General features: G+C 32.0%; 4 protein-coding genes and 1 long non-coding RNA gene across 10 annotated transcripts in view; all 5 read left to right on the top strand.

Annotated features, from left to right (window-relative positions):
* The first annotated feature begins 2,717 nt into the window (after positions 1–2,717).
* LOC108914034 lies at positions 2,718–9,349 on the top strand. The gene is made up of 6 exons (XM_018719732.1): positions 2,718–2,901; positions 5,366–5,547; positions 5,623–5,799; positions 6,018–6,202; positions 7,640–8,856; positions 9,012–9,349. Exons 1-6 carry the CDS (start codon positions 2,823–2,825, stop codon positions 9,155–9,157), a joined length of 1,986 nt encoding a protein of 661 aa, XP_018575248.1. The 5' UTR covers positions 2,718–2,822; the 3' UTR covers positions 9,158–9,349.
* A 3,687-nt stretch (positions 9,350–13,036) lies between these two features.
* Positions 13,037–74,277, top strand: LOC108914030 (monocarboxylate transporter 14-like). Its single transcript, XM_018719723.2, has 9 exons — positions 13,037–13,128; positions 18,534–18,715; positions 63,831–64,963; positions 66,783–67,032; positions 67,084–67,293; positions 67,410–67,691; positions 69,775–69,999; positions 71,823–72,108; positions 73,561–74,277. The coding sequence occupies exons 3-9, from the start codon at positions 64,170–64,172 to the stop codon at positions 73,806–73,808; spliced, it is 2,295 nt and encodes a 764-aa protein (XP_018575239.1). The 5' UTR covers positions 13,037–13,128; positions 18,534–18,715; positions 63,831–64,169; the 3' UTR covers positions 73,809–74,277.
* On the top strand, positions 23,669–63,306 carry LOC108914031 (monocarboxylate transporter 14-like). Of its 5 annotated transcripts, none has more exons than XM_018719724.1 (8): positions 23,669–23,738; positions 53,797–54,358; positions 54,437–54,833; positions 60,649–60,859; positions 60,918–61,391; positions 61,504–61,725; positions 62,588–62,867; positions 63,043–63,306. In XM_018719724.1, the coding sequence occupies exons 2-8, from the start codon at positions 53,998–54,000 to the stop codon at positions 63,219–63,221; spliced, it is 2,124 nt and encodes a 707-aa protein (XP_018575240.1). In that variant the 5' UTR covers positions 23,669–23,738; positions 53,797–53,997; the 3' UTR covers positions 63,222–63,306. The 5 variants fall into 5 exon arrangements, with proteins under 5 accessions (XP_018575240.1, XP_018575241.1, XP_018575244.1 ...); XM_018719725.1 differs by lacking the exon at positions 23,669–23,738 and adding an exon at positions 35,444–35,525; XM_018719728.2 differs by lacking the exon at positions 23,669–23,738 and adding an exon at positions 46,169–46,190.
* Positions 74,278–82,873: 8,596 nt separating the features above from the next.
* Positions 82,874–109,802, top strand: LOC108914033 (monocarboxylate transporter 14). Of its 2 annotated transcripts, XM_018719731.1 has the most exons (8): positions 82,874–82,930; positions 87,014–87,528; positions 94,890–95,286; positions 99,318–99,528; positions 99,584–100,012; positions 102,878–103,099; positions 105,745–106,024; positions 109,290–109,802. In XM_018719731.1, exons 2-8 carry the CDS (start codon positions 87,213–87,215, stop codon positions 109,460–109,462), a joined length of 2,028 nt encoding a protein of 675 aa, XP_018575247.1. In that variant the 5' UTR covers positions 82,874–82,930; positions 87,014–87,212; the 3' UTR covers positions 109,463–109,802. The 2 variants fall into 2 exon arrangements, with proteins under 2 accessions (XP_018575247.1, XP_018575246.1); XM_018719730.1 differs by lacking the exon at positions 82,874–82,930 and having other exon boundaries at positions 86,965–87,528.
* Positions 109,803–113,312: 3,510 nt separating this feature from the next.
* The window catches only part of LOC108914029, a 7,169-nt gene continuing 7,086 nt past the window's right edge, over positions 113,313–113,395 (top strand). The window contains exon 1 of the long non-coding RNA XR_001964656.2: positions 113,313–113,395. This exon is cut by the window's right edge and continues 178 nt beyond it. This is a non-coding gene — a long non-coding RNA (uncharacterized LOC108914029).

The following is a 113,395-nucleotide window of genomic DNA, read 5'->3' as shown; positions in this document are numbered from 1 at the left end:
AAAGTTTTTGTGTTCCTTATGACTTTATAAATAAGTGTAAAACAACTTGAGCTGTTTATTTACTTTGGTCTATGGAAAAAAAAATCATGAAATTCACCTTATTTTTCGGTCGCTTGATGAGATCCTCCCCTTAAGAGTATTCCTGGTTGCCTATTTCCTATTAGAAACAATATAAAACAGACCTTTTTCATTCTAATATATTTTTAAAATAGTGAAAAATTACTAAGATTTTACAAAACATTGAATAAAAGATAAACAAAGATAATAAGGTAAAAATAAAATAAATAAATTCAACGAGTTTTTTTAACTTAACTTCTGTGTATACTGATCAAACTCTTATTTATGTCCTGTCAAAATTTTCTTTATTAAATACGTTATATTGCAATAAAATTATTCATTCTTATCTTGCTGTGAGTTTGAACTTTAGTTCTGTTGATTTGAATTAGATGTCGCACCCGTAAGAATTAATCTATGAAAGAATTATTTCTCACGAATACTAAGTTATCATGTCATGGTTATGAGGTATGTTCAGGAAATAATGTCATCAATAGTCTGAAAACGGCGTCACTTCAGCACTGCATTTTAATTCCGGAAATAAGAAAAAATCGCAAGGAGCCAGGTCTGGCGAGTAAGGAAGGTGAGGAAGGACAGTAATCTGATTTTTTGCACAAAACTGGCGAATTGACAAATCGTGTGCGGACGCATTGTCATGGTGCAAGAATCTTGAGTTGTCTCGCCGCAACTCTGGTCTCTTTTTGCGGATTTTTTCACATAACCGTTACACAATTCCATTAAAGTCGAAAAAAACAGTGAACATCACTTTGACATAGGATCGAGACTGACATGCTTTCTTCGGGCGCGGGCGCGAGCGTGGTGATTCTTTGCCAATCCATGTGATAACTGAACTTTTGTCTCAATGTCGTAACCGTAAACTAAGCTGTTGTCTTCCGTTATGATCCTTTGAATTGTTCAAGGAGTTGTCGATAAACGTCCACACGATTTTCTTCCTTGACTTTTTGAACGTGCATTGAAGTCGCAGATCTTCCTGGTCGAGGATCATCTTCAATTTACTGATGACCACTTTTAAATCGTGACAACCATTCATAAGATTGGATACGACCCAGAGCCTAATCTCTGTAAGCTTGTTTCAAAAGTTGAAACGTTTCCATCATTGTTTCAGAAAATTTCACTTTTCAAAAGTCGTCACTAACACTCAAACATGCTGTACTCAAATAACAATATCTCGAAATCTAAATGAGATATCAACAATCCAATAGTACTTATATTACAAATACAAACTCTTACTTCTCGAATGGGGATTTCAAGATTATTTATGCTTGTTTGAAAGTATGTACAACATTTTTAGTTGTATTGCATGGTGCACGAAGAGTGAGGAGAGCCAGCAACACCGAAATATAGTAAATACGGAGTTGACTCACTTGGAGTTAATGAGTTGACTCTATTAAAATTAATGAGTTTATTTGCTTGGTGTTAATGAGTTGATTCACTTGGGATTAATGAGGACTCGCTTGGGGTTAATGAGTTGACTCGTTTAGAGTTAATGAGTTGAGTTGCTTGGGGTTAATGAGTTGACTTGCTTGAGGTAGCAAAGAGATTATAGCAAAATTGTCTACTTACTGCAAGTGAGTTCCTTCCAGCAAAGCAGTTTTTCTTGTGGTAAGAAGGCAACTCACTTGGCGCCTATTTAATGCAGATATTTTGCTACGGTCAATGGAACTGGCCCAAATGTGGGTCAAAACTGATTTTTTCATAAATTTTGTCCAAATATGTCAATTCATAGTATTTTGAGATGCTGGGCCCAAATATGAACTTTCTGAGAAATATTGAGGTCACGGGTAAATTTTGGCATCCTGTTAATCGCCTCAAAATACCAGGAAAATGGTATATTTGGACAAAATTTAGGAAAAAATCAATTTTGATCCATATTTGGCCAGTTTTCTCCCAAAAATTTAACTTTTCTCTAAAATTCATCGGAAAGTCATGAATTTTGATTACAGGATCATGTTCAGCGCATCGAAATCCTTCGGAAATGATATGTGCCATGTGGGTCTCTTAGGTCTGGACATTTATTTTGTGTCCCTGTATACCTAATTTAAAAATAAAAATCGACTGAATTGAATTCGTATATAAATACTAAATAAACGCCACAAAAATTTATTATAAAATGTGGACTTTTTGAAAAGGAAGCGAAAATTTTGAAAAAAAAAATTTCCGCTGGATTTCTTACAATTTGTTTACTTTCATATCCTGAAACTAGAAAGTTCCAGCTTCAATATGCTTGTTTTATTGCCCTACGACCATTTTTGGTCAAGTACAGCCTTTAGAAAATCACCTAAAAATTTAGAATTTTTTTATCCTTATTTCTGCGACTAGTATTAATTTAATATACTAAATTTTTTACACAATACCATTTATCATTTCGTTCGAATGAAAATGTTTATAAACAGAGATGACTATGACATTGCTACCAAGACAAATAAAGAAAAGAAAAAAAAATATGATATCTTTCCTCATCATATAAGGTCGAGGGTGGAACAATTAATATTTATACTAAGCAGATAATAGGTTTAACATCAATTCGTTGCTGAGACAGATAAAAATCGGGTAACGTAATGTAACGACATATCCTTGAAGATCAAAAGGTCAGTACAAAACTGATAAGCCTTATTATGAAGTCACTAATAATGATATTTATTTATAAGTGATCCGTACGCATTTAGGCTTGCAGTTTGACGAGGCGTCGTCGGAAAAAATGTGCATCTGTCCGGACGTTTATTGTTTCTAGATAAGTGCATTCAGACATGTGGGACTTCATATTAACGCTGACGTTGTTCAATTTCACAATTTTATCGGCACCGCTACTCCTAGTCAGTTTTATCGGTAAGTGGAAACTTTTCATAGAAATTTACGATGTTCGTTCACATCCGAAGTATAACGGATATGTATTACACAATGACATAACTACGTCACGTATTGTAGAATGGCATAACGTGAACATAACCTACAATATACATATATGGTAAAATTTCCCAGCCGCTATATCTGCCTGACCTTGATTCAATTGTCTTTTTCATTCTTAAAGCCAGTATGGTGCTAAGTTTTGTCCTCAGACTCCTGATTTTGTGCAATAAGCAAATGCAGCAACAAATTTTCCTTTTAGAATTTGAAATAGGCCGGCATTATATCACTAGTACACATTAAAACATTAAAACTTTAAATCGAGAAGATCTACATCTTTCACCAATATAAAGTTGAGGTTTATATTATATAGGTTTGAGGTTTAAATATCTCTAAATGAGTTTAATATAGATTAATGAGTCCTGGTTTCATGAATTACTTAATTAATTATAGGCAAAAGTTCACTTATTGTGAGTTCAGCGAATAAATACTCCTATTATTGGAGATATTAGGAGAAATTGTAATAAAAAAAAAAACAATATTGATGCCACAGAGAATTTCTGATGTCATATTTAAGTAAAAAAAAAATGTCCTCCACTTTATTTGAAAAATAGGTTATTTTCGATTGTACGCGGGAGCGCAAATGCCTCCATCTGTCGGGCTGACTTCAAATGTTGCACTAGGTGTTGCGGGTTTAATTCAATGCCGGTAGGGGGATATAGCCCTCGGAGTAATTGTTTCTCGCAACACTGACAAATTAAAACATTGTCTTCGCCCTCTGTGGGTGGCAATCGTGCAACAAGTACCTGCAATATAGCAGGTTGCTTCCTACTGTAGCCATTTGAATTTAAAAAAAAGGTTATTTTTGAGTTATTAACTTCTTTTTTTAATGTAAAATCCGGGTATCAGTGTTAAATAAATTAAAAATGTCTCTATCAGAATCTTTTGTTCAAAATACAATTTGAATAATAATGAACTGTTTAAAAAGTTAGTGACATATAAATACTTCACTTTCTGGAATTTTTAATACTTCGAAATTTCTATGACAGTTATTTTTTTCGACTTTCGATGGTTATAATATATTTAAAACTGTATCTGAACGATATATTGTTGTATTTTTTCAAGGAATAGTTTTTTTTTAATTGTCTGATAGGTTTATTTTGAATGTAAAAGAAAAATTGCTACAAAATAATGAGCAGAACGTCTTTATCAACTAAATACACTTATCAAATTTTTCAAACACTTAGTGGTGTCGAAATTCAAATAGACAAATTATTATTAAACTAAGTTATATCTATCTGTTATATCTATCTGCAACAAACAACTAGAGGAACATTTAAATAAACGTAATCTTCATTAAACGTCAACACCCTGTATCTAGTAAATTGCTTACTTTGGACTCTACATTCATTAGGGATTTTGTGTTCAAGGACTTAGATGCCTGAATATAAAATAAACATTAATTTTGTTATTAATATAACCTCTGGTAGAATTACCTAACATATTATATTCGTGGATATGATTAATGACATATTTATGCATTCTTACCAGGAGATAGTGGCAGAGTTGCAAGGAAAGTCATCTGATAAGCCAATAAACAGCAATAAAATTATGGTAATCACGCAAATAAAAGAATAACAACACACTCTTGTTACATATTTTTTTTAATTTACGGGTGGATTATTATAAGCAACTTGTTAATCAATTTGGAAATTAGGACATATCAGGACGTTTTTCCCGAACATTATTTCAAATCAGGAAATCTTGTCACTCAAAGAACAATTATTCACAAAAAACTTGAAAAGATTATTACTAGACATTTTATTGCACTCTATGACGGAGAAGAAAAGTTATGTTGGGAACACAGAGACGTAGGTGATTTCTCTTTCTTTTAATTACCGTAAAAATAAGCTATATTTAATGCAAAAAGAGCAAATTCCCGAGCGGCTTCTGCCTGACCCTGGGACAATTTGTTTATAACGCTGATTTGCATGTCCTATTTTGTTAGTTGTAAAGGGCTTTGGATCAGATAGAACCTATATCTATGTTATTAACTAAAATTAACGTTTAGTAATTAAACAATTAGTTGCAAAAAAACGAACTAAATGAATTAACAAATACCTGGAGTAACAATTTGGTCTTTGGATTGACCGTGTTTTCCATAAATTTCATCAACATCCATCGCTGTTTGCAATAATAATGCGCAATTTTCGAAAACTGATTTTTCCGCATTCACAGTTAACAAATTGGTGAAATATGACTTTATATACCTTAAATTATAGGTAATTTAATTGCCTACAACAAAAAAGGACTAATTTTCTTATACGTCGTCTAGATTTTTGTGGGCAGTAAAAAAGAAAGAAAGTAACATGAACAATTGTAATGTCTTTTTGATTTCGTAGTAATCTTTTTTCCAATAAAGTTGATCTATTGGTAAATTTTTCAGTTCTCAAGATAACATACGCACTATGGTTGAGTTGTATTTCCATACTCCACCCAGAAGTGGAATTTGTGAAATACATCACAGTCAGAACTATGCTAGATACCCACAGAAATCAAGGGATAATATCTGTCCTTCTGACGGTAAAGGGTCAAGCGCAGCCTGAAGCAGTAAGAAGACACCTACAGGTATACTAAATTTGAATCGTTTCGTCGAGTTTCTCCTCTATATAGAATAGTAATTTTCATATATTTTGTTTGTAGGAAGTGGTTAGGCGTAGGGACAAATCTGGCAACGTAGCTTTTCCGAGGCTCAGACACTGTCTTGTTACAAGGTGTGGGACATACGCTTGGCAACGTGGGAAGTTCGATTTAGACCAAAATCTAACCGTTGCCCCCTTCACTTTCAAGGGACGAGCCGTCACTGAATTTAACATACAGGTAAGTGCTGTTAAATAATGTGTAATCTGATTTGTTTATCTCATTTCCGTATGTTGCGAACAAGAAAAAAATAATTGCAATAAAATAACAGCCGTCACAAAATTAGTACAACAAAGGTTTTTTCAAAATAAGATATCCATACACTACAGTAGCAGTAAAAATCACCATACATTTTCTTTCAGCAAATTGATGATGGAGTTATGTTTATTTGCTTTTAGGAGTATGTTTCCGACATAGTCTCGAAGTACCTACCCGCTGGTATCCCGCCATGGCAGGTCATCATTATACCATCTTCCGAAGACAATCACTACATTCTGCTCAAATTGCATCACTTACTGCTTAGTGAGGGCCTCAATATTGGCGACCTTTTACCCCTAATTCCACCAACAAGGCAGGCTATAGGGTAATGTCATAAACAAATATATCCATTTCTTATTCATTATATCATCTTTAATTCAGTTTAGCGTGTTTATACAGTGCGAGAATGGTCATAGAACCGCTTACCAATTTATTTTGTAGTTGTAATAACTCGGCTAGCAAATAAGAATGCTTTAGATAGGATTGCGATGCAAAAGTGTAACAATGTCAACTTTTCTAAGAATATTGTGCTCTACAGTCCAACAACATATTGCAGTTCTTAAAAAAGTTTTACAACTACTGGAAGAAAATTCCTCGCTGCCCAATTGAAAAATTATATGCCGGTTGGGATTATCACAAAACGAGGAGAATTTTATACGAAAATGAACTGTGAATTTGCAGTTTACGAATAGACAAGCTGTGCTTACAAAGCAAATTTCTATTGTTAGACCAAGAAAATCCACACGTTTTCCGACCAATTCAAACAGAAACATATATTTTTTTAATACCTACTCACCACAACAATGTGAAGAAACATTTTTGGAACGGCTGACTACATTTATAGCTCAGCTGGTTCTGTTTACAAGTATTTACCCAAATCGTTGTAGCAGCTCCATATATTTTAGTTTGTTTATTTGAACTTATTAACACATACTCCAGACAATTCTTTTTACAAAAACAAAACAGTCAAAAATAAGAATTAAAAAAAATAACTTCACCTAAACATTTGTTTATTAATAGTTTTGCTCGAAACTTACAATTAAACAATAAAAGATATACATTTTCGTAAAGAAAACCACAACAGAACTGAATTGAACTTAAAAATTATCCAGCAATTTTTTTGTTTAGTACAAAACAGCAAAAAAACAGAAAAAAGCGGAAGGCGCGTCGTTTATGACCACAATTATTCTCTTCTTTTTATGTAGGGGACCATTCCAGAGGTTCCCAATAAGATTTTAAAATAGTGATTTATTATACAAGTGTTAAAAGTGATATTTTATTTTGTAAAATACGACAGCTTTCAAATAACACAATTTTTGTTTAATATCGAAGGCCTGCTATTGCTGTTTTAGCTTCTTTTGTCAAATTATGTTAAAAAATACCTTGTTGCTATTTAAAAAATATCGTTTTTGTAGCTACTGCAGAAATCTGGTAACACCGGAGAGAATTATTTGTAAATTTTTCTTTATCAAGTTATTTCCTACAACTTTGCATTTAGAAGTACTAGTCATCACTTCAAATAAAAAAGTTGGCCTATGTCAGGTTTTTAAAAAATAGCACTATATATACCCTTTAGTGATTTTAAGCAAATTTTCGTTTGTAAAGATGCATCCACATTATACTGATAATACTGGGGTAGATCAATCTGTTCATAATATAGATACCCATCATTATTACGCTTGGTCGACTTCTTTCCATTTATAAAGTTTTGTTAATACGAATATTATCTATTTTATGTAAACAAATAAAAAAATTCTTTCAGATCCGCTATTTCCAAGAGTCCCTTGGTGGAGGTCTTCAAAAAGCCAGTGGTCATACCCATCCTAAAGGAAAAACTCACCGAAGAACTGTCCAACCGCTGGAACGAATTCGTCTCCAACTATGACCCTTTAGAACGACCAGAACTTCTGAAAAACACCCCCACACTTACGCAGTTCTTTGCAATTACTTTGATTACCCTCGTTTCCTTGATGAAGGATTGCAGGAAAGGATTTCGTGTGATCAAAGACGACGCCTTCTCCAAAATCAAGTACGTGTTCAAAGCAACGATCAAAGAAACAACCAAAAGACAGGTGACTTTGAAGAATTTGATTTTGTCCATCTTCGCGTCACTGGATCCAAGGAATCTGATCAACTTTTTCTTCGGAAATATCTGGTACGTTTTCTTCGTCCTACCCATCCGAATACCAATCACGATCTACGCAGAATTCTTGGCATTGTACGCTTGCTTGACCCTGAAGTACTGCCCTTACCCCCACACCTTTGTTGGTGTCCTCTACACATATGTGCCGCTTTTCTACAAGTCTCTTTTAGAAGTCTTCTACATCTTCGGCATTCTTGTCTCAGCACCAAAAACTATCGTACAAGACATCCTCATGCAGAAGCAATCCGTGCAAACTATAACACTGTGTGGTCGAAAATCGGTGGCTTGGTCAGACTTGGTTAAAGTCGAAGCGATAAAAAATGTTGCCAGACAAACAGGAGTATCAGAAACGGAAGTCATGTTGGCAGCCGTGTCAATGTGTATATCGAAATACTTCGTGCAAACTAACCACTACATTCCTGAGGATTTGCCAATAACTATGAGACACATCTCTTCCAACTACGTTTTTGCTACCGGACAAAACATAAAACCAGAAGATGCCATGAGTGGAATACTCTGCATGAATCTAGCTATTCCGGACCCGGAAAAGGAAATCACCGCACTCGAGAACTTACTGGAAATTAAGAACAAGTTTAACTCTGCTATTCGAAAGCAAGGGCTGTCGCATCTGCTGACGATGCTTCAAACTAAATTCGGGATTCTGACGAAGTTGCTGCCTTCGACCATCGTCAGCATCTATCTGAAATATCTCTCGGCCAAATATGCGGTTACCGTCACAGAGGTTACGAGTAGATATCCAAATGTGACGCAGAAGACGCTCTGGGGGCAAGAGGTAAACAGTGTAATTTACTGGAGACCACCCCAAGCCAACACAAGTAAGTAATACGTTGCTACAAAATTTTAGCTTGACATATATGTTATTAACTTTACACGTTCTTGTATAACTGGTTGCCTATGTAAATTTATAGCACATACCCGGTTTACATTTTGTACCAAAACATTATTACATAATATTTACTGATTTTTTTAGGCATATCCCTTTGTTTAAACGAATACGCCGACCATGTGAAATTAGGGGTGATGTGTGATGCTCAATTGGTGCCTCATCACCCTTATTTAGTGAGAGGATTTCCTGAATATATTCAGGATTTGGGAAACGCAGCTGCTGTCGCTTAGATAAGACTACAAATACGTTAATTGCTAACAATCTGTATACGCTTTTTATTAATATTTCTAGCATAATCTCGAATACGAAAAGAATACCTGTATAATTTAATAAATTACAAATTATTGGTTTTTGAAAATAATGTTATTTAATACAATCTTTTAAAAACCACAACAATTTTTTATGTATATAATAGTATAATAAAAACAGGATTCCAAAATTTTATATTGATGTATTCTGTTACAGAACGACTTACAATAAATTTTATAAAATTATTTTTAATTTATTTAATTTTCTGTTTCTTTTTTTATATAGTATCAAGAATATATTGTTTTACGTTTACTTAAAATTTAGTTGAATAATTTTTTTAATAGGCTTGACCTTTTAAGCCCCTCACTACGCCACTGAGTGAAATTTATCTATGTTTTATCCTAATCACAAATTAAAATTATATTCATTTGTATAGTAATTTAATTTAATAAAATAGCACCTTTTTTAAGCCGAAAATGAAAAATATCTGTCACATCAATCTAATTCAGTTCAAACTACAGTTAACAATCACTGCGATTATAATCGAAAAGAAATACAAATATTGTGGTCTTTTGGCTGCCACAGCAATAACCCAACCATCCCGCATCCCACGCAGCGATGCGATCAAGTCGACAGAGACCCAACGTTGCCAAGTTTCAACAAATTTCCCGTTCCAACAAAATTTCTTTTTAACTTATAACAGGGCCACAAGAATAAATATTCTTGTGATAGGGCAATGACGACATACAGTATTAACTTGTATAGTCATTCCGAAGTCAGTTGGACATGTATAAAAACGCCTAGCAAAAAGAATTTAATGAGTTTCATAGGCGTCCTTAAAAAAGTTTTCTGCTAAAGGTAAAAAATTATATAATTTGTAAACAATGTGTAAATTTCTATTATATGTATCATATATCTATTACATGCATCATCATATGTGTATCATTTGGCCAACAACATAGGTATTTTAATTATTTATGTCAAACAATTTTATTATATTGATGGTAAATTTTGTTTTGTTCCTTTTCAAAAGGTCTAAAAATGCCATGTGGTAGTAATATTATATTAGTGAACAAAATATTTCTCTTTCACAATTATTGTAATACGAATGATTAATAAAAGGTGCCTATAATAAATTAAAATTACCTGATTTACACCAAATTCCGCATTGCTGCTCTGCACTGCTAGGCAATTTGTCAAAACTTTAACAGGGAATTGCTTTTATTTCTGAAACAACAAGGAGGTACATAAAAGTTTATATTAAACAAAAGGGTGAGTCCACATGGTAACATAAAAATTTATAAAGGAATATAGCTCACTTCGTTAATGACGATCTTTTAAAAATATATATATTAGTTTTGTTTTTCTAGTAATTGCTATAAAATCTGTATTATACGCCAAGTCACTTTAAAATTTTATAAATTCAGAAATGTAAACGTTATATTTAGGGAATCAAACCACAAAAGCGAAACTTAATTTACTCTGCACGTATGCAAAGTAAAATATTTTTAAAGCCTCAGATGACTAATTAAACCTAACTATTTTCCCTAACAAAATAGTTTATGTGGCAACTAAATATAATTTGTTGTCGAACGTAATTCTTAAAGTGGCCATATCCCTGGCCGAGGAATGGTGAAATTTCTGGCAATTTTTAGGTACTGAAATCTTGAAAAGTAAAACGTGTAGAACAAAAGTAAGCACAAAAATAAAATCCTTGATGTTTTGTTTATTCATTGTTACCATTTAAATTTACCCAAATAAAATAATAACTAAAAAAAGCGTTTGTAAAACATGCGTTTTCTGTTATCCTAACCCCACATTTTAAGAATTATTTTCACGTACTTATAAATAAAAGTAAACAATTTTATATGTAGGACTAAGCAAGTAAATGTTATAAGAATATTTACATGTGGAGTTATATATAGAAAAGTTAGTATTTTCGTAGATTTCAGTACCTAAAACCTTGATGATTTGATCGTTTTTTGCACCTTTTTATTCGTTTTACTGCGGCGTCTTTGAAAATACCCAGATGGCATGACATAACATTCCTATTATTTGATAAGCTTTAGATTATTCAGTTATTAAATGTTTGAAATTATTTCTCTTTGCGGAAAACACTATTTAAAGAATATGGGGCTCTTAAGTCTTTAATTTTCATTGAACAATACTGAAAGAATCTATCAACATCGGTTTAAACTAGAGAACAATCGGCGAAACTATTTATTTCACACAATATCCTTATATCATCCGCAAACATTAAAACACTACTTTGTTGAAAACATGGGTATGTATTGTTGAGGTAGATAACAAAAAGTTGTGGCTCTGTACATGAGTTTTGAGGCACACCAGAAGTAGTTACGTAAGGAACAGAAGAGAAGTCTTATAATAATACAAATTGTGATCTTTTGAATAGGTACACACCGACTTTCACTTACTTAATGATGGGTATATTGTGGTTCAATTAATTGAAAGCATTACCAAAATCAGTGTACACGGAATCTACCTGTACTTGATAGTCCGACTCGCACAGTATTGTTGATGTTGACCGATTTGGAGAAAAGCAGACATTCACATGACTTCAACGAAACAATTAATGAAAACGAATCACGGGAAAACGCACGGAAGCCATTGTGTGACGTCATACCACTCCTTAGTAGCTAGCGCACATACTTGGCTGGGTGCCACTTACATCTTAGGACATCTGTAGCTGTGCAAGCAAAAAAAACAAATTTAAACTATCAAACCTAATGCTAGAACTTGCATAATACACCAAACATATACAATTAATTCATTCAGAAATAATAGAATGATGGACTACTAACACTTCTTATGAATATGAATTTTGATAATAGAGGTTGACGTACAACTATCCTTGAGATTAGCAGCTCCACGCAGAGACAAGCTCGTCGAGTGGTATGACGTTACAGGTTTGGACCGTTTCAAATATTTTACGAATTAGAAATAATTTATTTTGGCTAATATTAAATCTAGCGACCTGATTTTTTCACCAAACATTGAAGTTTGCTCTTAAACCTTAACCGACAGCCAAATGTATTTTAATTAGTTCAGTTGCAGACTTCAAATTTGGTGTAATGCAATACATAGAACCGTGGAACGCTTGACATATTCTACATTTAAAATTTGATGGAAAATATTCGAAACAATATAATAGATTCTTTTAAATATCAGGACTTTCATAACTGGGAAATATACAGCGTTAAAAATATTTTGAACAGAAAAAGTACTGGCACAATTTGTCGTCCGTTCGGGTACAAAATGTTTGGCAGACTGCTATCTCAATTGCGTGAATATTTGTTGACAGTGCAATCCTTGCCAAATTTTTCGTTAAATTTACCCAGCGCTGACGTCTTACATGTACACAATTAAATTTAAAAGAATACAAACACAGTGTAGTTCTTAGTTTTACTAAAGATTCTTAGTATATACGTTTTTAATGTTCTGCAAATAGTCTAGAGGATTTTTTTAGATAAAGTTGGTTATGTTTTATCAAAAATAATTCCAAATATACTAGTTTGAAGTTGAAATAACGTTTAAATAATGTGCCTGTTAAAAAAAATCAAATGCAATTAGTACCACTATAAATTCTACTTGTCGAATTATTTCGATGAGTTGACAATTGACACAGAGGTTTAGTCTGTGATTAAGGAAAACTGCAGAATTTGTTATTTTATATCATGTGTTTAACTATGTGAAATTGCATACAAATCAGTTTTAAATTTTCGACTCGCTATTATGTATGTATATGTCTAATTCTTACGTAAGGAAATCGTATTTTATTACTTACTAAGTTCTTGAAAACCATACACAGATTCTCAACGCTTAGTAAAGGATATACCTCTTACAGTCCATTAAAAAGATTAAAGGATCTCTAAAATTGGAGGAAAAATCTGCAAATTAGCAGCAAAATGTGCTTGTGTTTGAGCATTTATGTGTAAGTAATAGATTTTTTCCCCAAATTGCATGATGATTTTGACCAGCGACGTCACGGCACTAATATAATAGTAGTTTTGTAATACTTTACAATTAACGTAATTTTGCGTCTATTATTCTTGTTGTATTATGATTATAGTGAGAACTATTCATTTATTAGTATGTATATAAAGCAAGTACGCAATAAGAATTAAAATGTTCGGTAATTGTTTACTATATTGTAATACCAGATAATCACGAAATTTTACCTACCTCTTATTTTCGATTGAATGAATTTGGTTTTTGTACTGCTGAACCCAATCTTTTATTTCTAATCTATCAAATTTCTAACCTCCGCATTTAATACAACATTTATTTTCACTATACAGGGTGTCCCGAAATTAATGGGACACAGAGCAAGGGTAGATTCCTTACATCAAAATAATGCGATTAAGCCAAACTTACCTTGGTCCATTTGTGGCTAATAAAAAAGTTACAGGGCGTTAAAGTTGAAATTTTGAATTCGAAATTATTAAAATTCTTAGAAAGTTTTCAAAGGATTCTTTTGAAAATTTGGATTAGGGGGTTTTCTGGGACGAAAAAAACGGATCCGTACTTAATTTTGCTGTAGACGCTAGAGGGCGCTACGAAATGTACTCTTGGTCGATAAAAACTGGTTATAACCTTTTTATCAGTGTGTGTACGAAAGTTTTAATAGGAAAATACTGTTCTTCTATCTATTTTTCACAAATAAGGGATACTTGTTTTATGTCGATAAATTTAACCGTTTTCGATTTATTTCTTGTTTTTCTATTGGATGCAATAAAATAAAATAAAAGTTTGTAGTTACTTACGTAAAACTGTCATAGTAAGCTCTGGTTATTCGAAAACAAACTGTACTATTGACAATTAGCTGATTGACAAATAACACCCTGTATACGACTTTGTACTGTCTACAGGGTGTTAGAAGTTTGACTGCCTTAATTTTAACAGACGATAGAATACATTAAGATAAACAAAAAAATCTTATACGACATGGGTCCTAAACTCAACTATTTCCGAGAAAAAAATTATCAAAATCTCCAACTTGATGTACAAAAGTTCGATTAATTAAGGAATATTGACATAACTGCGTGCATAGAATGTCATAAAATACAATGTTTATCACTTTTTCTTAATTCTTAAAAATAATTAGCGTTGTAATAAATTTAAAGTACGATAAGATTCATATCGAGCAATGTGACAACGGCGAGGTACTAAGCTGTCCAGCGATATGCAATTCAGTTGGTATCTGGAACTGGACCGTGTCTGAGTGTTTTTTGCGTACCACTATTTCCTTTTCTTGAGGTGTTTTCCAGCGATTGCGCGAAAATTGGATTTGCAGTTGTCGTGCGTGCATCGAAAATGGTGGTGGACATTTTGAGCATATGTTGTAGTTTGTTTTGTACTTGTGCCTTTAAAAATTACTGATTATTGCTTTTTGTAATTACATACCTAAATTATTTTTACTACGTATGATTATTTGGATAACATGAATCTTTGGGTAATTTAATTACATATTTTTCAAATTCATAATTTGATTAAAAGTTAAGTTCCTGTTTTAAGAGATTCATAATTACTAAAATTCGAGCTAAAATTTAAGCACAACACTATCTTCGTACTACAAAACCGATACATTTTATTTTATTTATTTAAATACTGGAAAACGATTGTCTTGAAATTTACTAAATGTTTCACAATAGTAGTTGTTTACATTTTTTCCGTAGGACAAGTCTGCCGAGTGCACACGTGGTGTGCATCAGCAAGTTAAACGCTGTTGCCACGTTGTGATGAAACTCCCCAATATTAATACTCGCTGTATTTTGAAAACTGTTAATCTTACCCCCTGTTATATGTATACACCTTTTTTGTTCATTTATGATTACTCTATCTCATGCTGAAGTAATGGCAGTCAAACCTCTTACACCCAGTATATACCTTTTAAAAGACGTATTTAAAGATTTAATAATTCGTGGGAGACATGTGAAGTACATGTTTCATTTTTATGGATTCTGAGCCCAACTCTTAGAGCCGGTATAACTAACTTATGTGGGTTACCTCAAGATATTTTACATGACTTGAATTGTGCGTTATCTCCCTTTAATATTCAGCTAATCTAGGAATTGAAAGAATTGTCGAAGAAATAAATTTGCGGTACTTAGTAACCCTATTTCAGAGGATGACAAACAAACAAGAGAGGAGGAAATATTTATATCACGATGTGAAAATGTCCGATTTAATGTCAAGAAATAATATAAATATTATACATATTATTTCTTAAAATTTCTGGAAATATACAGGGTGGTCCGAATTTTATGCAGGAAACTTCGAGGGCATATAGATCTCTTTAAAATAATAGGTGTTTGCCTTATAAACATAGGTCTGAAACGGCCTCGTTTTAGAGATACAGGGTGTTGAAGTTGTTAAAAAATTTGATTTTTTGTTTATATCTCCGGAATCTATTAACCGATCTTAATAAAATTTGGTACAGATAATGTATGACAGTAGGCCTTACATTTCCTAAAATATGAGCTCTAAAGGTTCAACCAGTGGTGTACAACTGGACAGGGGCCGCCCTCTTTTTATAAAAAAAACTACGCCACTGTATTTTTTGCAAGTTATTGTAACGGATTTATATTCTAATGCACTAAATACGTAAAAAAGGTAACTTGAAATTTTTCCCTAAGATTCACCGTTCTCAAGTTATTCATACAAATACAAACCCCTTGTGGCAGACACTTCAAACCATAATATTACAAGAATATTTATGTTTATACTTAAAAGGAAGTGCAATTTGTAAGCAGATCAACAAAATTATTTCCACATCACCTGTGAGGTAGTGTTCCTAGTGTATTTTAGTTTCTCCTGGAGGCTTAATCCACTATCTTTACAAATAAGGACAATTTAAATGAAAATAATAATAAAAATACATTTACCAAGCAACGACAATTAAACAAGAAATGAAATTAACGTTACGTATTTGCAGCAATTGTTCAAAATGCGAACCATCCACATCGATACATTTCTGACAATTTCTATTAATGATTAATGGAATTACCTAACTAATATCATGTGGTGGTTTTCTTTTAATTCATTACACCCCTCTTCTATTCGCTGCAGTAGTTGTGGTGGAGTAGAGTAAACTTTACTTTTCAGATAGGTAACCCCAAACGTAGAAGTCCAGGGGGTTTAGATCTGGCGATTTGGCTGGCCAAGAGACTGGATTCTCTGCACCATTATGGTTGACATTGGCATTTGGTCTTCAACCTATCCATCGCCCCATATAATTTTTAAGCCATTATTGTATTATTCTCCTAAAATGCGCAGGAGCACCATCCATTTGTATCCAGCTATTTTGTGGTATATTTAATGGAACATCCTCTAATAATTCAAATAGATGGTTTTCTAGAAAGTTTAGAAATGCTGGGAATTTAGATGGGGTGACAAGAAATAAAGTCCGAATTATTCCGAGCCAGAAAATTCGTTGAAAAGATCTTATCCGAATTTCACGAGGATTTTCTTGTGACCAAATATTGTGAAAATTCACTACCCCTCGCCTTGTGAACGTAGCCTCATCGGTCCAAAGTATTTCTAGTAAGAATTCTGGATTATGTTGTGACTTTAAAACAACCACTAACAAAAATTCAGGTGTGTCTACATCTCCCGGAAGTAAATTTTGCACAGGTTGTAAATAGTACGGATTTCTACCATCCTTATGTAGAACTTTTCAAATTTTCGATTTACTCACCCCAATGTTCTTAAAATTTCATTTCTGTGTCTTTCATTGAGCCGTCGTGATTTTCCAAATATCGTTTTAATCCAAAAGATGAAAGCGACGAGTGTAAAGAATTTTGTTGATGTGCTTACAAATTGCACTTACTTTTAAGCATAAACATAAATATTCTTGTAATATTATGGTTAGAAGTATCCGCCACAAGGAGATTGTATTCGTATGAATAACTTGAGAACGGTGAACTTTAGGGAAAAAATTCACGTTACCTTTTTTACGTATTTTGTACATTAGAATATAAATCCGTTACAATAGATTGTAAAAAATACAGTGGCGTAGGTTTTTTTTATAAAAAAAGGGTGACCCTGTCCAGTTGTACACCACTGGTAGATCCTTTAGAGCTCATATTTTAGAGAATGCAAGGCCTACTGTCATCCATTATCTGTACCAAATTTTGTTCAGATCGGTTAATAGATTCCGGAGATATAAACAAAAAATTAAATTTTTTTAACAACTTCAACACCCTGTATCTCTAAAACGAGGCCGTTCCAGACCTATGTTTATTAGGCAAACACCTATTATTTTAAAGAGATCTATATGCCCTCGAAGTTTCCTGCATAAAATTCGGACCACCCTGTATTTCTCATGAATTACTAGATCTCTAACTTCAAGTATTTTAAAATACATATAGAACGTAACTAGGTTCGATCGTACAAAAATAACTTTAGATTCACGTTCACACTCTGGATATGCAAAATTTTATACAATTTTGATAGTTTAGCTCTACAGGGTGTCCAATTTTAAATCTGAAAGTAAGCCTTACAAACGAAAGTTGTTGGGTTCGAAGGGGGAAATCGGATGGTGACCTTAAATTTGACGTTGACCTTAACCTTCAAGGCCATTTGAAGGTCAAATCTAATTTTTTAAATATAAACCTCTATTTTTGACACCGGATTCAGAAAGAGCGCAAAATTTTATGTTTAGATATGTACTTAAGGCTCGTTTAAGTTTAGATACGTTCGTTTACGTTTAAATAGGTACATAAGGCTCTTCTTGTTCGTCAAGGTCAAATTGAAGGACAGCTTTCGATATCCCCCTCCGAACCCAACAAATTTTATAAGGTTTATTTTCGTATTGGTGGCTCCCCTGACGAGATATTCAGCTGCGCAATTTAGAATATTCTGTTCTTGAAATAACCTTTAAAAGTTATTCCAAAGAAGAGCCTTAAGTACCTATTTAAACGTAAAATTTTGCGATCTTTCCGAATTCTGGATTAAAAATAGAGGTTCCTATTTAAAAAAATTAGGTCTGACCTTCAAATGACCTTGAATGCCAATGTCAAGGTCAAATTGAAGGTCTCCATCCGATGTTTCGCTCCGAACCCAACAACTTTCAAGAGTTATATTCAGATTGGTGGCTTCTCTGACAATATATTCAGGTGCGTAATTTAAAATGGGCCATAGTAAATAATTAACAAATCTTTAATTTGAGAAAGCTGTATTCATTTGAGAGTATTGTTCACATTATGCTTTCAATTTTTTTGTTCAAGGAAAATAAATCGATGCGATCCGGCAACGCTGCCACGCGCAAGGTGCAATATCGGGCACCAACCCAACGTTTCGTGTTTTATATTTTACTAACTACATTCCACATTTCAGTCACTTTCAGGCCAGTCAGTCGGTTCGCAGACATATCGGCGACTATCGTGCTCTCGCAAAGCGAAAGTTGGACGACCGTCACGGTAACCCGTATCGACATTAACCTTTACCAGACCGGAATTTCTCCTGGAAGACCAATAGATTACACCCATCCCAAAGGAAATCTCCGGATTACAAACTAGGTGAGTTTTTTACTGAACCTTTACTAGTTCTAAGTGGTGTTCTTGCGGCACAACGTATTCTCACAAGTTGTTTGTAAACACAAAACGAAAGAAAATATTGCCGAGTTATTAATTAACTCAATGAATACGCGGAACGTACAGAGTGTTTTGTGTATACTTAACTTGGTATTTTTATAGACGGTACATATTAAAAATTGATACAGAATCTGTTTTCTTCTGTTGATAATTAAAAATACATAATGTAATGTATTTGTTGCTGTAGAATTATCTACCTTTTCCTGTAATCCTTCTGACTGATAATATTTTAATGGCCTTGATTAAGAATGCAAAACTATTCTTCATTCAGTGAAATAATCAACGGAGGTTGCCGAACCGTATATTTATTGATAATTTATGCCACAATTGTATACAGGGATAGCCAAAAGTACGGAATAAAATTCATATCTTTTGAATGAGTTAATTTTTTTTAAAACGCCGTAATACGTTAACTGATTTTGATTTTTTCCCATCTTTCGGTTATATAATAATTAATTTTTCTTCAACCCCCTAACCCCCAGCTACCCCTACTTTTTTTTCAAATGGAAACATAAGGCATGAGGGGGCTCGTTGAAAAGCTTATAGAAAACCGAATCCAGCCATACCAAATAAACAAGTTTTATTTTTTCAATAACAAGTTTTTTTTCATTTAGAAATTGAAACAACTAGATAATTTACAAAAATAAACTCAATGTCGCAAATGCTGAAAATGTCCTCCATTCACTATTTGGCATTCTCCAAGACGATAGTAAAAGCTGTCCACAGCATTCTGAATGACTTCAGCTGGTAAATTATGCATCTCCGCCCTAATCTTGTTCTTTAAATTCTCAATATTATCCGGTCTGTCCTGGTAGACTCTTTCTTTCAAATATCCCCAAAGAAAATAATCCAGGGGTGTTAAGTCGGGGGATCTTGGCGGCCATTCAACTGTACCCCGTCTACCAATCCAGCGATTTGGAAACATTTCATCTAAGTATCTTCGAACATCAATACCAAAATGTGGGGGAGCGCCATCTTGTTGGAACCAAATTCTTTCATTCGGTATATCTGGATCAATTTCATGAGGGAAAATCACAGCTAGAGCAGGTATCAGGTCAAATGTTAGGAAATCCAGGTAGCGTGCGGCAGTAAGATTTTCTTCAAAAAAGAATGGGCCCAAGATTCTGTTGTTGATGATACCTGCCCATACATTAACTTTTTGTGGATGCTGCGTATGCGATTCGCATGTCCAGTGTGGATTTTCCTGGGACCAAAAGCGATAGTTGTGCCTGTTAACCACTCCATTTAAATAAAACGTAGCTTCATCCGAAAAAAGTACGTCTCGTTGAAAACCATTATTGTCGTCACACCGTCTCATCATTTCCTCACAAAATTGTAATCGCCTATCATAATCGTCTTCCAAAAGCTCTTGGACAAGACATACCTTATAGGGGTGGTATTTCTCTTGTTTCAGAAACATTCGAATTGCAGTTCGAGAAGCATCGTGATTGCGGGCCAATGAAACAGTTGAAGTATGAGGATTTTCAACAAGTTCTAATGCAATGTCTAATTTCTTTTCTTCATTCAAAGCACGTGCCCGTCCAGTTTTGGGCAAAGTCTGTACTGTACCGTGTTCCTCAAATTTGTGAAATATTTTACTAACTGTCCCTTGCGAGATTTGGTTTTCGGGATATTTCGCATTAAATAAATCGCGCACTTCAGCCTGACTTCTTATTTTGTCTCCACATCCAAGCAATATCAAGATTTCGATGCGTTGCCTTTCCGACAATACCATTGCAATTCAGTAAATAACTTGATTTTGACACAATAGTAACGTTTCGAACTCCAATTTACAACTAAAGCGAAAAATTAACCAGAAAGCCTGGCAAGTAAGTGGTGCCAAAAAAACGCAACATAAAAAATATATCTTTTTTGCGTTAGCAGTGATAGGTACAGTTTCAAATTCTTTATTTTATTCTGTGCAAATTCATGGAGGATAACACTGAAGATAATTAAATTTTATTTCACTTGTTAAGTAGGTGTTTTATACAACCCTAAAAACCTTGCTATTGAAAAAATAAAACTTGTTTATTTGGTATGGCTGGATTCGGTTTTCTATAAGCTTTTCAACGAGCCCCCTTATGCCTTGTTTCCTTTTAAAAAAAAAGTAGGGGTAGCTGGGGGTTAGGGGGTTGAAGAAAAATTAATTATTATATAACCGAAAGATGGGAAAAAATCAAAATCAGTTAACGTGTTTCGGCGTTTTAAAAAACAATAACTCATTCAAAAGATATGAATTTTATTCCGTACTTTTGGCCATCACTGTATATTAGTAAAATATGCAATTACAATTTATAAATTAATGACTACCCAAAACAGACAAAAATCTAAATTTAAATTATTTTAGAAATTTGAATTATCTCTTGTGTGAGTTGAAATATTTAAAATCTCGTATCAGTTTGCACCTTGAAAAACAATTGATACCTTTAAAACACCTTATTGTCGTTACTAGATATCTTACTGTCGTTAAGATTTAAATATACCAATAAATATGATGTTACATTCAACATTAGCTATTTTTTTCTTCTATAATTTGTCTGCATAACGTTTATATTCAAAAGATAATGCGTATGCTTAATACACAATAATAAATATTCGCAAACGATGACAATTTTTCATGAACTAGCAAATCAGCAACATTTAGCTATCATGGAGTCTATCATATTTTACTTGTCACGATATTTAATTTAATCATCTTTCGATGTATCCTTTGAATCTGTCTAGCTAATTGTTTTATTAAAGTTATTATTATTGTTATATTTAACTGATAAACTGTTACAAATAATTTAAACATATGAAGTTAATAAAAAATAATTAAAGGTACATTTGAGTATCTGATGTTTCAAAATTCATGATTTATAAAAAAATCGCATTTGCACTAAAAAATAAATCATGCATCAAATTTAAAAAAAAATTAATATAATTCAACAGAGATCTAATTTAGATCTTGTAAATTTTTATATTTAAAAAATTTCAGGAATTCAGAAAAAAATTTACGCATTTTAAATGCAATATATGTTTTGCCTCAATTAAATAATATCTAAGAAACACGCCTCTACACAATTTAGATATATGTGGACAAAATTAATGTCCAATTTTTAATTATATCCACAGAGAAATTCAAAAACTAATATCGATTTTATTCCAACCAAACTCATTATATCACATTCTGCTTGATTTGTACAGTATCGAATAATGTCTTGCAATTCAAATTTCCTTACATGATGTAGGGCAAGTTTATTAAAAAAGTTTATAATTTATTAAGTTTGTGTAAATGTAAACATTTTTGTGTGTTTTTTAAAGATTACTTTTGAGGTGGACAGATTTATTTACAATCATGGCATTCTTTCTCCTTGATGTTGTAAATTCAAAATTTTTATTAAAGTTCCTAATTTTAAGCACAATTTACGGAAACGGTAAGAAATACGAAGTAGCTTAAATTATGCCTCTAAAAAGTCAAGGCAAACATGATTAGTTTTCGAAATATTTGAAAAAAAACGAAGAAATTTTGGAAATCGGTTTTTGTAATTTCAGCCTTGTTTGAAGTGATATTGAAAAGAGAAGAACACTTTCTCATGGCAACTTTTTGCCCTCTATCGAATGGCATAATCAATTTTTAGATGTAATATTTCGTCTTTCCAAAACCATCATCAACATCATTTTTTTAAATACGACCCTGGAAATTTTATTACATTTTTTGCAAGCCTCCATGACTCCCGATACTGTACTGCCTCAGCTCGAACCAGATTCAGACGTTTTGTCTCTAAAAATTCGTCTTCAATGTATTCGTTCCAAATTTATCCCGTGCTCATAGTTATTTCTAGGTTTCTCGAGTGCTCAAAATTCAAACAAATTTCGATCCAATTTTTTTCAGGATATTCATACAAATACATCTGACATGTTCTTTCACAGTTGCGGTTATAGGTATAATAAATTCCGATCATATTATGCTTATCTTAATTTTTAACATTTGCCAAAACGGAAACGTTTTTGAACATTATTGTAATTTTTTAAAGTATAATATTTATTTGGAGTTTTGGTTGTTCATATGTATTTTTAAGAATTAATTTGTCATAATGAAATTAAAATTGTAGTAATGTTTTAATTTTAACGCAACAACTTATCGATTTATGTATGACCAGGTGATGGAGATTAAAACTCTAATAATGTTTTATTATAACGCGTGATAGTAATAGTTTAAACAAATAGGTGGATTTCACAGGGTCTAACGACACTTAGAGTGCACGATAATTCAAGAAACATAGAAATCTAAAGAATAGATACATTTGGAAGGGATACATTGAAGACGAATTTTGAGAAACAAAACATCTGAATCTGGTATTTCAAAAAGTTCGGTTATTTTCTGAATAGACCTCGTACATAAATTTAAAGTTTATCAAAAATTTTTTTAACTTTTAATTTTGGGTTATCAATTTTTTTGTAACCAACTGTTGAATTCCTGTAGTTTTCAAGTTTGTTGAATATTCGTAATAATGATAAACGATCGATGAGATGCTGTTTATATATTTTATTGTAGCAAAGAAAGTGACCAACTTATAATACGTATCGTATTTCTATACGTATGCTGCTTAATCTTAATATACTGGTACATAATTGGTCTTAATGTTGAAGATAAGAACGTTACAATTTATGTATCAATATATCAGGGCATTCTTCAATTATTATTCAGTTATTTCGAAGATTTGCTTGAGTATACACTAGACCCCCTGTAGGAGCAGATGGGTTATTAATGGAACTGTTAATAAGTTAAATGAAAACGGGTCGAATACATCATTTAAGGTTAAGTTACAAGCCGAATTTGCGGCGACAATATGATGATAAAATAACATCTTGGCTCCAGTGTCCCGCAGTTTTGTTGTATGCTGTGGTAGTGTGTGACACCGTTTAGCTATATCTGAATATGTCTGATATAACTTGTTTATATGCGGTAAGTATATTTTCCACACATTTTCTAACACTAGTAGTGAGTAAGTTACGTCAAACTTTAATCAGTTGCTTTAGATAAGTAATTTCGTTGACGGATATACAGGGTGTTACTACGATAATTACTGTCCAAACCGGTTCGGCCACTAAGCTTAAAAATGTTTTAATTTGGTCAATATGTAAGGGTCATTCACATAACATTCTACCTCGTTATCTTTTATACCTTCCTATCCAGGAAAAAAAACGTAAACATTTTTTTTAAATAAATTTTTATAAAGGGATAATTTTATAATACATATGAAGTTTTTATTTGACCTCAATGTAATGGGGGATTCTGAAAAATAAAATAAACAAAGATATAATAATATACATGACCAAAGGGAGAAAATATTGGACGAGGTTAATACGTTCAACAAAAAAAAAACAAGTTTCGAATATATGTCGTTTGCCTAGAGCAGGATAAAGGTATTATAAAACACCTTTTATACTAAGATATTTTTCTTAATAGAGAATTTAAAGATTAGTTTAGGGTGGAAAACATATCTATGCAGTGGTTCCATGGCAATCTTGACTATGTGCATGGTCAGTAAATAAACACAAATATTGCGCAATCTATCAAAGCAAATATATCACATGAATATAATCTCTGTAATCAGAAAAATGAGAGAAATCGAAAAAAGAACAAATATACAGGGTGTTCCATTTGAAAAACCGAATTATTGGTCTATTTCATCGAAATGCAGCAAACAATTGTTTTTTATACAGACTGTCTTACGGTGACATTCCATTAAAATTAGAATTCTGAGACTACTTCGATTTCAATTTTGAAAATTTAGGCTTTGGGGTTTTCGGGGGTTGAATAAAATAATGCCATTGTCGTAGCACTTCCGGTTATACCGGAAGTCACGATATACTTACTTATTTTAAATGGAACACCATGTACAGGCTGGTCCATTTTCGATGGGATTTCAGGGTATCTCAGAAACTACTAAAGATATGATAAATCTGACACCACGTTCTCGAGCTCGATTTTCATGGCAAACTCGACTGTCAAATCAGAAATTTGCTATCTTCATTTGTTTCTGAGTTACAGGGCGTTTCTCGTTATTGTGACACTTTTGGACATATCTGTATCTCAGCTGTTAAATAAGTTAGAGTTAAAGTGAAAACTGCTCAAGACTAATTTTTTGGCGTAGAATTGAATGCCGGTATTAGATTTTTAGTAGGCCTTAAGATTCCGGAGTTATGACCCAAAGTTATAATTTTTTAAATGAAAATCGTAGCTGATTATGACTTAAAAAATGGAGATTTTTTTTTGCTTTTCAGCAATATACCACATACTATAGTTATTTTTCCAAACACAGAAGATACGGGGTGTTTTATATATAAATTCGATCCTTTTTTACGTTTTAATATGGCTGGCTATGAAAATACATACAAAACTATAATTCTTACTTTTACAAAACTTATATCTGTTGTAAAAATATGACGTTTATTTAAAATATATATTACAGATAAGAAAAGATAGAGTTTTCAAATTTTTATTCCACTTCAACTGAAGTTACAATATTAAACGTAAATGAAACAATAGTAAGTACCTACATGAATAAAAACTTTTAAAAATGTCAGCTAAATGTTCAAATTGCCGTCCCTCAACTGTCACATATTTCACGCATTTTCTGGCAACGCTTCGGGTAGCATTCTATAAATGTATAGGTATTTGAAATATTATTAAAAGGAATTTTAAATATAATGTCTTTTAGAAAACCCCAAAGGAAAAAGTCCAACGGACTCAAGCCAGGTAACCTAGCTAGCCATCTGATCGGTCCGTTTGTTCCTATCCACCTATCTCCTAAAATTTCGTTAGTATTATATTATCACACGAGTATATGTTGTGCATTTAAAATAAATGTCATATTTTTACAACAGATATGACTTTTGTAAAAGTAAGAATTATAGTTTTATCTGTATTTTCATAGCCGGTCATATTAAAAAGGAAAAAAAATATAATTTATATATAAAACACCCCGTATCTCCCGTGTTTGTAAAAATAACTATAGCATATGATATATTGCTGAAAAGCGGAAAAAAATCTCTATTTTTTTAGGCCATGGTCAGCTACGATTTCCATTTAAAAAAATATAACTTTGGGTCATAACTCCGAAATCTTAAGATATACTAAAAATCGAATACCGGCATTCAATTCTACGCCAAAGAAATTTCTGATTTGACAGATTTATCATATCTTTAGTAGTTTCTGAGATACCCTGAAATCCCATCGAAAATGGGCCAACCTGTACATACATTTTTTAATATTTAGATTCTACGCGTAATTTTAGCGGGACTTTTATCAAGCTTCTATATCTATATCTAATAGGCTTCGAAGTATTTCAGTTCCATAAAAAATTGCTTTTCGATAGCCTAATTCCAAATTGCCTATTTTTTATATATTGCAAGCTGAAGTATTGATATTTGGGAAGGAGATAGTGGGATGTCTATCATTTATTAAAAAAATGCTTTTAAAAATTCTTTAATTTTACACAGGACGGTGAATTTATTGTCGAATTTGTAATATACAGGGTGTTCCATTTAAAATAATCAAGTAGATGGCGACTTCCGGTATAACCGGAAGTGCTACAACAATGACATTATTTTATTTAAAGAGAGCACCCCCAAAAACCCCAGGGCCGAAATTTTCAAAATTCAAATCGAAGTAGTCTCTAAAATATTTTAATGGGTAGGACAGCCTGTAGATTACTTTGAAATCCAAAAATGATTATTTTTGGAAAAATAATTGAATAAATAATTAAACAAGTCTAAGAATTCTCGCAAAATATTGGAAGTTTTCGAATAGTATTAAGAAGAATTAGAAATATAAAATAAAGTCGAAAGATAGAGATATATTGAAAATTTTATCCAAATCTAATGTACAGGGTGGTTGATTTTCGATAGTTATATAGGGTAGGTACAGCAAAAACGGTGATTGTCATTAAAAAATCTTGAACATTATTTGTTCTATTTTTTATGAGGAAGCCATTGGCGTACTTAGATTTTTTTACAAATCGCACAGTTTTTCTTATCTTACATAAACACAGGTTTTTTTATATAGAATACCTTCCAAAATTTATAAAACCAAGTAATAGTCGTTCAACAAACTTTCAATCAGTCAAAAAATGCTATTCAACGGGATAGCCAAATACATTAAGAGAAACCTGTGGTTATGTAATATTGGAAAAACTGTACGACTTATAAAAAATCTGAGTACGCCAATGGCTTCTTCATAAAAAATTGATCAAATAATGTTCAAACTTTTTTCTTCTAAATTTAATAACAACGGCGATTTTTCAAAAAAAAAACCCACTTTATATCTAAAACTAATCAAGTTAGTCAAGATCTTCTGGTACCGGCGAAGTAAACTCAAAAGAAGAGGATGAGACATCGATATCAGATTTTTTGTATCTATCACCGTTTTAGCTGTGCCCTATAAAACTATCGAAGATCAACCGTACAGCATATTTTTCAAGGAAACTCCCGTAACTTCATAAGGCAGTGAAAATAGTTTTTATGATAAATATCAACTTTAGCGGCAGATTTAAAACAAAATTCTATACCTAAATATGGATCGGGAACGCCTAGTTTCAAGACACAAAGTTAACATTTAAAAAAATGATTTTTTTAATATCTCCATATGGGTAAATAACAAACGATTTCGTTCAAATTCGGCATAAGAGCATTTAAGGTTTGCTTGTTCACAAACGTATTACATGATCCTATAGTTTTTCAACGTTAGTCATTTTCATTCAATTTTTTTTTCAAGATATTTCAAATTAGACTCTATTAGGTATGATATAGTTTCTGTATTCCGTTTTCCAGATAAATGCAGGATTATATCTAGGTAATTACTGCTAAAAATATGTAAAACGTCAAATTATTTTCGAAAATAATATTATAATTCAGTAAATTATACTCCGCGGTCGAAATTATAGAGAATGACTCAGACATAATATAAAAACACTATTACCATAATGCGTATAAAATATAAAATGATTTTTATATGGTTTAATATTATTTATCTTTGTGCCGCTCGCTATGCACATCGATAGAATCTATAATCATCGATCTATATTCTATCTCTGTCTTTTGCACTTGTTAGGGAATAGGGAAATGCTTTTTTAGTGGGTGTAAACGGACTTGATTTATCCGTCCTGAGAAACGTCATAGCATAAGCGTGGACATGGGGTCTAATTCCATGGCTATAATAAATTTATAAATTAAAAAAACACAACTGGGACGTTTTAAAATGCTGTAATAATTAAAATGGATCAAAGTGCCGGTTATAGCAAACCGTAAAAAATATTAGATGTTATGTTTTATTATCTTTTTTCAATATTTTCTATATTTTGTTGCCTTTTACGCAGACACGCCAATGGATTTTCGTTCCCGGCACGCTTCATCCCCCTTACTAGTCCAAAAGCTAGCGATGAGTCACTCTCTATAATTTCGACCGCGGAGTATAGGTAACCATTTTATTTATGAATGAAATAAAGTAATATTTGCATGCCTTCCCTCAACTGTTTTCAACAACATGAAGTAGACTACTATTATTTTCATCAATTTTGAACACACTTTATCTCGAAAACAAATCGCGGCCGGATACATATTGTTTATAAATTTAATTTATAATTCTTTCTTTTTTTTTATATATATATTTTACATTTAATTTGTATTTCTTATTAATATCAAGCTTATTTTTGTTGCTTAATTTATTCATAATTTATTCATAAAATGTCATGTCTTGAATCGGCACGATTCCGCCTGCGCGAGCGAGGAGAAGAAGAAAAGGAAAAACGACATGTGGCAGAAAGCAAATACGCGTATCCTAGGTAAAAGCAGTGCTCGCCTAATTAAAATTTTCGCAAAACGCATAAATACCCAGTGCCGGAGAAAACTCTGAAATCATCGAAGAAAACTACGCCGAAGGGTAAGTGCCGATTCAATTCCATTTCCTTGTTTCATACAGTCCATTTAATTTACTTTTTCTTACACTGAACCAGCGCGTAACGCTAAATAATATGAAATTTACAACATATTAATTGTTCCTTCTCACCCGGATTGATAATAGTTCATTGATAATCAAAAGTAAGCTTGTGAAAAGAAAAAAAGGGGAATAATAAACGATTTGTCTTATTTTCAATTAGTTACATATAATTAAATTCAATTATTAAAGTTCTTAAAACGTTCAAGGTTCTGGTTTACAATCGGTACGCCTGATAAGGCTTCGCACTTTTTGTCTCTTTGTAGAAACACTCTTTGGAGATTACTCTTTTTGTGAGAACAGCTGATTTCAAAATAAAATTAAATTTACGACAGTGTTTACATTTTCAACTTTGCGGGTTTTCAGTCTCTTGTCTGCGCTTTAATATAATTTTATACATATTTTACATAAACGTGTATTCAGTCGCAAATGTCCCAAAACGCAAATAAAATTAAACAATATAAGGCGCTACGCCAAATAAATGTTAATCAGATATCCGAAATGGAAGCCTTCTCAAGAAGGGCAATAGATGATCAAGACTTTCGGGATCAATTTAAAATTTTAACGTCTACCATTGATCAAGTTGCAACAGATTTTAGAAGAAATCATGAAAATATGATTATGCTTATGGCTGTACAAGACGAAAACTTTGACGAAGAGGAAAATGTGCGTAAAGAATTTAACCAAAGTTTATCGCATGTTAGAATAGTGCTGTTACAGATTGCAAGGGAGGAACCCAGTACGGATTCTAAATTTGTCGCGGGTGTTGGCACTGGTAACTCTAGTAATAGTAAAAAAAATATTAAATTACCTCGTATAGATTTACCCAAATTTTCCGGTGAAAATATAACAGAATTCAAAGCATTTTATGATCTTTACAACACGCTTGTGCATGACAACAATGATTTAGATCCTATTGAAAAATTCAATCTTTTAATTACGCATTTGGAAGGTCCAGCATTGTCACATGTTCAGAAAACGCCCCTAGCGTCGGTAAATTATCAAAGCGCGTATGACTCTTTTGTAAACCGATTTTATGATAAAAAGGCTATAGCTTTCACTCTTCTACAACAATTGGAGGACGCACCAGTTATAACTAACGCAAAAAACGCATCCGATTTAAATCAATTATTAACAATTTATGGAGAAAATATTGCTGGTTTAAACAATATGGGTTTTTGTACTGCTGATTGGGATTTCCTCCTTCTTTATTTATTTTCAAAGCACCTCGATGAAAATACACTTACGCAATTTGAATTAGAATACCCTAGTACTAATGCATTAGCTTCTTTTCAATCCTTATTTGATTTTGTTTCATTACGTAATAAAGCAAAAACTTCAGTTCAACGCACTAGATTTAAAACGCAGATTTCTGATAAATCTAAAACAAATATTTCAAACAAATCGCATCATTCTTATCAAAAACCACGAAACTCGTTTTTCCTTAGAGAAAATGAAACTTCATCGCCTTGTATTCTTTGCAACGCTACGCACAAAATTTATTCATGTCCGGTGTTTCACAAAAAAACCGCTCAAGAAAGAAACTCGTTCATTCGCCAAAAACAATTTTGTATAAATTGTCTAAGTTCATATCATAATACAAAAAATTGCAAATCGTACCATACATGTAAGTTTTGTAACGCAAAGCATCATTCGCTATTACATATTTTTCGAAATGACAGAAACACTCGCAAAGATTCTTCAAATTCCGCTTCGCAATCAAACGAGATCTCATTCTCGACAGAAAATCGCACAAATGTAGAGTACGCCCCTGGACCGTCAAACATTACTCAGGCTCCAGTTGATAACAATTTAAATAACTCTTCTAGTTTTTGTGGTAAAATAACCTCAAGTTCTCGCACTTTATTGTCTACAGCAAACGTGGAAATTTTAGATATACATGGAAAATTCAAAAAAATACGCATTTTAATTGATTGCGGCTCAGAAATGAGTTATATTTCAGAAAATTGTTATCGGCGTTTGGGACTCACAAAATACAATTATTCAATTACTGTTCAAGGCCTAGCGCAAATGCAAGATTCAACCTCAAAGGGCGCCGTCACGTGTACTATAAAACCCGTCGACAAAGCAAACCCTTTAATTACATTTGATGCAATAATTTTCTCCAAATTATGTAACGAATTGCCTACGTACTCTATTACGAATCATGAAAGATGGTCACACATAAAAGGTCTGCCCCTAGCAGATGCCGATTTTTATAAGCCTTCCGAAATAGATATTTTGTTAGGCGCTGAAGTCGTACCCTACGTCTTGTTAGGTAATAAAAAATTCGGTGAAATTAATGAACCGGTAGCACTAGAAACGGTGTTCGGTTGGATATTAATGGGCAAATTGGATAATTCGCGAAATTTAAGTAACACTCATTCATTTTTTCTTGCAAATAAAATCGATATTGACCGTACAATAAAATCATTTTGGGAAATAGAAGAAGTTCCTCAGTTAAATAAAAATTCACCTGATGATGATCTTGCGGAAGAAATCTATCAGAAAACTCATTCTAGAACCGCTGAAGGACGTTATGTCGTTGAGTTGCCGTTTAGAAATTCGGAGCCATTTTTCGAGTTTGAAAATACAAGGAATCTTGCCGTAAAACGCTTTCTTTCGCTAGAAAGAAAATTAAATAATAATTCCAAATTATATTCAGAATATTCTAAAATTATTCAAGACTATATTGATAAGAAAATTTTAGAACCCGTCATAGACAATAAAAAAATTGATAATGTGTTCTATATTCCGCATCATTGCGTAACCAAGTCCGGTTCTGACGCGCTGCGCATAGTCTACGACGCTTCTGCTAAAACTAATTTTGGTTCGTTAAACGATCAGCTTCTCCCTGGTCCAAAGTTGCAAAACGATATTACGCGCATTTTACTTAATTTCAGAATTCACCCGGTAGTTTTTACCAGTGACATAAAAGGCATGTTCACACAAATATGTGTCGCAAAAAATCATGTCGACTATCAACGTATAGTTTGGAGATTTTCTCCCCAAGAAGACATCAAAGACTATAGATTATTACGAGTTACATTTGGATTGTCCTGTTCACCCTTTTTAGCAAATCGGACAATAATTCAACTAATAAAGGATGAGGGCACGCGATTTCCCAATGCGGCAAAAATTCTGGAAAACGATATTTATGTCGATGATGTGGTTTCTGGATCGTACTCGCTCGAAAATGCAATACGCACACGTGATGAACTGATAGAATTGTGTAATCGCGGAGGATTTGAACTTAGAAAATGGAATTCTAACATACCTACATTTTTGGAAGGTTTGCATAAAGAGAGTATTCATTCAGAATCATTTTCCTTCGTAAACGACGATAGTCCATTTTTAAAAATCTTAGGTCTACAATGGCACACAAGTGCAGATACATTTTCCTTTAAAATTGAACCAAAAATCGAAACGACTTGTACTAAAAGATTAATTCTGTCAAATATAGCTCGCATTTATGATCCGCTAGGATTTTTATGTCCTGTAACATTTTTTGCAAAACGCTTTATTCAGCAACTTTGGTGTCTAGGTATCGATTGGGATGAACTTCCCCCATCTACCGTTTGTGAAAAATGGCAGCAATTTATTTCCGACTTACCAAAAATTTCTAAATTTAATTTACCGCGTCGCTTTACTATACATAATTATGATTATTGTCAATTACACGGTTTTTCAGATGCATCTGAAAAGGGATACGCCGCAGTTATATATTTTCGCTTTAAGAAAGACAATAATTACTATATATTTTTTGTTATAGCAAAATCTAAGGTATCACCTTTAAAAAGGGTTTCAATACCTCGCTTAGAATTACTTGGTGCCGTGTTACTTTCAAAATTAATGCAATTTATTTTGGAAACCTTTGAAAATAAGGTAAAATTTTCTGAAATTTACGCTTGGACTGACTCTTCAATCGCACTGACATGGATTAAATCGCCCCCTCACAAATATAAAACTTTTGTAGCTAACAGAATTTCTTATATTCAAGATAGAATTCCACCTGCTCTGTGGCATCATGTTAGGTCGATCGACAACCCCGCGGATTGCGCATCACGAGGTTCTTCAGTCTCGGAGTTCTTAAGTAATAATACGTGGTTTACCGGTCCTCCGTGGTTATCCCAGAAGGATACATGTTGGCCTACGAATTTGAAACACACTTTAGAATCCGTCTCTCAGAAAGATCTTGAAGAAAAAACGTTAATTTTTAAAACATCTTGCTCCGACAATTTTATAGATGCTTTAATTGAAAAATATTCTTCACTTTTAAAACTAAAATTAGTTCTTTCGCATATTTTACGCTTTATTAATAATGTAAGAAGTCGCAATCGCATATCAGGCAATGTTACACATTTCGAATTAAATCGCGCATTAATGACCTTGGTGAAACACGTACAACATTATCATTTTTCTCAAGATATATCGCAACTGTTAAGGAAAAAATTGCCGTCTAGACCATTACGAAAACTGAACGTATTTCTTGATGAAAAGAATATTTTAAGAGTTGGCGGTCGGCTAAAACATTCTTCGCTTTCTTTTGACGCAAAATTCCCCGCACTACTGCCGAGAACCTCGCGTTTAACTAACATGATTATCGAAGACTTTCATATTTCATTTTTACACCCCGGTGTCCAAACTTTGCACTTCTTACTCGTACAACAATTTTGGATTTTATCCATGCGCCGCGCTATTAAGAAGTGTGTGTCCAATTGCATAAAATGTTGGCGCGTTTCTCCAAAACCCTATCAGCCTCCAATGGGCGATTTGCCCGCCGCTCGGGTTTCAGAACTTAAACCGTTTGCACATGTTGCTGTAGATTATGCGGGTCCATTTACCATTACTTTAGGAAAAATTAGAGGCGCAAAAACCCTCAAATCGTATATTTGCGTTTTCGTTTGCTTGAGTACAAAAGCAATTCACTTAGAATTAGCTTCAGATCTTAGCGCGGATGCATTTTTAGCTTGTTTCAGACGCCTTTTAGCCCGTAGAGGCAGATGTGAAAAGGTCTACAGTGACTGCGGGACAAATTTTCAAGCAGGCTCTAAATACATTCACAATTTATTCAAAAATGCAGTCGAGAGCAATTACATTCAGTGGCACTTTAACCCGCCTTCGGCTCCGCATTTTTCTGGTCTCGCTGAAGCTGGCGTTAAATCGGTAAAAACGCATTTATATCGTGTAATCGGAGAACAAATTCTCACTTACGAAGAATTGTATACTTTGTTGTGTCAAATAGAGGCACTATTAAACTCCCGTCCGCTGTATCCTCTTAGTAACGACCCTAATGATTTATCAGTGTTGACACCTGGGCATTTTCTTAATTTGGAACCTTTGACAGCACTTCCAGATCCTGATTACACAACTTGCAAATTGAACTCTCTAAATAGATTTGAATTAATACAACGCTTTCGACAAGAATTTTGGCGCAGATACAGGGACGAATATTTGCACCATTTGCAACAGAGGCAGAAGTGGTTAGAACCCACTTCTCCCTCTGTCACCATAAATAAGCTTGTTCTCATAAAAAACGATATAATGCCTCCGCTAAAATGGAGTTTGGGGCGCATTATTGCTCTACATCCAGGTCGAGATGGCGTACCGAGAGTTGCCACCGTCCGAACTCAACAGGGTACTTTTAAAAGACCCTTAGTCAAGCTCTGTCCTTTACCAGAGCAGAATTAGCAAAAGTATATATATATTTTTTAATATACTTTTGGGGGGGGGAGTATGTTTATAAATTTAATTTATAATTCTTTCTTTTTTTTTATATATATATTTTACATTTAATTTGTATTTCTTATTAATATCAAGCTTATTTTTGTTGCTTAATTTATTCATAATTTATTCATAAAATGTCATGTCTTGAATCGGCACGATTCCGCCTGCGCGAGCGAGGAGAAGAAGAAAAGGAAAAACGACATGTGGCAGAAAGCAAATACGCGTATCCTAGGTAAAAGCAGTGCTCGCCTAATTAAAATTTTCGCAAAACGCATAAATACCCAGTGCCGGAGAAAACTCTGAAATCATCGAAGAAAACTACGCCGAAGGGTAAGTGCCGATTCAATTCCATTTTCTTGTTTCATACAGTCCATTTAATTTACTTTTTCTTACACTGAACCAGCGCGTAACGCTAAATAATATGAAATTTACAACACATATTTTAGCATATTTTTGACAATCTGGGATGTAAAATCCGCTATTAAGGTTTGCTCTCGCTTTGTAGTTTGTGACCATCATCGTAGCTCGGGGCCTGGAACGCAAACCTCATGGGAGGCGCACCCGCCAACCCATACCCTGGGCGTTCATGATTTTAGCTACGACACTATTTGTGACTTTCTTATTATTGAGAACCGCGACATAAATGGAATAAAACTGTACAACCCATTTGCAATTATTTAACATATCTATTTGTCTTCGATATTCAACAATGATTATAAAACGACGTCGTAATTTTTTAATTTATCGCCAATAGCAATTACCTAAAGCACATGATGGAATTGCAACGTTAATATTCCGCTAGTAGCGGAAAAATTGCAGGTTATTATGAAACGGTCTCACTGAATAGGCATCTAAAAATAGTATTGCATGCATGTGATTTTAAATTCAGTTTACCTCCCACTGAAAGATATGGATAAATTGTGGTAATTAAATCCAGTCGACCGTTACAAAAATAAACAGATTGTTTGATATTGTGTGTATGTGTGGAATATTTGTAAAGCCACGTTAAGATTCTATGGATTTTCTAGGGTAAGATCGGATTTCCTCATATATATTTTTTTCTCCTTCAGTGTGTTACCTTCAGTCGGCTTCTTGAGGCCGTTGTTTATACAATGTGTGTCTAAGTCCGTATCATAATATCCAGAACGTGTTGCTTGGATCATTTTAGGACAAAAATTCCCGAAAGCCAAGGTGTTGAAATTTAAAACATGTAGCATCGCATTTTTCAAATGTACTGGAAATCTGTAACGTAGATTATTGAACTTAAGAAGTTACTAAATTGGTATATAAATATGTCAATTAGTGGTAGAGGTACGAGGAGGAGACACCATCATTGAAAACACCAAAATTATTTCTGTACCACTGAATTTTTTGGAAATTCATATGATTCGTAATTGTATTTTTAAGAAACAAATCCAAAATTTTCATTTTTGTTCGAAACATTGTTACATTGCCACGCAGTTAAAATCGAAAACAACTCCAAATCTATTTGTTTCAAAAATATTTACAAGAACTATTTATTTCAAATGCAGTTTTAAATAAAATTTAATTATCTGTCAATTAGCGTGAAGTTACAGCTTCCAAATAATTTAAAATATTTATACTCTATTTAAAATACACGTTTAAACATGAACTTCCCATAACTACATTTTTTTATGGATCAAGTTGTTTTAGAGATATGTAGTTGTTTAATTGTGTAGAAACGACTCCTCTTTTAAATAAAATGAAAGATCTTTATTTCCTTGAAATACAATTAGGAACCAAATGCGCCCATCGAATTAAAAGGAAACCTCAGTGACGTAGAAATTCTAATATTTTGAATGACAGCTCCGCAAGTGCTTGACATATTCATATACACTGACATTACCGACATTTTTAATAGGGCGCTCTATATTTTACAATACAGGGTGTTCCTAAATAAGTGTCGCAACGGAAAACTGTATATTTCTCTTGATAAGAGAAACATTTTTTTCCTCTTCCATTTTTCTCTCCGGACTTTCGTTTTCGAGATACACGGTGTCAAAACTTTTTTTCAGATTTTTGCTAATATCTTAGGAACCAGGACTGAGCTTTTGTACACACATTACCACTATTAATAGCTACTTGCTGCAAATGTTGTTGAATTTCGTTAAACTTGTTAATTATTACTATCTATCTTTTGAATTACAAAAGATTTTCGAAACGTTTTCAAAATGTTTGTTTTTGTTCATAAAGAGTAATTTTTCTTGAAAACGGTTGACTTTAGAGCAATGAACCAAGAGAACTCTTTTTGTGTAAAATTCATTGGCGCTTCAGAATTTGCTGTCAAATGTCAATTTTTCCAGTGGCGTAAAAGTTAGGGGGGAGAAAACCCTTACGATACCTTAAAATCTCCACCACTGGCACGTTCAATGAATTAGAGAAGGGTGCAAAAAAGTAGCTAAGTAATAGTGGTAATGCGTATACAAAAACTCAGTCCTGTAGTTCAAACGGTTCCTAAGATATTGGCAAAAAATTTTAAAAAAAAATGAAAGTTTTGACACCGTGTATCTCGAAAACAAAAGCCCGGAGAGAAAAATGGAAGAGGAAAAGAATGTTTCTTTTTACAAGAGGAATATACAGTGTTCAGTTGCGACACTTATTTAGGGACACCCTGTATAAATAGCCCTTCTAAAGACGAATTCAGCGATATAAGGTTATAGGTACATACCTACTTTTTTGTCATAGTTGTCAAAAAATGGAGGAATTAAATGAAAACAATAATTTAGTAGGTACTACTTTTTATTTTATTACAGCAAATGTTCAAAGTGACCCCCATTAACCATTGCACAATGCTCAATTCGATGTTCAAAGTTATTAATTACATTTGGTGTTATGTTTCGAACTTCTTCTCTGATATTTTTCAATCCTTCGATAGTGTCTGTTCTGTTCACATACACTTTGCTTTTTAGATAACCCCATTAAAAAAAATCATATCCATCGATTTGGGAAAACTTTATTAAGGTAATTTCTTACATCGAGGCGAATATGTGGAGGGGCACCATTTTGTTGGACCCAGACATCACCAGCAGGCATATCGTGCTCATTAGGGTTAGGAAAAATTAATTCCAGGGCTGGAATCGGCTGAAAACCCAAAAAATCCAAATAAATGTCGCCTGTCAAATTGCCCTCAAAGAAATAAGGACCCAGTATACAATTTCCTACTATTCCAGCTCAAACATTCACTTTTTCCGGCCGTTGTGTATGTTTTTCTTGCATCTAATGCTGATTTTCGGGGCTCGAAAATCTAGTATTTTGCCTGTTCACGGTTCCATTCAAGCTAAAAGTTGCTTCGTCAGTGAAAATTATGTGATTTTTAAGTTGTCTTTCAAATAAATTTCTAATCTCACAAAACTGTAATCTTCTGTCTGTATCATCTGCCCATAGTTCTTGTAAGACGTTAACTTTGTAAGGATGCCACTTCTAAGACTTTAGAGTTCTGTGAACTGAGAACTTCGACATGTGGAAGTTGGCTGACTGTGAAATAGATCTGGATGACTGAGGATTTTCAGTAACGGCGAGCATCACATTTTGACTTTACGCTTACCGTACTTCGCCGTCCTGATCCAGGTAAATCTTTTATACTACCGATTTCTTTAAACTTTTTGGATACTTTACTTATTGTAGCTCGACTGGATAGCTCTGGTCTGGATACTTATGGTGAAATAAGTCACATACCTCCTGTTGACTACGGATTTTATCTCCGCATCCAATCATAATTAAAATTTTAATTCTCTGTTTTTCGCTTAAACGGACAACTATTTTTCAAAATAATTTAACAACGAATAAATTGAAACTAAAACGATTCACGTTATACCTAAGGTAGTCTGGTGAATTTTATGTGTTTATGGATGTTTTTTGTGAGGAAAAAAATTAAATTAATTAATTAAATTAAGTAGACAAAGATTGATAAAGAGGAGTAGGTACGTTTTTAAAGTACAGAAGAGACTATGATTGTTTGAAATAGTCGTCAGTACGACATAAAAGACAATTTTTTTCATTTTTTTGACAACTATGACAAAAAAGTAGGTATAGCCTTATATCGGTGAATTCGTCTTTACCGGGCTCTATACTATAAAATATAGTATTATTAAAAAAAAATGTCTGTCAAACATGGTTAAAAAAATAGAAAGTATTGCAGGAAAGTGATAATTTCTATTTACTAATGAAAGTGTTTCAACGGTTTTTTAAATCTGAACTGGAAAAAAATATGAATTTTGTTCTATCATTTTAGGACACATTCAAAAAATTTTTCTTTTAGTTACCTAAACCACTAGTCTAAACATCAATCTACAAAAAATATCTTCTGGGATAGTTTAGTTGAAAATATGTAATATCTCTTTAAATTCAACATTAACTTGGAAGCTATTGTAGTAGCTTTAGACCCCTAGTTTGCTTTTTGCTCTATGCGTTAATAACGCATAGATCCATATATTTTGATATTTGATCTTAGCCATTAGTTGCTATTGTTCTCTTTTGCGACAAGCTTCATCATAAGATACTTATCGCCTGGTGCTTCTCTAAGACATGATTACTTATCAAAATCTCGAATTTTCTTGAAAAACACTCTTTTCTTTTGTAAAACGCTAAAAGCTTGTAGTCTTATCTCGATTGTTTTGTAGGTTTAACATCGTTCGAGAAAGATAATGATTTTTATATTTTTAACTTTTCCTCAAAATATTCCAGAAACATATTTTTTAGCGCTTTACTTAAACGCTTTTATTTTGGCACCATTAATATACGATATTTTGTACTTTGTACTGTTTTTTTTGTCGTCGTGAGGCAGTAAATCCAAAATTCCCTTGTCGGAGAAAATTACTCATTTTCTCGAAGATTATTGGAATAAAAATATAACTTCTTATAAAATAAAATGATACTTTCAACATATAAATAACTTTCTCTTCACCTCCTTATAAAATACACATTTTTTTACAAACATAAACACACAATCATTAAAACATATTTGTTATTTAGAATTTAGACCCTTGAATATACAAATTTTAACTATTCTCATAATAATTAACTCTTAATTAAAGATAAATACAATTATGTAAATTATTAGGATAGTATATCCTTGAGATATAAACCAGCAGTTTATTTTCTGTAGGTAGCGATTGTTTTCATTAACAATCCTAGAACTCTGTACCAATATTTTATTAATTAACTTCTATTTTTGGAACGTTGATGCTGTCAGTGATTATTTTACATTTACAGTGTAAAAAAACAGCAGAAATAATGCACTAGCAAACGCTAGTTTGATCATAATAATAGCAACGAGTTATTGCATTCGGAGGTTTTAGGTGTTTGTTGTGTCTGATATTTTAATCAGACCCTGGGAATGTATTGATCTTTTATGACTCAACGAAGAAGTGATATTATAAATTGATAATATTCTAACATTTTTTATTGATTAAAAGGTTGTGATGGAAGTACCTCCGGCGATATATTTTCTTTCATGACTAATTTCACTGTCACTAGAGGCATTAATGTTTGATTTTTTAAATATTTTCTTTTTCCCTAATGAAATGGAAAACACTGGTAGCAAAATCTGAAAATTGCCTTGTTGAAAGTACCAACAGTTTTATGAAACAATTGATGTATATGTGTGACAAACCAGAAACAATTGTCACCCATTTCACGAACTGGCGTAATTCACAAAAATTTAAATTTGAGATACCTCGCCTAACCCAACCAAATTACCATGTTCTACATTTTCACAAAATGGCCCAAGTCGATTTATTATAGTTTGCTTGATAATGGACACAATGTTGTCGGCGTACCTCATTTCTAATTAAGACACAATTTCACGAACGGGCGCAAGTTGAGCTCAAACAGTTTTTCTTGTGTTTATTCCGCTAAAGGAAATGAAGAAACGAAAGAAAACTTACGGAATAAATACGAAAGACACATAGAAGAAAAGATTAAGCTAAGAAAAATTGAGGCACTGTATAAAAAAGAAGCATGTGCAAAGCTAGATGAGGTAGCTTGTGCAGAAAGCTACCTATATTTTATAAAAAGCACACTGCATGATATTGCTACTAAAGGCTGTTTCTGTTCTATGCGGTAAGAGGGTGTTATAGTTATATCAAGCGAGGTTCTGTAGAAATTATCATTTGTGTGTATAACTCTGCAAATGTATGATATAAAAAGCATAAAATCAGTTGTCTTAGTTTCTGACTGCCGTAACGGACAAAATAAAAACTCTATTATTGCAACAATGCTGCTTTCTGCTGCAACCAATAGAGTTAAATTGAAGAGATGAAGGGGATGCGGCACATAGTACTGAATTCCAGGGTTTCTTTGTTTCTAATTATCCGATCGGATCGATCGACCTCTCGTTCTATTCGTATTTCCATTATCTACAAATTGTCTCTTTGTAGCATTCAAATTGCTTCGTTAGTTTAGGTTTCATAAGCAAAAAAACTAAAAAAAAATGTGTTTTTTTTGCATAAAAATGTTTATAAAAAAATAATTAACGGTAAACTGGAGTAGGAAACATATAAGCATATATCTGCTGCACTATCTTTTATATAATGGCATAGTCCGTTTGCTACTAGTATTTCTATTGATCTCTATTGATTGACCTTATTATACAATTATCAAATTTCAGTTTCACAATGTGGCGTATCTCAATTTTTTACAAAATTTCGATATTTCCCGGAAGAAATGGTAACTTTTAGTTACAGCTTACTAAACGTATAACACTTTCATCTCCCAATTATCCGATTTACAGTAGGTAGTCCCACATAACCCATCTTTCTACTGTAAAGCGAGATAAAGTACAAACATTTTTAAACTGCTCTCCTGTAAACTTAGAAAACCTAAGATACAGTCCAAACAATATTTGTCGATAAAGAATTAGCCAATAAAGTTCTGTTATCGGAACTACTGTAACAATTTACCGCAGCATGGGCGTGCCTTGAAATTTTCTGCGTTATTTTCGGAATATAAGGTAAATATAAAGTAGATTATTTGGATTAAAATGCGCCTTTATTTCTTTTGTATTAGATACAGTAGAGTACAAATCATAAATAAACTAGAATATAACACAATTATAAACACGCTGGTACAAAAAGAAAGGAATAAACAAAGAAGTAACCTACTACAACCCTAATCTGATAAATTTAATTGTAATTTATTTTCATTTGGAAAATTGCCTTAAAATAATTGCACACGTTAAACACGATACTCCTCGACTGACAATGAAATGCTTTTCTTTTATTTTTCACCTCCATTGATTTATTTTAAGAAATCTCACTGAAAATGCGTACGTATCTTCATAACTGCAAAACACAGTATGCATTGCAAGTTGCTACGGTGAACGCCGCGCCGACAATGTCTTTCTACCTCGGGTGTCGAATGCGGTTAATTCCAAGAAAGTGGAGCAGGGGTCTTCTTGGAATTCTATTTCAACAAATGTCGTAGGGACTGTGAATAACCGACGATATTAACTCTGATCTGTGGAATCGCCAACGCATCTTTTTTTACGCACCAAAACATTAAAATCGATATTTTAGTTGCCTATGTGGCGGCTCTCCTGTTTATCCACCAGTCGTAATCGATGATCATACGACTTGCACCGAAAATACCAAGGATTTATTTCTGTCAAATATAGATGCCAAACAGTCGAAAATAGAACTGAAACTGAATATCTAAAATTATAATCTCAGCTCCCCACAGGAATATTTTCTTGGAGTGAAATAGAATCGTAATTGTCGGTTAGATTTTATCAAGGATACAAAAACGAGGCTATTGATCCTGGGTTAGAAGTCCACAGCTTAGCATTTACAGGGTTTTACAAGAGCTTGACCCTTTCTAAAATTTTACTATTCGACTCGTTCGAGAAAATCCAGTAGGTGGTTGTTTTTAAATGTAGTCTTTTACTATTTTTGAGGCACAGGTGACTTATAAATCACGCAAATAACTGCCAAAAATATTTCAGAAACATATTTTTAGCTAGACAGGAGAGCAGGTACTTAATAAAAAAATCAAAACATTATTTGAGAGATCACGAGGATTTCTAACACACATTTTACATATAATACGTCTTAATGGATGTTAGCCAATACTAAGAAAAAAGTTTCCTAAAGTTGATAAACTATGGTGTACAGTGTACTTATTTTGAAAATGATACCCCTTACATGAATAAATATATTTACCAGAGATACCAGAGATTTCTTCCTAGAAAATGGTTTAGATATATCTTATTTTATTTCAGTTGGACCAATTTGTATCCATTATGTTTTCAATAAAGAATACGATAAGGATTTATCTCCAGTATGCAACAAAAACCAGCAATACTGAGTGTGAAACAGAATGAATAAGGTAACAATTTCCAAACTAGCTGTCAGGTCTTTGGTTTAGACTTTTTGAGTTTCTTTTGATGAGAACGATGTTTGTCAAAACATCAGGAAATCTAAACCGATATGGCAACCATACTGGAAATTCTTCAGTCATTCTGCCATAGAAATTAAAAATGAATAAGTTTCGCGAAAAACGTCAAGACATATCGTTTTTTTAAGAGAATCTTTTCTGACAGTTTTATTAAAATCTATCACAACGTGAATTTATGGTTTGTACTACAAAATACCACAAATAATCCTTACGTAAAAAGATAAACACTTCTTATCGTTCTCCTCAAAAACAAGAGAATATTACTTTCTAAAATAAACGATTCGATGATTAAAAGAAATATTTTGATCGAATTGAAGGTTTTCTCAAACTCTGCCTTTTAAATTCTCTAGAAAAAATCTAGGGGCGTCAAATCTAGTATTAGCCTGGCCATTATTTTGCACCGCTTCTGATCGATAGAATCCACTGGTTATGAAGGTGTCAAATATAAACTCTCTTATATGTAGTGTCGGTGCGCTATCTTGTTAGAATCAAAGTTCTTCATTAGAAAAAAAATGTTTTTCTTTTGAAGGTACAGCCAAGCAGCAAATGGTGTCCAATCACAAATGTGGTCCAATTAAAAAAAAATTTCTTTTGAGGGTACAGCTAAGCAAAAAATTGAAGATATCGAATTGTGATGAAAATATTGGGAGTTATTACAAATTATCGTGACGTCATAGTTCAGAAATAATTGAAGTGGAATTTAATAAAACGATTTCCCAGAACTTATTCGTTGTATTTTGCATTGAATTTATAAGAAACTCATGGATTAATTTAAATGTGGTATGATTGAAAATCAATTCTGCAGAACTGGCATAATGCTGAATACTGCATTTTCTTGATATTGACAATTTGGACAAGTGTTCCAGACGATGACCTTTCGCGATTTCCCATTTCTGAAGTCAATGGTATATCTGAAATGTCCTGTATTACATTATAATTTTATTGGCTGTTAAGCTTATTTTTCTCGATTCGTAGACATATCTCTTGGCGACTGTCTTGAACTTTCAGTTACGTTTTAACGTGGTTATATCACCACCGGCATCAAAAGATTGGATTAATTACTGAACCCATATCATTGAAATTAGTAATTTTCATTTGATGTAATTCATGTCTTCTACATATACTGAATATGCCCATAACTAATGCGACTTACAGTATAAATTAGCACAATTAAAATATTTTTCACTCGACGGACATATATGACTTACTTTTGTCGATAAATATATTTGCAGTTTCTTTAATTTTATTGATGCCATTTGATGTAAAAGTTTTTATGGGTCTGTAGCTAGGATTCTGTTTTAAATATTTGGCAATATCTACAAGGTGGTCCCGAGGTAATGGGCCAAAATTCATGGGTAGATTCCCGAAGCAAAAAATATTGCGATTTAACCGAACTTACCTTAGTCCAACAGTTGATAGTTAAAGAGATACAGGGTATTAAATGTAAAATATTATTTCAGTTTTCTTTAATTTATTCCGTAACAAATGCAAATATCCTCACAAAATTTTGAGGATTGGAGTTCTTTGAGTAGAGGAATTGAAATCTGTTCACATTTTGGTTAAAGTTCATAGAGGGCGCTAGCTGCAGTTGATTGAATGTGTTAAAAACGACATAACTCTTTTACTTCTCTACTCTCTACTTAAAGGTATCTCATCTTTGGTAACAAATTCTTATTTTTCAACTTTTTTACACAAAAAATGTATAGGTACTTTATTAAAGTAGCTATCTCGCACCGTTTTCGAGATATTTGGCTTTGAAACTTCCAATGCTGTTGCATTAAATTATAATTAAGTACCTACCTACAGGTATTAATATTTTTACTTGGGGAATCTACCTATGAATTTTGGCCCATTACCTCGGGACCACCCTGTATATTATTATTAATACTAAGATACATTCTTAGAATTGAATATTGCGCCCATAAAGTAGAACTTTTAAGTTTTTTGGTGAAATTGCCAAAATAAACCATTATGACGTTCTCCGAAAACTTAATTTGTGTTTTGATCTTGTTTCCATCCCAACAGATGCGAAATGAAATTCTGTGCAAAATATGCTGTTTTTTTTTATTAAAAAATGAATAAAGTTGATTTGTGGCCTAAATTGTGTTTCTTCTGATACACATTTTGACTAGGTCTACCCAAATTCCGCAATTCCTGAAAATTGATCTTAGAAACATGATTTTATTTTCAAACCTATTAAACAGAAGTAATTACCGTGGCATTACAATCAACTTTGGCCTTGAAAACCATATTTTAATTCTGACGTAACTCAGTCGACATATGTATTAACCGTCCAAAAGAGCATTTTCACATCAATATTCAAAATCAAGACCAATTCCGATTAAAGCCAAAGCGTGATAGCGTAATTCTTTCTTTGGCTCACTTCTATACAAACGTATAAAAAATGCAATAAATAATGCATATACAGGGTGTTCCTAAATAAGTGCCGCAACGGAAAACTGTAAATTCCTCTTGAAAAAAGAAACATTCTTTTCCTCTTCCATTTTTCTCTCCGGGTTTTCGTTTTCGAGATACACAGTGTCAAAATTTTCATTTTTTAAAAATTTTTTGCCAATATCTTGGGAACCGTTTGAACTACAGGGCTGAATTTTTGTACACGCATTACCACTATTAATAGCTACTTTTTCGCACTTTTCTCGAATTCATTGAACGTGCCAGTGGTGGAGATTTTAAGGTATCGTAATGGTTTTTTCCCCCTAACTTTTACGCCACTGGATAAATTGACATGTGACAAATTCTGAAGCGCCAATGAATTTTACACAAAAGCTCGGAGAGAAAAATGGAAGAGGAAAAATATGTTTTTCTTTTCAAGGGGAATTTACAGTTTTCCGTGGCGACACTTATTTAGGAACACCCTGTATATATCTACTGTTTACCAACTCATTGAATTAAACATTATTACAAGTAACATTCAATATAAAAGCTGAATGCTTTAAGAACAGTTTCAAACCTAACATCTTTAAAAAGATAATCTCGATGAATATCTAGGAATATTTTCAGACCAAGAGCAATTATATCCTCAAGCAAGACGGCGTGTAGGCGATTTTGGACCGTCTGAAACTCTATAAAAAGATTTGCCACCAGTAAAATCATTCTGCTATTAATAAAATTTGCCATTAGAGTCGTAATTAAAAAAGGAAGGCTGCTGACACTGTTCATCGATCATAATTGTTGTGTTTATTGCCAGCTTGAGATCGTTAAGTGGTGCGACAGGCGAAAAAAATATATTTTCGGGGCGAAGGGGGATATATGACATGACAGGTTAGTACTGTGAGGTAAACATTTTAATAATCGTTATGTAAATTGCAGTTTCATTAATAAATGTTGTGATAGGAAGATTTACTAGTATTACGCATATTTAGTTTTCCATCTTGTTTGGACTAAAAATAATTGTATACATTAAATTTATAAGATTTTTCTTGTTTCATATGTGTAAATGTATCAAAATCGTGACTGTGCTAATATTTTTAGATTTACGGTACAGAACAATGTGGAAAATTTACTAAAATTAAAAAATAAGACACTGAATATATGTATTTTTACTTATTTATTTTTTAACAGTGAAACTAGGAGCAATGACATATTTTATTTAAAAATAATATCTTTTATTCGTTTACTATTAACAAAATAATTATGTTTCTTATTTTAGTAGTAAATATCCACAAACCTAAAAGAAATTTTTATATTAAAAGCATAGTTGGTTGCATAACATTGATCATTTCTCATTTTACTTTTGGTGCTACAATAATTCTTACAACATATTAACTTATTACAACTAGTCATGTGATATTTTTAAAGTACACTACCTCTAACACTATTAGATAACATATGTTAACAAATGGGACCAATACTCGTATTTACCCACCATATTCATTATACCAGCAACGTACCGCATGCATTAATATTAATATCCAGTGGATACCAGAAATATCCACCCCACATTAATGTCAGGGATATTGATCAGTAGTAGTATACCATAGCAAAGTAAGAAACCGCATCTAAAAATAAATAAAAATCCGTATAGGGCTCGGTGATCAATTTTTCCCAGGAAGATAAATGTCTTTATCTATTTTAAGGAAGTTTATATTAACGATTAACAAATCGATAAAAATGTAGTAATGTAGAGATTAGATTGTATTAATTAATGTCTAATGAACCACGATAACGAATATTTTTATTAGTTTTTTCAGAACTTCGGCAAAAACTGGTAACAAATAATAATTAGTATCATCATCATTTGAAAGAGGCTTCCGTAAGTGAAATTTTGTATAAATACACTTCTAAAATAATGTGAATAAATATAGTCCGCACGATATTTCTTGAGATAGAATTTAAATAAAACATTTTTCTTTGCTACGTTGTTTTTAACTAGTCGATATCATTTCAATCTGATCAACGGTGGCCGCCACGCCGTTATTATCTTTCTACCTTGGGTGTCGAATGCGGTTAATACCAAGAAAGTGACGCAGGGATCCTCTTGGACTAGCATAATTATTTTTTTGTTTATTATGTTTAACTGAAATTTCTCAAAGTAATATTAAAATGGGAGATGACTTTTTAGGCATTCAAAATTAAATATTTTTGGCGTCTCCTTTTTGCATCATACAATCGAAAATAAAAAATTTAGACAATTTAGAACTGTGACTATAATTTTAACATACGAACTATACAACTATACGTAGAACATATTATGATTACAATAATTTGTCACGCAATACCAACAAATTGTAAGTGTTGTATTTAACTTAACTACAACTTTGTTAAATACAGGGTGTTCTCAAAGTTGAGACATTTATTTTAACAGCTGGTAGAATTCATAAAAAAAATCGATTTAGCAAACATCGTTTATATAAAAGTGGTCAAACAAAGCAATTATTAACAATTATTTAAAAAAAATGAAATTTAAAAATTATAATACAAGCCTGATTTATTGTCATTTTCGACTACTCCGTTGTAAAAACATAAATTGTTTGTTTAATACTGATACTGGGTACGACTTTTTTTGTAGTTGTACGATTTTGAGTATACGCTTTTCGATTTGACAGTGTTAAATAATTCGTACAATAGTACGTGATATTATTTTTGGTTTGTGGGTGTTTTGTGCAATAAAAATGGCACATGTTTATAAGCACAATGAAATAGTGGACATAATATTAACTTACAGGGTGTGTCAACAAAATGCAGCCAGAGTATGTCGCTTGTAAGCGGAAAGGTTTCCTTTACGAAATCATCCGGCTCCGTGGATGTTTGTAAAAATTTCTTCCACGATCTCCATCATTTCGCGTGGAGGAGGTCTTCCAGTGTAACCTTCTCGTTGTTTCTTTAAATATCCTGACATCTGACATCCTGACGAACATCCACGGAGCCGGATAATTTTGTAAAGGAAACCTTTCCGCGTACAAGCGAAATGTTGCGGCTGCATTTTGTTGATACTCCTTGTAAGTTAATATTAAGTCCACTAGTTCATTGTTTTCATAAACATGTGCCATTTTTATTGCACAAAACACCCACAAATCAAAAATAATATCACGCACTACTGTACGAATTATTTAGCACTGTCAAATCGAAAAGTGTATTCAAGACCGTGCAACTACAAAAAAGAAACATATTCAGTGTCAGTAGTAAACAAACAATTTATGTTTTTACAACGGAGTATTCGAAAATGACGATAAATCAGGTTTGTATTAGAAAGTTTTTAAATTTCAATTTTTTAAAATAATTATTGTTAATAATTGCATGCAAGCGAGAAATTTAATAAAATCGTACGGGTGGTGGTGGTGGTGGGGAAGCAGAGAGCGCGGCCGCTTCGACCTGCTCGAAATTGAATCGTCTATAACTACGTAACTAATTGATCAATCGATCTGCTTTTTTTTTTAAAGAAGCGTCTTTCCAAGAACTTTTAAAACCTGCTTTAAAAATTTTGATTTGATTGAATATTCACAAAGTTCTAATTGTTTATAGGTATAAAAATTCGACCAATGTTTAAACAAGCGCCAGAGCTCTCCTAATTGACGGATTCGAATTTTTCAAAAAAAGTTTGAAAGCCTGAGAGCCGTTCTATATGTGATTAAATTTTCAAGTATCTAAGGGCCTTGGTTTTCGATGTGCAAAATTTTGAAGATTTGCAAATTTTTTTTCAAAATCTGGATTGCAAAATTATCTATCGAACCGATTTTGATGAAATTTGGTGTGATGATTCTACATAACATGAAATTTTCTTGAGCCAAGTATAAAGGTCCTACACCCAATTTAAATACACCAAAAAAATTCCCTAATAAGTATCGTTTTTAACCCCATTTTTGTGATTTTTTCTATTTTTACCATAATAATCATGATTCATTCGATTTGTAACCAGTCATGTATTGTAAAAAATTTAATTACAAACATTTTTTTCCTCTTCCATTTTCGCCTAAAATCAACTCTTAAAGATACATAATTAAATAGGAAGAAAAATATGACATTTTTCCAATTTTTTTAACAAATTGTGCCTCCAAAAGTTAAGCCCACGTTTTTTTTATGCGCATAGAAAAATTTTCATTTCTACTGATATTTGAAAGCCAAAAAGCCAAATATCTCCATGGATATACGATTCACCCAAATATGACTTTTTGAAACAGATACCGTCTGGACTATTATGTGAATTTTACGTTATAAAATGAAATAATATTTTAGTTTTGAAGAAAAAAGTTTAATAATTCTGCAGAATTCTGTCATTTAACTTATGGGACAAAAAAGACAAAACTATTATCTGTAAACTAAAAAAAAAAATCAGCTGCCTATAAGTGCCTAACAACTTTTGTATAAGTTTTTGTAAAATGTAGAGTAAAATGAATTTCGCCTTCTCTGGACGATGTAAGACATGGGAAGATTGCAGATAAAGACAAAATTGTCTCAACTTCAGAAGATTCGACGGATGCTACAAATACAAATGAAGATTTTTCATCTGATGATGATTCTTTTCTTGGAAACTGGAATTTTATATTACAACTTTGGCACGGGATTCAAATAAATTACTCCCGATACTTATTTAACGATTTATATGAATAGTCTAATATGTCATTTGTCATTTTTACATCTTCATGCTTGATAAATGTGAAATTTTGAATTTCATAATCTTTTAATTCTTAATCTACTCGAAAAATCCTTATTTACAAAATATTTCTACTTCTGATATGACTATATTAAATCTTCCACATTGAATTTTGTAATTCTGACTCCAAATTCGTTATCAGCGACCCCAAAAACCCCCGAGTAACAAATTTCAGATCGATTTTTAAAGATTTTGACTTTTGGCCAGCTTTTTGGGATGACCCACAGGCCACTGTGAGTCATTTACAAATTTTCAAGAAATTATCTTAGGGTCTTGAAAAAATATATACCATAAATTGTTACTCATATAAATTATATTTAAACAATGATTATAATTACAAAAACAATACACTGAACTATAGGAATAAAATAACACAATCTTGAAATAAAATACAAATAGTATTCAAGTCCTGTCAACAAATATATTTGGAAAACACTTAAGAATGATTACAGCTTTCTATGTCTCCACATATCACTTAACATTTTGCAGAGAATAAGTGCCAACAAATAACAAATTACGACACGGTATTGATGTCTTTCAGTTTCTTCAAGCAAATCCATTTATTCTATTTGTTTTGTATAGGTAATAATTATTCAAAACCAGGATGGACACCGAGAACAACACTAATCTAATATAATAATAGTCCAGGAAAATTAGACATACAAAGACGGAATTTTTTACTCTGAGGCTTTTTTTATACAAAAATGTAGGTTTTGAGGTCAGAAAACATATGTCACAAATGCAGCCAACAACATTAGCGTTCTCAGATATATTCTTTTATTTATTAGTTTCTATTAAAAAAGTCAATGGAATAATATCAGATTTTGCTGCAATAAAAGTAATATACTTTTTATACGAAAATACACATGGTTATATACAATTATGACCGGTTTTTTTTGCACAAAATGGAACATGTAACGAGGCATTTTTTCCGTGTACGTATTCAATACGATTATTTTATTCAAATCTTTCGGAAATAATAATTATAAAAAACTTGACAACGACCTCATTTTAACAAAAGTATCACATGCAACAGTTGTTCATAGAAATTTGTATCACCCAGTACATACCGGATTCCAACTAAACAGTACCTACTTAATCTTTAGATATTAGACGGCGATAAATATAAGCAAGCGCTAATAACGATAAATGAAACAATTAACGCGAGTTGGTGGATTACAAAGCACCACAAGCTGTATTCTGTATTGCATCACCAGAAATAAGAACAACGGTATTTATTTACTTTTTGACTTCTGGATTATCCACTATACAGACATATTATGTGAAGTAAGCTTACAATTAAATAAGTGCACTTTAAAAATTACAGTAGTCTAAAAATGTGTTACTCTACACAGTGCTTTGTCATATAAAGTGGTGAGTTTTTATTTAACATATAATTTGAACTTTGAGCATTTAAAAAGTACACTGAATATTAAAAATATTGAAATTAGACATGGCTTTCAGTTATGCTAAAATTTCAATTGAAATCTAACTAAGTACGAGAAAAAGCATTCAAATTATTAAAGTGAAATACGATTTATCTACTATATAGTTATACAGGGTGTTTCTGAAATGTCACATTTACTGAAAACTGTTGCTGGAATCGAGATCTTTGTACAACGTGAGGATTTGCATTACACCAATAGTGAATGTTGTGAAAATTTAGTATGCCGTCTTTAGTGCAACAACATTCATCCGTAAAAAGCACCTTGCTTGTAAAATCCGGATGGTGTGCTATTTGATGTCGAAACCACTGGCAAAATTCCGTGCAGGGCTGAAAATCATTGTTATTTAAAGCCCGAACCCTTTGTATAGTCTTTCCAAAGTCAGTTGAACATGTATAAAAACGCCTAGCAATAAAATTTAATGAGTTTCATAGGCGTCCCTATACAATTTTGTTCCGTTTCAAATGGTCTCCAAAATATCATGTTGTAATAATATTAGTAAACAAAATATCCCTTTCGCAATTGTAATTAGAAGGTAAGGTGCCTATAATAAATTAAAATTACCTGAATCATACCAAATTCCGCATTGCTGCACTGCACTGCTAGGCAAATTGTCAACCCCTTGTCAACAGTTGAGATTTAGTGCCCAGTCTCCCAGTTCGCCTGTCTGTGTACGCGCATTCTTCAACCATCAGGCGTGTACATTTCTACCACTTCTACGTTTAGTTCGACCCGATATGGGTATGGCTAAATAAATATGGGAACAAGTTTTTCAAATATTTCAGTGCTGAGTTGATGTGTCAGCGACCGAACCTGGTACATACGGCCAACCTCTTGGTTCTTCAATTGAGATCGGAAAGACTATACATGATAGAGGTATAATAATTGTTATGTCGCGAGTACTGCGCCTCGGATCTTCCTCAGCGAGGTTTATGGTGTTTTCTTCATTGTCAAAAATATGTTGCGGCTTTTCTCACGACCTTCATATGTCAGGAATGTCCGTTTGCAGTATCCCGTTACCTTTGAACTGCCTTTTGCACTGTTCTACTGTTATGTTGTCGCCTGTTACAGTAACGGACCGCATACAAACGAAAAGTCTCATTTAAATTGTACCGACATTCTCCGTACATTAAGACCATATCTGCTAATTCTTGATCAGAAAGCATTATATTAAAGTCACGTGAAACGTCGGCCAATTAGAGTAGCGCTTTACACATCATAGCGAGTCCGAAGCATTTTGGCTGTGCACGTGCACAAGATGCACAGGTTCGGCTTACATTTATAGTTAATTTTCTCGAAAAAATAAGCATGCAGACCATCAGTTGCTTAATAAAAGCACCCTGTATATATTCTTTAGAGAACTGTATATTTTGTAATATCAAATTTTGTCGATTAATAAACATCCAGTTAGTTAAATAGTTCGTTAATCGTCTCACCTATGATGAGAGAATAACTTCGGAACTGGTCTGTTACTAGGAGATATTGAGGGTGAAATTCAATGGTGGACGGGATACTTAGCCCTCAAAGTAGTTGTTTACCACATTATCATTGTCATAATTATTATGTTAGTTATATAATATGTTAAGTTAAAAATTTTTCCAATAAACTTTACTAAACAAATATTCTGCAAAAAGTCTTTCAGACACTATTTATAGTTGAACACTGTTAATATTAATAGAGACCTTGATAATTATGTTAAATAATATTTTTTGATATATTTACAGTCACGTAATAAATTTTTATCTTTAAAAATAACAAATCAAATATAAATATTTTGATAAGATTAGAAAAGATTTTTTACAAACAGTTCCTTCTCGACTACTTATATCATTAATAAAATGTTTTTCTGTACAACTGCTCTTTTGCGAATGCAAATATAATAAAAATTGTTAGATTTCAATAAATGTATACAAAACTTAACAAAACTCTTATATTTCCGTATAATTTATATGAATGAAGCTAAAATTTGTTTAATCTGCAAAAAATATATAACCGTTTTCGCTAAACACCCTGTATGCCAGACAATGTACATCATAGCACACATATTCATTAATTTCTGTGCACGTCCTTATTACAACTACTTTGTTTATCAAAATCTAACGCCTTATCAGCTAAACGATATGAGCAAAATCCTACTTGCTACATACTACATAATCGTAAATATTTTATCTTTAGGTATAAATAGTGCTGATATATTTACATTATTACCCAGTATTAGTTCCCCACATTGGTCATTGTAAGCTAGTTTTATGAGACAACATGTAGAAGATGGTAAACACATTAACACTTAACTAAAGCAAAGTACTAAACCTATTAAGATTCGCTGTTTCAGATAACCTGCCAAGGTGTTAGAAGAGGTAGTTCCTAGTGCCACCACACCGATTCTTGATGAGAAATCAAAGTCTGTGCACTTTTTTCTACAAGAAACAAAGCAGGAGCGATCCCAGGCTGAGACTGAGGACTCGGTCTAAAATTTGGAGCAAGCTCGATTACAAATTGCACATTATCTGAAGTGGTAAAATCTTTACCAAATATGAGCAGCACCAATCAAAATCGTGTTGCCCCGCTGGTGACCATATCTCAAGTGGCACCAAGCATGGAGTCCTTGGAAGATGAAGAAGAGCACAAGCTCCACATCGACAGGCGGTTTCAGAGGAAGGAGTCGATTATTTCCTCCGAAATCAGTCTCTATGTGGCCGAGATGAAACCCCGGATTCCCGACGGGGGCTGGGGTTGGCTAGTGGTACTGGCCTGTTTCTATATCAATATGATATCCGACGGAGTGGGGTTCACTTTCGGGTTGCTGTTCATAGAATTCTTGCACGAATTCAAAGCCTCCAAATCGGCCACTTCTTGGATAGGGAGCCTTTTCATGGCCATTCCCCTGATTGCAGGTAAGAGAGTACAGAAAAATACTACCTACGTCTAAAAGTTTACCATCAGGCACTGCTAAATTGTCAAAAAACTTCTAGGTCCAATCGGAAGTGCCCTAGTGGACAAATACGGGTGCCAGTCGATGACGGTGGTCGGAGGCCTGATCTGCACCGTGGGGTTCGTCCTCAGCTCCTACGCCAAGTCAATAGGTGTCATGTACATAACATTTGGGATCATAGGAGGTCTCGGTTTAGGGCTTTGTTTCGTTACCGCCGTCGTTTCGATCGCATTTTGGTTCGAGAAACGAAGAACCGTGGCCTTAGGTTTGGCGGCTAGTGGCACCGGTTTCGGGACCGTGGTTTTCTCGCCTCTCTCTACTTGTTTGCTCTTCGAGTTTGGATGGAGAGGCACGCTGTTGATCGTGGCGGGACTTTTCGCTAATATGTGCGTATGCGGAATGCTGATGAGGGATCCGGATTGGATAAATGAAACAGAGTAAGTTTATAATTTAATGAAAAGTAAAAAAATGCATTGATTTTAAAAATATACAAGTTCACTAATATTAATTAGAATTGGCCTGTGTTTACTACTGTGGTATAAATATAATTAATTTATTCATGTGGTAATATTATTAAATAAATTTATAATTAAATAGAAAATTATCAAGAGTAAATACAAAGACACATAAACAGGAACTTTTAAACCCACTATCGCGCAGAATTAATGCAAATAATTGACAGTACACTTCCTATACATATAACGCTCCCTATTATACAGGGCGTTAAAAAAAGAGTGTAAAATATTTCAGGAGGAAATAGTATGAACCAAAATAAGCAGAAAAGTCTTAATAAACATGGGTCCGCAAAGTAACGGTTGCGGAGATATGGACCACTATTCGTTTTTCAAACATTTTATTTTATTAGGAATAAACCGACAAAGGAAGCTTTTAACAAACAAAAAACAAAGTTACAGAAGATGTTCAAAGTGCCCTCCGTCCATTTCCAAGCAGGCNATAATAATCATGATTCATTCGATTTGTAACCAGTCATGTATTGTAAAAAATTTAATTACAAACATTTTTTTCCTCTTCCATTTTCGCCTAAAATCAACTCTTAAAAAGATACATAAATAAATAGGAAGAAAAATATGACATATTTCCAATTTTTTAACATATTGTGCCGTCAAAAGTTAAGCCCATGTTTTTTTTATGCGCATAGAAAAATTTTCATTTCTAGTGATATTTTAAAGCCAAAAAGCCAAAAATCTCCGTGGATATACGATTCACCCAAACCAAAACAGATACCGCCTGGTCTATAAGTTTGGTAGCCAATTACTATTTTTTGTAAAAATATTGAGTATTTTAACCTACATATTCATAATCTACGTACATTTATGAGTTGATTCCATTTTGTTAGAGATAAATCGGTGAACTCTACGAAATTTTATAACCACTCACAACTATTACTTCTGTTCATACGCGCGAGTCAGGTGTAGCTCGAGCAGCGGTCGCCTTTGTAGTGATTTAAGATTTTAAGAAGCAGGTATAGGGAATTTGACCCTAATAGTAATGGATTCTGAGACTTGGGATATTACTCTAGCCAATCCAACAGTAAAAATTACCAAATGAGAAACTTTATTTTTTGACTTTTGGCCAGTTTTTTGGGATTCTGCCCCACTGTGTGACGTAAACAATTTCCAACAGTAAACATGACGGTAAGCAAAAGTTAGAAAATTTTCGTAGAAAATCTATGAAAATTTGAGATTTTATTGGTAACTGTTTAATGCAACTATGAGAATCCTATAGGTAGTAAAATAGAAAGTAAATATACAGTGTGGTCTCAAAGTTGAGTCATTTATTTTAACAGCTGGTAGAACTAAAAAGAAGTCAATTTACCAAAAATCGTTTATATAAAAGTGGTCAAATACAGCAATTATTAACAATAATTATTTTAAAAAATTGAAATTTAAAAACTTTCTAATACAAACCTGATTTATCGTCATTTTCGAACACTCCGTTGTAAAAACATAAATTGTTTGTTTACTACTGACACTGAATATGTTTTTTTTTTGTAGTTGCACGGTCTTGAATACACTTTTCGATTTGACAGTGCTAAATAATTCGTACAGTAGTGCGTGATATTATTTTTGATTTGTGAGTGTTTTGTGCAATAAAAATGGCACATGTTTATGAAAACAATGAACTAGTGGACTTAATATTAACTTACAAGGAGTATCAACAAAATGCAGCCGCAACATTTCGCTTCTACGCGGAAAGGTTTCCTTTACGAAATCATCCGGCTCCGTGGATGTTTGTAAAAATTTCTTCCACGATCTCCATCATTTCGCGTGGAGGAGGTCTTCCAGTGTAACCTTCTCGTTGTTCCTTTAAATATCCTGACATCTGACATCCTGACGAACATCCACGGAGCCGGATAATTTTGTAAAGGAAACCTTTCCGCGTACAAGCGAAATGTTGCGGCTGCATTTTGTTGATACTCCTTGTAAGTTAATATTAAGTCCACTAGTTCATTGTTTTCATAAACATGTGCCATTTTTATTGCACAAAATACTCACAAATCAAAAATAATATCACGCACTACTGTACGAATTATTTAGCACTGTCAAATCGAAAAGTGTATTCAAGACCGTGCAACTACAAAAAAGAAACATATTCAGTGTCAGTAGTAAACAAACAATTTATGTTTTTACAACGGAGTGTTCGAAAATGACGATAAATCAGGTTTGTATTAGAAAGTTTTTAAATTTCAATTTTTTAAAATAATTATTGTTAATAATTGCTGTATTTGACCACTTTTATATAAACGATTTTTGGTAAATTGACTTCTTTTTAGTTCTACCAGCTGTTAAAATAAATGACTCAACTTTGAGACCACACTGTATATTTACTTTCTATTTTACTATCTATAGGATTCTCATAGTTGCATTAAACAGATACCAATAAAATCTCAAATTTTCATAGATTTTCTACGAAAATTTTCTAACTTTTGCTTACCGTCATGTTTACTGTTGGAAATTGTTTACGTCACACAGTGGGGCAGAATCCCAAAAAACTGGCCAAAAGTCAAAAAATAAAGTTTCTCATTTGGTAATTTTTACTGTTGGATTGGCTAGAGTAATATCCCAAGTCTCAGAATCCATTACTATTAGGGTCAAATTCCCTATACCTGCTTCTTAAAATCTTAAATCACTACAAAGGCGACCGCTGCTCGAGCTACACCTGACTCGCGCGTATGAACAGAAGTAATAGTTGTGAGTGGTTATAAAATTTCGTAGAGTNTGGATAAGCGTCAACATAAAGACGTCGCGCTTCGGTGGCGTTCCCATTAGCACGACCATACATGAAATGCATGTCTGTTAATTCTGCGTTAGAGTAACCAGCCATAGCGAAAGAAAACTTGTGCACTGAGAACAACTGTCAAATACGTACTGTTTATTTCACTAAACATCAACCACTTATTATAAGAAAATACACAACGTTTTTGCAAAATAAAAAAGGGGTTAAAAAACATAAAACATTCCATATCTCCGCAACCGTTACTTTGCGGACACATGTTTATTGGGACTTTTCTGCTTATTTTGGTTCATACTATTACCTCCTTAAATATTTTACACTCTTTTTTTAACACCCTGTATATCTGGAAAGTTTTACCAATATACAGGGCTGGAAAATCCACACGGTCCATCTGCCTTTACATGAGAGCGACAAAGTAAAGTAAAGAAATCCGTGCGATAGACGAGGATGGCTATAGTGAAGACGTTTCATAATCTGAATAGTCACCGCCCGTTTCGGGTTAGAAGTGGGACTGACTATTCAGATTATGAAACGTCTTCAATGTAACCATCCTTGTCTATCGCACGGATTTGTATGACATACTTTATCGCTCTCACGTAACGGCCGATGTACCATGGGGACTTTCCGAACCTGTATAAAGAACATGTTAAATGTTAAAGAAAAAACTCAACTCAATAAAATGACGATATAATATTATATAACTTTAAACGATAGCATATTTACACTTTATTGATAAAATATGATAAATTTGATTAGAATTAAATTTTATTAATAAATTAACATACACGCAAGGCTAATTTTGTTATAACTATTTTACATTGAACGACGTATTTATGAACAACTACACGAAGTTTTCATGAATTAATTCATCAACTTTTTTCATAGAAGAAAAACACTAAAATATACAGGCTGTTACCAATTCGCTTCTCACTACAGGGATCTCGAAAACGGTAAGAGATACAATCTAGCTTAAATGGGGACAAAGTTGCGTAATCAGGGGACCTAATAATTAATTAATAATATTATTAATAAAACATAGGCACACACAAAAAAATCGATTTTTGGACCCAGAGGTCAGCCCATGTTTATTATACGTTTTTTGGGTCGCTTAATCCGAATCCGAGGTCCATTTAACCCCAACACCTCAGGATTTTTCATAACCTCAAAAAAAGAACGATATAACCTTAAGACTCGAGCTTCCAACGCTAAACATTAAAACCCAATGATATCCCAACCTAATAAACCCATGAACACAAAACCTAATAACCCTATAACCTTATAACCCCATAACCAAGGGAATAAATCATAGGCAGTCTGTATTATTGAAAATAAAAAGCATCACATAGTCGAGGATTTCTTGAAAACCCAAGTACTCAAACCCAAAAACTTTCATAATCCTATGAAATCCATAATGATAGTTTTATTGATTTATAGTACGGTCTGTCCTACAAATTATAATTTTTTTTTTCAAAAGCTCTTATGAGCTCTTTATGATGCACGAAATCCGATCGCGCAACCACCTCGTGGTGTACGAGTACGTCGAGTAATGCCAATGCCGGCAGTCCTACCAATTAAAGTTATAAAAAAAACTAGATCTACTGTAACACTCGGTTCTTTGGTGAATGAGATCAAAGTACAAGGTAATGAAGTTGTGGTTAGTGAATCGTGTGGTTATGAATTGTAGGGTCATGGGGTTTTTAGGGTTTGAGTGCATAGGTTTTTAAGAAATCCTCAATCACGTTAACGTTTAGCCATAATACAGATTGCCTATGATTTATTTGTTATGGGGTTATAGGGTTATGGGAATTTTTTGGGTTTGTGTACTTGCTTTTCAAGGAGCCCTCAGCTATGTGATGTTTTTCAATAATACAGCTTGCCTATGATTTATTCCCTTGATTATGGGGTTATGGGGTTATGGGGTTATTGGGGTTCGGGTTCATGGGCTTAATAGGTGGGGATATCATTGGGTTAAATATTTATGGGATTTGGAACATTATGCCTCTAAAAAATCAAGGCTAACATGATTAGTTTTCGAAATATTTGAAAAAACCGAAATTTTGAAATTAGTTTTTGTTTCATTTCAGCTTTGTTTGAGGTGATATTGAAAAAAGAAGAAGTTTAAATAACTAGATGGATTTCACAGGGTCTAACGACACTTACAGTGTACGATAATTCAATAAACAAAGACGTCTAAATAAAAAATTTATATAAATTTGGAACGAATACACTGAAGATGAATTTTTCGGGACAAAACGTCTGAATCTGGTTCGGGCTGAAGCAGTACAGTATTGGGGATCATGTAGGCTTGCAAAAAATGTAATAAAATTTCTAGGGTCGGATTTAAAAAAAATCAAGTTGATGATGGTCCTGGAGAGACGAAACGTTACATATAAAAATTGATTATGCCATTCGATAGAGGGCAAAAAGTGGCCATGAGAAAGTGTTCTTCGTTTTTCAATATCACCTCAAACAAAGCTGAAATGACACAAAATCGGATTTCCAAACTTTCGTTTTTTTTCAAATATTTCGAAAACTAATTATGTTAGCCTTGATTTTTTTAGAGGCATAATGTTGGTCCCCTGATTACGCAACTTTGCCCCCATTTAAGCTACTTCGTATTATACCTCTTACCGTTTCCGAGATCCCTGTAGTGAGAAGCGAATTTGTAACAGCCTGTATATCAAAATTAATACTTTAACCGACCGCGACAGCTATTTTGGATTCATAATAGACATAACTGTGGTAACTTCTCAATACAGGGGTTTTAATAAGATCCCTGTATTCAGTTTAGAGATGACAAAAAATGGTAAATCAATACGTTTTTCATGAAAATGGCTCCAATATAATGGAATAAAAGATAATAAAATATTTACTTTTTTGTAGTAACTAGTTTGTTGCTCTAGTAAAGTAATAATTATTTACTTATACCATCCATTACCATAAATTTGTTTTTAATTATTAATATACTTAATTAAATATTATAAGGAATATTTTTAGAGACAAGAAAGCAAAAAAATTAAACAAAACCCCATCATGCGCTTCATCACGAAAAAGTTCTATCAGCATCCAAGACCTCAAAGAGACATTAAAAAATGGAGGTGACACGCAATACTTGCTCCAAAATGTGGACACATGTCCTGACCTATCCCAAAAGGAAAGATTTTTCTCAGCTATAGATTTACCTACCTTTCTAAAGCAAAATGAAACGGTAAGATGATAATAATCATTATCTCAGTACCTTTAATTAATTCTGTTTCAATATTTAGGTGCCCTTAGAAGTATTGAAACAAGTAAGCGAGAACAAGCAGTTGTACAATATTATATTAGAAAACTATCCCAATCTTCTGAACTGCAAAAGCATCTCAGATAAAGGTCTACCAGCTCTAACAAACGATGCTTCTGCTGTACAAACTCGAGTACCTCTGAGATTCTCAATGAAACTAAAAAAGACTGATGAACTCCAAAAAAATGGTGATCCTGTAGATCTTAAGAAAACCGACCAAAAAAAATATCTCGAAGTTAGTAACAAAGTTCCCCTATTAAGGAGTTTTTCCACCAAGTCAGCAAAAAACCAACAGCAAGCACCTCATCACAGTTATTTGAAAAATATTCGATTTAGGAGAAATTCTATGGGATACAGAGGCGCCATGTTAAATATCCATAAATATAAACTGAAAGCCTCTAGCTGCCCTAATGTTTACAGAAACTCTTACACGACACTGGCTTTCGAAAAGGAAGACGTAAGTGCTTCATCACAATTACTAGACTGCCTGTTTTCACATCTAAATACTACTTTTTCTATGCCATAAGGAAAAAAATGTCATCAGAAATAAGAACATTATTAATTTTCAGAAATGGTATGATGAATTTTTGGAAATCGTCAAAGATCTGAGTAATGTCTCCTTATTCTTGGAATTGCATTTTCTTCTGCTCTCTATATCCACAATCATTTTATTTATATGGTTCATCGTGCCTTACTTTTACCTAGCTGATCACATGCAGAGAATAGGATATACAGAGACAGAGGCATCTTTCATTATTTCCGTTATTGGATTCACAAATACTATTGGAATGGTAAGTAAATAAGCATTAAAGCTGGTTTTTGCATAGGGCACTGTGTTCAAACTGTGTCCTTATGTGCCACTCAGTTATTCAGCTAAAAGAACTGTTACATCAAAAACTAACGAGAGTCTCAATAAAATTATATTTGTGGGTGAGTTAACCTATAACGTATGTCGTATCTTAAATGTAATTACAACTATTACGGACTTCATGCTGTGTGCCAGTAGATACTGAGCAGATGTGACTTTTACGATATGACATATACTTTGTAGGTTATAACTCACCCACAATCAAAGCATGCAGTAGAAAGGCATTCCAATAATTCAATTGTTTGTCGGCCATCTCACTTATGGCATACTGAGAATTAATAACTTTGAAACTGATCTTCTATGTCTGATGATATTGCTGATGAATGATCTTAAGTGTTTACTGGATATTGAAGGTGGAAATCACTGCTGCACGGGTCATATAACCCACGTAATAACTGTTTTCTACAATGTCATTAGTTAAAAATCATGTTTTTTGAAATTGTATTATTTGAATTTTTCGTTTGAGAATAATGTTAAATAAAAACTTACAGTAAGTGTTAAATTTCAATGGTTAACCAAAGAATATTCAAATAAGTGGATCCGATGTATGATACCATCTTTTGGTTTTTCTTTTATTTGATACTCTTCTTTTAAAAGACTAAAAGTTAAAAAATATAACTTTAAAGAAAACTGATATTCTTGTTACATATAAATATTACAGTAGTGAGTGTTTTATGCTCTAAATGTCATTTTTAATAAAACAAAAGAAATTAATAACTGGATAAGGGTATATGGAAAACTTTTAACATTCACCCACTAGTTTTTTATAATTTTTCTTTTTCTAGATTCTATTAGGATGGGCTGGTGATAGGCTAAACGTAGCCAAAACCTATGCCACTTGTTTAATTCTCTGTGGATTGAGTGTTGCATCGATGATGTTGTTCAGTTCGAATTACGTAATGTTAATAATAAACGGAAGCCTATTCGGTGTCTTCTTTGCCAGCTGTCTATCTTTGACGCCATCTCTTTTAGCACAGTTGGTGCCCCTGGATGAATTCACGATGGCATACGGCTTATTCTTATTGTGTCAAGGCATTGGTAACTTAACAGGCCCACCATTGGCTGGTAAGAATTAATATTCATATACATAGTGTTTCAGAGTAACATACCATAAATTTCAAGAATTATAGATTACTAAATAAAATGATATTTTCCAAAGAACTGTATGGTTCTATTGTCTATTATTTTTTGGTGTTTCGAGAATTATATCATGTCTATACTTTTTTCATCTTGTTTTTAGGTTTTCTCTTTGATGTAACACAGTCTTGGGAGCAATCCTTTTACCAGGCAGGATTCTGGATAATAATATCCGGATTGTTAATAGCTGTGATCCCCTTTACAGAAAATAGAAGGTTATGGGGTTCCAGTCCATTGAGAAGTAGTAGAAGTCATAGAGAAATTGAAACAAGCCCCGCATAATTCATGCCAAATATTTACTTAACAGTATTTATAAGTATTCTATTAATAAAAACATGTCTAATTTTATAAAAATGTTCTTTTGTAATTTGTGGTAAATAAATTATTTTTTTTATTTTATCATTCATTCTACTCAGAATAAAACATGAAATTTTTTAATTTACAGGGAGACAGTTGGATAAAAATGTGTCAAATTTTTCCATAAATCAATCCTCAATATTTTATAGGTGCAAACAGCTGTAAAAAGGAAAATAAATTTTGGAATGCTTAATGCTACAGGCCGTGGCATCTATATGTTTCCTTTTTTGAGCTCTAGAAGGGACTAATATAAGCTACAACACTGTTATTCCTTCTATTTTTTCTGTTTTTTTAAAGAAATCAAAATGAAAAGTTTCTAAACAACTCTATCAATTTTTCAGTTGTATAAAAATAAAATTTCATTTCTGCAAGCCACACTTTTAACCAATCCATTTGCAATCTGTCTATAAAAATCACTTAACACCGAATAAATAAGCACCAACAATTTATTTACTTTCACCTTTAAAAAAATCACTAATCCTCTTCTTATATTATTACTGTGATTGTTACTAATTACTATTTTTTTACTTCCAGGCGATTTTTTCCAATATGGCTGTCAAGGAAGAGTTTGCTCCTGAACATTCCGCCTAAAGTCGAACATAACACTAACAAGGGTACAGCTTTGACTTTCCAAAGTTCCCAATTGCCCGTCATTGATGAGAGGTCACGAGGAACACCCTTGCGCCACTTACTCCACTCCGGATACCCAACTAGGTAGAGATCCCAAGCAGAAGCTGCAAGGCTGGTCCAAGCGCTGGATGCAGACCAAGAAGCGGTACATCTTAGATTTAATACCGGTCAATTGAACGGGTCCTAGTCAAATCAGTATTCCTTTGAAGAAGTTTTTTGTTGTCGCCTTAGCCTGTGTTAAAAATGGACGACTCAGGTGAGAAGTCCTTGGCTCCATTGGCATCACTGTCTGTTGTAGCGCCATCTCTAGACTCGAGCCCCAGCAAAACTCCCCAGAAAAATGATGTCGTAGTACCGATTGAGAATGATAAGACTGAGGTAACTTTTAAATCTGGCACGAGTTCCTCCTCGTCTTCCAGTGCAGAAGAAGAAGAAGAAGAATTGGACAAGCCTAAGATCCCCGATGGAGGCTGGGGTTGGGTGGTAGTTTTCGCATCTCTTGTTGCTTCCATGATAGCCGATGGAATTAGCTTCTCCTTTGGCATACTTTTCGATGAATTTAAGGAAGAATTCGGAGCCTCTAGTTCTGCAACTTCCTGGATAGGCAGTCTTTTCGTGTCCGTGCCTTTGATAACTGGTCCTATCATGAGTGCTTTGGTCGACAAGTATGGCTGTCGCTCCATGACTATAGTAGGAGGACTAGTATCTGCTTTAGGCTTCATCATTAGCTGGAAAGTGACCCATATCGGCGTAATGTATTTAACTTTTGGCATCTTGTCTGGATTGGGTTTGGGTCTGTGCTATGTTACGGTCGTGGTCTCTATCGCTTTTTGGTTTGACAAGAAGAGAACCCTTGCCGTTGGATTGAGCGCCGCAGGAACTGGTATCGGCACGTTCGTTTTTTCACCTTTCACCACTTACTTGATGTATCAGTTTCACTGGAGAGGTACTACGCTGATTTTGGCCGGAACCCTTCTCAATATGTGTGTGTGTGGAGCTCTCATGATCGATCCGGATTGGATTATCGAACAGAACAAGTAAGTCAAGTAAAAATTAAAAAATTTCGCAGATAGTCGGTTATCGTTTCTGGATAACTTAAAACAAAAGCACTTAATATTCCCACTAGCATTTCTTTAGAAACTAAAGATATATTTTAAATCAACCATAAGGGGAGAACAGTTAAGGTATCAATTTCACAAAAATATTTTTTTATCTTCATATTTGTGGATAATGTTAATGCTCAAAAAAACTTTTCAATTCCAGGAACAAGAAAATTTGATGTGTTGCATAGATACCTTAATTTTGTATAATCTTTTTCTCTACTCACTTAGGCACTTCATAAAATTAAGCGTTAGTTAAATATTAACGATTTTCTTTATTGTTTACCAACAAGAATAACACCAGATATATATTTTTGTTTTTTGATAAAGGTAAAGAAAAAAAAAGTACGTACAAATAAGAAGTGAAACTTTATTAAAATGCAATAACCAATTGTCATGCACCTCCAAAGTTTAACTGGAACTGTCTTTTTAAATATAATGCAGTTTTAAAAAATGGAGTGTTTGAAAAAAAGTGTACAGTTTTGTTACTAAATACTATTCTACAATGGAAATTAATACAAGCTGTTTTGTTAATAACATATTGTACAAATTTTTAATTGAGTAAAGAAAAATATTAGATTAGTAAGCCACTGTCATCAAACTTATGAGTTTTTTTCTTTGGTTTTGGGCTTATACAATTGGGTATTTAGCCAGATTCATCCTCATTTGTTTAACTATTATTTCAGTTGAGATATGTATAATGAGATGATATATATAATAATCCAATATTTACATCTAAAATATTATAATTACATTTTTATAGTTTCTTTATATAAATAGTACAAATTGATGTCAAACTGTTATTTTTAAGGCAAACAAGAACAATTGGTTGTGGTACTTAGTCTATACTTAGGCATAGTCTAGTATATCATAACTGTACACCAATTAAATAATATCATAAAAATTAGAAAATGCGAGTTGAAAGTTTTTTTCCTCATTATTTCACTTTATGATAATGTTTAAAAAGGCAGAGCAAACACCTCATTTCTTATGCTCTAATGAAAACGATAAAAGTCAAAAAATATTAAGCTTATTCCATGCATCATGGCAAAACTGTGACTTATTTTATTTTCGTCTTATTAGTTTTGTTGCAAGTATGGTTATTTATTTTTTTATAACATATTTTTTTTCATTTTAAATGAAGTAAAATGTTTAATTGTTTAAATTAAGAACATTCTAATACAGATATATTGATTCATAAGGTATACAGTAAAGATTTCTTTTGTTTTTCCTAAATTCAATTAAATATAACTAAATAATTTATCTAAAACATTTATCCCCAATAATTTATTCATACATATTTTACATTTTCATAAAAAAATAGTACATAGATTACATTTGAAGAACTGAATTGTATTGTTCTAATAATGTTTATCTTACTGTTCAATGATTCAACATTTGGCCCCACAGAGCCTAGCCCGAGAACAAGGGTAAGTCAAAGAAGTCTGTAACTGGCGGCAACTGGGTACATAGACCACGGCATCATACTTTAAAAATCCACGAGCAATGAATGCCTTAAAACCGCTATTACATCTGTTAGTTTCTAAGAAAAAGCCAGAGGAAATGTTAGTGACACATCCTTAGTTTTTTCACTGTTATTTTCTCGATAAATAAGGATTATTGTTAAAATGACTTTTAGAAAATGTCTTCCCAGTTTTGAAATCCCGTTTGACAATATACTGCAATATAATAAAAGTGAATAAAAATAAGTATACTGAAGGACACAAAATGAAACACTTTGTATATTTTTTTGTAGACAAAATTCAAAACTCACTAAATCAGGAAAATCCAGCAAAACAAGCCTTGAATCAGTCTCATCCACGAATCCAGCAAACTGTATTAATATTAATGAATTAAAGAAGTTGCTGCAAAGTGGAAAAGACGCTGAATATTTCTTACAAACTTTGGAAACGAGCATGGAGTCCCAAGCTCCAGATAAAACCACATTAAAAAACGTCCACAATTCAGTACTGAACCTGCCTACATATATTAAACAAAACGAAAAGGTACGAGACATGTAAAAAGTTGAATGTCAATAATTATTACTGTTTTTCTAGGTACCTATTGAAGTATTAGAACAGTTAGCAAGTAATAAGAAATTGTACAACATAATTTTAACAAACTATCCGAGTTTGCTCTTATGTAGAAGTACATCTGATAAAGAACTCAACAAATTGGAAGTAAATGCCTCGCAGGTGGAAAGGGTACCTGTAACCGTAAGCATAAAGTTAAAAAAAGAAGACAAGCCTAACGCTCTCGTCCATCAGGTAAGGCTCATAACTAAAAATTTGTGCCATTAAGTTTGTTAAGATATCTGAACTATGATAAGCAGCTGATAATCCTTGGAAAGTAAGTACTTTACGCTGGTTATGACCAATTGCAGGATTCTTTACCAGAGGAGCACATAACCGCCATGGAACCATTAATGCAAAAAAAATCCACAGTTCCAGAAATGCCTCCCTCCAGGAATGCATCTTTCCCATGGCTTAAACAGTACCATGTACAGTCACAAAGGCAAAATTATTTGAGAAATTTGAAATTCCATTGGCAATCCTTGATGGTACGTCGTGGGGCTATGATTAATACCAACAAATACAGATTTAAAGCTTCCAGCTGTCCGAATATATACAGAGTGTCCATGGTAACCATTCCAGAGAGAGACGAGGTAAGTTAATATGTCTACATAGAGGACAGTAATACTTAATTTTTGAAAAGAAATGGCATGGTAACAGGTAGCATTAGACATAAATTTTATGAAAAAAATTATATGCATAAGAAATCCGAGAACGAGTTTTTATAGTAAAATATTTGCAACATTAAATTATAATGCGTACAAAGCATCCGAAAATGAATTAAATAAAGTTACTTTTCAATAATTTTGCTTTCTTAAAATGTTACATGTTTTCAAAAACAGGGTGATAGAAGTTTGACTGCCATTACTTTAGCATGAGATAGAGTAATCATAAATGAACAAAAAAGTTGTATATTGCAGGGGGGTAAAATTAACAGTTTTCAAAATACAGTGAGTATTAATATTGGGGAGTTTCATCACAACGTGACAACAACGTTTAACTTAACACTACACAGCTGATGCAGACACGTGTGCACGCGGCAGACTTGTCCTACGGAAAAAATGTAAACAACTATTATTGTGAAACATTTAGTAAATTTCAAGACTATTGTTTTCCAGTTTTTCAATAAATAAAATAAAATGTATAGATTTTGTAGTATGAAGATAGTGTTGTGCTTAAATTTTTATCTCGAATTTTAGTAGTTATAAATCTCTTAAAACAGGAACTTAACTTTTAATCAAATTATGAATTTAAAAAATATGTAAATAAAGTACACAAAGATCCACGTCGTGAATGAATCATACGTATTAAAAATAATTTAGCAAAAAGCAAAATTCAGTAATTTTTAAACGCTCAAGTACAAAACAAACTACAACATATACTCAAAATATCAACCACCATTTTCAATGTATGCACGACACCTTCGAATCCAATTTTCGCGTACTCGCTGGAAAATTATCCCGTATGGTAAACAGTTAAAAAAGCAAGGAGAAGCACTTCAAGAAAAGGAAATAGTGACACGCAAAAAACACTCCGTCACGGTCAAATTCCAGATAACAACTGAATTGCGTTGCATATTGCTTAGTACCTCGTGTTAACTGTCGCGCCGTTGTCAGATTGCTCGATATGGATTTTATGGAATTTTAAATTCATTACAACGCTAATTATTTTTTAGAATTAAGCATAAAGAAATTTAAAAAAATTTTAATCATTATATTTTATGGTGTTCTGTGAATGCAGTTATGTCAATATTCCTTAATTAATCGAACTTTTGTACATCAAGTTGGAGGTTTTGATTTTTTTTTTCTTCAAAATGGTTGAGTTTAGGACCCATGAAATCTAAGTTTTTTTTTTTGTTTATTTTAATGCATTCTATCGTCTGCTAAAATTAAGGCAGTCAAACTTCAAACGCCCTGTATATATTTTTAATTAACTCTTCTATTTTAAGATATTTTAATGAAATTTTATGATACAAACATGAATATAATTGTTTTTCTACAGGAAAATGGATTTTAATTTTCTACTGCAGTTATCAAGTTTATTTTGTAAATATAACCATATTGAATTTTTCTTTATCCAACTAGTTAAACCAACTTGCCTCTACCAAAACTCAAGGTATGTGAGATATCTGTAAATGCAGTTTCACAGAATAACATTTAAAGACCTAAATCTTAGAAGGTGTCGACTTTTGATTAGATTAATTTAAATTCCAGAAAAAGATTGATACAAATTTGGCAAAAGCTTATTAGACTAAAATACACTCTAATACTCCGCTTTCCTATCCACTTTTCTCTAGAATTTAGGCACATTAGGTATTGTTTTTAAGTAAATAAAGTTATATTTCGTAATACACTTTGTGTTTTCCCAAAAGCTTGACATATTTTTAGCAATTTTCATGTTTTAGGCAGAAAATCAGCTTATATTCATGTTTGGCGACTTCAAAAACACCCCTACACCAAATTTTATTGAATTATTTGAACAGGAAATCTTTAATAAAAAAATAATGTTTTTTTGAAAGCCTGTAACTTGTTTAATAAGCAAAATTGTACTAAAATTAGATGATCTAAATCGGTATACTGCATAATTACCAGTAATTTATTTTGTCAAAATTTCAATCTGCTGCTCGATTTCTATTATCACTGTCTGTTCCAACTTCTTACACTCATAATTTTATAGAAATGGTACTCGGAACTGGTTGACATGGTGGAGGGAATCTTAGATTTTTCGTTATTCTTAGAACTTCATTTTCTCTTGATGTCCCTATCGACCATAATACTTTTTGTTTGGTTTATAGTGCCGTACTTTTATTTGGTTGAGCTTATGAAACAAATGGGCTATGATAAAAATAGCGACGTGCCTCTCACGATAGCCAATATCGGCATCACCAACACCATCGGTATGGTAAGTAAGGAAGAAATAAGTCTTTGTTAAAAAAACTAAGAGATTTCTTATAAGCATAATAAGAGTCAGTGAAAAAACTATCCTTGACAAATCCCATTGTATTTATATGTAAACACGAACAGCCAGCAACTTATATTTATGTAACAAGTACCAAAACAATTCTTTGATGGAATCTAGATGTTTATGGAATATATAGGTCAGTCCATCAAAGCATCTTCCATATGTATTACCTACAAAATTTTTCAGTATAGACCCACCAATCACTAACACACAAATTATTAGTTAACATTTTTAGAATAATAAAAATAAAAGTCATACTAGTATTATTCAGTGTTTTATGGTACAATTTTTTTTCTTCAAGGGTCTCATTTTACCGAGATCATAGTAAATATCGTATTTGTTTACAGTTTATGTATAACTATTAGCTATTGAGATAAATTGTAAAAGGAATGTCAAATCTATTACATACAGGGTGATTCAGAACTTATCCAAAAAAAAAAAATTCTAGATGTACGGGGGCCTATTACAAATACAATTTTGTAAAGAAAAAATTAAAAAGTGCAGTTCCAAAATAATTTAAAAATACACTTCTGCACGACACTGGAAACTGGTCCACTGTAAAACCTGACCCGGCGCAATGCGACCGTCATGCGTCATAACGGCAGTGATAAAAACGGGCAAAAACTTGAAAGAATTATCGCAAGGAAAAGAATAAATAGAATTTTATAGCACCTATTTTATATCAGAAAACTCAACTGATTTTGCCGCTATTGTTATTATTAATTAATAAAATTCATTTGTGGTTTTAAATAATAAAATAATTTGACATACCTGATGTTACAACAACTGTTCAAAATTTTGTCCACCGACGTGTAAACACATTTGGGTCCGTCTTACTCAGTTTCTACGAACTAACACATTTGCTGTTTTGTTTTACTATAACACAAATGCTTCACCATAATACAAATGTTTTCTTGCTTCACCATAAACTGAAACCGTCAACTCCGAGTTATATACACGCAAGCCATTTTTGACACTAACTACTAAAAAACTATTGTAAACATCGATTTCAGTATTCTGAGTCGCTGAGGCCTCGTGGCTCTCCACGTGTATTACGAATTCAGTTGGCCAGCTTTGTAATGGTTAAAAGCACAAAACTTCAATAATTTTTTTCTTGGAAACTATAAGGATTTTACAATTTTTTTTTTACAATATTGACTCCATTTCTCATGCCGCATCTATTTCCAAATTTTTTTGGATAAGTTGTGAATCACCCTGTATAGAGCAAGTAAAATCAGTGACGTGAAAAGTATTTGAAGGAATAGACTTGTGATGTTTGTCATGATCTTTACATGAAATGTTGCAGAATCTGAAAGTATAACCATATGGTCGAAATATTCCATGAACTGCATTGTAGAAATGTAAGAGTGTTTGTTATAGTAGACAATGGTAACTATTTTTTTTTTCTTATTTATTGTATTTCTGGAAAAATTTAAAAATTTATGGAATACGCCAAAAAGATCACTCTAGGGTTATTCTTGTGAAAATAGTTTTGGCTAACAAAAAATCTCACTCTGAAAAAACAGACAAATGCAAAATACAAAAAAAAACACATCAACACACACAAAAATGTTGTTAACGTTTCAATAGTGGTTACATTGGTCATACGAAAATTTGTACGAAATCATATGATATCACAAGAGTGATACTTTGAGAACTTTTTTTAGTTCACAAAATATTCATTTTGGGGAGCTTGCACTGAAAAAATATTGTAGTATTTACGATTAAACCTTCTTAGGAAAAGCATTTTCATTTATTTTTAGATTGTTCTTGGATGGGCTGGTGATCAACATTGGATGAATATTACGAAAACATACGCAGTTTGCCTAATGCTTTGTGGAGTTTCATGTGCTGGTATGATGTATTTCGTACAAAACTTCATAATGCTACAAATATGCGCCGGATTATTCGGTGTATTTCTATCAAGTTCTTTTTCATTCACTCCTGGTATACTCGTCGAGTTGGTACCTTTGGAAAGATTTACTGTGGCTTATGGACTCCAGTTACTTTGCATGGGGATTGGCATACTTGTAGGACCGCCCTACGCAGGTAGGTTTTTAAATTTTTTGTAAACTACAATTTATATTGCGAAACCACGGGATGTCCACAAATTTCACAGACAACGTTTGACTGCATATTCTCACAACGATAAATAAATGTGAACTAGAAAAAAAAGTTAAATAAAAACTTTTTGGTTTTTGAGTTACATACCTTCAAAGTTGTCAAAAATAAAAAAAGTAATCGTCGGGTTAAAGAACATACAAAGTTCAAATTTCACAAGATAAAATTTTTTATAATCGTTATTTCATCGACTTTAATCTTAAATGTGTTTGCTTACTTACCTACATTTAATTTTGTAGTGGTGATCATCATGAGAAATTCGCGTTAAAATTTGAGACACTTATTTGGAACCATTATGGCGTATTATTTCTTAGAGCTTTAGTCAAATCGATATACTGGGTGATAGTTTTCTCCGGTTATCTCTCCCTTTTAGCGGTCAAAACTTTTACAGTGGTCGTTTTTTTTTAAACCGGCAGCAACATTGAAACGAATTTACGAATAATTGTCAGACTACTGTAAGAATGTTCATCATATTGAACGAAATTGGAATAAATCATTAAAAAATTATTTAAAATCTTTTAGACAATACACAAAGAACAAATAAAATCTCTCTGTACTTTCAGAAGCCTGTACACATCTTTTGTTATCCACACATGAAGAAAAATATGACAGAATTTGACACTGATATTATATTATTTCATCTATAACTTTATTTTTTTGTTGTATTAGTTGCTTTCGTAATTACATTTTTATATATTTAATTTTTCCTCTATTTTTTGCTTTCTTCCTTCTACTTTTTGCAATAATTTGAATCCCGTTCTTCTGATAATTTTATTATGATTTTGTGTAAGTTGGAAAATGATTTTAACAATTACACTTGCCTTCATCATTTAATTTTGCTACTGCATATACAGATAGATAATCCTGTTGTAGATTTTATCTAATAAGGAGACCCAATAATAGTCTGTGATTTATAAAATCAATAATAGTACTGTTGTTTTCTTCTAATTTGATATGACAAATACCAGACTTTAATTTTTGTATTTGTTACTACATAACAGATAACAGCCAATAGTATCAAAACAAGTAACATGCAGGCAATATGTTTCAAACAATTATTGCTAAACCACTGTCACCAATGTAAATACAAACATATTGGAACGTAACTGATATTTACTTGTTTTATTGCCAGAAGTATGAAGTAAGGCAAGCTCAGTATTAACATAGAGATGTGTTTTGTCCTTTTCTGAGATATTATGAGTGTGATGATAATCTGATGTAGAAAATCCTTAGTATTAAAAAAACGTGTACAATCTTGATGATTATTGTTAGATTTACCTTAAATTTGTTATTTGTAATTTCTATATTTAGAGTAGATTTTGATAATTATTTTTACCTTTCTACATGTACTCGGTTGTAATTTAGTTATTTTTATTGCAGGTCATTTGTTTGATGTGACACAAACTTGGGATCAAACGTTTTACCAAGGCGCCATATGGATTGCGATTTCGGGTATATTAATAGCTATCATTCCATATACTAAGAACAGAAAAATAATAGGAAATGGACCGATCGAAAAAGAGATAGAGGGTGCAGCCGACAGGAGCATATATCTACTTATAATTCTGCCTATGTTAGTAGCATCAATTGTATTAGTTATGTATTACACCATTGCAACTCTTGTATAACTCTGTTTTTGTGTATTAGAAAAATATGGACATTGCTACTTACTGCAATTTTGTGTAGTCATTTAGAAAATAAAGTACTTACAATCTGCTATAATACGATTGGGAACAAAACTGCATTGGAATATAGTTCCTCTTCTGTTGTGCAATTATTTCAGAAACATATTTTACAAAATAAACAAACCATAATATTCCATAATCATAAACTACAACATGTCTTCTAATAGTATTTATAACTTACAGTTTTCATGATATTATTGATATTCAATATATTTTTTTATATGATTCTCAAGAAAGAGTACAATTTGTAAGGATAGTTTTACCAATGTGTGCACAATGTATTATTAGACTAGAAAACATTTCAAGACATGCTAAACGATATAGTGACAATTCTTATAAGGTTAAAATGAATGGAAGAAGATAATAAAATTGTATCACATTTGAAAAATTAAATCTATACATATATTATGAACTTACATTTGTTTTACTTTAAACCCATCCCAAACAAAAGAGTATTCACTAAACATACCATTTAAGCAGGCTTACTATAGTCACAGTCAAAATACATTTATCTTTTGTTAGTACCATGTAAATTAACACAAAATAACTCCCACTAAGCATGCTAAATTTACTGATAACGTTCTTTTTCGATATAATCATAACAGTAGTTAAAATATTATGAATATAAAACTTACCTAGAATCTCCATCCGGAAAGGATGCGGGTTTTGTTCTGTCATCTGGAGTGGTAATATCGAGGTTAAAATATAAAACCGTATGGGTCATATGGCATAAACAATTTGTTTCTTATCAGAATTACATTTTTTTAAATGTTGAACAGATGTAATTGAATAATTTAAATATTATAGTCAAACAACAATAACATAAACAATTTAACTTTTTTAAAGGAAAAAATAAACACAACACTATGGATAATCATTTTTAGTAATGTCCTTATCTATCTCAATCGCCAGATATCTGAAATAAAAAACAGGCAATAAATAATAAATTTTAAAATACAGTAAATTATACATCCCACTAAACACGAAACGTAAATGAAACGTTGCAAATGAGATGTTTTACTAAACATTTGAAACATTAACTAGAAACGTTTCTGTTTCATTACAGAAATGTAGCACTTGAAAACTTCTTTAGTGAAACATAGCCGAAACGTTCCAATTGAACAGAGTTTGAAACATTACTCGAAACATTCCCTTTCGATCTCGAAAACATAACAGACGAACAACCCTTTGCTTTTTTTGCTTATCTTATGGAACATTCGACAATCGACATTAGTTAAATTTTGCTCCCAATCCCCAATCCCTCTCAAGGGTTAGTTCATTTGCATTTGTTATACAAACAGACATAAACAAAAAAAAAATTGTGCTGGCATATTTATAACAAGAACAAGTCTAGAAAAAATGTATGTTCGTGACTTCCGTAGACTGCGCGTAATAGCCCGAGTTTATTTGTTTCCCGTGATCCCGTGTCGATTTCAATTCGTAATTCGTATTATGTTAGGTTAGGTTTGCGGTTTGCAAGTTTGCCTTGATTCGTTGTTCTCCATCTTTACTTTGATAATTTGTAGTGTGTGCAGTTGTGGTTATTGTAAGGTGCTTATAAAATAATGAATATTAATGCAATATGATTAAAACGATATATGTAAAGAGATTTCCAATTTTGCGACACATCTACCTAAACATAGTTATACCTACTTAGATATGTGGTTATACCCACTACCTATTATAGACGAGGACAAGGGACAAGAACTAAGAAAATGGAATATGGAACTATACGTTTCGATATAATTTGATGAGCCACTACTTAGTCAGTGAGAACTATTTGAAATATGGATTAATCAAGTGAAATTGACTTCATTTATTTTATATTTTGTACAAATGTTTATATTTGTTTGTGTATAGGCATGCTTAAATAAAAGAGTTTAGGTATACCTACAGATATTTATTTTGTCAAGATATCATTTTGTATCCTTATTTCTGCTGTATAATTTATTATTATTATTAAAAGGATAGATGTAATATTGACTATGCGTAGAAGAAATTGTAACTTTATATTATTTTTCAGTATGTAATGTTATTTGTTTTTCATGTACCTACCATTTCAAGATTCATAATCATAATTAACTTTTTCTAATTATCAGTTCGTCATTGTTACCATATTCACGATAGTCTCAACATTAGAAAATTTCCATTTTAGAAGCGTATTTGAACAATATAAAATGATGTGTAGCTTTTTTAAAATGCTTCTGATATTGTTTTGTGACATTTTTATTTGTATGATGAATGGCAAAATTCGTAATCCATATTAGAAACTTTTTTCAGTGCCTTCTCAAAAAGAAAGAAATTCTTGGTAAAAGTTGCCGCATCCCCAAACTAGAAGAGCATATTTATTTATTTATTTATTTATTTATTTTTAATATACAATGTAGGTAACAACTTTTTTTAGTTAAATTTTTTGAGAAGTTGTCTGGAGTTCGAATTAAGTCATTCATAATACAAATAAAAATATCACAAAAGAGTATTAGAAATATTTTAAAAATTACTCACACTATTTATACTATTTCAAAAACGCTTTTGAAGTGAAAATTATCTAAAGTTGAGAGCATTATGAGAACAATATGGTAATAAAATTATTATGTTACTCAAACATTTCTGAAAATATACTGAAACGTAAAACAAAAATACCGAGTGCATAAATGGAACATAAAAAGAATATTACTGAAACCAATTTTTTGAAACATTTCATTGGAAACGTATTTTGGGGAGGACATCTTGGGTTTCTAGAACGTTACCAGAATGTTGCATGGATTTTTTAGGAAACGTTTCAAGAAAAATGGAAACGTTTCTGAAACATGTCGGAAACTGAAAAATGTTTAGTGGGATACCTACATAAAATTTATTTTTTACTTAATTAGTTCTTTTTAAGGAATATTAGTATTACTGATTGTAACTATCTAGTATTATAATAACATTTATCTTTCTTAGACAATACAGGGTGTGCCATTTAACACTCCCACTACCAATATCTCCGAAATTAAGAAATTTATTTTAATTCCGGAAACTGGGATTGTTAGGTCCTTCGAATAGCTTCAAATTGCAGTTAGAATTGTTAGTTCAAATCTTTCTGTATAGATGGCGTGGCGATACTAAACAATTTTTGATTCCTGGAACGTAGAAATGCGGTCCATCTCAAAGATCGTTAAATTTTGAGTAATTTTTGTTTTACCCAATATTTACTTATTATTCGATACATCTCAACATCAATATGCAATGTATGATGTAACAGGAAAATCTATTATTTTATTTAAATCACACTGAGATAAAATATTTTTTTTAAATATCGTTATATAATAGCTTTATTCATTCCACATTCTTACTAACAAACAATAAATTGTAAAAAAAACAAATGATCAACTACAGAAAAAAAATTGTACAGTGGTCTTATCTTATAAGGGGTAGAAACGCACCGTATTTTATCAAATATTATTAAAAAATTCAGTCATAGGTGGCTCATATCATTTGTCTAAAATAAAACATGTATGACATATGACACATATTAGTTTTCCAATAATTACAGTTTTATCAGCTTACCTTATCTTTCAATTGAACTATAATAGATGCTAGTTGTAAGATTTACCATTGTACAACTTTTTTAATGTAGTTGATCATTTATTTTTTTTATAATTTGGTGTTTGTAAAAATAATAGATTTTCCTGTTACATCATACATATATAGTATATCTATATCGACATGTTTCGGAAACAAGTAAATATTGGGAAAAACTTTATATTATTTGAAGCTATTCGAGGGACTACAATCCCAGTTTCCGGAACTAAAATAAATTTCTTCATTTCGAAGATATTGGCACCGGGAATGTTAAATGACACACCCTGTATATACGTTACATGTTGTATAAGATTAGTAAAAAAAGTAAATACAAAACATAAACCAACACAAATATAATAAATTCCTCAAGATACAACAAATAAACAATATAAGTAATTAATTACATACATCATAATTGTAAAGAAGTAAATAGTAATATTAGTTCCTGTAATCCTGCTTTTACCATTGTTCCTATACGTTTTAAAAATTATATGAGTTCGTTACTATTAATTATTTATCCTCTTATCCTGAATATTTTTATTACCTGTTTATTTGATAATATTATGACGGCGGTTTTGGGTTAAGCCAATGGAACAACCAGTTGTCAACAAAAATTGACGAAAAATAAAATAAGAACAATTTAGTTTTTAAAACTAGAAGCACAGCGGTCACAAAATACAAATCAAAAATCTAATGCTACCATAGGGATGGGCGAAAAACATCGATACTTTTTAAACATCGATGTTAGGAGGTAGTTATCGATGGAAAACAATCGATTTCTTTTGAAAGTGATATATCGAAGAATATCGATATTGTCTCTAGAAATATCGTTTAATATTCAGAACAAATTTTTGGAAAAATATTTACAGTCTTAATCCAATTTAGTTGTCTTAAATTAAAATTGTCTAATTTTGTGATGTTCAATGTTCAGTGTTCAGTGAGGATTCACGAAAAGAATGTCGAGTTGGGACAATGGTACTTGAAAATTTTGTAGATTTCTTTCTTTACTTACTAAATTTTTACAAATAATCAATCCTTCGCTGATCTTTTTGTATTGGTTATGGTAAGTAATATAATGTAAATAGAAAATAATTTTGTTATGTATGTAACGGACCTCAATCTTTCGAAACTAGTTGGATTCACAGATCATAGAAAACAAAACTATTGCACTAGTAACACTCGTAACTGAACAAATCAAAATGTATTATTATCATTTTTTTAGAATTCGGTACTTATTTATTATATTTTTTAAATATCTTGATTAAAAAAATGTTATACTAGTCTAGGGTTGTTTTTTTTCGATTTTCGAAAAAAATCGATGTTTTACTCCGATATATCGAGAATCTATAATAAATTATTTGATAATCGATATAACATAACATCGATGTTTTTCATTAAATCTGCCCATCCCTACTACCAACCCCTTTCATTCCTACATTAGTTACCCACATGTTACCAACTTAACATTTCACTACCGTAAGAAATCAACAAATATCCCCTACAAATTATCACTTTTATTCAACATGTATATTAAGCATCGTACTTTTGTGACTAAGGCGTATGATTAAAAATATTTTCATAAAATATCTGTTATTATGAAGTTTAGATAATTTCTAACCATCCAAAATATCAAAAAAATTATAGACATAGACATAAATGTAGACAGTCATGTAGATATAATTTTTGTAACACCTAAATACTTTTTATCTGCTATTTAAAAAGCAACATTAAGTTAGTACTACGTCTCCAGGTTATTAAAATACGTTAATTATATTAGAGAAGGAATGCTAATTTTTTGTTTAATATCATCTATTTGACTGACCACTTTAATAATAGTACAAGTCAATAAATTTAATACATCTTTATGTTCCATATAATACTGATATATATATTTTCTCTTGGACATATTCTTTAAATTACTGATACAATAAAAAACACAGGAAATCTGTTTTGTATTTGTATAGTTCGAATATTTAAAAGAATATTAAGTACCCATGTAGAGAGCTACCTACCTTTTAATATGACAGACGAAATCAACGAAACCGCTTCTACTTTTAACTCTATATCTCGTATTAAACATATTACCACTTGTAAAATATCGTTTCATTGAACTTTATATAATTTACAACATCTTGATAGATTGGAAAATAAATTATTTTGAAGACTTATTAGAGATAAAATGCACTAAGCTTACCAATTTACGTATAAGAAATCTTATCGTAAGATATCCTGGATGATATATCAATTTACAGAGACATTTTGATCCGAGGGAAATTAAGTTATTATTTTATAGATTAAATTTAACATCCACAAGAGCACCGATGAATTTAAACAAATCCGGGATATACGTTATTGAAAATTAACATAGATTTTCTTTTCTTTACATATTGATTAAAAAAATTAAAGTTAGCGTATAAACAAAGTATAGTCTTTCCGAAGTCAGTTTTGAACATGTATAAAAACGCCTAGCAATAAAATTTAATGAGTTTCATAGGCATCCCTAAAGAAGCTTTCTGCTAAAGGTAAAAAATAATAATTTGTATATAATGTGAAGAAAATTTCTATTATACTTATGTTCATTTGGCCAACAACATATTTTAATTATGTCCTCAATTTTCTTTATATAAATTATACATTGTTCGCCGAATTACGTCTCTCGTCATGTCATCGATATTTTTAAATTTTTGTTTTCGCTTTTTCTTCACGCAATGATCTACAACCTTGTTTAATAACACGAAAAATTGTGGATGTTGAAGCTTTAGTTAACATGTGTATACTATTTGTAATTTCATTATCTGATTTTTCATTTTCTTCCTTTTTTAAACAATCGAAATATTTAAAATTGGACACTGACATTGAACATGTAAATGTAATTATTTATTTTATTTTTAAATTCTAAATCTGTTTCATCAACAACCGGTTCTACCAATTCAATATTGTCTGGCGGTATTTCGTTTTGTTCCGTTTCAAAAAGTCTACAAAATGACATGTTGTAATAATATTAGTAAACAAAATATCCCTCTTATTTCTCCCTTTCCCAATTTCCTAATATGAATAATTAATAGAAGGTGCCTACAATAAATTAAAATTACCTGAACCTCACCAAATTCCGCATTGCTGCACTGCACTGCTAGGCAATTTGCGAACAACTGAAATTTATGGCCGATTGTCCAGTGGGGCTGTGTTCGTGCGCCTTTTGCCTTCAACTGGACGACCAGACCTATATATGGATATGGCTAAATAAATATGGGAACAAGTTTTTCAAATATTTTAATGCCGAGTTGCTTCGTAGCGACCGAACCTGGTACATACTACCTAGCTCTTTGGTCTTCAACTGAGATGGGAAAGACTATACCTACTAGCATATGTTATATCGTAATTGTCACTGCTGCAGGCTGCTCAATGTCTTTACTGACACAAGGCATTGTTGCAGCTACTCTGCGGACTAACTCTGTCCAACTTATTATACGCGCAATGTCTAGTAAAGACAGACCAGTTATTAGTTATTAATATTATTATTAGTATCATCATTAGGCCGTAAGAGATGACAGATGAATAATCTAGGTATTTGATTGTGTTCTGTTAGCGAATGACCTTTGCTGTTTACTAGAGATATTGCGGTTGTTATTCAGTGCTGGAACGGTTTTTAGTCCGCAGAGTAATAGTTTCCTTAGTTAAAAATAAAATGGGAATTTTACAGATTTAAATGTGATGATAGAAGTAATTAATATTTCACCTTACAACACGTTGCGTATCTAGTGATGTTAAATTACTTGTAATTTATGAAAATGTAATTTTACTGGTAATATTTCATGTAATTTACAAATTAGCTTGTAATTTATGTAATTTATGACATTTAAATTTTACGACATTTTAAAGTGTACTCAACTTGTTTAGCTTCTCAGTACTCAGCTTCTATAAAACTAGTCCTGCAATTCAATGATTAAAAAATAATATTTCGATTTTTATGCAAAAAATTAATTTTTTTTTATTCATATAAGTTCAGCAGTAAAAATAAAATAAATCAAATATAAATACAAATATTTAGGTTTCTATTTAAAACACCTTTCGTTTCTTTAAGCATTTGTGTTTCTGGAATATAGGCCTTTTTGATAGAATGTATTACAATTAACAGTTTTTAATTCTTCGTCGTTTATTTCTGTTTTCTTTTCTATTTCTTTCGTTCTATCTATTTCTGTCAGTTCGGTCTTTCCATGGTCAACCTAAATTTTAGTCAAAATTATGAACGAAAAATGCAACAACGAAAATCGAACCTTTTCAAGTGAAATATTTTGTATAACAATAACACGCTTTTTTTCATTACATTTTGCCTCAAATCCTTCATTTCTTTCAGGTAATACCTTATTCTTATAGCTGTTTTACATTGACAATTTATTGATGAATTAATTCATGAAGTCGCTTCATCAAGAAATTGGACAAGTGTAATGCTTGGTGCATTACACTTGTCGAATTTCTTGTCTACTGTCAAATAACTTCATACATTTATTCATCAAGTTCTTGACGAATTAGAACATGCTCTAATTTTCGTCAATTTCTTCGTGAAGTTCAGAAGTACCAACCCAACAGATTTCCTGCCTCAGATCAGTAATGAGGTTATGTTATTGGAATATGTAAATAATTGTGTGGCGTCGTACTAGTTTTGCATTGTTTTTACTGATTTCTTACATACAAAAACTAATGTTTATATGATATGTGTCAAAACGGTACCGCTGTTTACCAATGAATTAATTCATGAAGAACTTCGTTAATTTATTCATGAATAAATTGTCAATGCAAAACAGCTATTAGAGCTTGTACAATCCTGGTCCTCATCGTCACTATCACCATACTCTTCAAAATGAATGCTAATATTGCTAAAATAAAAGAAAGGTTATAAAACCTTAAATGTCAAAATTGAAATTGGCGCGATATTTCAAATTAAGTGTAAATTAACATTAATTACAGTAAATTACGTAATTTACGTAAGTTACAAAAATTACATAAATTACATAAATTACATCCGTTATCTCGCGGTGCGTAATATTACGGTAATTTTACAGTAATTTATGTAAGTAACATTTTGTCATTTTACCATTTACATCACTATGCGTATCAGTTTTTTAGTGTAGTGGCCGGAAGTTTAGATAGAAATGATGAGTGCCACTTATCTTAAAACCACTGGGTATATCCCAACAAAATTAGACGAAATATGTAACGTACCTACTCCGAAAACGTTGCGTAAATAAGTTATTTAATGATTATATTATATATAGGAATCACCGCAAGACTATATTATGCCTTGGAGATAATATTTTAGTCTGAAATTCAAAGATATTGTAGTTAGTACGTGCTCATTTAGTATTCAGTCAATAAAAATTAACGCTACCTGAGAATTGATAATATATTTAAACTAGATATGTGCATTTACACTTTGCACATCGTATGACGAGCACCTTTTTTGCAACGTCGATGAATTATATAGGTAGTTTTATAAATAAAAGGTAAGTCACTTTCTGTATTGTATATCTAATTATTTATTTATTTATTGGGAAATACCTGGTTTATTTAAGATTACTGTATGCGAGGCTTATTGTATAAAAATAACATCAACAGTTATTCAATTGCAGTATAGGACGAGATTTATTATAACATATATAAATACTACTATATATATATTTTTAATAATTAAGTAAGTTTATAGACATAGGTATATTAAAGACGATGTTTAACTTTTATTAGCTTATGACCTGATAATAGTACTAACAGGGTGAGTACAATCATGTTTTTATAAGAATAAACATTTAATTTTCACTGTATTCCATCATTAAAATTTGGAACGCATATAACTGAGTAGTCTGTGTTTAGACCTATATTTTTTTCAGAAAAAAAGTACAAAATTTAGAGAAATAAAACATAAATGCAAAAATATTGTATACACGCAAAATATATCTTTTTATTGGCCAATACTATCTTATTTCCATTGAAAATAGATATATAAAATGAAACATAATTTATATATAGGTACTAAACTAACAAATTATATTAACTTTGTAAAAGTAAAACTCATAATTAAGTGTCTTTAGATGAGGGACCTGAAATAACTGCATCTTCTTTCGATTTTTTATACCATTCATATTTTCCAGAACATACCTTGAAACATTGAAAATTAATTTCTAAAAAACGAAATGGTCAGTCGATTTAAAATTTAAATGTTATTCAGAACTGCTTTAACTATTGAACTAATTTGCGTACCTATCTTAAGCCTAGATTTGATTCAAAGGAACTACCTTAAACAATAAACATCACTTTGCAGGGAGTGTAATATGAATAGACAGAGATGCCGACTATCGATATTAGTACATATAGCTCTGTCTATCGTTTGCAATCAAAATAGAAATAAAAGTATATTGGGTACGCTAGAATGTGGTATCATATTATCTGAACGCACTATTTCATATTGTCCGAACGCACAGTGGGTCAATATTCCAGTAAAAATGCCAAAAGAAATTATCTGAGGACAATATATCAAGATATTTGTTTAAAAACAGTAAAAAAAATAAAAAGCTTTCTCCTTTTTTTTTAAGAAGTACATTCGCATGTCCTTAGAAAAGTTTTAAAGTATGTTAGGACATTATTTAAAAAGTAAGTACTGTCCTACTTAAATAAGTACATATTATGGTCACCGTATCTATAGGTGGAATAAACCTAATTACTTACTAATTGCCTCATAAATAGACCGATATCTATATTCAAATAATCATATAAAAAGAAAACTATAGAGTAAATAATAAACACACTTACAGGGATATCAGCGAAAATTATCTAGTGATACTGGGTAACTTTCATATAGGTATTTTTTAAATCTCAATAAATAATCTGTAACCATATATAATCATGTGGCGAAAATAATAGAAATCTCTTAGAGGTTGTTAATTAATACCTAACTAATTATTACATTTTGGAGCGTGAATAAATGTTAAAATGTTTGCTGACGTCATATAGTGCGATCAATCGAATGAAAAAGATGAAAATGACAAGGACAGGACAGGACGGTCGTACAGTATAAACGTAGCAAATAAGAAGAGTCTAGAGACAGTCGAATTTACTTTGCTTCGAGTCTCCCCGCATACGCTTTCCTTTAGATTTGGTTCCGACTCCTCTTTATGGGAATTGTAGACTAGACGGCAGACGACCAAGAAGTAGATTATGTTCTCGATCGCACTAAATGACGTCAGAATACGTTCTTGATCACAAAATTTAAATTTTTACATGACTACATTATTAATTTGTTAAACTAATTAATTAATTAAGCATTAAATAAATTAATGTTCTACCATTGTTAGTTGTCGGTATGCAGTTCAAAAAGAAATTACATTTTCGTGCAAGTTGCCCATTGGTACACAAACGTACCTACAATTTTTCTTTTTCCTAACTATGCGATGTCTCAGAAAGATATTATTTGATAGCCAAATTTCTATTTTTACATTGAATATTTAGGTACGTTTTTATAATTTACTACTAAATATCAAAGCCATTTCAATAGTTATAAGTTGAGAATAATAATGTGAAAAATTTTGGCTGAAAGAATTATTTTTACTTCACTTAAAATTATTAAAATTATTTCGAAAATCTTTCTTAAATTGTTATCAAATGTAGTGACATGTTAATATAAACATCTTGATATGTTAAATAAATAACTTCGCAGACAACCTAGTCATTAATAATTACCTGAATTAAAAAAAAAAACATTGAATCGAGACTGACGTGCTTTCTTGGGGTGTGGAAATCCTTTGCCAGACCATTGTGATGATTGAACTTTTACCTCAATGTCTAGTCGTAAATCCAGCTTTCGTCTCCAGTTATGATCCTTTGAATGAATGTTTTATCGTCACTGATTTGTTCAAGGAGTTGCCGACAAATGTCCACATAATTTTTTTTCTGTTGTTCAGTATCAAACGATGAACAAATTTTGCTTCAACTTGAGATGCATATTCAATTTTTCAATCAAAATTTTATGGCATTACCCAATTGAGGTGCTAAGCTCTTCTGAAATGTCTCTGACAATCAATCGACTATTTGCACGCTCCAGATCTTTAGCTTTTTGAATGTGGGATCCATCAGATGAAATAAAGGTCTTCCTGGAGGAAGGATGACACTCTTCAAACTATTCATAACATCACAGTCGACCCAGAGCATCATCTCCGTAAGCTTGTTTCAAAATTTGAAACGTTTCCGTGAAAGTTTTCCTCAGTTTTAAGCAAAATTTTCCGTTGCATCGTTGTTCCAGAAAATCCCACATTTCAAAAATCATCACTAATACTTAAACACGTTTCACTCAACGAACAATATCACAAAATCTAAATGAGATATCAACAATCCAAGAACATTTCGCTACAGAGGAGGTTATGCGTAACGCAATACTGCCAATCACAATTTGTCTAAAGTGATATTAAACTATGAAAAAGAGCACTGAAAAAAAGGTCCGGGGTTATTACATCACAGTTTCAATGTGCATTCCATTTTTAATGTAGCTTAAAAAATGATGACCAGTTTTGAATTGAACTCAGCACAAGTCTACAAATTATCATTTGCAGTAACCTTATGGGGAAATAGTTTCTCTCTCATTCACAGTGGCGGAGATCAGGCGTAGTTTATTATCTAAAAAATAATTTTTTGTAAAATTTTAGGTGAAATAATTCATTTTTCTGGGAGACCAACTTAAGATATAACAGAGATTAGATACTTTCATCTGATCTAAATAATTTGCACCGCTTTCAAGAAATTTGGTAATATAGCTGATTTGCACAAACATTCACATACAGTGAGATCATGGATAGGCTGATTACCTTGTTACAAATTCTGAAAATCAAGGTGATGCCTTGTTATTTTACAATTTACTGATATCGATTAAAATAAGAAAAGTTAGTAAGAAAATTAGTGGCAGAATTTTTTAATGCAGTGATAAAGACCTATTGAAATTTGATAGCTAAGGAAAATATCTGAGAAGAACAAATTTTAACATAAGTGAAGATAAAAATGTTCTTGAAAACAGCGGTGCGATATAGATGAATACCTTTTTGCATTGCAATTCAAAAGACTGATATAGGTATGTTCTGTTTTTTTGGATAAAAATGCCAGAGTTACCTTTGAGGTTATTTCTTCAGCATAGGTATAAATTTGTTTTCAAAAAGTGACATCACTTCATCAATTATAATTTTAATTGACTTAATACTTAATGATTTGTATACGCAAAGTAAAAAAGTTAATAATAAAAAATGTGCGCATTATATTTTTATATTTTGAATAACATAAATATCGCATTATGCGATTAAAAAATTCCGGCAAAAATATAAAAATTCCAGAACTGTAATAGTACAATGGAGGTGTCGGTTTTTTCGACGAACAGCGTTTGTTTTCGCCGCCGCCTCTGCAGCTGTTATCACCCAAAACGGATTAACATTATTTTCGTCTCTTATCTTAATTTCTAGCTCCATAAATTTCGCGTTAACCAACCAGTTGCGCTTATCATCCGCTGAGGACGTACAGCAATGTATGTACCATTCAAACTAAAAGATACTCAGTAGTTTCAGTTCGATTCACGAAGAAAAGGAGCATCTTGCACTGAACCAAAATCATTCATGAGAGCGAAGATTGCACCTGGCCACACATTGATAAAGCGAAGTAGCAAAGACCCGAGACTAAGGCAGAGGAATTCTCCCAAGACGTGGACCCAGGCGGATTTGAAGTTCCACATCAGTTGACGAAGTAAGAAGTCTTTGCAAGATGACGAACAGCAGCAAAATGTTGGAAAAGGCTTCCCCCAGCGGCAACGAGGTACACCTGAACAGGCAGTTCCAAGGGAAAGAGTCCATCTTATCCTCCCAGATCAGCCTCCACGTTCAAGAATCGAAACCGAAGATCCCGGACGGTGGTTGGGGTTGGTGGGTCGTCTTCGCAGCTTGCATGCTGAACGTGATTTCAGAAGGTATCACCCTCAGTTTCGGGTTTCTTTATATCGAGTTCCTGGAGGAGTTTAAGGCGTCGGCTTCAGTCACTTCTTGGATTGGAAGTCTCTTCATGGCGATACCACTGTTGGCAGGTGAGAAAACTTTTCTCAGTGTGGAGGTACATTGTTATGTATACACATTTAAGATTTGTATTAGGTACCCCAATTTATTTATTTAATGCTAAAATTAGTGCAGTGTCGGAACTTAAAATTTCTCTTTCCTATGGATCATGTTTTTTATAAAGTACAATGTACTGAAATTTAGTTCAAATAGGTACTAAACACATTAATATTACTAGTTTATCAAAAAAGTAACTGTTAAGAAGTGACGCGAAAGCGATGAATGTTGATGAAATATGTGGAAAACACGATCAACCCAATGACCAACATGTGTGTATTTGTTAATTAATTTCATTCGTTTTTTTGCAACTACTTTTTTAATTACTAAACGTTAATATTAGAAGTTAATATCGTAGATGTAGGTTCTAGTTGATCCAAAGAAACGTATCGAAAGAGAAAAATTTTAAAAAGTTGAAATTAAGTAAGTAGCTCTTTACAACAAACAAAGTAGGACGTGCAAAACAGCGTTATAAACAAATTGGCCCAAGGTCAGACAAAAGCTGCTCGGGAATTCGCTCTTTTTGCATTAAATTGAGCTTATTTTATGGTAATTAAAAAAAAAAGAGAAATCACCTACGCCTCTTTTTTTCCCAGATATCTTTTTTTATAACGTTAAATGTTAATTGGACGTATCGGACCGGGATTTTAGAGACAATTAAAGAAAGGGTTAAAATTTTATTTTCAGAAAGATTATAGTAACCTTCTGCCACGTGAAGGCCGCTCATTAACGTTAACTTTTACTGCTGCTAACTCGTTTATTACGCGAACTATCAATGCAAAACTTTTTGAAAATAAACGTCTTTAGAGTGACCGTCTTTTCCATAAATTTCAACGTCCATCGCTTTTTGCAATAATAGTGTGCAATTTTCGAAAATAATTTTTTCCGCGTTCAGATCGTCTAAATTTTCATGGGCACTAAAGAAAGTGAAAAACACGTAAATTTGCCACTTGTACTTAGCGTCACTTATTAACAGTTACTTTTTTGATATAATGATTCTACATACACCCTTCACGTTCAAACTCTAATTTGACTGGAGTATAGCTGCGATCTTTCTCAGTTAGCTTTTAAGACATAACTCTTTTTATGTTACGTTTAGTAGTACATTCTATCAAAGTAGGCATATATCTTATTTTCGGAGTTTTTTTTTAATTCATTAATCACAAAAAAATAACTTTCCAGGAAATTCGCAGTCAGGCAGGATCCACCTATTTAATAAAAAATCTGTGTTTAGGATAGAACTGTTTTAAGTTGAGTAAAATGCGTTATTTGATTAAAATCAATTTTTACGTTGACCAAAATTCGACTTCAAAAAACCTTGTTATTTTATAAGCCCCTAAATTTATGGCGCTTTTTCAAAACACCCTATACATCTATCGATCAACTCCATAGTAGTGAAGGCACATAAAAAAACACTAGTTAGAAATTAGCTTTGAACCAGTTTCTTTTTCTATCTAGTAACTACAAAAAATACATTTTAATGAATTTTATCACTCATTTTTTTTTTCTAGTAATAAATCTCACATAAAAGATAGTAGACTCGTTAGGATTGCATAATATGTTTATTGTTTACATAATTATTTAATTACTGTTTATTTAATTTTAACTCAATATCTGGGTATTACTGGTGAAATCATTATGAAATACCCTTTATATAGATCCAAAAATTAATTTAACATATCATAAAAGGAACATTAATTTTAATATCAATTTTCTTAGGACTCTGTCGGTAGATATGATGCAATGGTCTCTATATTTAACATCATTTTTATAAAAAAGCTATATCTGTTTAATCAATGTTTTATTAATACTTACATACCTGTAGGATAGTATATCATAAAATAATGGCATCTTTTTATATCAACTTTTTTCTGTTTGGATAATAATGGTGTAATTTGTTCGATTTACAGAAACTAAACTAGAGTTATTTTTCCTTTAATAGTCAAGACATCAATATTTTAGATAATAGAGTAAAAATAAGACAGTTGGGGATGAAATGGTAGCAGCTTACAGTATGTACTATAAGCTGCTACGGTAAACGCCACTCCGCCAATGTCTTTCTACCTCGGGTTTCTAATGCGGTTAATTCCAAGAAATTGACGCAGGGGTCTTCTTGGAATTATATCTCAACAAATATCGTACGGACTGTACTCTTATTTTCTGAAGTATTGGGAAAACACCGAAAAAAATTTAGAATCAACCTGTATTGTATATCTTGTGTTAGTTTTTTATGTATTAGAATACATCCAATACCTTGTTTAAAATAAGAGTTCTGGTTATTATTAGAAAATAACTAATCAACGCTTTCCAAACAATATATAATATTTTACAGAAAAATCACTATTGCACTTTCAAAATAACCCAGAAAATTTAAAACTGGCATTTAAAAGGTTCAGTTAGGTGTATTTGGCAATGTAAATTGATGTATGGAGACGTTTCTTATCTGTCTTAAAGATTTATATCATTACGTGACAGTTTAAAAAAGTTTTTGGACGTAATCATCCTGTTGTAATCCTGTTTTAATAACTAATACTGGTTTGGTCTAGAAAATCCAGTAAAATCTATATTTTTCCATAATAAGTGGACTGTTGATACTTTAATCCTCATCAGTATTCAGTGAAATGCATTTTAATCCAAAGATAGCATCAACAAATCTAGGTTTTACCGAAGGTTTCGTACATTTTAAAGGTCATCTTTTCAAATGAAACGTTTTCTCGGTGTATCACGAGCAGAAAAACAAGTTAAAAGTAGTGATAGATATCTAAATATAACTTTAAAGTTAAAAAATTAATAGAACAAAATTATTAAATTATTATTAAATCAATATGTTACAACTATGACCTTAATTTATTTAAGAGAAAAAGTAAATAGAAGTGCAGGGACTTCCGATATCAATAAATCATCATAAGACAAATAAACAAAATTTTTAGATTTAATTGACAGGATATAATCATGTTGTAATAACTGGTTTGTACAAGAAAATCTTTTTAAAAATCCATCTCTTCGACACAAGTAGATAGCTTATTTGATGTGCCTACTTTTTGACATTTTAATCCTCATTAAGCGATATATTTAAAGAAATATAAATATATTTTAATCAAAAGATCTTCAAACAGCTCTCTTAACTGACGATTTATACGTTTTACAATTCGAAATTACATCATTGCACATACATTGTACATATTTTTTCATCAACGTCATTTTTTTTCTGATCTTCAAATCGTAAAGCTAAGACTAATCTATATCTATACTTCTATACTAATATTATAAAGAGGAAAGATATGTATTTTTGTATGTATGTATATTTGTTACGAATAAACTCAAAAACTACTGGACGGATTTCGATAATTCTTTCACCATTAGAATGCTACACTATCCCTGAGTAACATAGGCTATATTTTTTATATCCCAAAATATTTAAAATAAATGTCCACCCGTGCGAAGTCGCGACGGGCCGCTAGTTGTGAGATAATTTGATTAGAAATAAAGTTATTTTGTGTTATTTCAATATATTTGTTACTTTCATTTGAGTTTATTTTTAATTATGTAACAAAACGTCTCATATGAGAAGCTCATTGATATTTAACACATATGAGCCCCAGCTTAGTGCTGTATTGATATCATAATCCAATCAAACGAGATATTAATCAATATGAGATTTAGTCCGATATCCCTTAAATTACATAATGTTCGACAAAAAATATTGGGACATCGGATAGTCTTTAAAAAAATATAGACAGAGGCAAAAAAATTGTCTAGTTTTTTGATAGTTAATTACAGTAGTTGTGTACACAAACATACTAAAAGAAGTTTTTCAAGATAACTCAAAAGGGGTAAGAGCTAGAAAAAAACGTTTCTTATAAAAGTTGTAGAGCATAAAACAATATATAAAAATGGTGTACTGACTTTTTCTTGTACTATTAAAATTAACAGAGTTAGGGACACTAGAAGTTAAGGGATGATTTCAGAAATTTTAAAAATCATAAGCAGAAACATGAATGGATTTTATAATTTTTTTTTCAATATGCTCTAAAATATGTAAACTATATTTTCAGAGAAATAGACATATTCTTTAATTTTTAATAAAAAGTTATAACAATTCGAAAAGCGGACGTGATTTTTTATATTTGTCGTGAAACAAAATTTCGAAAGCAACTTTTAATTATTTTAAATAATTATTCGCATGGCATAGAAAACAATTGTTTTAGTGTTATGTCATAAAAATTAACAATTAAAAAATTGAAATTGTAGTATGTAAAATTGTATGCTCTACTTTTATATAAAAAAAAAATTCTAGCTCTTACTCCTTTTGAGTTATTCTGAAATACCCCTTTATTTTTATCTTTTTCCACTCCTGGCCGAGGGTTGAAAAAACTTTACTTATTGTTATTATATACCTCAAACTAACTTATATAAAAAATTCAGGCAACTTGACCAAATTGCGATTTAAAGGCCCATTTAATTGAACTAAAAGGCTGAAAATCGTTATACAAATTCTATATTGCATATAAATAAAAGTAGTCAGTCAGTCAGCTGAATGTGGGGACAGAACTGTTCAGTGTAATAGAAACAAGAAGTCGACAAATTCAGTTTTAATTAACGTATAAAAAGTGTAAATTATTGTATACATATATCTGTTTTATTTATGGTTTTCTTTGATACCACTATCTTGAAAACAATTAAATTTCGTATTATACAAATGATATATTATTATTATGTACATAAAAATTACAACTGTTTAAAATTAATAGATATATCAGTCATTTACAAAAATGACCGTGGGGAAATTGACAGCACTGATTAATATAGCTTAAAATGATAAGTAATGATTTATGTAATTGTAAACAATTACTTTTCCTAAAATTTTAGTACAGAGGCTTACAGTTGACATGGGATTAACTATTCATACTGTATATATTTTTTAATACAATTGAATCCGAGTGAAGTGTTTTAAATAATCTCGACATTTTTTATAACATTTAAGTAATTCAATGAATCATTACTATTGTTTTGACAAATGTTATTTTATTCAATTATTTCAGATTCACCTGAAACTGTACTGTACTTAAAATGCTTTCGATATATATTTTTTTATATTATTTATTGGAGTTTTGACATTTGTGAACAAAATTTTAAAAAATTATTAAATACATACATATATTCATTTTGAAATATTTATAAGCAATTTTTTCTTGAGACACCAAAATTGTGTTTGTGTATTCTTTAATTTTTAGTATTTATTTTTATTCTCAAAATTACTTACATGCAGGGTGCGACATTAGTGGGTCGAAGTACGACATCTCCCTTATTGTCGAAGATATCAAAAAAAGTTATTTACAAAAATTGTAGCCAACTTAACTAAACATATTATTTTTCAAATGGGACACCCTATAAATTATTTCTAATTTAGATTAAGCTCATCTCTCCCATGCTTCCAATATAGGGTTTAAATATGTTATACAGGGTATTTCAAAAGTTATGGCCAGTTGTATACGAGAATCATTCCCATTTCAGCGTCCTGTATACCCTAAACAGAACAACTTAACAATATTTTTTTGTAGGCATAACTTTTTGATATTGGTACAGTTTTACGAGAAAGTGTAATTTCTTTATTATTGCCACAGTTGAATATAGGGCGAGCCAAAACTCGAGCACATAATTTTCTCATTTTTTTAAAATGAATCACCCTGTATTTTATTTTAAAAACTGAAAATACACTTTATACTTTCATTTTTATAAAGCATTCCCTATAGCTAAAATCATTAATTTCTGAGATATTTTACCATTTAATAACAAAAAGAGAGTTTTAAAAAATTCTGATAATATTAACCATAGATTTATTAGAAGTCTATGATATTAACCAACTTGTTATAATATGAATTTTTTTAAAACTTTATTTTTGTTATTAAATGGTAAATGAATTTAAAAAAATTGAGAAAATTATGATCTCGAGTTTTGACTCGCCCTATACTCAACTGTTGCAATAATAAAGAAATAGCACTTTCTCGTAAAACTAATGCCTCATTTTGTATACATTACATTACATACATAGTAACAAATTAATTTTTGCAAAACTGTCATTAAAATTTACATTTTTAATTCATTCATAAGTGAACTAAAAATTGATTTTTATAATGTAATGTGTCAAAAACACTAGTGATAAAAATAAAATGCTGTATACTATACCTAGTGTTCAAAAAGTCTGGAAACACCTGAATAATTTCCCAGGTAAATTATTTTTGGAAAAGTTATGGTCATTCTTGTAGTAACTTTTGACGAGAAATTAAATGGTGTCCTCGGATTTGACCTTGACGATGACCTTGAAGGTTATTTCAAGGTCACCTGCATTTTTTAAATGGAAACCCCCTTTTTCGACGTCGACAGAAAGACCGGAAAATTTTGCGTCCAAAAACTCTAAGGTCATAAATCAGGGTTGACCTTGAAGCTTATTTAAATTTGAGGCCTGGATATCTCTGAATGACGCAGTTGATGAAAATAGTACAAAGCTCACTTTAGTTATTTTGTTTAATTGCAATTAGTAGTGACCTCAAACTCGACCTTCTTGGTGTCCTTTAAGGTCATTTCAAGGTCATTTTTTTTTTCACGATAATCAAGCAACCGAACATGAGAGGCAAGCAGACTCACGATAATCAAGCACCCCAACATGAGAGGCAAGCAGACACACGATAATGAAGTACCCCAAATGTGAGAGGCAAGGGGACTCACGATAATAAAGCACCCCAAAGGGAACGCTAAAAGTAAAAGTACGAAAACTTCCGCTCTTTTGATTGCCGACGTTACATGAGTAGATTTTCAGTAAAAAAATTGACCTTGAAATGACCTTAAAGGGCACCAAGAAAGTCGAGTTTGAGGTCTCCACTAATTGCAATTAAACAAAATAACTAAAGTGAGCTTTGTAATACTTTGAACAACTGCGTCCTTCGAGGATATCCAGCCGTCAAATTTAAATACCTTTGAATGACCTTCAAGAGCAGCCCTGATTTATGACCTTAGAGGATTTGCACGTAAAATTTCCCGCTCTTTCGATTGCCGACGTCGAAAAAGGGGGTTTCCATTTAAAAAAATGGAGGTGACCTTGAAATAACCTTGAATGTCACCGTCAAGGTTAAATCCAAGGTTACCATTGAATTCCTCGTGAAAAGTTATTACAAGAATGACCTTCCACTTCCAGAATGACATTTTTCAAAAATATTTTACCTGGGAAATTATTCAGGTGTTTCCAGACTTTTTGGACACCCTGTATAGTAGAAAGCTGTCACTTTTAGCACTTGTATCATAAATAGCTATTATTGATTCAAGAAATATTTCCTTTCAGGTCCATTGGCCAGCGCCCTGGTGGACAAATATGGCTGCAAATACATGACCGTATTAGCCGGTATCACATGTATGATAGGCTTTATGCTCAGTGCCGTAGCCAACTCCATAGGTGTCATGATGTTCACCTTCGGCATCATCGGCGGTCTCAGCAGGAGTCTGACCTACGTCACCGCCGTGGTGGCCATAGCCTTCTGGTTCGAGAAGAGACGTACCGTCGCTCTTGGGCTGCAGGGTAGTGGCGCAGGGCTCGGAACTGTCATCTTTCCACCAATCAGCATCTTTTTGTTGAACGAGTACGGGTGGAGGGGGACTCTGCTAGTGTTTGCGGGCTTCGTCGCCAACATGTGCGTGTGTGGCATGCTTATGAGAGACCCGGAGTGGATCACGGAGGCAGAGTGAGTGATAAATAAAAAAAAGAAATCCAAAATAAATTTTTAATTTTTTTTAATTGAATTAATTAATTAAATTTGAATTTGAATTAATTAATTTAATTTTTTAATTTAATTGTTAATTCTTGGTGACTTCCAAAATATCAAATATGAAAAAATTCCTAGATTTATTTTTACGGCAGATAGATTTAAACATTTACTAAAATTGTATTCTTCTGTATTCTGTATTTTTTTATTCGTCATTTTGTTACCATGGATTCCATCAATGTTAGTCCCGAAAAGTATCATTTGCAAGATATGAGCCATCGACTTTTTTAAAACAAATCAAGTTTAATATATAGAGAATTATAGTCCTTTCAGTCATCAGTGCCATATGACTACGCGTATGATTTTTTAAACCATTTTCATAGATATTGAAGTAAATGTCATATTAATGATTTCTTCTTTATTTTTTTTTCTTACAATAGAGGCGATAAATTTTTAAATGAATTTCAGTTAATTAGATAAAGGAATGTTCAAAACTGAACAGAGTTGGTACACAAAAAAAAAACATGAATTGAATGGGCCAAACTTGTAGAAAATTTTCGTGTAATTACAAAACAGAAACAATTGATTGTTGCATTTCATCAGAGATAAAAGTCAAACTTTTTGTTTTGACAGAACACATTGTATATTCACATATTTGGATAAAGCGCTCGTTTAATATTTCAGTGATATAAGATTTGACACATCAATCTCTAATAATAAGGAAGAGATGGTTAAAAAATTATGATATAGCAATAAACTAGACACTTTTGTTCATATCTTTCTTATTACTAGAGACAGATTTAACAAATCTTATATACTGTAATGCTACATATTCTAATCAAATATGTAGAAATATACAGAATGTTAATGTGATAATCTCTCCAAGATTTATTTAAATTTTTACGTTCATTATTTATTAACTCAAATTCTTTTGAAAAACTAGTTTCTGTCGTAAAACAATAATAAAATGTAGGCATTATTATGCAGTTTACTTCAACATCTATGAAATTACGAAAATTTTACATAACTAACATTCTTTCGATAACATGCAGTTTTAACAATGTATAAAAAATTTAAAAAATTCAAAAATGTCGCCTAGAAATTAGAGATCACAAAAAGGTCTACCTCTTTTATATCTACGTCATTGGTAAATAAAAAAATCTTGAAAAAAATACATTTCCAAAGCACAGTTTATACATATACACTTTTTTTCTTTTTAAAGTTTCTACACTTCTTCGGACACCCTGTATTTATGGAATAGAAATTTTACTTTTCTCAATTTAATTCAATTGAGTTCATTTAAGCTATTTGCCTAGGAACAATCTGAAAATTATCTCATACACTTTCTTAAATTCTATTCTAAAATCTGCTATTATCTAAAATTCGAAGAAAAAGAGATACCTACGTTCTACAACATTTTTTTATAATTTTTTCTCTTGGCACGAAATCCATTTATTCCAGTTAAAGCTTTTATGTATTTTAATTTTTTTTACATAAAATGTACCCCTTACAACTAAATCCGAAAACTATACAACATTAGAAGCTCGTAAGCAACATACCTACTATAGACAAAACCCAATAATTCTGTTCTAATTTCTCAAAATTAAGGTTCGTAGTTATGAAAAATAGAATCAATTCTTCTAGCTATATTTCATTCAAATAAATTAATTTGTTCAAAAGTTTTTATATATTATACTAGTTTCCACTATGCTCCACTGCTAACATTGTTATGCATTTGGGACTTTACTTGAGAATGGTATCGGAATAAAACTCAAAAGACACAAGTTATTATTTGAGATCTACGGGGTGGTCCCAAGGTAATGAAATTTGGCCCTTACCTCGGGACCACCCTATATGTATACCCTCGTTGGTTTTTGTGTATCTGCAGTATTGTAAAAAACATCACTCCTGTTTCTTTGTTTGTTTTGGCGACAGAAATTAATTCCAAATTTTGTCGCAACGTCGATGTCACACCCTGTGTATGAACGGTACCGTAAAAATTTTTGTTTAATATAACGATATATTTTTTTTACTGTTTCCGGTAGAGAATATTTTTCTGAATCTAACTATGCAAGCAACTTGATTATTGCCTCGAACTTACTTGAGATTTACGAGATAGATATGCAAAATACACATTAATATTAATTTGAGCGTTTCAACATTTAATTTAAGGTGAAAACATTAAGTATCACGTGCGCATATACAGGGTGATTCAGAATTTATCCAAAAAAAATTACTCTATCAACTACAATTTTGTAAAAAAAAAATCAGAAAAGGCAGTACGAAAATGATTTAAAAATACACTTCTGCACGGTACTGGAGACTGATCCACTGTAAAACCTGAAAGAATTTCGCAAGGAAAGAAATAAATAGAATTTTATAACACCTACTTTGTAACACCTGATTTTACAACAATTGTTCAAAATTTTGTCCACCGACGTGTAAACACATTTAGACCCGTCTTACACAGTTTCTACGAACTAATACAAATGTTGTCTTGCTTCACCATAAATTAAAACGATATCCATCAACTCCAAGTTGCTATACGCGTAAGCTATTTTTGACACTAACTACTAAAAAACTATTGTAAATACTATCGCAATGACGTTAATACTAATTGTAAAATCGGATTTCGGTATTCGGAGTCGCTGGGGCCAAGTGGCCCTCCACGCGCATTGCGTAAAGCGCAGAAAACGAATGACTCTAGAGACTACAGTTGTCCAGCGATGTAATGGTGGAAAGTACTACAACTTCAATGATTTTTTTCTCGGAAACCATAAAGATTTTATAAAAATTTTTTTTTACAGTATTGACTCCATTTTTCATGCCGTATATGTTCCCAAATTTTTTAATCACCCTGTAATGTAAATATTTCTTCCCTTCTATGCTTCTGAAATAAAATTAATATTACAAAAGAATCATTTTATTCGATACACGAAGTCAGGTTATTATATACTTTGAATTCAGGAAAAAAATCAGATGAAATTAAAAAATACGGGTCGTTCTATTTAAGAAAATAATTGACAATCGCGTGCCATTAAAGTGGGCCTTGAAAACAATTACAGCGCCAGTTTGTAGTATTTGTGGAGCCATTACAAGCCATTTTTTGTTTTTAAAAATTTGACCTATCCATACAGAAAAATTAAATTGTTTGCTGTGATTTTAATTCTTTTTTTTTCAGATACAATTACACTGAGTAATAGCAACATATAGAATTTCAAAGAATTGTTTTCGAAAACTATTGGAACCTTATCTTCAAATCGTGAATACACTTATTACTAAAAGTGATGAGTAATCAATTTTGTGCAATTCTTTCTAATCAAAGATAAAAACGTTGATGATAATTCCATAATATTAGTTCTACAAATGCGCAACTCATGTAATTGTCTAATTTAGCCATTTTGTTTTAGCTTATCAGGTGTGCAATTCATTTTTATTGTGATTTGCATATTGGCAAAAAACTAATTTTCCTATAGAAAAACTATATTGCACATATTTTTATAGACGTTTAATTTGTCACAAATTAACATTTTTACTATATTTTTTAATTGCCCCTATATCTAATTAGAGAAAGCTTTTCTCTACAATCTTCATATGTTGTTTTCTATGTTATGTATTGTCCACCATTATCGATTTTTTATACTTACATTAAATAAAAGATGACAACTTTTTAATGCAAGTTATAAATTAGAGATAGTTATGTTGTTGATATTATTATCACGCATTTGTACTAGGATTAAGTGAATTCCCAAAGTGAGTTGATTCATTTATTACTGGATTACTGTAATCACCGCGATCAATTCTAAATTATTGGGAGATAAAAATAAATGTTCTGGATTATCATCTCACTTCACAAGTGTTACAAATAAGCAAACTTTACGTAAATATTATCGCGTACAAAAATTAAATGATAAGTATAGTAAAAAATCAAAAAAAAGAAGGATAACCCCAGCTTACCCTGAATATATGTAAAGGATAATAATTTACCTAGACGCTTATTTTTTTCTCAGTACTCGGGAGAAGGAGCTTAAGAAACTTAAGAAGAAAACTGGATCGGACGCAGCTTCGAGGAACGCTGCTTTAACCAGCAACTTAAAAACACAGTTGGCCAACGGCGAAGAAATCCAAGCTTTGTTAAATTCCCAAGCTAATGACCCCAACGCAAAAGATAGATATGTTTCCATGGTCAATCTACCCACTTATCTAAAATTTAACGACAAGGTGAGGAATAGATTAGCTTACCTTCTGACAGAGACTGTATCTGTTTCTTCTTCAGGTTCCTATAGAAGTGTTAAAACAACTCCGTGAAAACGAACAACTCTACAACTACATCGTGCAGCATAATCCTAGTCTATTGACCTGTAAAAGCACTTCCGAAAAAGGTCTCTACACGTTCCATTCGCCCAAGCCAACTAGAGCGAACAATTTGAAAGATAATGAGAAACCAGTGTTTCCCAAAATTAATGAAGAGGACGAAGAGGAAGCCGAAACGTCGGGTAATAAGGGAGGTGCTTCAACAAATGCCAGTACAAAAAATAAGACTGAAAGTAAACCTCATTCGCATAGCTACCTCAAGAACATAAGGCTCAGAAGGAATTCCGTTGGTTGTCGGGGAGTGATGTTGAATATACATAAAGACAATGGTAGGGCTTTAAGTTGTCCTAATGTTTATAGATTAACAACACTGGACGCAAGTAAAGATGAGGTAAAATGAAATAAAATAATCATTTATTTGTGTTCAGTAAAATATGATAGCGATGATTTTTTTATATTCATACAACTAGAAAATTGGCTTAACAATATTATCTGTTATACTAATTTATGTTGCAGCACCTTATATATAATTTGCAACACCTTTTAGAAGAATGTAAGTTCAGTGAAAACAGCTAGATATGATACAGATAGTGTGACTTTACAATGACTTTAATCAATAAAACTAAAATATTGCAGCATATGGCAGACAGATAACGTGTCAAGATAAGACAGACGTCACTAACAAATTTAATTGCAATATTGTGTATAACGTTTCTCTGTTTACAGAGATATCTACAAATATAGCAATTTCATTATTTTGTTTTCATATATTCTACAGAGTGTTTTCTAAGTCTATATCATAGTAGTTCATTTTAGATAAAAAAAAGCTTAATGAATCAAGCCACTGGTTTTTGATATACACGGTATTGGAATTTAAAAAATATATACAGGGTGTCTCATAATTAGCTGCCAACCCTGAACAGGCCGATTCTATGATCAAAACTAAGTAAAAAAGTTCATATGAACATGGGTCCGAAAATGCTTCCTAAAGGCACAGGGGCCCATAGAAGAGGGAGGAATGGAAATCATTTTTTTGCAATATCTCTCAATCGCGTTGTGACAAATGAATGAAATTTGGTATACACAGCTAAATTTTACGTTAAAAAGGTACTCTTGTTTCAAATCATTATCTTTAACGGTTTCTGAGAAAATCGCTCTTGAATTAATCCCACTTTGGTCAATTTCATAGTAATTTAAACAAAAAATAATAATAATTTTCCTTTCCTCTCTTTTCCATTTAAAGGATTAATTTTTATTTAATTTAATTTTTTATTATTATTTTTTTATTAAAATTAGATTAAATTTAAACAAAATTTTTTTTTATTTAAATTACTATGAAATTGACCAAAGTGGGATTAATTCAAGAGCGATTTTCTCAGAAACCGTTAAAGATAACGATTTGAAACAAGCGTACCTTTTTAACGTAAAACAGTTCGGGAAAACGGAATTTGCTGTCCAATTTGTTAAAAAGTCAAAGATGAAAAAGTTACACACGCAAAGTACCAAGGGCCCCCCCGTACCCACCCCAATGAACCTTGTGGAAATAAATGGATTAGTCCATCCAATTACACATCAAAATTTAGCTGTGTATACCAAATTTCATTCATTTATCACAACGCAATTGAGAGATATTGCAAAAAAATGATTTCCATTCCTCCCTCTTCAATGGGTCCCTGTGCCCTTAGGAAGCATTTCCGGACCCATGTTAATATGAACTTTTTTACTTAGTTTTGATCATAGAATCGGCCTGTTCAGGGTTGGCAGCTAATTATGAGACTCCCTGTATATGATAAATATTTTCCATATCCAAATATACAGGGTGTCTCATAATTAGTGTCCAATAATTTACCACTTGATTCCATTGCCAAAAATAAGAACACTTTTTCATATAATAATGGGTCGAGAAATGCTTCCTAAAGGACCTACGCCCCCCTAAATGGGGACCCAAAATATTCATATTTTTAATATTTCTTAAATGGGTTGAAGAAAATTATAAATTTTGACACCATGAACGCTCATTAAAAGTCGAAATAGATTATAATATTTTTCAAAAATTTTAGTCAGGGACGTCTCTGTTGGGGGGGGGGGTCGGGGTCGTCGGCAAAAATTTGTCCGTACTTTTTTGCTTGTCGAAATTTTCAAATTCAGATGCCAACGTATGATAGACCTTCATTTCGTGTACAAAAAAAGTGTTCTCTGTTTTTTTCGTTAAAAGCCTCCATTTCCGAGAAAAACGGATTTAAACATTTCATTATATTATCTTAATAAAATTTAAAAAAAAATTCTTGAATAGCTGAAATGGGTACATGTACCATTATGATTTTGAGATGTCATCATATCATTGTACATTGTAATAAACTTGGAAATTTTTGTAATGGGCGTTGCAAGCAAGGTGGGGGGCTGTAAAATTTGATAGATCTCAGTTTTCTATTAAAAATGGTGATGTAGTTTTATATCGAAATAGTAATCGTTTTCGAGAAAAATTGGTTTAACAAACTTTTTTCAGCGTTATTTTTAAAATATTGCTCAACAATGAAAACGCATTGTTCTTCGAGCTCCGCTTTTTTTCGGTAACCCTGAATCACCAGCTGAACTTTTTTTTTCATTGGCAACACTTTACCACACAAATGATGCAAAAATCAAATCTTGCATGAATTTTGGGACACCTGAAAAAAAAATGATTTAATTAAATGCAATATAACAATCGGATACTAGGAAATACCCTCTAAAAATTCCAGAATTTCGGCTCATTGAGTGTTTTGGAATTCATTTTTTAATTCGCAATTGTATTTAAAAAAATTATCATAAAATAAACTTATCACATAGTTCTTTCTATAAACCGAAAACAATTCTAAAACTGTTCCTATTACAAAAAAATGTATCGAAATTTTTAATGTAAATACGGTTCTAAATCAATGTAATTATTAAAAGTCCGGAAAACGCATAAATGTGTGTCCAAGTTTTTTTTTTCTCTACGATTATTTAAAATTGTATTTGCAACAAAAAAATTCCATACATGTTTTTTGTGAAGCGAATAGTTATTGGGTTATTTTCTTATTATTCAGCTATGTACAAGTAGTAAGTTTATTTTATACTAACAAAAATATTAAGCCGAAAATTAATCGTTATACGAATAAAATAAAAGAGATCTTTTTTAGTTTAAAACACAATTGCGAGGAGTATCTTATCTGGTACACCCCTGTGTAAACAAACTTTTTTTAGTTTCCACCTTATACTCAAGTCTACTTGTTTTCAGAAATGGTACGATGAAATTTTGGACATATTAAAAAACCTGGCCAATTTCTCCCTGTTCCTAGAACTACATTTTCTGATGCAGTCGTTATCAACGATTATTCTGTTCACCTGGTTCATTGTACCTTACTTCTATCTAGCCGAGCACATGACAAGGATTGGTTTCACTGAACAACAAGCTTCTTTCGCAATTTCTGTTATTGGCTTTACAAATACCGTTGGAATGGTAAGAAAACAAATATTGAACTAGACTAGCTTCGTGCCTCAAATAATTAAATTAACTTATTTACACTATACATCCGTTTGTGTATACGAGATCTGTTCAGAAAATATACGAACTTTTTGAATTACGCGCTAATGGAGATATTTAGTAATACGCGGATAGCAGCATTGCGTTGCGCAGAACCTCCTCTGTAACCACATGGTTTTGGATTGTTGATATCTCATTTAGTTTTCGTGATATTGTCATTTGAGTGCAACGTATTTAATTATTTGTAACGATTTTTGAAATGTGCGATTTTTTGGAACAACGACGCAACATACAATTTTGCGTGAGACTGGGGAAAATGTTCACGAAAACATTTCAACTGTTGAAAGAAGCTTACGAAGAGGATGCTTTGAGTCGTACGCAATGTTACGAATGTTTTTCTTGATTTAAAAGTGGTCGTCAGTCAATTGAAGATGATCCTCGACCAGGAACATCTGCGACTTCAACAGATGCCTCTCACGTTCAAAAAGTCAAGGATCTGGCGCGTACAAATCGCAAATTGACTGTTAGAGTAATTGCAAAAGAGTTCATCATCTCAATTGCGTCATGCCATGAAATTTTTATTGAAAAATTGGACATGCATTGAGTTGCAGCAAAATTTATTCCTCGTTTGATGACCGAACAACAGAAAAAAAATCGTGTTGACGTTTGTCAGCAACTCTTTATTGAACAATCCAATGACGATAAAACATTCATTCAAAGGGGGGTTTACAAATACAACAAATTGGATTTACAAGGAATTTGTAGCATCACTATATCTTCATGGATTTGACAGATAGTAACTAACATAAGGGAGAGATAGTGAGAAACTTATTTGTTTGCGTTATTTTGCCACAGTAGTTAGAAGTTTTTATATATTTAGTATAGTCTTCACGAAATCTTGACCATTATGACCAGAAGTTTCTTAATAAATAAGAATATTTATCAATACATCATCCTCTGGATCATTATTTTCATTATCAATGCTCTGTAGGCCATTTAATTTAATTCTGCCAACTCAAATGTCAATGATCTTCACTCACTAATTGGTGCAAGATCAAATTTCTATAACTTCTGAATAATAAAGCAATTTTCAGTTCCAGTTAAAACAATTCTGATTTCCACTGGTTACTTTTGGTCTTAAATGCAGAAAAATTTCCATGCGGTTTCCTACCTTCCTCTATTCAAAATCTATGTTTTGAAAGGTTTCATTCACGCTGATTCCATTTTTTGGCAGTGTCCTATTCGCTGTGAGCAAGTAGGTAGAGGGGATAGTCAAACATTTGCAAGCGCTAGTAGCGTCAACTTAGTGAACTTAGGTCGGAAATTTAAAAGTCTTCTGCATAAGGATTTTTTAAATTTTACAAGTTGTTGTATCAAAGATTGTAAAAACACCAGTTACAATAGTGACTGTGTATTTTACAAATTCCCTAAAGCTACTCATAAACTGGGTCAACGACAAAAATGAATTGATGCAATTAGAAAAAAGTAAGTAAATATAACCTTCAATTATAAAATAGACATTGATTAAAAATGCAAGTTGTGACATGTGGATTAAAATTAATGTTTAAAATCTATCTAAATAATAATTAAAATTTTATGTTGTCGTAGGTAAAGCATTTAATCATGGGCCAGGATGGTTACCTAAAAAAAGTCATGTAATTTGTAGTAGTCATTTGATCACTGTTTGATTGAAATACTAATTTTTCCAAAACTAGAAAAATAAATAAATAAATAAAAAACATTGCTATTTAAGCCATACTTTTAATTATTTGTTTATTTATTGCAAGTATAATTAAATTTTGGAGGGTAAATTCTCCTATTCTAATATTCGCAGTCAACATAATCACAAAATGAAGTGCAAAATCTTAAAAATAATAATTATAATGAATAAAATTGTTTACTTACTGATATTATTCATAGACTACGATCTAATAACTTCTTTGTTACGTTAATTAAATAAAAAGTATTAACTATCATTTGTATTTGGTATATACTCTTTCAATACTATGTCACTTTAAATTTCCGACAGAAGTTGTAGCTATAAAACCGCTAGGTGGCGATACCTGCGAAGCTCACAGTGAATAAGTGCTTATATTTTTAAAACAAAATTTATTTTTTCGGAAACGTTGTATGTGTCTGTGTCTTCTAATTATATTTATTACCTTCATATTTAGTACCTATTATTTTTTAAATAACCTGAAAAAATATCATAATAGGAAAAACTAATACATCCTCATGTAACGTGAAAGAAATCTTACACTTTTTTGGACAATAAATATCCATCTGATTTACTTTTAGTAGGGCAATAGTTATGAGATTCTTTTTCTTTAACAATGAATCTTTTAACACATAATACGTTGACTCTCACGACTATGTATTCAAAACATACCAGTAACACATTTTCAAATGTCTTTTTAATTTTCTTTTTAGTATATCACGTTTTGAAGTCGTTATAAGCTGTTTCATATTGTTTTGCAGATTTTTGACTTATGAAAAATGACAAGAAAAATTCCATTACTTTCACCCACAGAATCTGTGGCTACCAGCTTGACCAATTTTTTTGAAACGCCCTGTATATATAGAGATAAGAAATTAACTTACATATTTTTTTGTTTTTTCAGGTATTCCTTGGAATCGTAGGGGATCGATTCAATGTAGCTAAAACGTATTGCGTCTGCTTGATACTTTGTGGGGTCAGTGTGTTATCCATGATATACTTTACAACCAATTACATACTGCTAGTGATAAATTGCGGTCTGTTTGGACTGTTTTTCGCCAGCTGCTTTTCATTATCACCTGCCCTTTTGAGTACTCTGGTCCCGTTGGAAAGCTTCACCATGGCCTTTGGTTTAGGACTTCTTTGTGAAGGAATTGGGAACTTGATTGGTCCGCCACTAGCAGGTAAGATTCCATAAGGAAAGATGTTTCCAATATAACTTCTGTTATAGCTAGAAATGGTTATTCTGTAGTGTGTTTCAGAAAAAACATACCAGATGTCCTACTGGCAATAGAGCGTTGTATAGTCTTATACCGTCTTTTGTTTTTAAGATGCTGGGCTTTGAAATTAACTTTAAAAAATAATTTTGACAATATCTGTATATTGTATGGTCAGAATTTTGTGGTACTAAATAATAAACAATACAATTTTTGTGTTATTGATATTATTTAAACTTTGGAAGAATCCGTCTTACGCGAGATACTGTGTATGTTGATTAGTTATGGAAATATTAAGTTTTTCTGAAACAATCTACAAAGGGCGTTTATAAATTTTAAGAGGATATTTGAAATATAAATAGACCCACGTCTTGTGAATAAACACTAAAAAAATATTTAGGTATTTTTGCACAATTTTTATTTTTAATAAACGGGATATTTATTATCACAAAATCCTCTTGAATTAATTTTATTTGGTTTCGGAATTTTATACAATACATTTGTAGTAACCATAGTTGTAACTTCATAATTACTACCTTCTCTTTTGATATGTTTGTTCGGAAAATGTTAATTATCTTCAAACACCTTTGCTTCAGTTTTGGATATGGTGTATGTTAGTTAAATATTGACATTTCTTATTACTACTAGTTAAGTGCTGTAAGACCTTGGTCTATTTTTCATTATTTCTTTTTCATCTGGATCTCTTCCATTTTATCATTTTTGTTTTTCTTTTTACTGTGGAAATATTTGTTCCATTTCCTAGAAATCAACGTAAAAGGCATTGAAGTTTTTAATTTGCTTTTATTATTGACACCCCATTCTTGGAGGATCATCAGGATCATTTACGGTCTGCTTTTCAATCTTGTTTTCAGTCCCCCTTCTATCCACAGTTTCAACCTTTCTTCCTTTATCATCATCAGTCTCCTTCTTAGGTTCGTCCTCACTTTTCCTATTCTCATTGACAGCCTTCTGTTCTCCTCAACTTTTCTAATGTTTCCTCATTTATCACCACTCTTCTTCAGTATTTCCCCCCTCTTACTGTAAGTCTTCTGTTCGGTTTCATTCCCTTCTTTCTATTTCTATTTCCCCTTCTTTCTATTCAGTATATCCAAATTGTTAAAAATATTTAAACTATTGTTTTAATCTTCCGCTAAAAATATCCAGTAAAAATAAGTAACTAGTAGTAACTGGTCATTGACTTGTTCAAACTTAAAATGACATGTTAATGAATAAATATTATGAACACCCCACTAATTTATTGGATATTGACTTTTATCTTATAATATAAAGGCACATTTTAGGATGGATAATACTGAATAATTGAACAAAATATCCAATAAATGTTCATTTGTTGGTATTTATTACAGAACCAGTAAAACACGCTAAAAAATTAAGTATTATTAATTTATTATTATTAAAATTATTAAATTTGACCTATTTGCTTATATCAAAAGTGGAATTTTAGTATCCAAGACAAAATAGTGAAACGGAATCAGTTCTGATACATATCTTATTAGCTAATATTCACAGCGCTCTATTCCTGTTGATAAAACACATTACATTAATCTACTACTTATATGTATTTACTGGTGACTGTCTGCTCACTGCTGAAGTTTTTGAACAGCTTATACAGGGTGTTAAAAAAAGAGTGTAAAATATTTAAGGAGGTAATAGTATGAACCAAAGTAAGCAGAAAAGTCTCAATAAACATGGGTCCGCAAAGTAACGGTTGCGGAGATATGGAATGTTTTATGTTTTTTAGTCCCTTTTTTATTTTGCAAAAACGTTGTGTATTTTCTTATAATAGTTGGTTGATGTTTAGTGAAATAAACAGTACGTATTTGACAGTTGTTCTCAGTGCACAAGTTTTCTTTCGCTATGGCTGGTTACTCTAACGCAGAATTAACAGACATGCATTTCATGTACTGTCGTGCTAATGGCAACGCCACCGAAGCGCGACGTCTTTATGTTGACGCTTATCCAAATCGCCAGATTCCTTCACAACGCATGTTTGGAAGAATTCACCAAAGATTGCGTGATACCGGTTCCTTGAGCAAACAGTGCCATTTATCCGAAAGACCAAGGGCGGTATCCACTCCTAGAACAGAATACGAAATTCTAGCACTGGTAGAGCAGAATCCAGGTACGAGTGTGCGGAGATTATCAGCCGAGGTAGGAATTAGTGGTCCCCTTGTTTGGAGAATCCTTCACGAGCAACTACTTTATCCGTACCATGTGCAACGAGTACAGGCCTTAAATCCAATAAATGATCATCAAGCACGTTTGGTTTTTTGTCGCTGGTTTCTACGTCATGATGCTGAAGACCCTCGTTTTCTTGCAAACATTCTTTTTACTGATGAGGCCGGGTTCACAAGAAATGGAGTGTTTAATTTTCTCAATACGCATATTTGGGCCGACGAAAATCCTCATGCTCTAATAGAATCTGGACATCAGGCACGTTTTTCAGTAAGCATTTGGATGGGTATTGTAGGTGACAGGTTTCTAGGTCCTGTTGTTTTACCAAACCGATTAACAGGCGCTGCATACCTCAACTTTCTGCAGAACACACTGTATGAGTTTTTGGAAGACATTCCTTTGAATCAGAGGCAACAAATGTGGTTCCAGCATGATGGTGCTCCAGCTCATTTTTCCATGGCCGTTAGAGAGCATTTACACCAAACTTTTCCACATAGATGGGTAGGAAGGGCCGGACCTGTTTTATGGCCTCCAAGATCGCCTGATATGAACCCTCTAGATTTCTTTGTTTGGGGATATTTGAAGCCATTAGTGTATGGTACTCCTGTAAATAGCCTGGAAGAGCTGCAGCTACGGATTAATCAAAAGTGTCAAGAAATCCAAACCAAGGGGGGTGTTTTCGAAAAAGTTCGAATATCGTTGAGACGAAGATGTCGTGCCTGCTTGGAAATGGACGGAGGGCACTTTAAACATCTTCTGTAACTTTGTTTGTTAAAAGCTTCCTTTGTCGGTTTATTCCTAATAAAATAAAATGTTTGAAAAACGAATGGTGGTCCATATCTCCGCAACCGTTACTTTACGGACCCATGTTTATTAAGACTTTTCTGCTTATTTTGGTTCATACTATTACCTCCTGAAATATTTTACACTCTTTTTTTAACACCCTGTAGGTATATAACTATGAACTTTCTTCATATGAAATGTTAAGAATTTGATTTGATTCGATGGTACATAAAAAATTAATTTCTCTTTTCAGGTCTTATTTTTGATATTACCCAGTCTTGGGACCAGTCATTTTACCAAGCGGGAGTTTGGATCATAATTTCGGGGATTTTTATAGGTGTTATTGCCTTCACGAAAAACAGAAGGATCGTAGGCTCTGCACCTTTGATGAAAGACAAAAAAGCTCAGGCTGGGACAACAGTATAACAAGATAATTATTTTTTGAACCACATTGCATTTATAAGTATTGTTAATATAGTTAATTTACTCTTTTAGATATATTGTTATTTATTATCAGATTGTTGTAATAAATTATAATTTGAATGACTTGTAGTACAAAGATATTACCACTGAGTATATAAAGGATGTAACTAAAATACTTGGCCAAACTTTAATAACAAAAAAAATCGGAAACACTTTATTTTTGAGGTATACGTTCCAAATTAATGAAAATATATTGTTTGTTTGAAGCTGCAACAGTAAATATCATAATTTATTTATCCCATTTATACCGCTCATCTAAATAAACAAGACATTTTTTAGAATATTTTTTTACCGATTTACTTGTTTCCCAAATCCCATTAAATAACATAATCGTTTTCTTCATACATATTCCTATATTTTTAAAGAAATTCGTCATTTCTAATTATGTAATGTAATGTCAATGATCCCCGATTATAATACTTAAAAGTCCTCAAAATTTCAGCAACAAAATGTCATTTTTGGTCGAATTTTTGATAAAATTAGTTCTAATTTTAAACCTATTACCAATTCTTTAGATTTTCCAGATACGTCTTCACGATAGAGCTATAGTTATTGTTAATATAAATGAAATATATTTTTTCCCATCCTCGTAATGTTTTAAGAAAATACAATTACACCAGGTATCTTGATACACTGCAAAAAATCGGTGTGAGAGAAAGCAATAAACGTTCGGAGTGAATTCATTGAGTGAAATTATTGAGTACATTTTCACTCAATATTGGGCATTTTGATCATTTTACTCATTTGTGATTATATTTAAACTAAAACTGAATATTTTCACTTAAATATAAGTACTCCTTAAATAAATTGTTCACGTAATCTCGTGTATTTGTGCGAGTGTAAATGTATATTAATTTCGAGTAATTTGAGTAGCGCCTGAAGATGGCACCACTTACATATTACTTCTGTAACCTCGACCACAGTTGATAGGGGCCTGTTAAATACTCCAGAAGAGCGTGATCGCCAGGAAAACAGGCCTTAGCCGGCGGCAGCAGGTCTCAGCCAGGACAGAAGGAGGCCCCACGAAATGAATTAATTTCAACAAGTTAATTAATCATTTATTTTGCACTCAATATTTAGTTAATGGGATTTTCTTATTCAGCAGATGCGAATTAGTAAATAATACTCTATTTCGTTCGTGTTACAGTTACAGAAAAAGTTAAAATTGTGTAACCAGTGTTATTTGAAAAATGATATTTTCCGGATATAGGTTTTAAAAATTCGTTTGATGCAAATATGAAATCTGTATATCTATAAAATAAAAGCATATACACTGGTGCAAGTACGGAACAAGTTACATGTCTTGCACCTCATCCGTGTTGACTTTATGTGTTCAGTATTTGTTCTGATCATTCGATTACCTTAAATATTATTATTTTTGTAAGTATTAAGTATGTATCTATTATCTTTGTATACGGAAAAACGTTTTGAATGTTACTTAATCACGTGTCCCACTTGAGGTAAATTTAAAAACAAAAAATGAAATAACACATTTGCGTATCTCATTTTTGGCTCTTTTTAATTTTGTACACCAAGGTCTGCATTTATAGTTCGAAAAATCAGCTGCCCCCCCTAGAAATTTGAAAAATGTATAAAAATTTGGTTAAACCAAGAAAATATTGGAAATTTTTATTAAAATATTTTATTTAGTTAAACTTTAATTTTGAAAATTAAAACACTATGTTAAAAAAAACAGTAGTAGTAAATTAGTATAAATTCAAAATATTAAATTTTATGTTAATGAATTTTAAATAAAAAAGAAAAAATATATCTATCGGAACCAGAATAAAAGTTTAACACAGTGCAACTAACTATACATGGTGTTCCTTAAGTAGAGATCAAAATTAATTATTTTGTTATTATTTTAAGTAATGTAATGAGTATTGTAAAAATTCACTTAATCAAATCATCAATCTTGTTGTTAATTGATTTGGAATTCAAAAAAGTGTAAAGAAATAAGAAATGAAGATAATACAATAGGCATATGATGACCTATTTTATTTGTAATATTAAACAAGGTGATACATTTTGTTTTTGGCAAGTACCTAATGATCGATGATACCCACACCTCCGCCATTGGTAAGTTCCTAAAGCTGGTAATTTTTTGTTTCATAGCGCTACTATTATACTAAATACGCACACCGAATTTGATTAAATTATCTCAAGCGGTTTAAAATTAAAAATTAAAAACTGATTTTTAATTTTTGATAGGCTGTAGCTGGACAATGGCTGTCCTAAGACCCTACATTTATATAACAAAAAAAAACTTATTTGTGGCCACAGAATATGCCGCTGGATATTTAACGTCTACTTAAGAAACACCCTGTATGTGTAATGCACCAGTTTTGAAGACCTATGTATTTTGTAGGGGAAGCAAAACGTTTTTAGTTTTCTAGGTTTACCCATAGATTTAAGAAATTTATTTAGTTATTTATAATTTTTTTATAAATTATTAGGTTTCAATCGGGTTTTAAGGACTTTTGGCCACTGCGTGACACCCTTGTAATGATGTTTCTATTTTAGTTTGTTAGTTTTTGTCTACTTTCATGGCTAGATATTCATATTGTCTCCTTTCTTACGTACAGACGTATTTAACAAATATTACAGAACTGAACTACGCTTTTACGTCGTATCTCAAAAAATTGCATCATATTGTCTCATATACATATGAGACCAAGCCAAGTATGTGGACTAGTCGCAAACGGATGGTATGACGTCACAACATGACTTCCGTCCGTTTTACTGCAGTTCATTTTCATTGTTTTGCGGACGAAACTCTCGCAAAAAGAGATTTGATTTTTTGTGTATTATCTAACAACTTCTATTAAAAAACTAATAATGGTGACGTATTTATCACCCTCAAATACTTATCTGTATCAAATTTCAATGGGATTTGGAAAATATGGGGCAAAAATTTAATTTTGAGAATTCATTTTTGACTTTCTGTACTTCAAAATCAAAATCAAATTTTCCACAAATTTTCTACACTCATCTCCAGAACATCCAGTGTATCAAACACAGACAAATGTTAAATTCTGTCATTTTTTTCACTTACTTTCACTTTCGTACCAGTCGAGTTGGTTGCCTAACATACATTTAAACATATAGGTAATAATTTAATTCCGAACTTGGTATATCTCTGGAAAATATTGAATCGTAATATTTGAGTGAGGACTACTATTTCATGGGAAGATATTTAAAAATTTCAAAAGTTTATACATATTTGAGAAAATGTTAAGAAATTAAAGTGTAATAAAAATATTTTTACATGGTAATACACTGTTCATTTATTCTGTTTTGCAATTAAAACAATGGATGTTAATTTAACGCAAGGTATCAGTATTCAATTAGTTACCTACCTGCTAAAGCTGACATCGCTGATTGAAAATTGTTTGTTTAGTTAAAATTAAAACCATTTTTTAATGATTACTTGCTTGACTTACAAACTTTGTAAATAACAGATAAAAAACTAGATTGAGTGCATGTTTGTCCAAGGAAGCGCATGAAGTACCCAGTTTCTTTGTTCATTTTGATTACTATTATCAATACGTATCAGTGGTGGTCCGAATATCCTCCAGACTGCATAACTAATTTCGAGTTTGTTCTGGAAAACGTGCGAACATCTATTACAAAAGCGCATACAAATCGAAATATTGAATTTAAAAATAACCTGCGGGGCCGTTGACCGAAGAATATTTTGCTTTTTCCGTGCATTCGAAAATAAAGTCATTTTAAGACAAAACAACCCAAACGACTACACCAATGTGATATAGTCATATCGAATCCAGTCCGTGTATTTATCGTTTGTTTTTTGTAACAAATTAACCGCGAACAAAGTCCGCCCACTTTTGTTATTAGAAAATAATAAATTAAGAA

The sequence above is a fragment of the Anoplophora glabripennis genome, unplaced genomic scaffold, assembly GCF_000390285.2.
Source record: "Anoplophora glabripennis isolate ALB-LARVAE unplaced genomic scaffold, Agla_2.0 scaffold771, whole genome shotgun sequence".
Lineage (NCBI taxonomy): Eukaryota > Metazoa > Arthropoda > Insecta > Coleoptera > Cerambycidae > Anoplophora > Anoplophora glabripennis.
This window is presented reverse-complemented; position numbering and strand designations above follow the sequence as displayed.

Bases quoted from the DNA above. Each gene is read 5' to 3' on its own strand.
- LOC108914031 (XM_018719724.1), top strand. From the start codon at position 53,998: ATGAGCAGCACCAATCAAAATCGTGTTGCCCCGCTGGTGACCATATCT. The intron at 60,860-60,917 runs GTAAGATGATAA...TTCAATATTTAG, and splicing joins TTCTAAAGCAAAATGAAACG to GTGCCCTTAGAAGTATTGAA. The intron at 62,868-63,042 runs GTAAGAATTAAT...TCTTGTTTTTAG, and splicing joins AACAGGCCCACCATTGGCTG to GTTTTCTCTTTGATGTAACA.
- LOC108914030 (XM_018719723.2), top strand. From the start codon at position 64,170: ATGGACGACTCAGGTGAGAAGTCCTTGGCTCCATTGGCATCACTGTCT. The intron at 70,000-71,822 runs GTAAGTAAGGAA...ATTTATTTTTAG, and splicing joins TCACCAACACCATCGGTATG to ATTGTTCTTGGATGGGCTGG. The intron at 72,109-73,560 runs GTAGGTTTTTAA...TTTTTATTGCAG, and splicing joins TGTAGGACCGCCCTACGCAG to GTCATTTGTTTGATGTGACA.
- LOC108914034 (XM_018719732.1), top strand. From the start codon at position 2,823: ATGTGGGACTTCATATTAACGCTGACGTTGTTCAATTTCACAATTTTA. The intron at 2,902-5,365 runs GTAAGTGGAAAC...TAAATTTTTCAG, and splicing joins ACTCCTAGTCAGTTTTATCG to TTCTCAAGATAACATACGCA. The intron at 5,800-6,017 runs GTAAGTGCTGTT...ATTTGCTTTTAG, and splicing joins TCACTGAATTTAACATACAG to GAGTATGTTTCCGACATAGT.
- LOC108914033 (XM_018719731.1), top strand. From the start codon at position 87,213: ATGACGAACAGCAGCAAAATGTTGGAAAAGGCTTCCCCCAGCGGCAAC. The intron at 99,529-99,583 runs GTGAGGAATAGA...TTTCTTCTTCAG, and splicing joins ATCTAAAATTTAACGACAAG to GTTCCTATAGAAGTGTTAAA. The intron at 106,025-109,289 runs GTAAGATTCCAT...TTCTCTTTTCAG, and splicing joins GATTGGTCCGCCACTAGCAG to GTCTTATTTTTGATATTACC.